The 144,179-nt window shown below is 40.4% G+C and overlaps 1 protein-coding gene across 7 annotated transcripts; it reads left to right on the forward strand.

Annotated features, from left to right (window-relative positions):
* The first annotated feature begins 35,569 nt into the window (after positions 1 to 35,569).
* On the forward strand, positions 35,570 to 111,371 carry SMCO4 (single-pass membrane protein with coiled-coil domains 4). Of its 7 annotated transcripts, none has more exons than XM_081281785.1 (4): positions 35,570 to 35,676; positions 81,599 to 81,674; positions 93,902 to 93,970; positions 110,618 to 111,371. In XM_081281785.1, the coding sequence occupies exon 4, from the start codon at positions 110,704 to 110,706 to the stop codon at positions 110,881 to 110,883; it is 180 nt and encodes a 59-aa protein (XP_081137911.1). In that variant the 5' UTR covers positions 35,570 to 35,676; positions 81,599 to 81,674; positions 93,902 to 93,970; positions 110,618 to 110,703; the 3' UTR covers positions 110,884 to 111,371. The 7 variants fall into 7 exon arrangements, with proteins under 7 accessions (XP_081137911.1, XP_081137908.1, XP_081137910.1 ...); XM_081281784.1 differs by lacking the exon at positions 35,570 to 35,676 and adding an exon at positions 35,829 to 35,975; XM_081281786.1 differs by lacking the exon at positions 35,570 to 35,676 and adding an exon at positions 36,718 to 36,738.
* The last annotated feature ends 32,808 nt before the right edge of the window (positions 111,372 to 144,179 follow it).

Here is a 144,179-nt window from a genome sequence, read left to right on the forward strand (position 1 = left end):
TTTGAGTGTTTTTGCTTTATTTGTTTTAGATGTTTTTAAAAAGTAAATATAATATTTATAGATATAGTTGAAGCTTTCTGGGTACCTCTTTCCAATATCATTCACTTTCCTTCATTTCAGAGGCAATTGCTCTCCTAAATTTGGTGTTTATCATTTATTTGTGTGTTTTTGTAGCATGTATGCCTAAATTCATAATTTATAAACAATTGATAGTATTATTTTTACATGCTTTAAAACTTTATACAATAAAATCATGCATATATTCTACAATTTGTCTTTTTTTGGTTCAACATATTTTTAGATTGTACATATCCATGCATGTAACTCTGATTTTAAGAATATATGCATGCACCTGTGTTCAGCTAGATACAGTCAACTAAGCAGAGAGCATGTTATAGAATGCAGTCACAAGTCACCACCGCAATACAGCATAGATATTTCTGAAGAGACAATACAGCAATACAATAAGAATAACTGCTAGAAAACATCCTTAATAAGGTGTGGAAAATCTACAAATCTGAGATTTGTCCTGAGAAAATGTAAGACTCAGCATTTGGGTTAAAAAATATTCAATAACACAACTAGAATGAGGGAGATATGTCTTAGAAGTGGAACGTGAACAGAAAGCAGGGTGTTCAGTTAGCAAGGCTGTGAAAGGAAGTTCCAGTGGAGGAGCACTGAGTCGAGGACTCCGGAGGGAGGGTGTTGTGCTCATGTGGTCTGCACGCATTACATCTGGGAGAAAGCCTTCAGGGCCTAAGTGGAATTTGTTCAAAGAAAGGTAACAAGAATAAGTGAAGGAAAAAGTATGTTTCACTTTGAGAAAAGAGGTAGAGACCCAATGGCATCTTAACAGTTGATCTCCGCCATCAGAAGGGGATTGTGTATGGCCTTAGAGAGAGCTGGACCAATCCTGCACCTTTCACTGTATTCCACCTCAGAACCATTTTCCACCCTCCTGCAGGTTGGAAACCTGGGAGAAGTCCTCGACTCTCCCTCACAACTTCCCCTCCTTCCTACCTGATGATTTCTAAGTCCTGTCAGATCTGCATTCTGCACATTACCTTGTTTTATCATTCAGCACCCTTTAACACCTAGAAGCAGTCCCTCCAAGGTGAGACACTCTCTTCTGTTGATTTCATATGTGCATATTTCCCCAAATTCCCTCCTACCTTAATACCAGGGTGAAACTAGATTTTATGGAGATTGAAGCATTTTCAATTTGGGGGGGTGATCTTTAAAAGAATACAAAATTGTGAATAAAAGGCCGTGGAGAGAACCTGTGCAAAGGAGACTTATTTTATGGCTAATTCACCTCAGGATTTTTTAAATGCTCATCTTTTGCCAAACCACATGATGGAATTCCTAAAGTCACATCAAAGCCCTTTACTGTTTGAATGCCATATACTCCCCTGGCTTTGAGGATTTCAAGTCCATCATAATTGTCCATTTCTAACTGATGACTCCCAAGTTTGTATCTCCAGCTCTGATCTCTGTGGATCCCATGTGCAGACGTGCAATTTGGGGTATATCAAAGGCACTGCAAATTTCCTATAACCAACTGAATCACTGACTTTCCTCTTGCCATCTGGTTCTCTTCAAGGGCTCCATCTAATCAAATGGCACCAGCATCTACCCAGTTCCAAAAGTTAGACACCAAAAGTTAGCACCATCCTTTGTACCTCTTTTTCCCCTACTTTAATGTCCAATTTATCTTCAATCCTGTCACATTTACCTTAAATAATCCCTTTTCTTTTCATTATCTTCATTGCCACTTGTGTTAGCTTCTCATCACTAGGATAAAATAACTGAGAAAAACAACTCAGAGGAGGAGATATTTATTATGGCTCACAGTTTCAGAGGTTTCAATCCATGATTGGCTGGCTTCACTGAGTTGTGCCTGAGGCAAGGCAGAACATCATAGGGCAAGGGTGTTGTGTTAGTCAGTTTTGCTTCACTGTGACCAAAACACGGGATAAGAAGAACTTTGAGGAGGAAAAGTGTATTTGGGCTCATGGTTTCAGTGGTTCAGTCCATGGTGGGCTGACTCCGTTACTTTGGACCTTAGGTGAGGCAGAGCATCATGTGGAAGGGCAGAGGAAAGTTGCACCTCATGGTGGCCTGAAAGCAAAGAAAGAAGGGGAAAGGGTGGCAGGAAAGAGGAACCCTTTCAGGGCATGACCACCCTAACCCATCCTCTCCAGCTGTGTCCCACCTGCCTACAGTTATCACCCAGTTAGTCCATTCAAATTAGGATGAACTGATCTGGTTACAGCTCTCATAATCGAATCATTTCAACTCTGACTATTCCCATGTTAACACAGGAGATTTCGAGATTTGGGGGACACTTTCCACCCAAACCACAGTAGGCATGGTGGAGGAAGGAAACTTCAACCCATTGCAGCCAGGAAAGGGTGTGGGTGTGGGTATGTGTGGGTGTGTGTGGGAGAGAGAGAGAGAGAGAGAGAGAGAGAGAGAGAGAGAGAGAGAGAGAGAGAGAGAGAGAGAGAGAGAAACACAAACAAGAAGAAAGAGGCCAGTGACAAGATAGTCCCCAAAGGCATGCCCCCAAAGATGGGCTCCCTTCAACTAGGTTCCACCTCCCACAATTTCTACCACCTCCTAACAGTTCATTCACTATGACAAATTAATTCATTGGTGAGGTTGGAGTCCTCATGATCCATTCACTTCCTCCAAACCCTATCTCCAAATACTGCTGCATTGGGGACCAAGCCTTCAATGCATGAGATTTTGGGGGACATTCCAATCTATAACACCATCACTCCAGCCCAAAGTGTTGTCACTTTGTGGCTGGACCACTATAGTAGTCTTTCCCCCCCACCCCTCCCAGGTGTTTTTTAAAAAATATTTTTTGTTTCTTTGTTTGTCTTCCATATTGGATATTAAACCCAGGGGACCTCTACTGCTGATGTTACATCTCCAGTCCTTTTTTGTTGTTGTTATTTTTTTAATTTTGAGACAAGGTCTTTCTAAGTTGCTGAGGGTTTTGCTAAGTTGCTGAGGGTCTTGCTGAGTTGCTGAGGCTGGCTGCAAACTTGTGATCTTCCTGTCTCAGTCTCCCAAGTTGCTGGGATTACAGGCATGTGCCACTGTCTCTAGCTAAAAATATTTAATTTTTAAAGAGCAGTTTTAAGTTAGAAGCAAAATAGAGAATGGTATAGAGATTTTCCTAATAGACCCTCTTCACCCAACATGCACATCCTCCTCGATCATCAATATTCCCCACCAGAGTGTTAGAGTTGTTATAACTAATGGACCTATAGTTGACTCATCATAATAACTCAAAGTTCATACCTAACTAGGGTATGAACTTAGTGTTGTGCATTCTATGGGTTAGACAATGTTTACCTATTATTATAGTATATGGAATACTTTCACTGCCCTAAAAATATTCCATGCTCTGCCTATTTAGTCCTTTGTCCTGCCCCAACCCCTGGTAATCACTGATCTTTTTACTATCTCTATAGTTTTCCTAGAATTTCATAGTTAAAATCACCCAGTATATAAAATTTCCAGATTGTTTTTTTTCACCTATTAATATACATTTAAGTTGCTTCCATATCTTTCGGGGCTTGATAGCTCATTTCTTGAGTGCTAATTATTACCCCATTATGTGACTGTACAACAACTTATTTATCCACTTCTCTACTGAATGACATGGTTTCTTCCAAGTCTTGACAACTGTGAATAGAATTTATAAAAACAGTGGGGTTTGTTTGTTTGTTTGTTTGTTTTTGTATGGACATAGGTTTTCAACTTCTTTGGATAAATACCTAAAGTATAATTGTTGAATTGCATGGTAAGAATATGTTTCATTTTGTAAGAAACTGCCAGACTGTCTTCCAAAGTGACTGTGCCATTTTGCATACTCTCTGCAATGAATGAGACTTCCTGTTGTTCCACATCCTCACCATCATATGGTGTGATCCATCACAATAGTCTCTTAATTGGTCTTCCTACAGATTATCTGATAGCCTCCCTCTCCCCTTCTGTTCTCTAGGCTGATGTTAGAACTTCTTTCCAAAGGCATTTCTGATCATATCCTCTCCTGCTTAGGATGCTCCAAAGGTACCTATCATTCTAGGATATGGTTCAAATCTTTAGCTAGGCCCTCATGCTCTGCCTGGCATATCTCTGCCCATTCTCAGATCTCTCTTTCCATGCCATTTTCTCTAGGACCCTTCCACAGTCCAGTTTTTGACTGGAAATCTTCCTCACCCTACTCATTCCTGAGTCTTCAATAGAGGACAGGTTCCTTTATTATTCACTCTGAAAGAACCTTATTTCCCTCCTGAGTCTATTTATCCCTATTCAGTATTACATGTTCACTTGTGTGATCAGTCAGTGCCTATCTCTCCTCCACCCTGAGTTTCATGTATATTTGGATCTGCATGTTTGTGGTTACTGTTCATTGTACCTGGAGCTTACTCAGAGCAAGCCTTCAATTGAATTAAGCAAAAAATAGATCTTTAGGATGATGAAAATCTGATTTCTAAGTCTTGGGTCAGAGACTCATTCACTTTGAATGAACAAGACTCAAAGATACTATAAATTGCAGAGAAATGTACTCTTTGAGGCCAGGAAACATATCACTCCCCAAAGGTTAGGACTTAGCAATTCATATTACCCTGTGTTAGAAGCCAGCTGGCTGTCCACATTTTGGAAAAATGTAGTGATACATTAACCCTCAAAGACAAAGTCCAAGGGCACATCTTTGCTGCAAGAGTTGCCAGCCTGACTGACTGCAGCTTTAATAGCCTGTTCTCCAAATGTGTGCTGACGTCAGTGAGAGTTCCCTGTGTCAGCATGTCTGACTCAGCCTTCACCGGGTAATTTGGAGAGAAGGATTTGGACTGAAGATTTCACCTGCTACCTGTTTGGGGACTTAAAATTAAATTCAACATTTCTGCTTTTTTGACCTTTATGTAATTTATTTCAGATGCTATCACATTTGTATTTTCTCCTATTCTAGTATTTATAAACTGCTAGATAAAACTCTAAATACAGAGCTGACACTAAGGAAGGGAAATAGAATCAAGGTCTTTTTAGTCTTTTGCCAAAGTTCCAACTGGAACAGTTAAAGACATAAGAAGAAATATTTTATCACTTTAGGATACAATGGAAGCTGAACGATTTAAAGTGTTTTCTTTTTGTTATTAAAAATATTTTTCACCTTAAAAATAAAATGTGTTAGTCTAAAAATCCCAGAAAATCCTCATTAAGTGAATTAATCAAAGCATCATATTATAATATAAGAAATATGCTGCTAATGGAAAAGATTTTCCACCAAGAGCTCATAAATATAGTCATAGACAACCCTCAGTTTCATATAGGATTCTTTAAGAATGAATGCAAGATATTAAAATGTCATTAGAAATGTTTGAAAAGGCCTCAGAATTAATTTCTTCCTTCCATCTTCGTGCTCTCAAAGTGCCATACACACACTTTAGTATGCTGCTTATCAGGGCTTCATGATAAATTGTTTGACTCTCTCTGCAGAGATTATGAGCCCCTGGAGACTAGAGCACATTTTTCAGTTATCTATGATAGCCTGGCTTTGTAGGCACATAGGAGATACAAAGAGAACACAGGAGTTGGAATCGAGGAGCTCTGTGCCAATCCTGCTCTCATAGATCCAGAAGATAGGACCATGCAAATGTATTCTGTAAAATGGGGAATCACACCTCACAACATGATGACTAAGGAAATGAAATGAAATATTTGTCCTATATGCAATCCATGTTATTATCAAGAATCCAAGTGCTACTAGGTCCCTAGAGTCACATCCAGGCTCTGCCTTCTGCTAGCTGTGTGACCTTGGGCAAGTCACGTAACCACTCTTAGCCTTGGGAATAATAACATCTACACTTCAGAGTTGTAGTGAGAAACAGATCTTAGACTTTTGGACCTAATAGGCACCAAACCAACAAAGTTCTAATGACTAATATAGAGTGGCCAATTTTTTATTTTTCCATGTAAGAACAATCCAAATAAAAGAGATTAACATTGACCATCACTGTAAAAGAAAGTATTTAAACCAAAAAGAAGGAAAGATAAATTATTTTAAATAGAAATGTCTTTAAAAGGAAAAAGCTTCCCACTGTGTTTATTGTAGACTGATGAAAATTTTAACCTTGAATCAGCACTAGTCAAAGGCCAGTCTTTGGAATCCATTAATTATGAAGAGTAAATGAGGCAACATGTATAAATAGTCAAGTGTATACAGCATGACATACAGAGTACTAAATAAATATTACTGTCTACTACTTAATATTTTTTGAGATAGGATCCCCTGTGTTATCTGGTTGGTCTCAAACTCCTAGGCTCAAGTGTTCCTCCTATATCAGTCTCCCTCATAGCTGGGACTATAGGGTGTGCCCCCATACCTGCTTTAATATTATTTGTCATTACTTTGATAGTTTATGTTATGAGTCAACTTTACTGGGCTACAGGGTGCCCATTTAGCTTGCAATACAGGATTTCTGAGTAAGCCTATTTCTGAAAGATATTATTATTTAAATTAGTAGATTTAGTATAAAAGAAGATTACCTTCACCCTTGCAAGTGGGCATCATTTAATCTATGACTGGCCTGTGCATTAGCCAGCTTTCCATTGCTGTGACAAATACCTGAGATAGACAACTTAAAAGGAGGAAAGATTTATTTTTAGCTTTTGGTTTCAGAGGTTTCTGTTCATGATCATTTGAACTTGTTGCTTTGGACATGTGGTGAGACTGTACATCATGGCAAGAATGCATGGTATTAGAAAGCTGCCTACTTTGTGGAAGCTGGGAAGCAAAGAGGGAGAAGAAGGGATGGGGTTCCTGAGATCTTCTTCAAGGGCATGTCTCCATGACCTGTCAACCTTCCACTAGACCCCAGTCCCTAAAGATTCCATCACCATGCAGCAGCACCACAGGCTGGTGACCAAGACTTTAACACATGCATCTTTGGAGGACGGGTAAGATCTAAACCATAACAGCCTGAATAGAATGAAAAGGTGGAGGAAGAGGAATTTTGCTGTCTCTGCTTAAACTAAGACATCTGTCGACTCCTGCCTAGGACATTGGCACTTCTGGTTTGTGGGCCTTTAGACTGGAATTGATACCATCAGCTCTTGACTCTCAGGCCCTTGGACTTGGACTGAACTACAGCACTGGCTTTCCTGGTTCTCAAGCTGGCAGATAGCAGGTCATGGGACTTCTCAGCTTCTCTGTTTCCAATTCTGATGATAAATCTTCTCTCATCTGTATCTGTACCTACATATATCTCCTATTAGTTCTGTTTCTCTGGAGAACTCCTACTAACACATTATCATAAATTAAACACTTAACTTGATAAATTAATGAACTAAATATAAATGACCTGTTATATTTGTAATTAGTAGACCAGAAGACAAAAAAAAAATGTTAATGATACGAGTAACTAACTTATCAGAAGCTTTGGGAATAAGAACATTACTGGCAAATATTTACTGAGGGCTTCCTGCACTTAAGGTGATTTAGTAAAGAAGATTACCTTTAAATGTTTTACATGTGTGATTTTTTTTGGCACATTTATCCCATTTTTACAGATGAGGCAACTGATACACAGAGCAGTGATGATTTGCTCCTGGTGGCCCACTAGTAAGTGTTGAGGCTGGCATTCCATTCCAACCCAGGCCATCAGACTCCTTCATCTGAACTTTAAGCACCTGATAGTCTGCTTCCCTGTTATAAAGATTAAATGTTGGTGGGGGAGGGGGGTGTGGAATATGGGAGGAATGGAGGAACTTTGGATAGGGCAAAGGGAGGGAGGGAAAAGGAGGGAGCATGGGGGTAGGAAAGATGGTGGAATGAGATGGACATCATTACTTTAGGTAGATGTATAAAGACATGAATGGTGTGACTCTATTTTGCCGTACAACCAGAGACATGAAAAACTGTGCTCTTCTTGTGTACTATGAATTGAAATGCATTCTGCTGTCATGTATAACATATTAGAACAAATAAATTAATTTTTTTAAAAAAAAGATCAACTATAAGATAAATTATAATTTAAATTAATATATGAATATGGAAACAAGTTATAGGAAATTGAGAGGAAGAGCAATGGATCATATCACTGAACTAGATTCGGGGTAGCATTAGAAATGAGCAGTTAGACCCATAATCATATCCAGTGGTCTGTAAAAATGTTGTGTTCTAGAAATGTGTCAGATAATGTTTGAGTTGAAGACTGAAGTGTCAAGAGCTGAGCAGCCTTGGCTTGTTTTCTGCCGGGCTTCTGTTGTTGGGTTTTCTGAACTGAGACGTACCTTGATCATTTGGGAAGAGTGAGGGATAGGAATGAGACAGAAGAAATATGGTTTATCTCTGCATCTTTTTAGCATTTTAAATCCATGGAACGAACCACCAAGATCTAGAGAAAGAGCTAGGAGGGCACCAATTCCTGCTGGAATAGGGATGAGAGTCAGGAGAGCAGGAGTAACCTGCTTGCCACCAAGTCACCCAGGTAGATCACAGGTTAATGAACCAGTCTTCCCACAATGCAGCCATTGCTTCATTGCTCTGAACCAGTTCCATGGCAGAGACCAAGAACCAGCTCTGGAGATGGATATACAATAAGAGGTCACATTTTCCCAGAGCCTGCTTGCCAGCATGTGGCTAGTGCCCAGCTGAAATTGGCAGTAGAGGCCACCCAAACCTTCCTCCAGCTGAAAACAGAGTGACTGGCTTCTTGGAGATGGCTCAGACACAGCCATGCCTTGGATCACTCCCAAGCTGACACTCCAACAGGGACCTGTGCAGGACCCAGCCAAGGTCCCAGCTCTGCAGCAGGGGCTGCCAATGTGAGTGGCTCTTGTGAAGACCAGAGACCTCTCTTCTGAGTTGAGGCTAAGCTCCCAAGGTTTACAGGTTGCCAAATCACACAGGAATCATCTCATTCTTAATCTTGTTTCTTATTAACCCAGACAAACACTTTGGCCTTGACACCAGTGCTACTTTGATGTCCTCTTTGGGGTTCAAATAGTAGCATTTTCTTTGTTCCAAGCACTGCTCTTAGCACTTAAGTGCATTATCTACTTCTCATAACTGCTCTTGGCAGGAAAGGAAAGGGAGCATAGAGAGGTAAAGTAACTCTTCAAAGTACACACAGAAGGAGTCCTTAGAGCTCAGGCTAAATCCATAGTCTAAGAGCTTTGATCACCATTGTACCTCTCTCTTATGAGGTTTGTGAAAAGAATTATTACTAAGTGTCGTGTCTCTACTTTCCTTCCAAATGGATGGCAAGCTCCTTGAAGATAAGGAATAATTTCTTACTGTAGTATTTCTATATTATTCATTCATGCATTTGGGAAATGTTTATTGAGCATCTGTTATGTACCAGGAATTATACCAAGCATTCGCTAATACAAACACAAAAATTATTATGCCCGCTGTATTGGAGTGCAAAATTCTGTGAGGCCAGGGAAGCCAATGATTTATTAGAAACTAACAAGATCTACCTGCATGAGGTAAAGTATTCTAGCAGATTTTAGCGGTTATTAATAGACTACTAACATATTATTTGTTTATTCATAGATTTGATTCTAAATGCAATTAGCTATAGCATGTTCTTCTAAAAGCTACTTAAATTAGTCCAATAAAAGCTGTATAATAATAAAAACATATATATTTTGTCTTCATCCCTGGTTCCTGACAGAACTCCTAAACCCTTGGGATTTGCTGAGTGACTGGGGTGATAGGAGTATTTTTTTTTTTTTTTTTTTGTTTAAATAAGGCAACTGTTGGTGGGCCTCTCTATGGCTTCAGATTAGGGGCGGATCCCAAGAAAGACCAAACATTGATCAGAAACCTGAAATTTTAAGCCCCAATTCCCTACCTCTGGGGAAGGAATAGGGGCTGGAGATTAATAATCAGTTTTGCCTGTGTGGTCACACCTCTATAAAAACTCCTAAATGATAGGGTTTGGAGAGCTTCCAGGTGGGTGAACACATGGAGGTGCTGGAAGGGTGTTACACCTAGAGAGGGCATGAACCTCTCTGCCTGCCTTCCTAGACATTCACATCTCTTTCATTTGGTTATTCCTGAGCTACAGTTGCTATAATAAATTGATAGTAGTAAGTTAGATACCTTCTTGGTTCTATGTGTTGTTTTAGAAAATTCTCAGTATGAGGAAGGGGTTGTGGGAATTCCTGATTTATAGCCAGTCGGTAAGAAGGAAGGGTGCCTGGGGACTTGTAAGTCGTGTCTGAGGTGAGGGCACAGTTATGGGACTATGGCTCTAATTTCTGGGATATGCGGCAATCTCCATATGGTGTCAGAATTTAATGGAATTGTAGAACAGCTTGTTGTTGCCTGGAAATTTGGAGACTTGGTCATTGGTATTGGAGAACAACTCCATGAGTTTCTCAAGGGAGCAACATAAATTTATCTATGACTTAAACACAGTATCAGAAGATATTCAAACACTTTCTGTCAAAGTGTGTAACAGACTCAAAAACACATGAAACTTCCTTGTGTTTATTTGTATGTATGGTACAGGGGACTGAACCCAGGGACGTGCTAACAGCCCTTTTTATTTTTTATTTTGAGACAGAGTCTCGCCAAGTTGCTGAGACTGATTTCGAATTTTCAATTTTTTAATTTTTGTTGTTAAATTCTAAATTTCTTATTATGGGATGCCATGTCATGTATGATCTATTTCCTATCTTGCTGAAATGATATGATAATAAAGATGATGATGATGGTTGATAGACAGCATTTGTTTGAGCTCCCACCAAGCCCTTTAGATGTTGTCTCTCACTTAATCTTTATGATAGCCCTATCTTACCTCCTCTCTAATTTCCACAGCAGCCACACCATGCTCCTTTCTATTTCAAATACTCACAAAACCCTTTTCCCGCTCTGGGCCTTTGCTCTTGCTCTGGTTCTTCTCTTGACTGGCTCATGTGCATTCATCAGCTATCAGCTCTAACATCACCTCTTTGGAAATTCTGTCCTTGCCCACCTAATCGAAGCAACTCCCTCCAATTATGATATTCCTTTTTGCTGATGGGTTCTTTCTCAGGAGAATGTATTGGAGCCTTTCATGGTCATGGTTATTAGTTTTTTCTAATGTTTCTTTATCCCTGCCCTGTCGCCCCTACAATGTTTTATAAGCTCTGTGGTGACAGCTTCCTCACCGCTGTCTTGCCCTCCGTTTCATCACAGTGCCTGGTGTGTGTAAGAAACAGGTGTTCGGCAGAGATTTGGTGAAATATATGTTAAGAATATATATATTAAGAATATATAGTAACAAATGCTAAAAAAAATCCATATATTTCTTATTAATAGTGACCTGTGTTAATATTTATAACTTAACAGGCCTAGTTTTCACATGGTCACTAGATGTATGTACATATGTTGGCTCAGTGATTATTAAAAAAGCAGGCCAGGTGAACCTCAGGGAAACATCTCTGTGTTTTAGAGAGAGCTGGATGATAAGGTGAGCACTAGCTCACAGCTGAGAGCTGTGGGAGGAAGGTGTGCGGAGGCTGTCAGAAAGGCTGATGATTCAGGCAACCAGTGATTTCTCTTAGATGCAGAATGGCTTGATGCTGGCTGGTGCTTGGAATAGAGAGGATGAGGATGGAGGGGGAGGAGTGGAGAGACATGAGGTTGAAGGTTAGGCTGAAAAATGGTTTAAAAAAAGGTGAATGCCACACCAACAAGGACAGCGTTTGTTCTGGAAGCAATGATGGTAGAAGTGGGGCAGGACTTAGGAAATCAGAATGACTAGATTAATGCCATTCTGAAAATGGGACATGGACTGCAGGCATAAAGCCCCTCCTCCACTGAGTGGAATGAAGAGGCTGCTGTGCACTGATTTAATGCTCACCATGTTTGTTTAGTAATATCAGCCATTTAAAATATGCACTTTGAAGTATAACACACATTTCATGATCCGGTGGAAGCACAATTGTTTTAGGTGGCAGCAGCGGTACGTGCTTCCTCAGACCTCAGTGTCATTGTTTGCAGACAGATGAGCATTTCTTGTCCTAAAATGAAGGGTCATAGGTACAAGTTTTAGGGAAGTGACAGCACTAAGACATATAAAAGGAGATTTAGAGCAGGCCTGTGCCCTTACTCCTCATTTTCACCAGCATGACCCTGCTCTTGTCACTGGGGGCTTCACTGAGGTCCCTGACTCTGCCACAGCTCCAGATATTTGCTCTTGCTGGTCCTTCGGTTCCCTGTGAAATCCTACTTATTTTTCTTGGCAAAGATACATAGTCACATCTGATGCCTCCCTGAATTTTCTTCAGATGAAATTAATTGCTCTGTTCTATGTTCCTGTGCTCTTCAAGAGGTCTATTATGTAAATACATTTTGAAGCTCAATCTGGTGGTGATTAGTAGTGTGGACTGTATAAATCCAGGCTGACTTGTTTTTTTTTTTGTCATTAGCTACATGACTTTGTTAAGTCACTGAAATGAGGAGAATGTATTGGAGCCTTTCATGATCACAATTATTTTTTTCCTAATGTTTCTTTATTTCCCTGCCTACAGTTTTGTAAGCTCTGTAGTGACTGCTTGGAAAATGAAGATGATAATAATAGTATCTATGATGATATTGTCTTAGTCTGATCAAGCTTCTATAACAAAATAACACAGGCTTTCTGAGTGTTGTCCATATTGCAGCGTAGGATGGTTAATTGTATGTGTCAACTTGACAGGGTCACAGCATACCAGCATTTAATACATACTGAAGCTCAACCATAAAGGTACCTTATAAACAATAGAAATTCCTTGCTCACAGTTCTAGAGACTGGGAAGTTCAAGATCAAAGAGCTGGCAGATTCAGTATCTGAAGAGGATATGCTTCTTCATAGATGGCCATTTTTCTCACTGTAAACCCAAATAACAGCTAGGGTAAGGATTTTTCAAGTGCCTTTTATAAAGATTCTAGTCCCATATACACATATGACCTAATCACTTCCCAAAGGCTCTACCTCCTTATACCATCACCTTGTGGATTAGGATTTCATCAAATTAACTTTGGGGAGACACAAACAATCCAGACCATAGTGATGATTGATACTACAAACCACTGTTGCAAGGAACTAATGAGCTAAAACAGTAAAGTTTAGGAACAGTCCCTGGTACATGTTGCTATCTTCTTGATAGGTTTCTGAGGGTAGGGGTTGCAGGTTTTATCATCTTTATAACTCCAGAGCCTGGCATAGTGTCTGGTCCACTGTGGTCCTCAAAGAGTGCTGTTGAGGGTGAGAAATCCCAAGTTCTGCAGCTATCGAGCTGGAGACCCACGAAAGCCAATGGCATAGTTCCAGTTCTAAACCAAAAGTCAGAGAACCAGGAGAGCTGAGAGCTGATGGTATAATTTCTAGTCTGAATCTAAGTGCAAAGGCAGGAGAAGACTAGTAGTGTCTCAGCTAGAAGACATTCAGACTAGTTCCCCTTGTTGGCCTTTTTGTTCAATTCAGACCTTCAGTGATGAGGCTTACCATACTGGGAAGACCATCTGCTAATCTCATCCAGAAACACCCTCACAGACACATCTTCATATTTCAATTAATGTTGGTACTCTGTGATCCTGCGAAGTTGACACATAAAATTAACCATCCTATGCTGCAATATGGACAACTCTCAGAAACATTATGCCAGACACAAAGATTCTCACGTGTTATATCAGAAGACCACGTATTATATGAGTTCCTATAAATATGAAAAATCCAGAGTAGGCATATGCACAAAAATAGTAAGGAGGTTAGTGGTTTCCAGGGGCTGGTGGGGAGGGAGGAATTAAGAGTGACTGTTTAATAGCTATGGAGTTTGCATTTGGGGTAATGAGAATGTTCTGGAACTACATAGTGGTGATGGTTGCACAGCACTGTGAATGTACTTACTACCACTAAATTGTATACTTTAAATCAGATAATATGATAAGTTTTATGATACATATATTTACCACCATAAAAAAATAAACAAACAATTTTCCCAGCACCATTTATTGAAGAGGCTATCCTTTCTCCAATATATGTTTTTGGCATACTTGTCTAGTATGAGATAACTGTATTTATGTGGGTTAGTCTCTGTGTCCTCTATTCTGTACTATTGGTCCACAAGTCTATTTTGGTGCCAATACCATGTCATTTTGGCTACTGTTGCTCTGTAATATAGTTTAAGGTCTGGTATAGATGTTACCTGCTTCACTCTTCTTGCTAAGGATTGCTTTGGCTATTCTGGGTCTCTTATTTTTCCAGATGAATTTCATGACTGATTTTTCTATTTCTATGAGGAATATCATTGGGATTTTGATTGGAATTGCATTAAATCTGTATAACACTTTTATTAGTATGGTCATTTTGACAATATTAATTCTGCCTATCCAAGAGCAAGGTAGATCTTTCCATCTTCTAAGGTCTTCTTTAAGTTCTTTCTTTAGTGTTCTGTAGTTTGCACTGTAGAGGTCTTTCACCTCTTTTGTTAGGTTGATTCCCAACTATTTTATTTTTATTTTTTGAGGGTCTAAAAAAAAGGTAAAAGGGGTAGTATTCCTCATTTCTCTTTCAGAGGTTTTGTCACTGATGTACAGAAATGCCTTTGATTTATGGATGCTGGTTTTATATCCTGCTATTTTGCTGAGTTCATTTATTAGTTCTAGGAGGTGCTAGGAAAACTGGAAATCCATATGCACCAAAATGAAATTAAGCTCCTCTCTCTCACCATGCACAAAACTCAATTCAAAGTGGATCAAGAACCTAGGAATTAAACCAGAGACCCTGTGCTTTTTTTTTTTTTTTTTTTTTTTTTTTTTTTTTAGAGAGAGAGAGAGAGAGAGAGAGAGAGAGAGAATTTTTTTAATATTTATTTTTTAGTTTTCGGCGGACACAACATCTTTGTTTGTATGTGGTGCTGAGGATCGAACCCGGGACGCACGCATGCCAGGCGAGCGCGCTACTGCTTGAGCCACCTCCCCAGCCCTGACCCTGTGCTTAATAGAAGAAAAAGTAGGCCAAATCTCCATCATGTCAGATTAGGCTCCAACTTCCTTAATAAGACTCCTATAGCACAAGAATTAAAATCAAGAATCAATATATGGGATGGATTCAAACTAAAAAGCTTCTTCTCAGCAAAAGAAACAATTAGTGAGGTGAATAGAGAACCTACATTATGGGAGCAAATTTTTACCACATGCACATCAGATAGAGCACTAATCTCTAGGATATAAAAAGAACTCAAAAATATTAACATCCAAAAAAAAAAAAACCAACCCAATTAATAAATGGGCCAAGGAACTGAACAGACACTTCTGAGAAGATGATACACGATCAATCAGCAAATATATAAAAAAAATGTTCAACATCTCTAGCAATTAGAGAAATGCAAATCAAAACTACTCTAAGATTTCAGCTCACTCCTGTCCAAATGGCAGCTATTAACAATACAAACAACAGTAAGTGTTGGCAAGAGTGTGAGGAAAAAGGCACACTCATACATTGTTGGGTGGGACTGCAAATAGGTGCAGCCAATATGGAAAGCAGTATGGAGATTCCTTGGAAATCTGGGAATGGAACCACCATTTGACCTAGCTATCCCACTCCTCGGTTTATAAGCCAAAGGACTTAAAAACAGCACACTACAGGGACACAGCCACATCAATGTTTATAGCAGCACAGTTCACAATAGCTAAATTGTGGAACTAACCTAGATGCCCTTAGTAGATGAATGGATAGGGAAAATGTGGTATATATACACAATGGAATATTACTCATCAATAAAAGAGAATAAAATCATGGCATTTTCAGGTAAATGGATGCAGCTGGAGAATATCAAGCTAAGTGCAGTAAGCCAAATGCCAAATGCCAAATGTTTTCTCTGATATAAGGATGTTGATTCATAATGAGGATGATGGGTAGCATGTGAGGATTAGATAAACTCTAGATAAGGCAAAGGGGTGGGAGGATAAGGGAGGGGGCACAGGGATAGAAAAAATGGTGGAATGAGATGAACATCATTACCCTAAGTACATGTTTGAAGACACAAATGGTGTGACTGTACTTTGTGTACAAATAGACATGAAAAATTGTTCTCTGTATGTGTAACATGAATTGAAATGCATACTACTGTCATGTATAACATTAGAACAAATTTTAAAAATAAACAAACAAATAAAGACCTGGTGCATCTATCTTAGAAGACTTTAACTTTTCCTTAGAGCAGGATGTATTTCTGCCTTTTTTCTTTATTCTCAGTCCCTACCTTATACCTGGATGTCTCTCTCTCTCTCTCTCTCTCTCTCTCTCTCTCTCTCTCTCTCTCTCTCTCTCTCTCTATTTTCACCTATATAAATAGTTTATTATTTAATTTTTTAAAATATATGAAGCAGAATGCATTATAATTCATATCGCCAAAATAGACTGGTAGACCAATGGTACAGAATAGAGGACCCAAAGACTAACCCACACAATTATAGTTATCTCAGACTAGAAAAAGGTGCCAAAAACACACATTGGAGAGAAGATAGCCCTTCAACAAATGGTGCTAGGCAAATTGGAAATCCATATACAACATAATGAAGTGAAACCCCTATCTCTCACCATGCACAAAACTCAATTCAAAGTGGATCGGGGACCTAAGAATTAAACCAGAGACACTGCATCTAATAGAAGAAAAAGCAGGCCCTAATCTCCATCATGTCAGATTAGGCCCCAACTTCCTTAATAAGATTCCTATAGCACAAGAATTAAAATCAAGAATCAATAAATGGGATGGATTCAAACTAAAAAGTTTCTTTTCAGCAAAAGAAACAATCAGTGAGGTGAATAGAGAGCCTACATCTTAAGAGCAAATTTTTACCCCTCACACATCAGATAAAGCACTAATCTCTAGGGTATATAAAGAACTCAAAAAGCTAAGCACCAAAATAATAATAATAATAATAATAACCCAATCAATAAATGGGCCAAAGACCTGAACAGATACTTCTCAGAGGAGGATATACGATCAATCAACAAATAGATGAAAAAAAATGTTCATCATCTCTAGCAATTAGAGAAATACTTGGATGTCCCTATGGAAAAACTGCTCAGTCCCACAATCCCCCCACTTGCTTTCTCAAACCAACTCCTTCACTTACCTTCTCAGAAAGGCTGAACTGGAGCTTTGTGCTACAGTGGGAACCAGTGACTGATGTCACTCATTTTTGCTTCATGCCTGCTTGCACCTCTTGTCTTCTGCTCCTTCATCTTGCCTGTGGTTCCACTGGATGCCAGTCATTTGTCTAAACTCTCATCTTTAGACTGACATTGTGGGGGCTGGATGTTCATTCACTCATGTTGGACCCAGCTTAGGCTTGCCCCATCTTAGGGAGCTGGTTAGATTGACCTGTATTAAATAGAGGTCTTCTTTCTACTCACCTTCAGTCCTTCCCCTGTAGACATTTCCTAACTTTCCTAGCCTACTCCTGCCTTACTGCTCTTCTGACTGCCTATACCTGTTTAGATGTTTCCAAAGTGACAATTAGCCATCTGCAGAAATTGAAAAAAAGCAACTCATGATGGTCTTCCATGGCCTTCCACACTGGGGTCCATCTTCCCAGAAAACACACGGGCATTACCCACCTTACCCTAATTTACTTTCCCAACATGTGATCAGATTGTCTTCATTCTCCTTTTTGAAAAAAAAAAAAAAAAGAATGGCAGCTGAAATGACATTTCCAATGCTTTCTGGAAGCTTAGCATCTCCTGAAAGCCTTTCTACTTTTAGGGAAATTTGCATACTGGGAGTCCTACCTTCCCAGGGCAAATGCCATAAATCCACTTTCCCAGTCTCTTTTGCAGCTGGAGCACAGGCACATGACTTATGCTCTGTCAAAAGCCTCCTCTGGGGGAGTCATAGATTCAGAAGCAAGCCATGGTGAATGAAGCCCATTTTTCTGGAGATAGAGGTGGAGTGTATAGTGCCTGATAGTGACAACTGTTGCCTTCACGAAATTGGTAGATGGGATGGTTTAGCTGCTCATTCTCTAAGTTTTGTTCTCTGCCTTTTTGGAGTTCCTGTAAATTACCCAACATCCCAAAATTTTTACCCAAACTATCCAATACTTTTAAGCTTTATTGAAGTAAAAATAAAATACTAAGAAAAACTAGGCATAGTAGGAAAATACCTTAAAATTGTAAAAGCTAGCTATGCTAAACCCAATGCCAACATCAAGGCCACTAAATGGATAAAAATGGGAAGCATTCCCTCTAGAAACTGGAACAAGACAAGGATGCCCTCTTTCACCACTTCTATTCAACATTGTCCTTGAAGCTCTAGCCAGAGCAATTAGATAGAATAAAGAGATTAAATGGATACAAATAGGAAAAGAAGAACTCAAACTATCCCTATTTGCTGATGACAAGACTCTACGTTTGGAAGTCCCAAAAACTCTACTGGAAAACTTCTTGAACTCATAAATGAGTTCAGCAAAGTAGCAGGCTATAAAATGAAAACACTTAAATCAATTGCATTCCTATAATCAGTGATGAATCAACTGAAAAAGAAATTAGGAAAACTATTCCATTCACAATAACCTCAAACAAAATAAAATATTTGGAAATCAAACAAACAAAAGAGGTTAAAAAATCCTCTATAATAAAAACTACAGAATACTAAAGAAAGAAATTGAAGAACACCTTAGAAGATGAAAAGATCTCCCATGTTCTTAGATAGGCAGAATTAATACTGTCAAAATGGTCATACTACCAAAAGTGTTATACAGACTTAATTCAATTCTTATTAAGGTTCCAATGATGTTCTTTATAGAAATAGAGAGGGCACTCATGAAATTCATTTGGAAAAATAAGAGGCTCAAAATAGCCAAAGCAAGTTTTAGCAAGAAAAATGAAGGAGGCATCACAATATCAGACCTTAAATTATACTACAGATCTATAGTAACAAAAACAGCATGCTATTGGCACTAAATCAGACATGTAGACCAATGGTACAGAATAGAAGACTTAGAGGCAAATCCACATACATTAATCTCATACTAGATAAAGGTGCCATAAATCTACATTGGAGAAATGATAGCCTCTTCAATAAATGGTGCAGGGAAAACTGGAAATCCATATAAAGTGAAATGAATTTGAACCTCTATCTCTCACCCTGCACAAGACTCAACTCAAAATGGATCAAGGACCTAAGCATTAGACCAGAGAACCTATGCTTACTAGAAGAAAAAGTAAGCCCAACCCTCCATCATGTTGGTTTAGGAACCAACTGGATTCTTTCTCAAAAAGAATCCTAAAGTGCAAGAAGTAACATCAAGAATCAATAAATGGGATGGAGTCAAACTAAAAAGTTTCTTCACAGCAAAGGAAATAAGAACATGAAGAGAGAGCCTACAGAATGGGAGAAAATCCTTACCACCCTCAGTTAGAGCATTAATCTCCAGGATATACAAAAATTCAAAAATCTTAACACCAGATAACCCAATCAATAAATGGGCAAAGGAACTAAAAAGACACTTCTCAGAAGAAGATATACTGTTGATCAACAAATATATGAAAAAATGTTCAACATCTCTAGCAATTAGAGAAATGCAAATTAAAACTACACTGAGATTCCATCTTATTCCATACAGAATGGCAATTATCAAGAATACAAGTAACAAGAAATGTTGGCAAGAATGTGGGGGAAAAGGTTCACTCAGACATTGCTGGTAAGACTGCAAATTTGTGCAACCACCCTCCACCCTCTAAAGCTATATGGAGATTTCTTAGAAAACTTGGAATGTAACCACCATTTGACCCAGTTATCCCACTCCTCCGCATATACTCAAAGGATTTAAAGTAAATATGCTTTTAGTGACATGCCCATATCAATATACATTACAGCTCAATTCACAAAAGCTAAGCTACACAATCAACCTAGATGCACTTGCAACAGATGAATGGATAAAGAGAATGTGGTACATATACAAAATTAAATATTACTCAGCCTTAAAGAAGAATGAAATTTTGGCATTTGCTAGTAAATAGGTGAAACTGGATACTGTCTAAGTGAAATGAGCCAAATCCAAAAAAACCAAAGGCCAAATGTTCTCTTTGACTCACAGGGTTGGGGTGTGAGGTGGGGGTGGGTGGTGAAGGTTCACCCAATGGACAGGGGGTAAGGGGAGAAAAGAAGGGGCTATGGGAATGGGAAAGACAGTAGAATGAACCAGACATAACTTTCCTATGTTCATACATGAATACACAACCAATGTAACTCCACATCATGTACAACCACAGGAGTGGGAAGTGATACTCTATGCATTTGTATGTCAAAATACATTTTACTGTCATGTATAACTAAAAAGAATAAATTAAAAAATAAAATACTGAATAAAGTCAAATAAAAGTAGCATGTATTCAAGGTATAAAACATGATGTTTTGATAAATATATGCATTGTACTATGATTACCACAATCAAACTTATTAGCATATTAATCACATTATATAGTTACTTTTTGTACGTGTGTGTGGTGAGGATACTGAAGATCTACTTTCTTAGTAAATTTTAAGTTTGAGTACATTATTATTAACTGTAGTCAACATGTTGCACATTAGACCTTCAGAACTCATTTTTCTTATAACTACAAACCTGCAATATTTTTTAATCAATTATTTTCTACTTAAACTACTTGGAATGGTTGTCTGTAACCAAGAAACCTCAAACCATACAGCTCCTTCTTATTTTCTGATTAAGACCAAATTTACTACCCATTGGGCAGGTAGCTGGGAAAGGGCTACTTGAGTCATTCTTGTACTATCTCTGCTGCTCTCGAGCCCAGGGATTGGATTACACATTCAGGGTCTTTCACATTCTTTAGGTATCTGACATAGGAGATGCCTCCCATCTTTCTAGGTAATCAACTCTCAGAGTTTCCCACTGTCTACAGAGCCCTTATGGAGCTAGAGGCTATTTGCAGCTTTTATTTCTTGTTTGAGGTGCACAAATCTTTAACAAGTCCATCACAGCTAGTTAGATTCAGAGATTGACAATAGGTAGAATTAAGCCTAGGGATGTGTTTATTTGACTAACATAAAACAAAATTAATGCACATAGGACTTAGGGCTTACAACCTCAGGCAGACACAGTCTCTACTACCCCCTTTTGTTTCTCCAGCAGTATTCAGTCTGTCGCATCTGGGGAGGATCCTCCATTCTCCTCAATGCCTTGCTCCACACACTCAGGCTATCCAGAGAATCCTTTTTCCCCTTAATCTCCTATGTTAGGTTAAAGATCCTCCAATGTTAGGACTTTAGGTCTAAAAGGATATTAGATTTTAGAAAACAATGGCTAGAGATTTTACTGACTAATCCATGTTTTCTTCCATGCCACATACTTTTCTTGAAGAAAAATTGTGGGAGAAGAAAGAAACCATGAATTGTTGTAGCAAATTAGCCAAGCACATCATCCAGAACAGAGAAGAACCAAAACATAAGAAATTTCGAACACAAAAGGAAAGAAAAAGAAACCATTACAAGCTCAAAGGGTTGGGGATCCTTCAGGTCTTACAGCAGCAACCCTGCCTCACATGATGCAGGCTGCTTTGCCTTTTATCTGTGTGCCCCATCCCAAGGACTCTGACCTTTCCTGGATGTGCCTAATTCCAAAAAACCCCTTCTCTCTGCCAACACCATCCACATACTCCCCCCACCCCGCCCCAGCAGCTATTAGACATCTGGAGACAGGGCGCGACCTGCTCATTTTCTGAATAAGTAGCAATACTTTAACCTGCCATGCCTGTCTGGAAAGGATGATGTCATTAGACATGTAAAGGAAAAAAAGAGCTTTTTCATCTTCTAGCTACAAAACAGAAGGAGGATGCATCTAGGAGAGGGTACAATGGGGAAGGAGCCTTGAGTGAGATAGGCCCACTTACTTAGGGCAGCTGGACAGAATGTCTGGGAGTCCCATGAGACACCACTGGGGAAAAAGAGATGGGAGGAAGCTGGGGAAAAGATTGATGCTTTGGCCTGAAAAAAAAAAAAAAATCAGTCTCTTGCTCATGAGAAAATCAAGCAGTTTCCCGCTCTCAATCCTACTGAGCACTGCAGTAAATACAAAGAAGGATAAAGCGCAGCTCCTGCTCCCAGGGAGTTTATTGTTCGATGGAGGAGGCCAGACACATGGTTCAAGCCAGGGGATACCTGGTGTAGTACTGGAGTAGTAAATGGTCACTGAGGGAAGGGAGAGGGAACTGGGATCTGAGAAGGCTTTTTGGAGAAGGGGTAATTTGAGCCAAAGCTTAAGGAATGGGGAGGATCTGGAATGAGCAGAGGAGAGGCATTTTAGTCTGAGGCACCCTGTGGACAAGGTGTGACACAATCAAGGGAAGTGAGCAGGGGCCTGCCTAGCTGAGTAGTGCAGAAGTGGTAAAGAAAAGGTTGGGAAAGAGTAGTGGGTGTGACCTTATATGACGGAGCACCTGGTTTCTTTATCCCCATGGGCCATAAAAACCTCTTAATGCTGTTCATCACAAAGTTAAATGGGATACATGATACACAAACTTGGCATTGCCTAGTCTCCCCACCCCCACCCCAAAATGCTGGTTCTTCCTTCCTGGGCTCAGTTGGTTGGAGACAATCTAGAAGGCTATATGGATTCACCAGAGTTTGTGAGCAGAAAACGGAACTTCAAACCCCGGCAAAGAAGAAAGGACAGAGAAAGATGTGAGAGGAGCTTGAGGAAGGTAACCCAAGTCTGCTGTGACCAGTCTGGTAAGGACTGGGTGTGCTAATGGGGTAAGCAGAGGTCCCTGGTACAGGGCAAGTTCCCAGGATGGGAAGCCTTTTAGTAATCTCTCGGACTCAGCTCAAGGCAGTGAGGTCATGTCTAGAATCTTTTCCTGAAAAGCTCTCCAAAGCCAGCAGGCAGTTGGGTTGCCATCCCCTTGGTCCCCCAAGCAGAGGTAGAATGTGTGGGATGGGGATGACTCTTCCTTCCTCCTTACCAATCATCACTGCCAGCCATTCTTTCAGTCCAGGTGAAATTTAGTAGGCATATTAAAAATGCATCCAGGCACCATAAAATCTAGTTTGAGGTTTAAAATATAGCTTGTCAGATGAGTATTTAGTGGTGTGTTTTAATATGCATAAGTGCAAACCAGAATTTAATGTGTAGGCTAAAGTACACATTAGCAATTTCATAAGTGATCTAAAATTGCAGTGTACAAGAGCAACTTGAGGGGAGGGTGGGTTGAGGGGGAAAGAGGGAAACAAAATACCATTAAACTTTGGAATTTTTTTTTCTTTACTCCCCTAAATGGGTCCTTAAATAATTCTCAGGAAAATTTGTTATGGATTTTAAAATTATTTATTTATTATTTTAGTTTATGTTTTATTGAGATAGAATTCTCACAACATTAAAATTAACCATTTTACAGTGTACAATCCAGTGGCATTTAGTACATTCAGGGCTCTGCCATCATCAACTCTAATTCCAAAGCATTTTCACCATTCCAAAAGGAAACCTGCACCCATTAAGAGGTTAATCCCCCGTTAAGTATTTACTCCCCATTTTCCTTTCCCTCAAAATATTTTGATCACTAATCTACTGTCTATCTCTGTGGATTTACCTATTCTGTATCTCCCTCTCTCTCATGATTGTCCATGATGTGGAGTTACCCTGGCCGTGTATTCATAACAAGGATAGGAGATGTCCAATTCATTCTACTGTCTTCCCTATTCCCCTCCCCGATCCCTTCCCTTCATTTCCCTTTGTCTGATCCAATGGATTTTCTATTCTTCCTCTTCCTACCCTCCCTTGTTGTGGGTTAGCATCCACATATCAGAGAGAACATTCAGCCTTTGGTTTTTGAGACTGGCTTATTTCACTTAGCATGATATTCTCCAGTTTCATCCATTTACTGGCAAATGCCATAATTTCATTCTTCTTTAAGGCTGAGTAATATTCCATTATATATATATGTACCACATTTTCTTTATCCATTCATCTGTTGAAGGATATTTAGGTTGGCTCCATAGCTTGGCTATTGTGAATTGAGCTGCTATAACCATTGATGTGGCTGTATCAATAAAGTATGCTGATTTTAAGTTTTTTTTTTTTTGTATAAACCATGGAGTGGGATAACTGGGTCGAATGGTGGTTCCATTCCAAGTTTTCTGAGAAATCTACCTACTGTTTTCCATGGTGGTTGCACCAACTTGCAGTCCCACCATCAATGTATGAGTGAAACTTTTCCCCCACATTCTTACCAACATTTCTTGTTACTTGTATTCTTGATAATTGCCATTCTGACTGGAGTAAGATGGAATCTCAGTGTAGTTTTAATTTGCATTTCTCTAATTGCTAGAGATGTTGAACATTTTTTCATATATTTGCTGACCATTCATGTTTCTTCTTCTGTGAAGTGTCTATCAGTTCCTTTGCCCATTTATTGACAGGGTTATTTGGTTTTCTGGTGTTAAAGTTTTTGAGTTCTTTGTATATCCTGGAGATTAATGCTCTATCTGAGGAGTAGGTGGTAAGGATTTTCTCCCTTTCTGTAGGCTCTCTCTTCATGTTCTTGATTGTTTCCTTTGCTGTGAAGAAGCTTTTTAGTTTGATTCCATCCAACTTATGATTCTTGATTTTACTTCTTGCACTTTAGGATTCTTGTTGAGGAAGAATCTAGTTGGTTCCTAAGCCAACATGATGGAGGGTTGGGCCTACTTTTTCTTCTAGTAAGCATAGGGTCTCTGGTCTAATGCTTAGGTCCTTGATCCATTTTGAGTTGAGTCTTGTGCAGGGTGAGAGTTAGGGGTTCAAATTCATTCTACTTTATATGGATTTCCAGTTTTCCCAGCACCATTTATTGAAGAGGCTATCATTTCTTCAATGTATGGGTGTCTAGTATGAGATAACTGTATTTATGTGGGTATGTCTCCGTGTCTTCTGTTCCTTTGGTTTTCATGTCTGTTTTTGTGTCAATAGCATACCATTTTTGTTACTATAGCTCTGTAGTATAATTTAAGGTCTGGTATTGTGATGCCTTCTGCTTTGCCTTTCTTGCTAAGGATTGCTTTGGCTATTCTCTTATTTTTCCAAATGAATTTCATGACTGATGTTTCTAATTCTATGAAGAGTATCATTGGAATTTTAATAGAAATTGCATTTAAATTTGTATAGTGCTTTTGGTAGTATGGCTTATTTTCCCTGTCATATGGTGTATATGTTTATTAGGTAATGCCTGCTGCTTGGAAAGAATCCAGAGGTTCCAATGTTAGGAGTAAAAATGATAGGTAGTTGAAGGAGAGAAACCACCATTTAGACCCTAACTTTGTAAAATCAATATAGGAAGGGTTAAGGAATGTAGTCCTACCAAGATTTTCTTGAAGGGGCCTTTAACCTTTGCATGTTGTGGGTCCTCTGGCAGTCTGATGGAGCTCTCAGACCTCCTCTCTGTGTAATGTTTTGAACAGAATGAAGCATACATATTACAAAGGAAACCAATTATCTTGAGATGTGGTTTTAAAATAGTAAAGTATCTGGTGATCATTAATAGATATGCTTCTTTATTAACATGTCGAATAATAAGATCTAGCTGTGGTTCTAATAATAATGTAATTTTAAAGTAGTAAGAGGTGAAAATTATACTTTGAGATATCTGCAGCACCATAATGTGATATGAAAATATATAATTTCTCTTAGTGGCAGATTCACAGGAATTGCTAATAATACCATGATTCATTGCCTACATTCATAATTAACGGAACATGAATGGAAGCTAGTGAAAACAGCAATAATGTTTTTCCCCATCCAGGCTCATCCACAGACCACGGTTAAGAATTTTGACTCTGAAGTCATATTTCAGCCATGGACCTCTTTGAGAATCTGAGATCATCTCATCAGAAAAATTCACTTATCTACACCTATAAAACTGTATCATGTCTGGCAACCCTCTGGGACCATTTTCTAGTCCATGGACTCAGGCTAAGAGTTCCAGTTCTAGGTGTACCAACAGCCAATGGCACCATCCTTCTTAGGATTCAATGTTTGAATGTCTGAGTGACCTAGCTTGGGTCAGGTGTCTGTTATTTCATGAAAGGAAAGCTGGGCACCCTGATGACACACCCAGTAGATTTCATTTAATAAGAAAGATTGATTTCCCAAAAAGAATTTGAGGAGCTATTATTGAAAAATATGTGTAGGCACATGGAGTAGAAGAAAAAAACAATTTCTTTTAAGTCTCATGGAAAATGGCAATGAGTAATAACTTTTTCTTAATATTTGACACATTTTAATGTTTCTGAAATTAGGATATGGCTCTCAATACAGATGTTCTTTATTTACAATATTCAACTTACATAATTTTTTTGACTTTACAATTGTGTGAAATTGATACGCATTCAGTAGAAACTGTAATTTGGATATTGAATTGGAATCGTTTCCCAGGATAGCCATTGCATACAATACTCACTTTTTTTTTTTTTTTTGTACCAGAGATTTAACTCAGGGAAACTCAGCCACTGAACCACATCCCCAGCCCTATTTTGTATTTTTATTTAGAGACAGGGTCTCACTGAGTTGATAATTGCCTCACCATTGCTGAGGCTGGCTTTGAACTCATGATACTCCTGTCTCAGCCTCTCAAGCACTGGAATTATAGGCATGGGCCACCGTGCCCAGCTATAATACTCAGTTTTGATGCTGGGCAACTGCAGTGAGCTACAATTCCCAGTCAGCCATGTGATCAGATCGATGATACTCTGCAATGTACTATGTTTCTAAACTGTGATGTGCAATAGGTAAGTTGTATTAAATGCATTTTTTTTTACTTATTACATAAATTATTTTATTCTTTTTAGTTATATGTGACAGTAGAATGTATTTTGACATACATACGTGGAGTATAACTTTCCATTCTTGTGGTTGTACACGATATGAAATTACAATGGTCGTGTATTCATATATGAACACAAAAAAGTTATGCCAGATTCATTCTACTGTCTTTCCCATTCCTATTCCCCTCCCCTTCCCCCACTCCCCATTGCCTCTTGTCTAATCTGGTGAAATCTCCCCTACCCTCTTCTGTTGTGAATCAGCATCCACATATCAGAGAGAATATTTGGCCTTTGGTTTTTTGGAATTAGCTTATTTCATCTAACATGACAGTTTCTTGTTCCATATGTTTACCAGAAAATGCCATAATTTCATTCTTCTTTATGGCTGACTAATATTACTATATATATATATATATATATATATATATATATATATATATATATATATCACATTTTCTTTATCCACTCATCTACTGAAGGACATTTGTTTTGGTTCCATAGCTTAGCTATTATGAATGGAGATGCTATAAACATTGATGTGACTGCATCACTAAAGTATGCTGATTTTAAGTCCTTTGGGTATATGCTGAGGAGTGGGATAAAACTGGGTCGAATGGTGGTTCCATTCCAAGTTTTCTGAGGAATCTCCATATTGCTTTCCATACTGACTGACCAATTTGCAGTCCCACCAGCAATGTCTGAGTGAAACTTTCCTCTCACGTCCTTGCCAACATTAAATGCATTTTGATTTACAATATTTTTAATGTACAATGGATATATCAGGATATAATTCCATCATATGTCAAGGAGAATTTGTTTATGTTTATAGTTAAAGAGCCCTTCCTCAACATCTCCAAAAGTACATGTTGGTCAGTGTTGCACCTTAGACTTGAGGATACTCAGAACTGAGAACTAGGGCCTTCACTAGTCAAAGTCATACAAGTTGAATTCCTTGAAGCTGCAGGGAGTATACCTACATCAGTGCCCTTCATGCCATTTTCTTTACATTAATGTGACTCTAGTGAAGTGGCACCCCTTTATTCACAGAAAAGTCTTAACTGGGCTTCTCCAGAAATCTTTACGATGGCTGATTTTAGGACTGTCAGCAAAAGAGTCTATGCAAAAGAGTTCAATGTAGATATTTTCTTTTTTTTTTTTAAAGAGAGAGAGAGAGACAGAGAGAGAGAATTTTTTAATAATTATTTTTTAGTTATCGGCGGACACAACATCTTTGTTTGTATGTGGTGCTGAGGATTGAACCCGGGCCGCATGCTTGCCAGGCGCGCGCGCTATCACTTGAGCCACATCCCTAGCCCCAATGTAGATATTTTCATGTTGCCCTGTTTTACTTGGCCACTGGCTGAGAAGATACCAGGACTCCAGGTGCTGGACACCCCCTTATTAGTTTTTCACAAACATTTCCAGTATAGTAGTTTGTAGAAATGTGCAAACAAGGCTTCTGGCCTTGAGCTGGGGCTTCACAGACATGTCCACATTTTTAAGATAAGTTACCAATTGGGCTCCATGGTAACAACTGGCAGGGGGAGGAAAGAAAGGGGAGAAGAAGCTCTCCCCTTCTCAGGTGTTGTCCTTGAAGGGTTAACTTGCCCAAACAGTGAAAGAAAAAGCTGCTTTTATATGAACTTCTGCAGACTGTGAACTTCTGAGCCCCTCCCCTTACATGATGGGTATAAAACTCTGAAACTACCTGAACTCTGGGTTCAGGGGATTGATTGATTATAGCAAAAGCTGTGCCCTCTGAGCCTGGCTGCAGCTAAATAAAACTGTTTACCATGGTCTTTGGTGCCTTGCCTCGTTTGTCCCTACAACACTAGAGCAAACTTCCTTGTCTAATTTGGCTTTTACTTCATATCCAGTGTTGGATGCACTATTTCGTGTTGAGATAAAATTTCATTAAACATGTGCTTATTGAACAGTGGCTATGAGTTAGGCTGTCTTCAAGGCCTCGTGAGCATTATAAAAGGAGAATGAGAGTCACCTGCTTTCCAGGAGCTTACAGGCTAGGTGTGGATACTGCACATCACAGGAACCAGTAAAACACCAGGAATACTAACACAATTGATACTCACTTGGAGTGCTGATTTAAGTGCTGCAGCTGAAGGGAGTAAAGGGTCACAGGGAGCACAGTGTGGGTTGGTAGAGACGGAAGCCCTGGGGAGCTCCTGTTTCTGTACCTGTGGGAAGGCAAGCCCTAGACCTCCACTCTGATGCACCTAGAAGCTGCATTTCTTGTCCTGAACAAGATTCTCCAAGAGATACAGAAGGCTGGGGAGGAGGACCATGTGCCCAGCAGCCTCTTCACTGGGTCAATACCTGTTTGTTTCTTTGTCCTTGCTTGGTGATCACTTCTAGAAAGGTCTTTCATGACCTCTTGATTTAAAACTAGTTTCCTTTATTAAACTTTCCTGTAAAACCTTGTTCTTTTTCTTCAGCACAATTAACATAATTTGGAATTATATGTTTATTTTTCCCTTCACTGGTCTGTGAGCATCTCTAGGGAGGGCAAGGATTGTCTTTTATGCTCCCTTCTGTATCCATAAACCTCAATTTCCTGCATGTATTAAGTGCTCAGTGAATATGTGTGCAGTGATTGACAAGCTAAGCACAGACTGGAAATCTTATCATTGCTTTCTGATGATGATGAAGCTCAGTTGAGGATAAGGCCATGATTGTTAGGAAACATCTTTTGATGTGCAAAGTGTGACAGACTAACAGGGACAGCAAATAGCTGAGTCACTAATGAAGATTTTGTGTGTTATGCATTTGAAAGTTAAGATAATTAAGAAGTATTAATTTTTTTTAGTTTGGAAATATTTTAGTTGGAAATTTAAAAACAGTAACAGACTATTTACAACCTCTGGAAGAAAGATGGAACTCCCCTGTTCTATTCTAAGCATGCTCACAGTTCTACTTCTAATAGGGCTCTGGGGAGTTGTCACGTTGGCATGGTTCTACTTTCCCAAGTAAAAACCTCTGAAATCCTGAAAGGAGTTAGACAGGCATGAAGACAGGCAAGTTAGTCGCACTCTTCCTCCTCCTGAAATAGAAACTTAACATTTACTAGCAGGGAGAACATTGTGAAGAAATTAAGTTTAAAGAGTCCACTGGTGTTCTTAGCTTGAGAACAGGCGTGGCTGTTGGCAGCATGAATTGGGTAGGAATTGCTTCCTCTTTTAGCTGAAGACTTAAATTTCAGGAAGCCAGAGTCAGTGAGCATGAAGATCTTGGTTGAACTTTTCATTAATGCCTTTGTACAAACAAAACCAGAGATCTTAAAACTTCCTTATATGGAATTTCACAGCTTTGTGAAAATCGGTGAGCTCACCTTTACTGTAAAATGAAAAAGGTCTAATTTTATTCAAAGTCTTTGTCAAAAATGTGTATAATATTACTACGGGTGAGAAAAAGACATTTTTATTATACTAGTTGATTTTTATGCAGTGGTTTTCTTCATGAAACTCAGATTCTAGCTAAGCATATGAAGTGCATAGGCCAGCTTCTGGGGGAATGGTTAAGTGTGTAGGGCTTAAAACCACACTACTATTCAAATATAAGAAGCTGGAGAGTTTCCTCTCTCAGCCTAGAGCAGACTCACTTCTAGACCAGACTTTCATAATGTTGGCGTCCGGGAATTCGCTGCCATCAAGGATCACCTGTAACATTACTAAAGAGGTCAATTTAGTATTTAAACTTTGCATTCAGCCAGGCTTTGATGTGAATTACTGAAGTGTTCTAGGTCACAGTTTCCCTCTTTGTAAAACAGGGTTAAAACAAAACATCCTCTTAGAGTTAGGTAACTCCCCTATAGTTGGTGACCTAAGGACTCTCACTGCTCTAAGTGTACTCACAGGCACGTATGTGTACACGCACACACTTTGGTCACTGACCAGACCTCAAGTCCAGGTCTTACGGAAAGAGCCAAGGGCCTGACTGTTCCTGACCCACAGACCAGGATGTGGGTTGTGAGAAAGAAATTCTGGTGGTTCATTTTCAAAATCTATTTTAGCCTTAACTGGATCCAATTGTAGCCCTTCCCTTTTGCTTCTCCTAATTCGAAAATTAGCCAATCATGTACATTGCAAACCTCCCCTGCCCCCTGCCCCAACTTCTCCAATCACAGTGAAGGGCAACTCTGCTTTAGGTTCCAGATATAAGCAGGTGGACTGCCCACCTAGTTGGCTTGCTAACTGGTTCCTAGCTTGCCCTTCTGCCAGAAGTAAAGGTTTGCTTTGCCCACCCACTTTGGAGCACGTGTTTGATTTCTTGAGGCACTTAGTTATTTCTAACAGACCGAGGCCTCTTAGCCTAATGTGAAGGCCAAGTAGGTGTGAGGCAGAAAAGGAAAGAGGCTGGGGCTATGTAATTGCCATCACAATGACAAAAGCAACAACAATGGCTGATATACTGATGTTTACTGCTTCAAAAGTTGATTTTCTAATGGGCTTGACGCCCTTGCAGGGAGTGCCTGGGTCTCTGAGATTGTAATTTCTGAAGCTTTTAGGTTTTGTGGACCAGAAACATTAAAAACAAACAACCACAAAAAAACATTTTTCCCCCCAGGGTACACTGGGATTGTCAAATTTTTATTTTGTGAAAAAATGACTAAAACAAAAAACCCAATACACAAGCTATCATGACTACAATACTTATTGATTTCCAAAGTGAACATATTTAGCTTTACTGCTTATTACTCTCATCTGGCCCAAATGGTGAAGACATCTTCAAGGACCTGCAGCCATCAGCAGATGAACCTGGGGACTCTGCTATCGAGAATGGACCACTAGGCCTAAATGGAGGCCGAGGGAGCAGGTTTATGAACTTACACTGCTGATCTCAGCTCGTGGCAGTTGCAACCAGGCCATGAACCCCATTTCAGTTTTGAGAGTTTCTCCTTCTGCAAACATTCTAGGCACTAAGACTTCACCACTGTAGGTCTCCTCTGCTCTTACTTAACTGCTTATACAACTTAGACCTCAAGAATAGCACAGCACAGCATGATGTGGCTCATTTCTGATGCACAGGTGATCTTTCCTTATTTTCCTGGGTATGGGTCCTTGTCCTTTCCACAATACCATACAGGGCAGAGCAAATGACAACCTATACTTATCATATTTTCTTTGTCTTTTTCTCATTCATTCTTACAAAGTTAATGTCACATGGACCGGGTCAGAAGTATCATAAGTTCTGTATTATTTATTCATTTGCATACTTGTTGGTCTGTTTATTTATTCTATAAATATTCATTGAGAGTCTGTTATGCACCAGGCTCTGTGCTAGGTAGTGAGGATGTAGTGTATAGCAGACTAACAGTCCCTTCTCTAAGGGAAGGAGAATATGAGACAAATCAACTAACACACAAGTATGTAACTAGAAAATGTGTTGAGAAACGGTGAAACAATGAGTGTGACAGATGGAGCAGTTCAGAAAAGATTCCCTGAGAAGGTGACATTTAAGATAAGGCCCAAGAGGTTATGATTGTGGACATTTCCTGATTTTGTCATCCTCGGTCAACTTTCCTTTGGCCTGGTAGCAACACCCTAACAATCATCTTGGGGGCTTTCATTCAAGTTATCCCATTCTCCTTTGGCTGAGGGAGGGCTTGTGACTGAGCTAGGTCAAGCTGATTTCCTTCCAGGGCTTGAAATCTGCAGTAGAGTGATGCAAGATCAAAAAACTGGAACAGGTTGTTTCCGTGACAGAGGCTTGACAAGATGTTTATCTGTTCTTAGATTCTGGAGCCATCCTGATTCTTGACCTTCCTAAAACTTGGCTGAAGACATTGTGAATTACCTGTTTTCCAATATTTTTTTTTCCTGTTTATACTATCCCCTGAATTACTTTCTATTGCTTGTAACCACAGAACTACAGTGGGTTCTCACATATAGGATTTAGCAAAGTGAAGAGTTTGGGAAGTTTTTGCACATATCAATATGTGCAAAAGGCTTGAAGTGGAGAAGAGCTTGTTAGTTTGAGGAACAGAAAGAAAAGGCAGCAGGGCAGAGCAATAGAGTGGAACGAACACCTCTGTGGGAGCAAACTTCACCAGAACTCACCAGGTTATGAGGACATATTGAGTTTGGATTTTATCCTAAATGCAAAGGAAATTTGGGTATGGGAAGAATATTTTAATAGGCACAAATGTCAAAAAGGTAAACAGAATAGTTCAACAGTATAAAGACCCTGTTCTGCTCTGAGCTAGATCCAGAACCCTGGGAATTTGTAAGGCTCTTATCTCTCTTTACCCCAGCTTTCTCATCTATAAAATGAGGTGGTAGGTTGGATGATTTCATACTTCCCTTCCTTTTCTGATGTTTTGTGATCTATGATGAAACCTTGTCAATAATCTTAATTGTCATCATGGAATTGACAATAAGGTGGGATAAACACATCCAACCTCCACATTACTTATTGTTTTCGTTCTAAGCAGGTATGTTTAAAGCTTCTGGTAGCTTATAAGCTGATTTTGCCAACCCACTGTCATGTTGGCCGCAAAAGGATTTTGAACAGTTCTAGGCTCAATAGCCCATTTGATAAAGAACTCTGAGAGAGCGCATTTACATAACATGTGATGCTCTGCTAAGCTTAGATGTAGTGACTTCTAACTGAATGCTTCATGACAGAAAAACACTATCAAGAGTACCAATTCTTAGATGAATTTCCCCAAGACTGTAAGTATAGAAATGTCTATGAGTGATTGGTTATCTGTTGTTGTATAACAAACCACCCCAAAACTTAGTGACTCAAAACAACATTTTTTTTTCTTGAAATTCTGGGGTTGGCTGGGTTATTTTTGGCTGGCCTTGCCTGGGCTCAGTCATGTGGCTGAATTTAGCTGGCAGGTTGCACAGCTGTGATAGTGAGTCTTTCTTTCCTTGGGATCTTCCATTTTTAAGGTGGTTGGACCAGGTTTCTTCACTGCATCCTTAGGGCAGCATTCCAAGAGAGCAAGGAACAAGACACAAGTGCTTCATTTATCAAATATCATATCTGCTTATGTCTCAGTGGCCAAAGCAAATCACAAGGTCAACATAGGCAGAGACCACACAAGGGCACCTTGATAGGTGTGCTTCATCAGAAGCCATTATTCTTCATTAGAAGAAGACTTGCATTGTAAGATATGCAAATTTAAGTTGTAAATTATGGCACTTTCACAAAGATAATGTGTAAATTATTAGGAGTATGAAGGAACATTTGGAGTCACCTTACTAAGGTATCGAATCCTCCATTAATGGCTCTGCTTGCCTCATAAAATCATTAATTTTTACCAGTGGCCTTGGGAAGTTTTGTACATAACACTTAGAGAAAAATAGCATTAAAATGACAATGGATTAAGGCAATCCACACTGTGATGCTTACTAATTTCACATTAGCCACATCCCATGTTCTTGCATTCCTTCTATTCTAGTATGGAGTAAATTTATATGCATGCCTGTCTCATCTACTAGAGCTCAAACTTCTTTGAGGGCAAAGGCTTAACCTCACTCATGACTGTTTCCCTCAACTTTCTTCCACCTACAACACTAAATAGATACTCCTTAAATACTTGCTGAATAAACTAATCCATAACTGGATTAAACCTCTATCTGTTCTGGGGATTTCCCTCAGAGGTCTCATTTTTCCTGGGATCATTCCTTCTTTCAGTGTTACAGCTGATGGGATTGAGGTGTAGAAAGCCTGAATGAATGCCCTGGGATTGCAGCCAGGGTCCCTCTGAGGAATGTCACTGCACTTCTGTGTGGACCAGGAAGACAACTTCTTGTAAAACTGTGTTTGAGAGAATGTTTGAAAGAAGGACAGGAAGAAATCAGGAAGGGGAAGTACACAGCAAGGGCCCTCAATCTGTTTACTGGCTCTGACATCCATAAATTAAGCACTTGTTGATGAAGAGATTGACCACAGAAGCCCAAGTGGAAAATCTGTAGAAGAGAGGGTTCTACAGCTCTTATAAACACCAAGACCTGTTCCTGGGTGTGTAGGGGAGGAGGGACAAAGGCTTGCTTCTAGGGCTGACCTTGCTGGGAAGGTGATTGTCCACAGGTGAAAAGGCAGCTATTATTATAATACATGTTGCATTTTTTTAAAAAAAAATCATTGTTAGATCATTAATAATACAAGTAACCCCCATTTGCATACTATCATACACATCAAGAGTGTGTACATCCCTTTACAATGAATGATCTCAATTAATTCTCACAATAACCCTACGAAGTAGGGTTTTTTTTTTTTTCTTAATTTATAGGTGAGATAATTGTGGTCCAGAGATATTAGCTTTCCCGAAACTGCCCAGCTTCTAAGTGGTTGATTTAAAACCTAAGTGTGTTTCACTGAAGTTCTGAATAACATTTAGCTCTGGGCCTTGCGCAGCTTTGGTGCTGGTCTGAGGCGAGGAACTGTGAAAGTCCCATTTATTTATGCTAAATTGAGCACACAGGTGCACATGTAATTTACAAAAAAACAACTCTAGGCCAGCATTTCTGACCGCTGGTGGCATAAAACCGAGTTGGGAAGAGAGCAGTAAAAATCTCTACTCCTTTGCTCCCTCCACAAGTATTTATTGCGCACTTCGGAATTCCAGGCAGGACTCTGACCTAGCCTTAGGAGAGAGCGCGGTGAGCGCGCTACACGTGGTGTTGCTCCCTTACCCACCCCCCTAGGCGATTTTGTTATCTCGTGGGGGAGGCATCCAAAGAAGCAGAAAATACGTCTGCAGGGTGGGGGGTGGGGTGGGTTGACTTCTGCACCAGCTGCGCGGCGCGGGAGGAAGGGCGCGGAGCCGGCTGGGGTTGTCAGGGCAGACTCCCCGGAGGCAGCGGCGCGCCGGACGGTTCGTGGGTCAGTTTTCCGGGCCCCGAGGACCCGGCTCAGCATTCAGCGTTGGGGGCGCGGTGGGGCTGGCGGTGCCCGTTGGGCCGGAGGGCTAGCGGGGCCGAGGCCCGGGCGGCTTGGGCGAGCGTTAGGGTTAGGGCGGGAGGATTCGGCTTCCCGGCGGCAGAGGGCGCCTGGCGCTGCGGTCCGGCGCGCCGGAGCCGCCCGCGCGGGCGCCGAGAGGAGAGGCGAGGCGGGGAGCGCGAGCGGCGGCCACTGCCACGTATTCCCGGCAGTGGCGGCGGAGGTGGCGGCGCCCGCGGCAGGTGGGCAAGGGGTGGCCCGTGAGGGCGCGGGCACGGCGTGAGGCAGACAGGCGGCGCGGGGCACCCGGCACCCGGCGGGGTGCGGCGCCGGGACAGCGCGGTTCCCGCCACGCGGGCTCCGCCTCCGCGGCGGGCTGCCGACCGAGGCCCGGGAGCCGAGCGGGTCCCGAGCGCAACTCGTGCCGGCGGGGCGGGCGGCGGCGGGGGAAGCGTGCTGGGGTGCCCTGCGCACCTCCGGACGCGGCATCCCAGCTGCTTCGGGGCCAAGGCCGGAAAAGTTGGGGCGGACCGGGTGCCCGTATTGGCCGGGCGGGAAGTGCGGGTGCGGAGCGGTCGGGAGGGCCCCGTTTGGGGAGGCGGGAGACATGGGGCCCGCGCCCGCAGGGATTGCGGCAGGTGTCCGGCTGGGGGCCCAGCCGGTCGCGGGGACTGTGCGAGGCCCCAGAGCGTGGTGAGCCCCGGAGCTGAGGGACCTGCGACGAACTGGTAGCGCGGAGGGGGCTTTATCCCCTCCCTGCCTTGGCCCGGGGCTGACTCGAGGGAGGTGTCAGGCCCAGAGTTAGGGACGACTGTGGAGTGTGAAGACCCGAGAGTTCCAGTAAGGGTGGGCAGGGAGGGAGCTGAGCTTGGCTCCCTCTGCTGCCGGGATCAAGTGCCGCCCTTCCCATCTGCCAGATTCACCTCTGAGACTGCACAGTGTTTTTGTCCTGGGGAAGTTGAGGAGGAACAGCCTAGTGGATGATATACTTAGGGGTGTTCCAAGGTGAGTAGGATTAGGATTAAGTAGCATGAAATCATAACTATCTGAAAAAAGCTCCTATCTCTTCGCATACCCTCCCTCTCCATTCCCTGTCCATTTTCTGCCTACACCCAGGCGCCAGGGTTGGGGTAGAAGCTGCCAAACTGCAGGACACATCTGCTTATGGGCTTGTGGGTAGAAGACATGGCGTTTATTCTCTAGCTGAGGCTGGTTATTTCAGAAACAGGTGGTTCTGAAGAGGCTGAATGCCTTATTAGAACAACCTGTGTGGTGCCCCTTGACAAGGGAGATGACTCATGTTGGTTGTTTTTTCCTCTCAAATAAACTTTGTATTCAAGACACCAGTATACCAGGTCATTTGCAGCAGTGATGCAGCTGGAGACTCAGACTGTGGGCCTCTTGAGCTCTTGTTCTAGCCTAGATGTGTTTCTAAGCAGTATGACCTTGGATGAGCCACTTGCCCTGTCTGAGCCTCAATTTTATCAGTGAAATGGGGTATAAAAAGATACTCTGATGGAGTCTTTTTGCTTGTGAGACCAGAGTAGTCACACAAAATAAACCTAAGCCTGTTCTTACAAGAAAATTAGGAAACATTTAAAAGAAAACAGACGAGAAGCAATATTCAAAAAGCAAAACAAAAAGCTGATAATAATTGCATACTAGTTTTACATTGTGATACTGTTCTTATGCAGGTAGTTGGTGCAGTTGGCTGTTTGTCTTTATTATAAAGTTGCTTTGTTTAGAAAATATTACCTGTGGACCTGAATTTTTTTTTTCTTTTTTTAAACCTTCAAGACTGGAGTGGATGCTTAGTTGGATTGGTCTCCGTAGGCCAAGAACACCTCTAGGACCTCTCATTCCCATAATATAAATTTTCTGTTTGATTGATGCTGGGATCCTTATGTCACCACAATTCTGCATCTTTTCCATTCTGACCTGGGAAATGAGCTAATTCCCACTGCATGTGGTATTTCTGAATTAACCTGGTTTCTTTTCAAGTGAGTATAGTAAATAGGCAAGCCCCAGTGGTAGATGCAGCACGTTAAAAATAACTTGAACCAACAATATGTATCTTTTCCACTCCACCCCTATTCCCCATAGTCCCTGAGCAACCTCTCCTAAGAAATGTTTTGGATGTTAAGGACCATCACAGAATTAAAATAACTGCAGTTAAATAGCACATTAATGGTCAAGTAATGATGCTAGAAGATGGGGAGGATTTTTTTTGTATTCTATCAACTGAATGCTCTTCTACTGTTAGTAACTTTCAAACTCCATATTGGGTTTGACCACACTTTTTTTTTTTTTTTTTTTTTTTTTTTTTTTTTTTTTTTTTTTAATGGTGGTGGCGGGTACTGGGCTTTGAAGCCAGGGATGTTTTACTGCTGAGCTACATCCCCAGCCCTTTTTATTTTATATTTTGAGAAAGGGCCTTGCTCAGTTGCTTAAGGCCTTGCTAAGTTGCTGAGGCTGGCCTGGAACTTAATGATTGTGATCCTCCTGCCTCAGCCTCCTGAGTTGCTGGGATTATAGTCACCTACCACTGTACCAGGCAACCACATCATTTTCATTTTTTTTTCTTCCCTTGGAAGCTGTGTTAGTGGTTATCCCTGAATTTGAGGTAGTGATAAAATGAAATGATGTCTTCTCCAAGTAAAGACTAATTATGTTGGGTCTTTAAAATATAGTGTGAATGTATATAATTTACTTTAACTGATAAAAATCATGTTGCTAATAATAGTCGCCATTTGAGCCCCTGCCATATATTAGGCACTGTGAAGTAAGAAGGAACATCAGTTTATAGGTGAAAAAAGCCAAGTGAGGACACAACTCTGTATTGTAGCAGGTTTGTACAAGTTACTGATGATCTTTGAGTCCAAGCAAAATTTTGTAATGGTGGAAAAGGAATTCTTTGTTTTCCTACAGGGATGTGATAATTAAATGAAATCATGTATGTGAAAAGAAACATGTAAACTGTAAAGTACTCTAATGTAGGACATTGTAACATAAGCACAGGAAGTAGAGTGAGAAGTGGTCTAGGGAGTCTGGTGGACCTGAATGTAAATCCTGATCCCATTGCCTTGACCTCTCTGAGTCTGGTTTCTTCATATGAAAAGTCAGGGCAATGCCATCTGCCTTATGTGAGATGTATGTGTGAATTACAGTGGGTGTTCAGTAAAGGTTGGCTACTCCTTTGTCTCAGTGGCTTTCACACACTCCAGATAATGGGATTGATCAAGTCTTCCAGTAGGAATTGTCCTCAGGGAAAAAAGGCTTTTAAAGTACATTTTTGTTCTTATAAATAATTCTTCTAGCTTTTGCCCTCACCCCAGTGTATTAAGTAAATATTCTAGGACCCGTGATCATCTAGTCCAAAAAGAAATTGAATGAAACCAGAAGCCAGAATGAATAAGTCTTTGGCAGGAAGTTGATGCATTTAGCTAGTTTCTTTTTGTTCATGGACTTCTCTTTTTCTTTGTGGACTTCTCTCCTTTTTTATTCATTGGACAGGGAAAAAAGCACTGAATTTGGGGGGCTTGGGCTGAAGGAGGGCACTGGAAGGGCTATAGTGGGTTGGAGAGAGGCAGGAAGGAGATGGAAGAGTTTAATGTGGCTGATGGTAGAAGCTGAAAAGTTTGACATGGAGAAAACTTCTGTTGTATGTACTATTTGACCAAATATAAGGTTAGTTTCCACCTAGTCCTAAGTAAGATTCTCTTTTGGGACTTTGAAGATTTTGTGCTCTAGGCAGATTTTGACTGGTTGTGGTGGCATCATAAATGAGTTTCCATAGTAAGTTGTATGCTGAAGAAGAAATTAAATTCCAAGAGGGTGTTTGTTGTGACTGATGCCAGAATTTCTCTGAGAATTAATAAGATTCAGTCAGCCTATAAAAGTACTCTTAATTCTCTGAAGATATTAAGAAATAGTTTTTAAAAAATAGAAGTCTCCTTTGTGAGCCTTTGAAATGTCATCTTCCTAAATCTGTGGAACAAGTGAAGTCCAAAACATCATAAAGATATATATTTTAAAATCATTTTCTCCCAAAAGTAATGTTTTCTTATTTTCCTCCTCTTACATGGTTTTGATAATGAATTAATTTTGGTCTCATTCACATTTTGATAGCCTCTTTTAGATTGTGCATGTGCCTTCTTCTGTGTTAATTCTTGTTCATTCATTATAAAGAGGTGGTATAGCATGGTGGTGGGGAAGGAGCGGACACGCTGAGCAGCTGGGGACTGACTGATAGGATTGATCACTCTTGGAGAGCTAGGCTCTTCACAACTTGGACTTAACCTTATAGCAGTTATGAGAAGGTGCTATTCCCTATGTACAGATGTAGAAATGGGACAGAAACACATGTCCAGGAAGTGGTTAATGTTAGAGTTGGCTGTGATCTGTGGGATGCCATAGCCTATGCTTCCATCGAGGCTGGAAAGGCTGGCAAGGCTTTCCTCTGCCCACGATAGGCCTTCTGTCCTGTAGGTTGGGAGTTTCATTAAGAGAGAAGGTCAGATCTATATTCTGGAAAAATTGCTCAGTGGGCTTGGGGACTATGAAGTGAAGCAGGTGGAAAGTAGAAGAGGGAGGAGTGTATTATTCAGCTTGAGACACCATGAGGTCCTGAATGTAAGACATGAAGACCCTGCCAGTGGTGATGGAACACAGGAGACATGTTGGAATGAGAATAGCTCAGTCCCTTTGGATATTGGGTCTGAGAGAGGGAGGAATCATATCCGAGCTTTTCCTTGTCTGACCTTTCTCATTGCAAAACAATGTCTGCAGCAACTAGAATCTCCTCCTTTGGTCTCTGCTAACAGCTAGAAACAGATGTCTGAGTCAATCCTGAAAGGGCCTTGCCCTCTCTGTGCCTACCCCATGGCCTTATCATTCTTGCCATTCCAAAAGCATCACAGAGGTTGAAATTCAGGCTCCTGGTACCCCATTTAGGGATATGCTGTTTTGCTCATTCAAATTTCATGTAAAAAATGTCAAAGGTAAGAAGCTACCAAAGAATGAAGGCTCCCTGGAATGTGGTCTGCACCCCATTTTTGCTTTTTGATCCAGGGACTCACCACAGTGTTTAGTCCTCAGTTCTGACTATTCCTAAGAGCTGATCTGGCCTAGGTGGGGTTGACTGGGAAAGAAGTGATGGTAGGTGAGTTCATAGGGGTGAGTGGTAGTCTCAGAAGAGGAGTTGAGATCACCCTCTTCCAAAGACTGCAGTGTAGCCGGGTGGACTCAGGTGGACCAGCACCAGAGCACAGGGAGATGGATGACTGGTATTCTCATTATAGGTGCACTGTCACCATGTCATGGATATATTGTTTTTGTGCCCTTTCCTCCTGTCAGTGCCAGATCCAATAGTAAACTTGCTTTTGGGATTCCTTTTCCAGATTGCATAATACCCCTGCCCTTCATATAGTTTGTTCTGAATCTGGTCTGGTTGGAGATCAGTTGATCAGGTTCTGACTTTATCAGGGCTGCATCCTTTGGAAGGAGACAGCTGAGTTACCTGTGTTGGACCTGACTGCTTTTCACTATCATCAGTCACAGCCTGTCTCTGCAGGTGAGTCCCTACACAGACTGTACACCCACTTTCTGCTTGATGCTTACTTATTCTTTTCCCTGGAAAGGTGACTCTCTTCCTTCTTTTAAGGTCACCTAGACTTCTCGCTGTGGACTATTGGGGCATCCATCCAGTTTGTCTGGTAGGAGCGCTTGCCAGACAGGACACATGTTTTAATGGAATAAGAATGTTCTTGCCTCTGGATATTAGCTGTCAGGCTTGTCTCTTGAATTTTATGTTTTAGGCAAAGCCTCTTTGCTGTTTTTCTTTTGTGCCTAATAGTGTGTATGTGTGTGTTGGGGGTATGTGTTTGTTGTAATTATTACTGGAAAGCAAAAAAGATACTTATCAAATGTTCTAATCTACAGCAGTGCTACTGCTCTGGCAAGCAGAAAGAATAAATATATATTTAGACAGGATACCATTGATTTATCTTTCTTTTTTTCCATGTTGTTGCTGTTTTGTTGGCAGAACCATCTGATTTGTATACTGGTGCAGTTTGGATTTCAGTAGTCAGTGTGAAAAGATTCCCGGGCTGCTTGCCGAAGTGGAATGACTCGGATGAGTGGGCTTGGGGGCTGCCAGTCTAGGCTTTCCCTGCCATCCCAGGAGCCTGGCACACAGTGCCTTTGTTGGGCAGGTGGAGTTTGACCAGGCCTTCTCTTTGGCTCTGCCTTGGAGCAGCTCTGTTGGTGGCAATGGGAGGCCTTTCTCTGTTGTGGGGAAAGAGAATTCTCTTTAATGCTGGTTTTGGCTCTTATATAATCCTGTGGGGGTGAGAGGGAGGAAGGCCCCAGACTGGTGAGTTTAGGGGATGACAGGTTCAGGGTAGCACAGGCCTGCAGCTCCTCTAGAACTTTTGCCAAAGTTTTCTTTGCATCCCCTGTTTCCCTCCTTCCCTGTTGATCCCCATCTAGTCTGCTATCAGTGGCATAGAAACTGGATTTTGATAGCCTTGAGTCAGTGCTATAGTATGGCATGGCAGCCTGTTCATGTTGATGGTGCTGCAGTTTCATGTCAGTAAAACTGTTTTGGTGGTGGTGTTTATAATTAGCTCAGTTGCTGTTTTCATAAATGATATAGACAATACCTGATATATTCTGCTCCATACCCCACCCTCTCAGCCATGTAGTGTAGAGTTACATAGAGACATGTCAAGCCCCCTTCACCCCGCATGCTTCCCTGCCAGGTCCTTGGGGATAAACAGCTTCAGTAGTTTCATGCATATCCTACAACTGTTTGTCAGCCTGGGTAGACACACACACACACGCACACACACGCACACACACACGTGGTATTTTTTTATAAGCCTAAATCCAATCACATATTTTCCCACTATTTGATTTTTTTTCACATAATGTATATATTATATATTAATGTATAATGTATATGTTGGAGATTTTTTATGCATGTAACTCTCCTGTGTTCTCTATTTTGTCTTTTATTTGTCTATAATCATATGTATATCATAGTTAATGAATTGACTTCCTAGGAATGGACATTAAACTAATTCATGTTGCTATTATAGCTTTATACACACATATCTGAGTGCATGTGTTTCTCTAGGAGTAGAATTCATTTAAAATGTTGCAGCAGTATCCATGCTGTGCTCTGCAGGGCTGTACTGGTTTAAACTACCAAGAGTGTATGAGGTTACCCATTGGTTGCCATTATACTCAGTGAAAGAAATAATCCCGTTCAGTAGCCATGTTAGTGATCACTGGTGAAGTTGTAGCACTCATTGTTAAGCCTCTGGAGCTTGGTGATGAGATTTCAGACCTGAGTGGGCAGGTCCATAGTAACTGTGGAACTGAGCTCACCAGGACCTTGGCTATGCTCAGCATGGTGTAAGCATCATGCTGCCAGGAGCAGTGTGGCACCTAGAAACAAATGCTGCTGGTTGCATGGTCTCTCCACTTTCCCTAGAGGTTAGGTACAGTAATAGGACTGTTAAATTTTGGTATAATATGCCACAGTGCTCTGAACCTGTCCTGTGGGGACTTCAGGTTTAAGTATCAACTAAGACCAATCTGTCCTATACTGCTGAAGTAGGAATTTAGATGGGGATCTGAACTGGGAGAGGTTGTGCTAGAAAACCAGATGCTTTGGCTTCTGAGAAAGACTCTGGGAATGTGGTGAGGCAAGATTCCCTGTGGAGCAGGTCTTTCCTTCCAGCTGTGCAGTCCTCATTTCCTGGCTTGCTGTGGGAACATCCTGACAGTTTGCCCCTTATCTGGATGCTTTGGGAAGAAGTAGTGGTTTCTCAGAAGGCATTTGGGGACCTAACAGTGTCTGTGGAGGAAGCCTGCACAGATAGGCCTATTCTAGAGCCCTCGATGCAGGCCAAGTTGCCCAGTGTGTTTGGTGAAGCTTTGGCTTACAGGACAACAATATCATTCACCTGTCACCAAATGGGGATAAGAGGAGTGTGGTGGAGGCCACCTGGATTGGAGAGGAGGCTCCAGAGTTTAGCTGTGTTGGAACCCAGCTCCTACCCACCCCATATCGCTATGAGACTTGAGCAAAGTTATTTTATTTCTGTGGGCCTCAGTCTCCTCACCTGGAATCTAGGAATACTACTAGTGCCTATCTCACAGGGTGATTGTGAGATTAGAGTAATGCTTATAAAGCTCTTGGCATATTATCTAATTAGTACTCAGTAATTTTAAGTAACTACTTAAAATTAATTATGTTTATGTTCCTTTTTCCTTTTAAAAAATGTGTGTGTGTGTGTGTATGTGTGTGTGTGTATTTTGTTGTTGTTGTTTTTGATGATACTGGGAATTGAACTCTGGGGTGTTTTAGCAGTGACTTACATCCCCAGACTTTAAAAAAAAAATTCTATTTGAGTCAGGGCCTCACTAAGTTGCCCAAGCTGACTTCAAACTTACAATCTCCCTGTGTCAGCCTCTCAGGTAGCTGGAATTATAGGCATGTGCCACCCAGCTAATAAATGTTTTAAATGGATGACTACAGGTTATATTTGCTAAGTATAAAAATAGGCATAGTCAGGGTAACATTGAAGAGGGGAGGTCAGGAGATTAGTAGCCACCTGGAGACAGATGAGGGTTGGAGTTATTAAAGGGGTGAAGGTGGGAGGTTAGGGAGCCTTTGGTGGGACAGGAGAGTAAGTTTGGATATCCCCTCACATACCACTCCTGGTGTGAACCTCCTTCTCAGTGCATACCAAGGCCCCAATGCAAAGGACTTGTCACTGTTTTTAGGTGGATTAAGTGCTGGGAGATGCTAGTAGGGTGTCTTCCCTTTGTTTGAAGCAACCGAGTAAGACCCTAAATGGGCAAGTGGCTGCCTCAAACCATAAGCTGTGAGACAGAGTGGAAGTGAATCCAGGTCTGGGACTCTAGGGAGTTGAGACTTCTTTTTCTTCCCAATGCTGCCTCCCATTACCCATTTTCAGATGTGACAAAGGAGAGCCATAGGTATTAGGTGTGCTATTTACTCTCCTGGGGCTTTTTGAAATGAGGTCACTTAAGCGCAGGGAGGGAAGTAGGTGATTGTCCAGCATGAGACAGCTTTGGGATTCCGACTCGGGCCTGCCTGTCTCCAACCACACTCATGTTCTTTTGCTTCAACAGGGCAGGCCTCAAGTCAATGTCCACAATTGGTTTCGTTCTCCTGCTCACCTGTATTCGCGCTGTTCTGAATGTGCATGCATGTATATGATGGCAAATTTATTTGAAGTTCTAATTTGTTTGCTTATGGTTTACCCAAACCAGCTTTTTGAGGTTTGCAAGTTGAATGTGGAGAAGGCTGTACCTAAGGGTGGCAGAGGAACCCAGCGTTTTGGGGACCAGATAGAGAAAAGACCTTGCTCTCAGGAGCTGAGTTTTGTAGCTGAACTTGTGGTCTGCGGGCCTAGGGTAAGTAGAGCACCCAGTAAGGCCGCAACAGAACCTGAACAGAATGTGTGACCTGTGGATAGGTCTGCGACATGAATCTGGATAATATATGTGAAGATTGACTATGCAAATGGGATAATAGTGGCCTGTGGTGTGAAAGGTATTTCAATATAGTATGTGATAGGTGCTGAAGGTGCTGCCTTGAATGGCAATCAGCAGAATGGAGACTTCACCTTGGCTCTGGAGGTCTGAAAGGGTTCTCAGAAGAAGTGTAAATAAAAATGAACCTTAGGAGGTAGATTTGATTTAGCCTTTAATCCATGCTGCACTTTAGCAGGTAAGGATACCAAGACCCCAGAGGTGAGGTACTGTTCTCTAGTTACTTGCTCGTCGAGAGCCAAGCCTGGATTCTGCCCCTGCCCCACCACACAATTCCTATGTGTTTAGTTCTGGTATGGCACTCAACACCTGGTTGGAGTTCAGTATTAAGTATCAAGTGAAAGAACCAGGTCTCAATTCAGTTCTTGACCTGGCTCTTCTGTGAGTGCAGTTAGAACATTAGCCTCTCCATTTTGCCCTATGTAGGTTGAGTGTTGCTTCCCTGCCTTCCTTCTAAGCTTATCTTTATTTGCCCAGAATTCATTCAGCCATTATTTCCTGAGCATCTACCAGGTGACAGTTACCATTCATGTGCTGGGAATTCTGTACTGAATGAAAGAAGCCAAAATCCTATTTTTGTGGACCCTGTATTCTAGTGAGGCTGATGGACACTGAGTAATCACAATACATGATATGTATATAAGTTTCCTCCAGCTGCTATAAAAAGTACCAGAAACAATGGCTCCAACAACAGAAATTTATTCTACCACAGTTCTAGAGGTTGAGGGAGATCTCTTCCATGCTTCTGTCTTGGCTTCTGTGGTTACTGGCACCCATGCTGTACCAGTCAGTGGCAACAGCTCTTGTTTCTGCCTCTGCCCTCATATAACATTACATGGGGTTCCTCCACATCTGTGTATTACGGTTTTCCAGAGATACAGAACTAGTAGGAGATTACTGCAACAATATGACCTTGTTGTACTGGGGTTCTCCAGAGAAGCAGAACCAATTGAGGTATGCAAATATATAGAGAGATTAAGTATGTTGGCCCACATGATTGTGGTGGCTGAGAAGTAACAAGAGCTGCAGTTAGCCAGTTGCCGACATAGCAGTGCTAATGGTATAAGTTCCAATCCATGTCCAAAGGCCTGAAATTGGGAGAGGAAATGGTGTAAGTTCTAGTCTGAAATCTGGCAGGCTTAAGATCCTAGAAAAGCCAATTTTTCAGTTCAAATCCAAAGGCAGGAAATGACCAATGTACCAGCTCAAGCAGTCAGTTAATAGGGTTCCTTCTTACCTAGCCTGTTGGTTCTGTTCAGATCTTTATTTGATTGATGAGGCAGTTGGGAAGGCAATCTACTTTACTCAAGTCTACGAATTCAGATAGCCACGTCATCCAGAAACATCCTCACAAACACAGAATAATGTTTGGCCAAATGTCTGGGCACTCATAGGCTAGTCAAGTTGACATAAAATTCATCACACTCAACAAACTATGTTTGCACAGACCCTGTTTCCAAATAGGGCCCCATTCTAAAGTTCCAGGTAGGTGTGAGTGTTTTGGACACTCAACCCCAGTTGGTGTATGAGAGGGTGTGATTGCTGGAGAGCAGTGCGAGTGCCTGAGCAGAGGGGAGGTGGGTTGCTGAAGGGTGGCCAGGGAAGCCCCTGGGAGAAGGCTGTGTTTGGTTTCAGTCTGGAGGTGGGAGCTGGTGTATGGAGGAAGAGGAACAGCAAATGCAGAGGCCTGGGACCTCCAGATGGCTTAGGGACAGTGCAGTGGAAGTGTAGTGTGGGTGTGCTATGGGGAGGCCATGAGGATATAAGGTCCAAGAGGTTGGGGTTATAGGAGGGGACTGAAGATCAAGAAGGTCCTTGCCTGTGTTTGTTTGCTCTAGAGGGGTGGGAGCCACTCTTGTGGCTGTGAGCACAAATAAAGGCAGGATAGAGTTTGGATCAGCTCATAGTAACTGTTTCTAGGTTTATAAAAATGGTTGGTACTCTGTTGACCCTTGATCCACACTTACTGCCCTTGTTCTTTCTGGATGCCTTTTTACTCCTCTCCTCACACATAAACCAGATGCATGAAAAGTGTGAACAGAGGTTAGACAGGCTGCAAGGTGGAGGGCTGCCTGGGGTGTCTTGTGGACACCCTGCCATGAGCTGCAGAGCCTCACTACCGGTGGTGGTGGTGGTGGCGGTGGCGGCGGCGGCGCTCTTTCTCCTCCAGCCCCAGGCTTGCCTGTTGAACACAGTGCTTATGGTTCATGTGCTCATCACTCTGGGCAGATTTAGAAAATGCTGAGGTCAGTGTGTAAGCTCAGTGTGTTCTGCTTCCAGTATACTTCTGTGTGTAAAGTCACTGAGCTGTGGAAAGAGTTGAGTCAGCTTCCTTGGTCAGTGGGCCACATTTGGCCTTGAAAATACAGGGCAGGGAGTAGAGGCCACAAGGACATGAGGGGAAAGGTAGTGAAGTGTGGTACATGGGCCTGGGACCCTCTCCACCACCCACTTTGTAACTGGCCTCCAGAGTCTTCGCACTTTGTTCTTGGTTGTTCTGGAAACACTTCAGCCTGCTAATAGACATTATCAAGAAGGAACTCCAGATGGAGGCTTGCCCTCAGTGTACCTAGTTTAGGGACTGAAGTTGCTGGGTCAGTTTGATTGCTGAGGGAATCATAACTTCAGATTCCTTGGCCTAGAGCTGAAAGGAAATTGCCTTATCTGTTTGACATGGAATTTCCTTTTTGAGCCTCCAAAGGAAAGGGCCTGGAGCTGTGTGATGAAGGCTCCAACGAATTGGGCCAAAGGTGGGCCTGCTTTTCCACCTCCTGAGTACTGAGTGCCAGGAGCAGCCCACGTTGGGAGGTTATTGGGTGGCATTGTCACTGTGGCCCCTCTGGAGAGCATCGCTTTAGAAGAGAATCATGTGTAAGCAGAGATGGAAATAGAATTGCCCTGTGCCAGGAGCAGCTGCTCTTCTGTAGTATTTTGGGAGTTGCCTTTGGGTCGACATGCAGTCTTTTTCCTTCTCTCTCCCAAGCAAAACACCCATACAAAGCCAAAGTTGTGAAGGCTATTCCTAGCTAGAGGGGAACATTACAGATTCATTCTGTGAGAGAGTGATTCCTTCTGCAGAGTTATTTTTGGGGTGCTTCCCCTAACACATCAAAAGAGCTTCCGTGGAGGAACTGCATTTAAATTGCACAGCCTTTCGCTGCCAGAGCTGCTCGGGAAGTTCTGACACGGGTGACATCCATCAAGATCTATGGGGTCTTGCTTTGTTTTTTTGTTACAATTAGAACAGAGAGGCCTTGCCCAAGAGTAGGGGCCAGATGAAGCTGCAGGTATTCCCACAAAACAGCTTCTTCATCCTCTGCCCAGGGATGGCTTTTGTCTCTGTAGGTGTGTCCCAAGCACTTAGTATATGAATACTTGTTGACAGGCAAGATCATATTGGATGTGGGCCCTGACATTTTTGTTGGGCTCTGAGCTTGCTGCATGGTGTGATTTAGCTTCTAGTCTTCAGATTGGGGATGGAATGTTAAATTATGGCCTCATCATTGCTGCCTTGGGGGGAAGTCACTTGGCTCTCTGGGCCTCAAGTTATCTCATCATTAACCTGGAGGTGGAAGAATGGATGGAATGAGTAACTCCTTTCTTTGTCTTTCCCACCCACTCTGGGCAGCCCCTTTGCTCTGGCTCTCTGGTCAGTGGGAACTCCTTGAAGACAGGGCTGTTCAAGGCAGAGGGAAGCATAAACTCTTTTGTTTTGGGCAGCTTGACACAAGCTCATGGCCTTCAGCTACAGTGCTTCTTGATGGGCTTCTTCCTGTTTGGCCAGACATCCAGAGTTCTTTATGGGTAAAAGATGATGGGGAAAAGAGGAGCAGGTGCAGAGGATTAGGCTAAATCTCCACTCCAACCCTGGAGGCTGGTGTCTCCAGTTGCTCAACGTGATCTCCTTGTTCTTAGGTTTCACATAACTTTCTATCCTTTCTTTGAACAAAGGCCCTTTATTTCTAAATGTTTTTATGAGCATTGTTTTTGCAATTACAAGTGAGTCAGAAAAGAATGGATCCTGATTATAAGATTGTATGTACATTAGGGTCTAAATTTGTTAAAAATATCTACATAGGAAAAACACTACAAAAATCATATTTGGTTATCCCTGGATTTGGTATTTTAGGAAATTGTATCTATATTTTTTGGCATTTTTCTAGATAGAACATGTATTTTCTTTATAGTAAAAATGATTAAAATTACTGTTAATAACAAATAGCTACTTATTGGAATTTAGTATGTGCCTGACACCATAAGAATGTATCATTACAGTCTTATTTAATCTTGTTATTAATGGGTGAGATAATTTTTAAAAATACAAATGTTAACTAATTTTTGTTATCATGGAGAATATACACAACATAAAACTTAACCTTCTAACCATTTTCAAGTGTACAGCTCTATGGCATTAAGTATATAGGCTGTAAGATACTATTTAAAAATTCCTTATTTTATAAACAGATTTAGAAAAACAAGTTCCTTGCTGCATTGGCATCTGGTCATTGTGACAAAATACCTGTGTTAAATCAACTTAAGAGGAGGAAAGATTTTTTTAGCTCATGGTTTTGGAGGTTTCAGTTCATGGTCCTTTGGGCCTGTGGTGAGGCAGTCCATCATGGTGGGAGGATGTGGTGGAGCAACTGGAAAGTAAAAAGATAAGCAGGGTCTTTGGTCTCAGTACCTCCTTCAAGGGCATGCCCCAATGCCCTAATTTCCTTCACTTGGCCACCTCCCAACAGTGCCAAGGACTGGGACCCAAACCTGCAACACACAAGCCTTTGGGACACATTCAGGATTCAAACTATAACACGAGCCTGAGTTCACAGAGCTAGTAAGTTCCAGAGACTGGATTTGGATGCAAGACAGATACTCAGAAGAAGGACCTCTAGGCTGTCTGGTTTGTGGCTGTTGGAATCCATGATTTTTTTCCTTCCCCTGCTTGCCACTGAGCATAGAAAGACACTCATTGATATCTGTCTCCCTTGAAACTTCTAGGGGTTGAGTTTTGTGTATCTGTCAGGGATGTGTGGCTGACAGGTGCCACCTGTTGATGGATACCAAGGTTAATGCTTTGTGTGCTTCTGTCTTTGTGAAGAAGGTTGAAGTGCGTGGGCTGCTGTGCTGGGAAGGGTATGTGCTAGAAGGTGTCCTCAGTGGGTAGAGAGCAGTGGCTTAGAGCTCAGATACATGACTTGGTCGGGTCTGGGTGCGCTGTGCTGGGTAATTCTGGAGAATGAGCCTTTAACTTGGAGTTAGGAGGTCTGTGCTTCAGTCTTGATTTTACCAGGTGATAGATGTGCTTTGGACTCAATTTCCTCATGTCTAAGAGGGTGATGAAAGTGCCTCTTCTGCTTGCCTCCTGTGATGGTGGTGATGATTAAATGCCCTTATGTTGGGGAAGACTGCTAAGTAAATGACAGGGCATTCAAGGAAGTTTTTGAGATGGGAGTTTTTAGTGTGTAATGGAGATGGGGTTGTCTGGGGCTGACCCCAGAGATCTAAGAAGGGTGGATTTCGATGTGAAGAGTGGCAGTTTGTTTTGCTGTCAGCTTGCTTCTTTTGCTGTTGTGTGGCTGGTGACGTAGTGTCCACTGTCTACCTAGTGTTGTTCTACTTAGTACCGAATGCTCTGAACTTTACTGAAATTTGTCTGAGCCAAATTCCTTGGATTCACTCTGCCTATGACTCATATTTCCCTTACCGAAACAAACTTTGATTTAGATCATTTTGTAGCTCCACATTGGTTGAACGCATACAGTGACTTTCCCTGGCCTTGTCTGTCTGCTTTGTCTTTACAGCGAATACCTGTCTGCTCTTTTCTCAAATCTCAAGTATCTAAGCATGTGAGTGGGTCAGAAGAAGCTCAGCTTTTTATTGGATCCATTTTGTGCAAGACACTGTAGAACATTAAGATAATGAACTGTCAAAGACAACTACGCTTCCCGTTTCATAGGGAAGATGTGCAGTTTTGAGGATTAGGGATAGGTAACTATAGTCCTTGGTCCACATGGATAGAGGTACATGTTGGGAATAGTCAGAGTTGAGCTCTTAGCAAGACCTCTGTGACTTTTTGCTTTTTAACAAAGGTTTGAATCAGCTATCCTCAAGTGGAGTTTCTGTCTAGCTAACCTGAGACAGTTTTCAAGTCATTGCTGTTGCAGGGCATGGTTCAACTAACAGGAAGGCTGGGGTTCGTGCAGGGCTCTGCTGAAGTAAACATCTCTCTCACTCTCCCCTAGTTTTTGGCTTTGAGAATGGTACTAATTAGGTCACAGATATCTATTTTGAACTGATTGAGGCTAGGCTGCATGGACATTTAATTTCCGGATCAAATTCTGATGGCCTGGTTTGCCCAGGGGTTTGGCCGCAAGCACCCTCTGGTTGGCAGTGAGTGTATTTATAAAGTGTGAAGAGTCAGGTGAACAGACACTCCAGTTCTGTAGGCATCCAGGGCAGCAGTAGCCGAGAGGCATTAACCCTGCAGGAAGTGGGAGTGTAGTTTTTCCACTCTGCTTTCTTGAGTTTTCTTAAAGTTGTTGATCCTCATTAATTGCATGAAACCATTTCCTTTTAAGGAATCAAGTTTAGTGTTTATCTAACATTAGTTTGTCTCTGCTATAAGTCAGAGTTGTTGATTTACTGTGTGCTGAGCCTTTTGTGCCATTTTTTCTACCTTACAGACGAAGAAACCGAGGATCAAAGTGGTGAGTGTCAGTAGCAGGACCTGAGATTGGAACCTGTGCTTCTGAACAGTTTGGCCTTTGCACCATAGCCTGGGGAATAGAAGACATCTTGTCTGGAAATGGGGAGCTCAGCTGAGTTCCTTGGCCTTCCTCTCTGGAGAGGTCTGCTGTGGGTGTTGGGGACACAAGACCCCCAGGGGCTGGGGCAGATGAACCTCTGTGTGGAACTAAAGTCATGTTTCAGTCTGTCACTCTGGAGTGACTGGATTACAAAATTCTCAGTTTTCACTCTTTGTTGGATTTTCTCCTGTTTCACTGTTTTTCTCTCTGTTATGCCCAAGACCCTGGGTGGGTGCAGGGAGGTGGTGAGGCCCCATGAGACCACATAGGTGGTGACAGCATCAAATAGCCACCTCCTGTGTGCATAGCTGTTGACCTGAGCATTCCCCCCTTCCACTTTCCCTACACTTTTGAGGAGTAAATACGAGTCTATGGAATCAGCATGTGCTTAGTCCTCCACAGCTTTCCCCCACGCTGACAGGAATGCTGCTGCTTAAGGTCATTATATTTGTTGATGTGCCCGAGTCTTGGGTAGTTTGCAAGTATCCTCTCATCTAGTACTCCCCGAGAGCCACCACCATCCCCATTTTACAGACAGGGATTTTTTTTTTTTTTTTTTTATAATATTTTATTGTTGGTTGTTCAAAACATTACATAGTTCTTAATATACCATATTTCACAGTTTGATTCAAGTGGGTTATGAACTCCCATTTTTACCCCGTATACAGATTGCTGTGTCACATCAGTTACATTTCCATTGATTTATAAATTGCCTTTCTAGTGACTGATGTATTCTGCTGTCTATCCCATTCTCCACTATCCCCCCTCCCCTCCCCTCCCCTCCCCTCCCCTTCTCTCTCTCCACCCCCTCTACTAAAAATCGTTTCTTCCACTTATATAATTTTTATCCTACTCCTCCTTTCCTCTTATATGTAATTGTGTATAACCCTGAGGCTCACCTTCCAATTCCATGCAATTTCCCTTAACTCTCCCTTTCCCTCCCGCCTATCATCCCTGTTTAATGTTAATCTTCTACTCCAGCTCTTCCTCTCTACCCTGTCCTTGGTTACTCCCCTTATATCAAAGAAGACATTTGGCATTTGTTTTTTAAGGATTGGCTAGCTTCACTTAGCGTAATCTGCTCTAATGCCATCCATTTCCCTCCAAATTCTATGATTTTGTCATTTCTTAATGCAGAGTAATACTCCATTGTGTATAGATGCCACATTTTTTTAATCCATTCATCTATTGAAGGGCTTCTAGGTTGGTTCCACAATCTTGCTATCGTGAATTGTGCTGCTATGAACATCGATGTAGCAGTATCCCTGTAGCATGCTCTTATTAGGTCTTTAGGGAATAGACCGAGAAGGGGAATAGCTGGGTCAAATGGTGGTTCCATTCCCAGCTTTCCAAGAAATCTCCACACTGCTTTCCAAATTGGCTGCACCATTTTGCAGTCCCACCAACAATGAACAAGTGTACCCATTTCCCCGCATCCTCGCCAGCACTTGTTGTTGTTGGACTTCTTAATGGCTGCCAATCTTACTGGAGTGAGATGGTATCTTAGGGTGGTTTTGATTTGCATTTCTCTGACTGCTAGCGCTGGTGAGCATTTTTTCATGTACTTGTTGATTGATTGTATGTCCTCCTCTGAGAAGTGTCTGTTCAGGTCCTTGGCCCATTTGTTAATGGAAGCCACGGACGTGACACTCTTCAGTAGCATAATTTTGTTCATGTTATAGTTTCCCCTGGAAGTTTCCTGAAAAACATCTGAGAAGGTGTTTGTTTAAGTCGGCTTGTGGAGAGGGTGAAAGAACGCCTCTTCAGAGTTGTCTGCCGCCTGAGGGGTTCTCTGTCAGGAGTGTCTGGACCCATCCTGGGTCCTCTCTGAGCATTTCCTAACTGTGAGCCAGGCATGGCTACTTAACCTTGCTGAGTCTGTATTCCATAAAGTGCAGATAGTAATAATATCTAAAAGAGGCTGTGGTAAGATATAAATGAGAGAGCGTATGTAAGATCACCCAGGGCTTAATTAATGGGTTACTATTTGTCATTTAGTTTTTTAGTCATCATGACTTGGAAAAAGCACAGATCTCAATACTAAAGTTGAGGCCTGAGAAACTCCCCATTCCTAGGATCAAAGGCAACTGACCTTCCCTGCAAACCTTCGCCCAAAACAAGAAGGAGGATAAAGCATAAAGAACCCTTAGTTCAGGTAGAATCTTTCTGAGCCTTCCCATTCATTTTGGTCTTGGGAGTTGTTGCTCTAAACAAATCCATGTTAACCACCTGGCTTCTCAGAAATGCCTGGGCCAGTGGTTTAAAAATGAATTTCCAAAACAGGATTTTGGAAATATTCTAATTGTGCATATTGGATATATCTCGCCTTCAGTGCATGCAGCTTCACTGATTATATAGCTGTCTTGAGGTAACTTTTTCTGCTTGAGGTGACTTTTAAAGGCCCCCTGGCCTCACCTCTCAAAGACCCCCACTCAAGCATCTAATAGATTCAGACTTTCAACCACCCAATGCAAATTCTTTCTCCCCCTGATTTCCCTCCTTAGTTAAAGTTTGAGTTAGAGAAGTATGGGGGAAATTCCAGAAGAGCCAGGAGAGGGACCTGTAAGTTTGATCATTAGGGATTCCAATTTTGTGTATATTTGCTGTGTGATCTTGAGCAATTCTCTTTACTTCAGGCATTGAGGAACTTGCAGTCTGTGGGGGATGTTGGCTTGCAGATGTGCTTGTGCAAATATTGCTGTGGGTACAGACGATTATTCTTTTCTTCAGAGGTTGAGTCTTGGCATGGTGGTGGTGGTAATGGTGGCTTTTAAGTCGTAATGCATTATGAACTAGAAATTTGCAAACCAAGTTTTCTACTGCTAATGGGATTGCAAATAGGATTAAGGACTGGGCTCCCCAGTGTGAGATGTTTCTCCTTGGTCTCCCAGATTCACACCACCTGGGGTAGTTTATTTCAGTTATGTGCATATCATTCTCCTGCCTAGCTTGATAGCAAGCTCTGCAGTGGCAGGGACTTGGCCTGTCCCTATTGTATCTTAGGCATCTTGTATCAGACTTCTATGTAGAATACAACTGACATCTACTTGAATGATTTGGGATCACTTCAGATGGCAGAAAGAAGGCAGATTAGATTGTCTTGGCAGCTGCAGCTATTTATTTTGCAGAATTGCCTTTCAGCCTTTGAGCGGGCGGAGGTGGTGGTGGTGGGTGTACTGGAAGTCCCTTGGGGCCAGGGATGCTAACTGTGCTCCTCTTGCCTACTGCTGCCACATAGCCAGACTTGTCTCCCTTCCCTGCACCAAGTCCACAGCCTTTCCATTGAGAAACATGGAACCCATCTGTCTTTCTTTACCATTCCCTTTGTCCTTAGCCCAGTACTAAGTACTCAGCTGCTTGGTTGGTCTGTTGAGAACTCATTATTGTTTCCTGTACAGACTTAGAAGAACAGACAGAACCATGTTAAGGACCGTTTGCAGAATACGCTTCTCACAAGGAAATGCGAGTGTGGTCTTGTCCTTGCGTTATGGATGAGGAAAGCAAATTTACAAAATACCACCCCCAAATTGTGTCAATTTGGACTTTAAACTGAGGATACTGGGGAAATAGCAAAGGCAGGGAGGGGCTTTCTCTGAACCTGCCTTATCTGCCTGAAGACAGATCAACCAAAAGGAACTCAAATGTTATGAATCCCCTCCCCTTGGGTCTCAGCAACCAGGGAAGATTAAACTTGTATCACAGGAGAGGAGACCCACAGAAAGGGAACTGGAGAGTGACACCATGCCTAGGCATTGAGTTTTTCTAGAAATTATTGGCTCTAAGTTGCCTGCATCTTCCTATGAAGAGGGAATATAAGCTTCTATATCTTCCTGGGTTTTTAAGTATGTCCTATTCTTTCTTTTTTAAAAAAAATATCTATTTTTTAATTGTAGTTGGACACAAAACTTCTATTTTATTATTTTTATGTGGTGCTGAGGATCGAACCTAGGCAAATGCTCTACCGCCGAGCTACAACCCCAGCTCCTGCACTATTCTTTAATATGATGTCCTGTGCAGTAAATAAATGTATAATTTTTCTTCTATTAATCTAACTATGGACAGGTTATTTCATAGACTCAAAGCCTTAAAGATTAGAGGGAGAGTTTTTATTTCCCTACAATACAAAGCATTTGATAGTGAAGAACTGGAATTATGAAGTCCAAGAGTCCTGGGTTTGAATTCCGTGTGTGCAGTGTCCCAGTGGTGTAACTTTGGGTAACTTCCTCCATCTTTCAGCTAGATATACAAATGGCACCTACCTTAGAGGTATTGTGATCATCAGGTGAGAAAAATTCTTCAGTGTGGTGATGGACATCTGATAAGCAGCAAGTAAGTGTTATGTGCTGCTCTTGGTGTTATGATTAATATTTAGGATTATGTGACTCACGTTGGGTCCCAGCTGGAGCCAGAACCCCTGCAGGAGTTCTAGAGCTCTAGCTCTGTGATGCTTGTGGATCTTGAACTGAACTTGTAGCTGGAAACTGTGGCTTGGTTGTGGCAGTAAAAGGAAGTGGATGATGCAGCTGTGCATGCAAGGAGATGTCCTGAGTTTGTAATTTAGAGAAAACAAAGACTTCCATCAATAGGGAAGTGGAGCTAAGCACAGTGGAATGGAGAATGTGAGGCTTTTCTTGGGAAAGCCAGATGCTCTTTATTTCATCAAAATCAACAGTTTCTGAAACCTGAAGGTAGCAATGTATGTGCTTAGCTTAAACTGGTGGTTTTACATATAGCCCAGTGATATTTTAGTGGATGCTCCAAGATATGGAAAATGCTGACTTCTGCAGTCATCTACTGGGCCTACCAGCACCACTGTGCACTCAGAATTAATCACTTAAAAATATGTGACTTGTTAAAGGTGTATGACTCTGGACAAAATCCCAAAGGGACTGGATTTTAGAATTGGCCCCTGATTTTCAAGTCTGGGTGGTCTTATTTCTGTTGTTCAGCCTGGAGAATAATCTTTCTTTTCCCCCAAAGTTAATGATTTTATTCTTTATATCCTTAAGGCTGATTGTTTTTTGTTGTTTGGGGAGAATATGATTTTAGATACTGAAAATTACTTAATGGTAGAAAGTTTCTGGCTTATACTTTAGTTGGAAATATGACCTTCTCCCTTGTTTGGAAGCAGCATAGTTTAGGGACAGTCAAGTGTAATGGTTAAGAGCATATATTTTTAGCCAAATTTAGGTTCCTATCCTGTCTGTGCTTCCAACAAGCTGTGTGACTTTGGGCAAGCTCCTTAACCTCTCTATGTTCTATCTGTAAAATTAGCTAAAAATATTATTACCTTATAGGTTGTTGAGAGGAGTAAACTGGGTAACATATGTAAAACTCTCCATATAGCATCTTCATTAATTCTTCAGTAAATAGAAGCTATTACTGTCATTATTGTCAGTATCAATGGAAGGCCTTCCAGGAGATCATGAGTCTGGACCTGGCTTTGCCATTGTTAACAGTTGTCCTGGGTGTGTTGCAGAATCTCTCTGGATCTCAGTATTATTTGAAACAAGGGAGTTGCCCAGACACTACAGATGTGGTCTATTTCAACTTTCTGCCCTCCATGTTGGTTGCCTTGTTCCTTGTCAGCCCTCTAGAGGGGATGCTCCCCACTAGGATTGAGGAACTCTTTTTTTAATAGCTACTCTGCTAGATGTTGGCCCTGATAACCCTTTTTTTCCCCCCTTGGTTTTATATTCTTAATGTCTTTCCCTCTTCCTGGCTCTGTCACATGACTCTCATGTTTTATCTTTTTTTCCAGTGTATTTCAGATTGAGGGTCTGTCCTCCTGTTGGATTAGAATCAAGGCTCAGCCTGGCTGGGCCACCACATGGGATGTTGCAAATAAGGGTGATCCCATCACTTTGTTCTTGGCTTTTAGATGGTTTCTGTTCTATGCTCCCTGGCCTTAGCCCCAGCTCCACCTGCCTCTGAGGCTGAACAGGAACACCCTGTCAGGAGGAAGGAGTGGCTTTTGTGATCCGTAATAAACTGCCTTCTTGCTAGGTTTACTTCCTGGCCTTTGGTTTAGCTTGAACTTTAAAGAGCTTACCAGAGCTAATCTCGGTGTCATTTTATATTTTGTGCAGACTTTTTTGTTAGCTCTGACTTTTGCCAAAAGTGGAGCTGTGATATTAGTCTCTGGCCAGCTGTTGATGTTTCAGGCTTATCTTCAGGTTCTCCCAGACAGAATGCACAATGAATTAATTGAGCTATTTTTCAGTCCACTTCCTTCTAATTGAACACCTGCCCGGTGAGTGCTGCAGCTCACCTCCCATTACCTGATTTGCCAGCCACCCCTGCCCGGTCAGTGTCTTGCTCCTATCAGCAGACTCAGTCTTATCATTTATAGTTGGTTACTGTGTTCTTCAGAGAGCTTTTTCTCCTTGGCTGAATTTAAAGGTGCCAATGCATCCTCTTTAGGTATAGTCCCTCTGCACTGCCATCTTGCCGCTGCCAGTCAGAATTATTGGTGACTCTAAGCTTCATGAAAACTGCTGAAAGACCAGGTGCATAATGAGGGCACATGTTTCTTGGGTTGGTGTTCTCTCACTTTTCTTTCCTTGATCTCATACTGTTTCTAGCCAGTCGATCTTAAAGTGCTGATGATGGTTTAGACCCAATTAGAAATGATCTTTTAAGGTATAGGACACAAAATGGTGTGTTTTTCAAAATCTGCTGACATTTTTTACTTTAGGGACTTACAGTCTCTAAAGAGAAAAATGAGAAGGAGGGCAAGGGAATCCAGTCTGCCCTGATCACAGAATGTGGTCCTTGTTCATGGCCTCTGTTTGTCCTCTGACTGTTTTCTTTGGTTGAAAAGTCTTACCACCAACCATGTAGCTCCTAGCAGAGTCCTGTCTAGGTGTTATTTTGTTGTTAAAAATATCCTGGGGACATAGCAACCCTTTGTTAATTATTCCAAGGAATTGCTTGCTTTAAATTTCTCTTTTTGGTATTCCTGGCCTTTTAAAAAAGTGGTGTACTGTTTGTGTTCCTTCTGCCCAGGTTTGAATATATTAAAAAATGGAATGAGAGTAGAAAAAAAATTTTTTTAACTTCTTTGACTTCACTGTGGTTTTGTATTTTGATTTCAGTTTCCTTTTGACTTTTCCTGGTGGAATTAGAAATTTTCAAGATATTTTAAAGGGTCATGGTTCCTCAAAAAGTTAAACATAGAATTACCATAGGACCCAACAATTCCATCCTAGCTATGTACTCAAAAGAATTGAAAAGAGAGACCCAAATCTTCATAAATGAATGTTCTTTATAATAGCCAAAGGTAGAAGCAACACAAGTTTCCATTGTTGAATGCATAGATATACAAAATGTGATGTATCCATATTTATAGCCATAAAAAGGAATGAAGTACAGACGTGTGCCGCAGTGTGGTAAACCTTGGAAACATGATATAGGGGAGAGAAACCAAACACAAGAGGCTACATACATGTAATTCCATTTTATTATAAGAGATATCCAGAATAGGTACATCATGCCATAGAGACAGAGCAAATGGGTGGCCGCTAGGGGCTGAGGGAAGGGGGGGCACTGACTGCTTAGTGGCTGTTGTTTTTCTTTTGAGGTGATGAACATGATAGAATGACACGTTCAACACAGTTGCACAGCCTTGTGAATATCTAAATGTCCCTGAAGTGTACTTTTCAAGAGGGTTTACATATGTTATATGAGTTTTACCTCAGTTCCAACAACTCGAAGGTGCAGCCATATATGTTCTTGCCATGAAAGGCTTTTAAAGTGATGCCACATGGAAATTATTCTCTGGTGAGGCCCTTGAATATGGGTATGAGAAAGGAGTGCGGAGTCTGTTGGCCAGGGCTGGGATCTTGGCGTGTCACTCAGCCACCAGGTAAGTGAGCCCTGCATGTGGCTTCATCACTCTGTCTGCTTTTGTCTTCTGCAAAGAGGGCTTAGAAGTAGGTCTTCCCTCTGAGGGCTGCTATGAGAATCAGATGAGATAATGGATATAAAATGCTGAGCACACTGGCAATGCTTAATAAATATTAACCTTTATCTCAGGGCTGTGGAAAGAGAAGGAAGTGGATTCAGGGATGGAAGCAAAATTTTAGAACTGGAGAAGAAATGGGGATTGATATCAGCCTCTAGGTTTAGGTTAGATCTTTGAGAAAAGGACAAAATCATCCTGTTCTCTAGACTCCTTTCAGAAGTCACCATAACCAGTTGTGGCCAGTGCAACTCATGAGGGCTGACTTCTCCCACTACAACAGAGCATGCAGACGCACTGAGGACAGTGCCTGGTGAATGGCAAAGGTTCTGGAAGTGAATGAACCAAAGAAGGAAAAGCTGGCGCTTTCTGGCAGTCTCAGTAAGGCGCCTGGGATGGTGGCCCTGCACACTTCTCTCTGAGCTGCCTGCTCTGCACCAGGTGGTCTTCTCATCTGGAGCTGTCCGAGTCAGCATTGGGCACACCCTGAGACGTGCCCACTTCTTCTCTTAGCCTCCTGATACTTGCAGGGTTTTGAGATACTGGCTTCGCCTTTGTGGGCCTGTTGTGTGTTTCTGATTCCTGCTCTTGTCCTTGGAAGAAACGACCTTATCCCCTGGGCCCAGGTGGACGCTGCAGCTAAGTAGAGGACTGAGGCAACCTGGACCTCAAATGCAGCTTCCATCCTTCAGCCGCCGGGGAGGAGGGCAAGTGGCGTGGCGGGAAGGCTAGACTGACTCTAATGTAAAGAAATAGTTTTTATTGCTTCTTATCACACAGTTGTGGAGTAGGGATCTCTAATTTTGGGATACTACTTGATGTAAATGGCTTGTTGATCTCTTTCCTAATTCTGTTTGCACTAAACATCTTTACTGCAAAGTTAGCGCCTTGTCACATATTGGTGGTTCTTCACTGTGGATGTTTTTCAGTTTAATGCCCAAATAACATTGACTGTTGTAGAAAGATCACTGGACTTGAGGTCTGAAGAGCAGAGCTTAGCAGTTACAGGATTTCATTTACTTAATTTGCCCAACCCCCTTCTTCTTTTGGGACTGGCAGACCTCCCCCCTTCTTTAGAGGCACTTCCTGTACTCCTTCTTCAACTCTTGGGGCCTACCTAGCGTGGGTTTTGGTCCCTGTGTTCTAGGTCCACTGCGCTAGCCAGGGCTCTTCCTGGAAAAAAAAAAAATTATTAAGTGAAAGAAAGAATGTATTATGAAGACCTGGTGTCTCAAGAGAATCCAAGGCAGTAATTTTGACCATGTAATAAATAGGATGTTAAAATAGGGCCTTTCCCTACTTCTGTTTCTATAGAGACAGCAGGACATGGAGATTCTATACCAAAGTGAATGTGAAGCAGCCTCTGTTTATGTAGAAACTGCAGTGGCAAAGCACAGAGCCAGATTTGGACCCTGCACCAGAACAAAAGTATTAAAATGGAGGCCTGAGGATTGATGCAGAGAACTTCTGTCTGTCCTGTTCCCACCATCCTACCAGCCCAGGGTGGGACTGGGGAGAGGCTCAGAGGCCTGGAAGACAGTATTTCAAGCCTTGTCTCTGGACTGTTGACCTTGAGGCCAAGAGCCTCTCTGGAGTAGAGACCCTGGAATGTTGCCTGTGGGGAAAGCTGGTCTGCCTGGGTTGGAGGAAGCTGCAGGCAGAGGGGACACTTTCACCTGAGAGACCCTGACAGCCTTTGTCATCAAGAGTTCCTCTTTTGCCTCAGCTAAGCAGAAGTGTTTTCTTCCTGTAACTTATAGCCACAGGTCCAAAGTGATAAGCATCCTGACCTTCAGTGACTCCGTGAATTTTCTTACTTGTGGCTTTTCTCATGTGCACAGTGAGGTACCTGTAATTGTCTCACAGGTACATGATCAAATAAGTAATGTACTCGAAAGCATAGGGGGCCTATAACATAGGAGACAGGGAGGCTGTCACAGGTTTTGTGATTATTTCATCAATCACCTGATACCAAAGATTTGATAATCCTGAACACCATTGGTTTTCTTACTGCAAATTAAACATTCCTTCAGAAACAAATGATGCTGTTAGCATCTTTTTTTTTTTTTTTTTAATCGCAGAGTTGCTTGAATTGAGTTATGTATTTTTAGGAAATGAATGAATGGCTTTTGATAAATTATGGCCTTTCCAAGCCTAAAAAAGCCTTTTTCTGAGTTCACTCTTAATTATGTCCTGGGGAGCAGAGAGTGCTGCCTCTGCATCAGATGGGCTGTTCTTCATGTTTCTTTCTTTTTTTTTTTTTTTTTGATTGGGTTATTTGTTATCTTATTGTCTAATTTTTTGAGTTCTTTGTATACTCTGGATATTAGGGCTCTATCTGAAGTGTGAGGAGTAAAAATTTGTTCCCAGGATGTAGGCTCCCTATTTACCTCTCTTATTGTTTCTCTTGCTGAGAAAAAACTTTTTAGTTTAAGTAAGTCCCATTTGTTGATTCTTTTTTTTTTTTAATTTTATTTTTTTTTATTGGTTGTTCACAACATTACAAAGCTGTTGTGTTCTTCATGTTTCTGTGACAGGGATAATGGTGCTAAAATTTTACAATAATTGCGCATTTATCTGGCTTTGGAGTTCAGTAACTTTGGATTTGAAGGCCGAAGTTGCCACCTACTAAACTGTGCTGTCTCTGAGTCTTGTCTTGTCGCCTATAAAGTGGGAATGACTGGGGATTACAGGAGATGATGTACTTGAAGTCCTTAGCTATGTCTGGTAGGGGATAGGTGCTGAACCAATGCACTGTTACTATAAAAAATGGTAGTTTCAGAAATAGTTGCAACTAAAGGGTGTAAGTCTAGAAATTATGAATCCAAGTTTAGCATTTAATGCGAAAGTGAATTAATATAAAAACAAATGAATCAGCTACTGATGAGTGCCTCCTCAGTGCAAGGGGTGAGGGTAGAGCAAATACTGCAGTTGGGCATTGGAGGTAGCCAAGGATTGGGAGCTGGGAGGCTTCCTGGAGATCTGGAGCTGATGGAAAATGTAGCAAGGGAAGCAATGTGAAGAAGGAAACATTGAGTGTGTTCTGTGGAAGGCACCACATTTTATTTATGTGTGTGTATGTATGGCCTAATATTTTTCTTTGGTTTTGTCTTTATTTTCTTGATTCCATACCAGGTCTTCTTAGTGTTTCTGATTATTATGACGAAAATCCATTCCCATTATAGATCCCAGAGTGTATTTTCTTTGTTGACTCATTTTCCTCATGCACCATTGGCTTTTTGTTGACCCACAGCTTCAAGTGATCAGAATTCTCCTGACAGATTCTACTTATTTTTGCCTTATTTTAATTTTTCTGCACTGGTAATGGCCTTCTGGAGAGTTTTGTCTTGTTGATTCTCAGCCATTCATCCAGCAGACGTTTATTGAGCACCTACTACAGGCAATGTAGTGGACATTATGCTGGGGAAGTCTGGGGAATGGAAAGATCAGTGAGACAGTGGTCCCCGCCCTGAAGCTGCTTGGTGAGTAGAGGAACAGATGGGCAGACAGACTCTAATTAAAGTATGATTAGTGCTTTATGTTGGTCAGATAAGGAAAGACATTCGGTGGGAGCCCCAAGTCCCTGAGTTCTCTGTGGGCTACTTGCCACTGTGTTTGGTTCATGAGGTTCTCACCTGATAAAGCAGTCTGGACATAAGCATTTTGTTGTTAGTAACTAGAGTTGTGATGTGAAATCTCTGCATAGAGGCCTGCTTGGGAGAATGCTGAAGGTTCCTTTTGTCACCTACACCAAATCATCCTCCAGGCAGAAAGTCTAGATTGAAAGAGAAAGTCTAATCTTCCTTTCCTCCTACAAACTAAAACCTGTTCCTCCTCCCAGGATCCCCATCTCAGAAATGTCATTGTCATCAACCCAGAGGCCTGAGAGCCTTTTCTGCTTTCTCTCCCTCACCCTCATATCCAGGTGTTCAGGAGTCCTGTCAGCATGGGCATGGGTGATGGCGGTGTCTGCCTTCTGCTGCCTCCTCCTCTGCCATCACCCAGCTGTAGGGAGAGATCCTCATTACTGGATTCTGAAATTAATTTAGAGGCTCTTTTCCAGCATTTTAAAAATAAAGAAAAAGGAACAGATTGAAAAACATGAGAGTATGCATAAGGTTTAGTTTTGTGACTTGTGTATAATAGTTTTTTAAAAAAGGGTTTTTGATATATTGACTTATTTATCTCCCATAACAGTGTATACAGTAAGTTCCATTATTATCACTATTTTACAGATGAGGTAACTGAGACTCAGGGAAGTTGAAAAGCTGGCTCCAGGATGCAGAGAATGCCAGTGTTCCCTGCCAGGCTGCTGCCTGCCTGCCTGCCTGCCATAGACTGTGTGTGCAAGTACTTGTGGCAAGTACTTCTGTGTACATATCCAGCGTTGCAAAGTAAAGCTTCTTACTCACAGGTTGTGGCTAAAAAAAAAAAAAAAAAAGTTTCTATTTGATAGACCTTTGTGTATGCATTTTGTGCCCTCCATGACTCTACACTGTAGCTACAGTAAACTTTTAACATGCAAATCAAATGGTGCCTTCTTCCAATGAGATCTTCAAAGACTCTGTGCTCTTAGAAGTATGAAAGTATGAAATTGGGGTTTCCAAGGCCCTGTGCAGTCTGGTCCCTGCCTGCTTCTCAACAATTCTGTTGACTGCCTTTTTGCACCCTGGCCTTTTAGCTCCTCAAATCTGCCAGACTTTGAAAGACCTCAGGACTTTTGCCTATGCGCCTATCGCCTCTCAGACGTAAGCTTCCAGAGTACCCTGTACTGCATTCTTGGTAGCCACAAGACATGGTTTCCAGTTAATGTCTGAGGACAGAAAGGGCAGGAGAGCACAGTTCAGCTCCCATCTCTACCCTCAAGGACAGCATCTGGAGTATCAGTATTCACTAGGTGTTCCATTAGCTATGGGAAATGAAAAAAGAAAAAAAAAATCTTATTTTTGGCCAAATTGATTATCCTTGTCAAAATATTCCTTACTCTTTTTTCTTCCTGTCTCATCTTTCTCTCAATGGCTACCTTTATTTCTTTGAATGGATCACAATCTTTTGATTTTTTTTTTCTATTGGATTTTTTTTTCTTTTAATCTATTGGATTCCCAATCCTCCACCTGAATGTAGAACTGCTGACCTACATTTGTTGAGCATGCCCTGGATCACTGTGGGGTGGGCAATGTGGTCTAGTCCTGGGGCCTCAGATCAAGAGAGCAATTCAGTCAGACAAGCTTCCTGGTAACTGTGTAGGCCTCTGTCCTGGCTAATGGTGCCAGGGCGGATTACATGTGAGAGGCACCTGGCGTAGCCATGTTGGCAGTTCAGGAAGCTGGTTGTTTTTTTGACCTTCGTTGGGTCTCCTTGTGCTTGACAGTGTGCCCATGTGATACATGCTGCTTGTACCAGAGAGGCCAAGAAGACTGGCCCAGGCCTTGTTGGATCCATGGCAGTTTTTTACCAGCTGAGCATGTATAGTTCCAGGACAAAGCCATTCAAATTCCTTTTCCAATTTAAAGTTCAAGTATTGGTGACTTTTAAAACCTTGATATTTGACTTTGGGGAGCTTTCTGGGCTAGGTTCTTTGCTCTTAGAACTCTGCTTTGACCCTGAAGTGGTAATTTTATAGTGATATTAGTAACAGCCTCTGTTTATTGAGCATCTGCCCCATGCCAGGCCTGTGCTCAGTATCCAGGATGCAGTGGCTCTGCTTCCACCAACCTGTGAAGTAGGTGGGGGACTCCAGCCCCCACCATTTTGCAGACGAGGAAACTCAGGCCCTATGAGTTTGAGAAAATTGCCAAGGGTTTCTGTTTAGAATTCCCTATAGGACACCTTTCTCAATTTAGTAACAACTATCCTATTAATGGCTTTTTTGATTTTAAAAAATAATGACTGTAAGCTCATTGAGAGCCAGTTTTAATAATTGTCTCTTGTCTCCCCTGTGTGATCCATGTTCTTGATTGGTGTAATCAGACTTTTCCTGGTGAGATACTGGCTCAGGAGGTCCACTTCGCTCTGGAGGGGTTTCTTGCTTGGTCTTCCCACCTCCAGTGGTGGGAATACATGTGGCTAGAATCCAGGACATTGCTGATTTTCTCTCCTTGCTACTGTTTATTTCTAAATGCTTCTGTTTGTCTTCTCTGGCTGCATTCATCTTCACTCTTTACTGCTGTTGTTTATTGCTCTTTGCTCGCTCCTATATTTTTATTTTCCAGACTTGCCTGAAATGCATCTTGATTTTGTCATCTTTATATTTTTAAAGCCCTGCACTTTGTTACTGATGGTTTCCCTCATTTTGCAGAATTTTATTTGGTTGCAAGTCATTGTGCAACACCCTGCTTTTCTTCTTTTTCCACCATTAAATTTTAATATTTTGTGCTCCTTTATAGAAATTTGTATTTCATTTCTAAGGTTGTAATAATGGACCTTCAGTGCCCTACGATTTGACTTATCATCGTACTTACTTGTTTTTAGACTTATGTTCACAAAGCAGAAGGCACTTTTATAGAATCCTCACTTTTTTGAAAAGAAAATCCATGCATAGCATTTTGGTAGTCTGCACCGTTTTGGCTTTTATAAGATCATATCGGAGCACCCTATCATGGTGTCAAAGACCACTGGGGTCCCTTTCCCTCCTGCTTCTTACCTCCATTACTCCCTGCCTCCCAGCATACTACACCAGTGGTTCTTGACACTGGGTTTTAAGACTCCTATACTTAAGCTCTTTGGTCTGATTTTTAAGACTTTCATTTATGTGAATTATATATTCACATAATACTACATTAGAAAGTAAATTTGAAAAGATTTTAAATTTTTATTAGTTTAACTATAAGAATAATAAACCCATTATCATGATAATGTGAATAACATTTTTTAATGAAAAGTAACTTATTTTCAAACTACATTTAGTAAGAAGAGTGAGACTGTTCCTTTTTTTTTTTTTTTTTTAAGATCTCTTTACTGTCTGCCTTAATGGAAGACAGCTGGGGTCTCATAAATGACTTTGTTTTCATTCTGCTGCAGTGTGCAGTGTTGGTTGAAGTATGTGCAAAAAAATCCAGCCTTACTCAGATAGGTAGTTGAAAAAGGGAAGATTTTTTTTAAAAAAATAATCTTTTCAGTTAATTGAGGGCAGTCTTTGAAACTACATCAGAACTTGACAGTAGCAGTTTCTCAAAGTTTTGTCACAGTGTGAAATCTGAAACCATACGCATAGATTCTTTCTCTCGTAAATTGAAGTCCACTGGTCCATATTGCACTTTGAAGTATCTTTTATGCCTTATTTTGTCATAGAATATGTTAGTCATTTGGAAAATATTAAAATATCACATTTAATATCAATATAGAAATATATCAGAATATCACATTTGCTTATTTTACTACCATTCTTACCTAAACACTTTTAAGTATTGGGATGCTCTGAAACTCATAATACAAAGTTTTCTACATTTTACTCTCTTTGAAAATTCACATTTTACCTTTAACAACAGATGTCATCAGTTTTCCTAGAAGTAGTAGGCTCGCTTTATTCATTTGTTGAGATTGCCTATAAATACTCAAATCTGAATAACCATCCTTTTTCTGTCAGTCATCTTTCATGTAAGGATGGTGTTCCTTGAGAAGCGGTGGCATCTGCATCCTGTAGCTGAGTCACAGCAGTACTCTTTCTTCCCGGCAACCTGCAGCTGAAAAGCTTGATGAATGCTTGCCATTTGTCATGTGGGATACCGAGAGAATGTGAACTAGAGAGTAGTTATTTAATAAAATTAAGATTTTTTTTTACAAAACTAATAATTTTTGCTGCTCCATAGAAGACATTCTTAATTGAAATTGACATTAAAAACAAATAAAAAATGAACTTCAAGTGTCTAAGAGTGGAAAATACAAGTACTAATATGGTCAGATGCCACTATTTTGATTTATGCTAAGATGCCAGCAATTTTACCCACCATTGTTTTTGCACCTTTAGTTCAAATGTCATCACACTTGAAGATAGTTTGACCTTGCAGGATTCCCAAAAAGGGTTGTGGACCATATTTTGAAAACCACTGGGTAAGACTCAGACATATGTATACACAGTGTTCTTGCTTCTCCTGCCTAGGCTCCATGCCAATTGAACACACATCTTCACTACCACCTCCTGTGTGTACACATATGCATATATACATAAGTATGTGTTTATATACATGTATGAATCTGTGTATTTGTGTATGACCAACTAATATTGGTTATAATCCTGTCTGCAATGGTCTCTTCTAATAGACTGAGCCAAGTTTCATTTTTATCTTGGGGGAGGAGCACTGAGTACTATGACTGGTACGGGTAATCACTTGTTCCATGTTAGTTATCTTTATTATCGTCATTTTCGTCATTATATGGGCTTAATAAAGACTTAAATACTTTTGAAACAGACGAAGAGGTTGGGTTAGTATTCCCATCATTTCTTTAGAACTGGTTTTCTGTGATATCAGCAAGTGAAAGCACAAAAGGATTTGGGGAATGCTCAAATAGGTTCCTAATTGAAGGAGTTTCCAGATTCTTTATTGTATAATGTACATTGTAAATCCTTAAGAGGGGTAGGAGGCAACAAAACAAAGCATTTCTCAAGCTGAATCATTTGTGAACCCTCTTTTCATAGCATCACTCAGAGGATTAGAGTCTTTAGCATTTTCTTGGGAAGTAATCATGCCTCCTGGCTTTTCCATTTTAACAGATGAGGAAGTTAACTATCCACATTCATTCTTGCATTAAATTTATATTTCAGCTATTTGATGAGTACCTCTTAAGGTAGACACTGCTAAGTGTGGAAATACAATGGTAGGTGGAAAAAAATAGGAAAGTGTTAACACTCTTTGTATGAAGTGGGTGCTTAAGTGGGAGATTCCAATATTCGTTAACTAATCACTGAAATTACCAGTGTTCTGAGAATGGTTTGTAGGAAGAACACTTTGCTACATAATTTGGTTTTTGATTGACTTGAGTCTTCCTTTCAACACTAATGTCGGTATCCTTGTGGTTCGCATGACTGAAGATCAGTGAGAGGGTCACCTGTTGCCCAACTCCTCCATCCTTGAGTAGCATTGGAGATATGTTTTAAAATGTGAGACAACCTCCATATAGTGCGTGACACATAGTAGGTGCTGTATATGTTGATTAGCAAAGTGAAGAATACATAAATGTGTTTAGGAAACCTGCGGCCGCAGGACATACCCTGTACTGTAGTCTTATCACCCCTAACTCCCTGTGTTGTACTGGGTGGACTGAAACCACACAGTGTGTTTCATGCTCCTTTGTTATGACCTGGCCCCATCTTAGAAGGAACCAGTGACCTTCATATAAAGAAATACCACACATGTGCTGTTTTCTATTTTGGTCTAGTATTACCCACATTTAGGGGAAAATGTTAACACTATTTATATGAACAGATTTAATCAGAGGACGTGTTGTTAACATAGTGAAATTGGCCTTTGGACTTATGACTACTTGGACAGATGATAGCAGAAGAGTTTTGCAACAGAATAGCCCCGGAGTCAGGAATTTTGTAAGGTTAGGGTCATGTGTAATTTGATGTTTCATTCTATGAAGTCACCTGCAGAGAAATCGAACATTTACATGTTTATTCACTGGTGTTTTTGGTTCTTTGTGTGTAGCTACAGACTGTGGGCTGGATGAACTCTGGGAATACATAAGATTCTCCTCTCTCCGCTACCACATGCAGTCAGGTAGGCAGAAAGACATTTACCATTTCAGGTTATCTTCTTGCTTTAAAGCCTGAAACTCCTTCAGCCTCATTATGCGCTGCCAGAGTCTGAAAACTAACAGGCTTTTGAGAGAAGGGGTGAGTGGAGTCACTTAGAGAAAAACATGCATCTGGGTTGCTGATTAATTCAGGTGTTGCTTGAGATTGAATTAAAACAATTATTAGGGAGTTTTGGATCTCTTGATTTCTAATCTTTGTGATTGAGTTAGAGTTCCAGAAATGTCTTGAATTGCTAATTTTAAAAAAGATAACTTTTTTCTTTGTAAAATAATTCACACTAATTATAGAAATTTGGAAAAATATCAAAACGCATAATGCTGAAAATTACCCATAATTTGACTATTCAAAGATAATCACTACAAACATTTTGTTGTATTTGCATATATTTTTACAGCATAATTAAGATCATTGTGTATAAATTCTGATTTCTACTTTTTCCATTTAACTTATGAATATTTTCTCCTGCATTGAGAGCAGTGTAGCACAGGAGCTTGTATGAATTGCCTGTAGCGGCTGCAACAAATTTTTGTAAATGGAGTGTCTTAAAACAACAGAAATTTATTCCCTCACAATCCTAGAAGTCAGACATCCCAAATCAAGGTGCAGGCACTCTGCTCTCTTCAGAGGCTCTAGGAGAGAATCCATTCTTTTCCCTGCCAGCTTCGGATAGTTGCTGGCATTCCTTGGCATGTCACCCAGCACTCCAGTCTCCTCTTCTGTGTTCATAGCCACTTTTGTGCACATGAGTGAAGGGAGGATGGGGTTAAAAAAATACAAAACTTACCTTTCTTCTGAGGACCCTTACACTTAGAACCCAACTAGAAAATGAAGGATATCTCTCTGTTTCAATGTAACTGACTTAATCATGTCTTCAAAGTACATTTTTCCATATAAAGTAATTTTTACAGGTTTCAGGGTTAGGACCTGATGGCTCTGGGATCATTATTCAGCCTACCACAAAGTGTAAGAGCACACACTCTGGAGTTGACTGTGTGGGCTCAAATTCTAGTGCCAGTTGTGTGTGGTGGCACACACCTGTAATCCCAGCAGTTTGGTAGGCTGAGGCAAGAGGATTGCAAGTTCAAAGCCAGCCTCAGCAACTTAGCAAGGCCCTAAGCAACTTAGTGAGACCCTGTCTCAAAATAAAAACAATAAAGGGCTAGGAATATAGCTCAGTAGTTCCTTGGTACCTACCCTACCTCAAAAAAAAAAAAAAATCCAGTGCCATCTCTTAGGAGTAGGATGACCTTGAACAAGTGTCACAACTCTTGGTGCTTCCAATTTTTCAGATCTGTGAAGTGGGAGTAAAAACACTTCCCTGAATTGATATAAGGATTAATTTAATCATTTTCTCTTTTTGACAAAATCTGTTTTCAGCTTTTTATGTCATATATGAGGCTGCTATGGATATCTTTGAGCATTCCGTTTTGTTCCATTTCAGATTCATTCCCTAGTGTAGAATTCTGGAAATGGAATCACAGTGTCCAAGGGTGTGTACAACTTGAAGCCACTTAATAAAGAATGTGCTAAGTCAGTTCCAGCAGGACTGTGCCTATTTCACTCCTATCAGCAGTTAGTGAAGAGAGGGCTGGTTTCACTGTGGCCATGGCTATTATTGAATATTATCATTTAAACATTCCCAGGTACTTGACATAGTCTGTCCTGTAAGGCTGAAGTGTAACATGGCAAAGGGACTTGAAACACAGTGGCTTCTTTAGCAAGGAGGATTCTGAAAGGCTGGAAAACTTGTAATGAGAAATGAAATCCTTCCTTTGTCAAGTTTCCAAATGCCTTCTCCATTCTGTTCTGAAGCTGGAAACTTCTTGAGTGTTTTTGAGGCTAGGCAGTGGGGTGTTGGGGAAGAGGATGTTTTAGTAGCAGAGCAATGCTAGATACATGAGGATTTCAATACATAGTTTTGTTTCTGTTTTCAGACTTTACGTATTTAAAATTCTAAGTGTTTGATGGGATCAGGGAGGCACACTTGACCCAAAAACAGTTTGATTTAATCACTTTATAACTAAAGGCATATGAGGCATAGAAGTCTGGAGTGGGAGAGGGCAGCCCCTTCATTGCCTGCCAGTTATCTGGGAGACCAGACCTGCCCCCTGGTAGCCTGCTTTCTTTCCCTGGGGAGTCCATTGCAGTCTGTCCTGCCTATCCCTGGACTCTGGGTGGTAGAGAAAGACCAGGGATCCACAGTATGGCTGTACAGCATGTCTGCTCACAGGGACCCACATCAGAGACCCACTGCTGTTCAAGCTATTTGGAAATCAGCATGGTGATTTCATTTTCTCCAGTAGTTAATTGATATGAATGTACAGTATATACAAAGGAAAGCTTTTCACACATGAATTCAGGAATACCTAGATCAGTTCTGGGCTTAAGAGATATATTTGTGTCCTGATTCCTGGAATCTATATATGTTACTATAACTGGAAAAAATGTTTTTGTAGGTGTTATTAAGTAAGGATCTTGAATAAGATCAATCCTAAGTGCCATCACATGCGTTCATAGGAGGCAATGCAGGGGTCACAGAGAGAAGGCAATGTGAAGATGGGGCAAAGATGGGAATTTTGCAGCCACAAGCCATTGACTGTCAGCAGCTCCAGAAGTTGGCAAGGACAGGGCAGGGAAGGGATTCTCCTCAGAGCCTCCAAGAACATGGTATTACCTGTCTCTGGATTTCAGATTTCTGGTCCCCAGAACTGTGAGAGAGTAAATTCTGCTGTTTGAAATCACTTAGTTGGAGTTTGTTTTGATAGCCACAGGAAACTTGCATACCAGTCTGTGCCAAGTTCAAGACAGTTCCATGGATTATGTATGTAACTGGGTAGCCATACCATTGTTGTTAAAGCTTAATTTCTGTCCTTGTCATGAATCAGCAACACAGAGTTGGTGGACGGCACTGGTTTGAGACCACCCTTTGAATTCTACAGTTTATTTTCTCTCCCTTGTTTTATGGCTAAGGAATCTGAGAGGCCCAGAGAGAGGCCATGGTAGGGCTGGGGTCGGAGCAGCAGGTGTCTTTGCTGCTTGGATGGATAGACAGAGCTGAGTCTGGATGAGTAGACAGTAGAACTGCCCTTAGGCTTGTTCTGCTGGCCAGCTGGTATCCCTGTTCTCTACTCTGCTTAGTGAAAACGGAAGCTCCAGTGAACCCCAGACTCCAGTGAACCCCTGGAGCTTACTATTCAGGAGGCCAGAAAGCAGGGAAAGCTTTTGGTGCCTTTGCTGCAGCTAGGGAGCCAGTAGCAGCAGCAAGCAACTGCCATGTCAAGCAGGGAGGTCATTGAGGACTTTACATGCATTTATTTTCCAGCCCATTGCTCTAGTGTTTGTGGTAGGGGTCATATCTTCTCTTTAGAGTCTAATTTTAACTTTCTCTTTTCAGAATGGTAATTATTTCTTAGAGAATAGGGACTAGACTCCAGGCATGTTGACTTGTTATGCTGCTCAATTAAGGTCCCAACTCCTTAACTTGGCATTCATGATGACTCCCTTCTCCTATCTAGCCCTTCCTTCCAGCCCTCTCTTTTGTGTACCTTAATCTCTGCATTTTACCTAAGTAATTGTTCCCCAAAGGGACTAGGAGAGGTGAGGTTCTTGAAGCCTCACAGAGGTGAATTTGTGGTTGATTAATCCAAGAACTAGTGGAAAAATATGGCAAGGCGATAGAGGTTGCCATATATCTTTAACATTTTTGATGGAAACATGTTTACATTCACTAAATATACTCAAAGATAGGACTGGGTTTGTGGCTCACTGGTAGAACACTTGCCTACCATGTGAGGCACTGCGCTGCATGTAAATAAATGAACAAAATAAAGGTCCATCAACAACTAAAACAAAAACAAAAACAAAAACAAAAAAAACCAACACTCAAAAGGTTGAGCTGCCAGAGGACTATGGCCATCTAAGCAAACCAGGCAAGACCAGAAGAACTTCCCAGCTGAACTAGCACTAAATGACCACCAAACCAGGGTTAAGTGAAATATTTATTAAGACAAAAAATTAATTAAAGAGGAAGAAAAGGAAGTGCAGTAAACCAAAAATTACCTTTGAATTGTCACACTTCTTATTTTAGTAATGATGGGCATCATATCATGATTCAGTTGATCCTTGCTTGCTGTAGACATGTTTCAGATTCTGCTGCATTTGTATTTTCAATGAAATTCTCACTTGCTTTGTTACAGATAATGCTGGTATCACAAGCCCTTTCCTACTTGGGATCTGGGCCTCCATCTTAATGTTTAATGCCACTGGGATTTATGAATCACTTTGCTGCATCTACACTCTTGAGTCTCACACATCTCTCTCCTCTTCTCCCAGATATTATGGGATATTAATTCAGGGGCCCATAGTACTTTCTCTCACCTCTTATTTTTTCCAAGGCATTATTCCTTTACCCTTCACTTTTATTTCTATTTATTTATTTATTCTAATTAGTTATACATTGACAGCAGAATGCACTTTGATTCATAGTATACAAATGGAGCACAGTTTTTCATTTCTCTGGTTGTACACGAAGTAGAGGTCACACCATTCGTCTAATCATATGTGTACCTAGGGTAGTGATTTCCATCTCATTCCACCATTTTTTCTACCCCCAAACCCCCTCCTTTCCTTCCCACCCCTTTGCCCTATCCAAAGTTCCTCCATTCCTCCTATGCACACCCCACCCCCAGCCCCACTGCCATTATGGATCAGCATCCACTTATCAGAGAAAGCATTTAGCCTTTGGTTTTGGGTATTGGCTTACTTCAGCAGCCTCCTTCATCCATTTACCTGCAAATGCCATGATTTTATTCTCTTTAATGCTGAGTAGTATTTCATTGTGTATATATATCATAGTTTTTTTATTCGTTTATCTATTGAAGGGCATCTAGCTTGGTTCCACAGGTTAACTATTGTGAATTGTGCTGCTATAAACATTGATGTGGCTGTGTCACTGTAGTCGACTATTTTTAAGTTCTTTGGGTATAAATCGAGGAGTGGGATAGGTGGGTCAAATAAAGGTTTCATTCGGAGTTTTCTAGGGACTCTCCATAATGCTTTCCAGATTGGTTGTACCAATTAGCAGTCCCACTAGCAATGTCAGAGTGTGCCTTTTTCCCCACATCCTCGCCAACACTTATGGTTGCGTGTATTCTTGATAACTGCCATTCTGACTGGAGTCAGATGAAATCGTAGTTTTGATTTGCATTTTTCTAATTACTAGAGATGTTGAATATGTTTTCATATGTTTGTTGATTGATTGTATATCTTCTTCTGAGAAGTGTCTGTTCGGTTAGTTAGTCCATTTATTGAGTTATTTGGTTTTTTGGTGTTAAGTTTTTTGAGTTCTTTGTATATCCTGGAGATTAGTGCTCCCATTTTGTAGGCTCTCTCTTCACCTCATTGATTGTTTCTTTTGCTGAGAAGAAGCTTGTTAGTTTGAATCTATCCCATTTATTGATTCTTGATTTTGTTTCTTGTGCTTTAGGGCCTTGTTAAGGAAGTCAGGACCTAATCCTACATGGATGAAGATTTGGGCCTACTTTTTTCTTCTGTTAGGTGCAGGGTCTCTGGTCTAATTCCTAGGTCCTTGATCCACTTTGATTTAAGTTTTGTGCATGTGACAGATTGGGGCTTAAATTCATTTTGTTGCATATGGATTTACAGGTTTCTCAGCACCATTTGTTGAAGAGGCTCTATTTTCTCCAAAATATGTTTTTGGCACCTTTGTCTAGTATGAGATAACTGTATTTATGTGGGTTAATCTCTGTGTCCTTTATTCTGTACCATTGGTCTACAAGTCTATTTTGGTGCCAATTCCATGTTGTTTTTGTTACTATTGCTCTGTAATATTGTTTAAGATTTGGTATTGTGATGCCACCTGCTTCACTCTTCTTGCTAAGGATTGCTTTGGCTATTCTGGATCTCTTATTTTTCCAGATGAATTTTATAATTGCCTTTTCTGTTTCTATGAGGAATGTCATTGGGATTTTGATTGGAATTGCATTAAATCTGTATAGTGCTTTTGGTAGTATGGTCATTTTGACAATGTTAATTCTGTCTATCCAAGATCAGGGGAGATATTTCCATCTTCTGAGATCTTCTTTAATTTCTTTCTTCAGTGTTCTGTAGTCATTTCACCTCTTTTGTTAGGTTGACTCCCAAATTTGTGGTTTTTTTTTTTTTTTTTTTTTTGAGGCTATTGTGAATGGGGTAGTTTTCCTCATTTCTCTTGAGGATTCGTCACTGATGTACAGAAATGCATTTGATCTATGGGTGTGGATTTTTTAGCCTGCTACTTTGCTGAATCCTTTATTAGTTCTAGAAGTTTTCTGATGGAATTCTTCAGAACTCTAAGTATCAAATCTTATAATTGTCAAATATTGATGGTTTGAGTTCTTCTTTTCATATTTGTATCCCTTTCTTCTAATTGCTCTGGCTAGAGTTTCAAGGACTGTGTTAAATAGAAGTGGTAAAAGAAGCTATCCCTGTCTTGTTCTAGTTTTTAGAGGGAATGCTTTCAATTTTTCTCCATTTAGAATGATGTTGGCCTGGGGCTTAGCATAGGTAGCTTTTATAATGTTGAGATATTTTCCTATCATCCCTAATTTTTTCTAGTATTTTGAACTTGAAGAGGTGCTGTGTTTTGTTGAATGCTTTTTCTGCATCTATTGAGATGATCATGTAATTCTTATCTTTGAATCTATTGATGTAATGGATTAGATTTATTGATTTCTGTATGTTGAACCAACCTTGCATCCGTGGGATGAACCCCACTTGATTGTCATGCACTATTTTAAAAATATATGTTTGTATGTGATTCTCCAGAGTTTTATTGAGAATTTTTGCATTTATGTTCATTAGAGATATTGGTCTGAAATTTTGATTCCTTGATGTGTCTGTGTTTGGTTTTGGTATCAGGGTGATACTAGCTTCATAGAATGAGTTTGGAAGGGTTTCCTCTTTTTCTGTTTCATGGAATAATTTGAGGAGTATTTGTATTCTTCTTTGAAGGTCTTGTAGAACTCAGCTGTGAATTCCTCTGGTCCTCTGACCCTGGGCTTTTCTTGGTTGGTAGGCTTGTGAAGGACCTTGTGCATGCGAGGCAAACATTCTATCAGCTATATCCCTAGCCTGGTTGGTAGGCTTTTGATGGCGCCTTGTATTTCATTGCTTGAAATTGATCTGTTTAACTTGCATATATCATCCTGATTCAGTTTGGGTAGATCATATGACTCTATAAATTTGTTGATGTCTTTGATATTTTTTATTTTATTACTGTATCAATTTTCAAGATAGTTTTTAATTATCTTCTGTATTTCAGTAGTGTCCATCATGATATTTCCTTTCTTATCACAGATTTTAGTAATCCAAGTTTTTTTTCTCTCTCTCTTCATTAGCATGGCTAAAGGTTTATCAATTTTATTTATTTTTTTCAAAAAACCAATTTTTTGTTAATTTTTTCACTTGTTTTGTTTTATTTTCATTGATTTCAGCTCTGATTTTTATTGTTTCCAGTCTTCTTCTACTTTTGATGTTGATTTATTCTTCTTTTTCTAGGACTTTGAGATGTAATGTTAGGTCATTTATTTGTTGACTTTTTCTTCTTTTAAGGAATGGATTCCATGCAGTGAACTTTCCTCTTAGTACTGCCTTCATAGTGTCCCAGAGATTTTGCTATGTGGTATCAGTGTTTTCATTTACCTCTAAGAATTTTTTAATCTCCTCTCTGATGTCTTCTGCTATCCATTGTTCATTCAATAGCATATTATTTAGTCTCCATGTGTTGGAGTAGCTTCTAATTTTTATTTTATTGTTGATTTCTAATTTTATTCCATTATGATCTGATAGAATGTAGGGTAGTAACTCTTTTTTTTTTTATATTTGCTAAGAGTTGTTTTGTGGCATAATATATGGTCTGTTTTAGAGAAGGATCCATGTGCTGCTGAGTAGAAAATGTGTTCACTCATTGATGGATAAAATATTTTATATGTGTCTGGATTGTTATGTCTTGTTGATGTATGGTTTCCTTAAGCAGTATGAAATGTCCTTCTTTATCCCTTTTGACTAACTTTGGCTTGAAGTCTACTATCCTTTATGAGGATAGAAACCCCTGCTTGTTTACACAGTCCATGTGAGTGGTATGTTTTTTTCCCAATCTTTTACTTTCAGTCTGTGGATGTCTTTTCCTTTGAGACAAGTCTCTTGAAAGCAGCATATTGTTGTTGTTGTTTTAATCCAACCTGCCAGTCTATGTCTTTTGATTGAGCTTAAGCCATTAACATTCAGGGTTATTATTGAGACATGGTTTATATTCCCAGTCATTTTGGTTTATTTTTGTTATTTAACTTGACTTGGTTTCTCCTTTGATTGGCTTTTCCTTTAGTATAGTGCTTCCCTTTGCTGATTATCATTCTCTCTTCATCGAATATTTTGCCAAAGATGTTCTGTGGTGCAGCTTCCTTTTAACTTTTTTTATCATGTAAGGTTTTTATTTCATCATCGAATCTGAAGCTTAATTTTGCTGTATATAAGATTCTTGGTCGGCAACTGTTTTCTGTCAGAGTTTGGTATATATTGTTCTAGGACTTCCTAGCTTTGAGGGTCTGTGTTGAGAAATCTGCAGAGATCCTAATTGGTTCCCCCCAATATGTAATCTGATTTATTTCTCTTGTGGCTTTTAAAATTCTCTCCATATTGTGTATGCTAGGCATTTTTATTAAAATATGGCTTGGTGTGGATCTGTTGTGATCTTGTATATTTGTTGTCCTGCAAGTCTCTTGTATTTGATTTTCCAATTCATTCTTCAGGTTTGGAAAATTTTTCTGATATTATTTTATTGAATTTATTGTTCATTCCTTTGGTTTATATCTCTCTGTCTTTTTCTATCTTTATAAATCTTAAATTTGGTCTTTTCATATTATCCTATAATTCTTAGATGTTCTACTTACTCATGGTTTCTTACCATCTTCACTGTGTAGTCAACTTTTTTTTTATGATTTTTTTTCTTTTTTTTTTTATTGGTTGTTCAAAACATTACAAAGCTCATGATATATCATCTTTCATACATTTGACTCAATTGGGTTATGAACTCCCATTTTTACCCCAAATACAAATTGCAGTATCACATTGGTTACACACTTACGTTTTTACATAATGGCATATTAGTGACTGTTGTATTCTGCTACCTTTCCTATCCCCTACTATCCCCCCCTCCCCTCCCCTCCCATCTTCCCTCTCTATCTCATCTGCTGTTGTTTATTTTTAAGATTTATATAGTTTGTCTTCATTGTCTGAGGTTCTGTCTTCCAAGTCATCTAATCTGTTGGCGATGCTATCTATTGAGTTTTTAATTTGGTTTATTGTTTCCTTCATTTCATGGATTTCTGTTTTTTTTTTTTTTAAGATTTTCTGTCTCCTTATTGAAGTAAGCTTTTGCTTCCTGTTTTGCTTATGTAGCTCTTTATCGAAATGATCTTTTATTGCCTGTGTTTGCTCTCTTATATCATCCTTTAATTTGCAGAATATTTTAATTACATACCTCCTGAACTCCTCTGACATTTCTTCTGTGCTGGCCATGGATTTTAATAATGTAGTATCTTGGTTTGTTTAGAGACTTTCTTCCCTTGTTTTTTCATGTTGTTCATGTGTCTTCCCCTCTAGTGGTATGGATCTGAGATATTGCACTTTTTACCTTGTACACTTATAGTGTCCCTGAAGGATTCTAATACCTCTTCTTTAAGGGGAAGATCAATATTAACAGATCCCAATGCAAACAAAGCCTTAAACCAAATAGCTCCTATTATGATGTTACAGTTTTGTTGCAATAGACAGAAATGGTGATTTCAGTAATTATATACAATATAAACAGTAGGTTTGCAAAAGGGTCTACAGTTTCTAATGATGGATAAAGAGTGAATTTGGGGGTATAGGATGAGATGTTAAGGATTTAGGAGGTGAGGATTAGAGGTGTTAGATCTTAGGAAGTGTGAAAGGGAATCAAAGGAAGTTGGCTGGTAGCAGGAGAAAAGAGAAAGAGACTACGGGGACAAGTAAGTGGGAAGAAAATAGAGTACAAAAAAATAAATAAAATCAAGAAAAAGAAAATAAAAGATTGAAGACTATACAACATAACTGCAATATACTATTCACACATCCCAGTCTTCAGTAGCCTAATGCATGAAAAGTACCTGCTTTCACAAATGTTTGGGATGTGAGGGCAGGAAAAGAGAGAGAAATGAAGAAAGAAAGAAAGAAAGAAAGAAAGAAAGAAAGAGAGAAAGAGAGAGAGAGAGAGAGAGAGAGAGAGAGAAAGAAAGAAAGAAAGAAAAACAAATCTCTAAGGAAAATTAAGGGATTGTTTCTGTTGAAGTTCAGTATCTTCTTTGCTTTCCTTCTCACCTGGTAGGTGGGGCTGTCTGTTGTTTGCTGGTATCTCCACCCTCAGGATGGTGAAGGTTATTAGGGTGGGAGGGTTGGTCTTGAGGGTGGAGCTCCTGGAGGTGGGATACAGCTTCTCCTGTTCCTAATTGGAAGACTGCATCCAAGGATCTCCTTTGGAGCCCACTTGTGTGATGTGGATACCTGGTTTTATCCCTTTATATCCCCTGTAGACCCCACGATTCCTGGTCTCTAATTTAGTCTTCAAACTGTATCACACTCACCTCCTCCCTTAGTACTTCCCAATCAGGAACCTCTTTCTCTGAGGTCCTGTGGGACTGCGGTCTGGGGCCTGTGTACCTATTGCAGAGAGCTGCTTTGTATTGGGCAGATTAATACCAGGCTTTGCAAGCTACCGGCTGGCCACGTAGCTGCAAGGACTGTGCAGGGTAGTGGCTATGTGCGGGCGGGGGGTGGGGGGGCGCAGGGTGGTTGGAGGACTGTTGGTACCTTAATATTGCTTTTAGGTCCCAGCCAGTGTCTCAAGATGGGAGTTGCCCCAACTAAATATGGAGATGGTGGTAGTGAGCATAACCCAAGATGCTGATGAAGGTGTCCCAAGATGGAGGTGTCCGCTTTTAGAGATGGCTGGGCAGTGGCAGTGGGCTGCATGTTTGGAGATGCAGCTCTATGGTGTGTAGTGCTACAGTGGGCGGCTGTCTCGTCTCTGCTGCCTGCCTGGGCTTTTACATCCTGTCCAGTGTCCCCAGGTGCAGGCTACCATGTGGAGGGGACTGTGGCAATGGTTGCAGTGTCCCAAGATGGAGGCGACTGGGAGAGTGCCATGGTGGTAGATGGGGGTCTGCATGGGTGTGCTGGCTGGGCGTCCTGATGGGTGCAGCTGTCCAGGATTCTCTAATAACTCACAGAGCAAAAGTATTCCCACTGCTTGAATCCTAGGTCATGGAGCCAAGGAATGCAACTTTCCTCTAGCTCGCCATCTTGAATCTCCTTCACTTTCGTTTCTTTTTTGAGACCTGACTCTGGATCTCTCATTTTAAAATTGGTGTTTGTTGGTCATAGGAAAGAGAAGTGCTCTCTTGCCAGCCTAAGTTAGGGGATGGTTTGCTCAGGAATGCTTGACCATTCCTGCTGGGAACTGGAGCAGGAAGACCCCTCTAATTTAGGGGCTGCATGATTCTCATTCTGTCTGATGGGGACAGGGTGGCTGACATGGTGGTAGATGTTCATCCCCTGCCAGTTTCTTGAGGAGGGGAGCCGTGTATTGATAGGGGTTCCAAAGAAGGGGTCTATGGAGGGGTATTCCCTACCCATGTACCTGTTATACCTCTTCTTTTAATTTCTCAACAGGAATATTCAAGATACCTTTACTGGAAATCATTTTGCTGAAATTATTGAAACAGTGATTCTTGAATTTGAAGACAAGGTAAAAATTCTCTTATAGGGGAAATTCATCTTTGGGGAGATATAACTGTCTTTGTCATTCCTGAAACGTGCCCTTTTGTGTATGTAATATTTTACTTCTTCTCTCTGGCCATTTTCCTATTTATACTCAAAGACCTTTTCAGGTGCCTCCCCAGCTTATCTCTGTGTCCTTTGGCTGGTGTCAAATGGGGGTTGCATGAGGAGGGGTCTTGTGGTGGGGTTCTGGTCTTGCTGTGGTTATGGCTGCTCTTCTCTGCTGCCTGGCTTGCCTTTTACATCCATATGAACCCCTGTGCTACTTTAGTCAATGAACAGTTGCATTTTTACCCATCTTTCTGCACCAAAACCTTTTTTGAGTTAAATGAACTAGTTAGCAGATTGCATTTCTCAAACTGTTCATGCACCTGTTAAATATCCCAAAGAAGATCCTTTTGCACTTCATTGGTTTTCTTGGTTACCATTTTCTTGGAAGACTTGTCCCAACCCTTCCTGTCCCAAGGTAATTGCATTTGTCTTTTACATTTGTAAAATGGTTTCCCTTTTGTGTTTCTACACATGTCAGATTTTCTTCTTCTACCAAGTATTTGGTCACTTCTCATTTTCAGAGTCGGGAAACAAACTCAGAAGCTCAGTGTCTTGTATAAAGTCACAAGCCAATGTGAACTGAATTCACTTTTTATCTCCCATGTGATATCTTGAATTTTCCCTCTGGAAACTGTGGCAAACTGCTGTTGCCACAAAACCTGGAAGTTCTGTCCTTTACCCACCTTAGTGTTCCTTTCAGAAATAGTCTTGACTTTGTGTTGAGAAATGCAGTATAACCCTGGTGTTTCCCACACTCCAACCAGTTAGCTTTCTTGCATAAGAAGGCATATTCCTCCTGGGGACCTTCCAGTCAGTATTGAAAGTGGTTTTTTGCTTTTTTCTGTGAGGGTTTTCTTGAATGTAGGAAATGTATTTTATTTATTTATTTTTTATTTATTTTATTTTATTTTTTTTATTGGTTGTTCACAACATTACAAAGCTCTTGACATATCATATTTCATACATTAGATTGAAGTGGGTTATGAACTCCCAACTTTACCCCAAATGCAGATTGCAGAATCACGTCGGTTACACATCCACATTTTTACATACTGCCATATTAGTGACTGTTGTATTCTGCTACCTTTCCTATCCCCTACTATCCCCCCTCCGATTCCCTCACATCTTCTCTCTCTACCCCATCTACTGTAATTCATTTCTCTCCTTGTTAATTTTCCCATTCCCCTCACAACCTCTTATATGTAATTTTGTATAACAATGAGGGTCTCCCTTCATTTCCATGCAATTTCCCTTTTCTCTCTCTCTTTCCCTCCCATCTCATGTCTCTGTTTAAAGTTAATCTTTTCTTCCTGCTCTTCCTCCCTACTCTGTTCATAGTTGCTCTCATTATATCAAAGAAGACATTTGGTATTTGTTTTTTAGGGATTGGCTAGCTTCACTAAGCATAATCTGCTCTAGTGCCATCCATTTCCCTGCAAATTCTATGATTTTGTCATTTTTTATTGCTGCGTAGTACTCCATTGTGTATAGATGCCACATTTTTTTTTTTTATCCATTCATCTATTGAAGGGCATCTGGGTTGGTTCCACAGTCTAGCTATTGTGAATTGTGCTGCTATGAACATCGATGTGGCAGTATCCCTGTAGCATGCTCTTTTAAGGTCTTCAGGGAATAGTCCAAGAAGGGCAATAGCAGGGTCAAATGGTGGTTCCATTCCCAGCTTTCCCAGGAATCTCCATACTGCTTTCCAAATTGGCCGCACCAATTTGCAGTCCCACCAACAATGTACAAGTGTATCCTTTTCTCCACATCCTCGCCAGCACTTGTTGTTGTTTGACTTCATAGTGGCTGCCAATCTTACTGGAGTGAGATGGTATCTTAGGGTGGTTTTGATTTGCATTTCTCTGACTGCTAGAGATGGTGAGATTTTTTTCATGTACTTGTTGATTGATTGTATATCCTCCTCTGAGAAGTGTCTGTTCAGGTCCTTGGCCCATTTGTTGATTGGGTTATTTGTTATCTTATTGTCTAATTTTTTGAGTTCTTTGTATACTCTGGATATTAGGGCTCTGTCTGAAGTGTGAGGAGTAAAAATTTGTTCCCAGAATGTAGGGTCCCTATTTACCTCTCTTATTGTTTCTCTTGCTGAGAAAAAACTTTTTAGTTTAAGTAAGTCCCATTTGTTGATTCTTGTTATTAACTCTTGTGCTATGGGTGTCCTATTAAGGAATTTGGAGCCCGACCCCACAATATGTAGATCGGAGCCAACTTTTTCTTCTATCAGACGCAGAGTCTCTGATTTGATATCAAGCTCCTTGATCCATTTTGAGTTACCTTTTGTGCATGGCGAGAGAAAGGGATTCAGTTTCATTTTGTTGCATATAGATTTCCAGTTTTCCCAGCACCATTTGTTGAAGATGCTATCCTTCCTCCATTGCATGCTTTTAGCCCCTTTATCAAATATAAGATAGTTGTAACTTTGTGGATTAGTCTCTGTGTCCTCTATGCTATACCATTGGTCCACCCGCCTGTTTTGGTACCAGTACCATGCTGTTTTTCTCACTATTGCTCTGTAATATAGTTTGAAATCTGGTATCGCGATACCGCCTGATTCACACTTCCTGCTTAGAATTGCTTTTGCTATTCTGGGTCTTTTATTTTTCCATAAGAATTTCCTGATTGCTTTATCTATTTCTACAAGAAATGCCGTTGGGATTTTGATTGGCATTGCATTAAACCTATAGAGAACTTTTGGTAATATTGCCATTTTGATAATGTTAGTTCTGCCTATCCATGAACAGGGTATATTTTTCCATCTTCTAAGATCTTCTTCTACTTCTCTCTTTAGGGTTCTGTAGTTTTTATTGTATAAATCTTTCACCTCTTTTGTTAGGTTGATTCCCAAGTATTTTTTTTTTTTTTTTTGAGGATATTGTGAATGGAGTGTTTTTCCTCATTTCCGTTTCAGAAGTTTTGTCTCTGATATACAGAAATGCCTTTGATTTGTGCGTGTTGATTTTATATCCTGCCACTTTGCTGAATTCATTTATTAGTTCTAGTAGTTTCTTTGTAGATCCTTTTGGGTCTTCTAGGTATAGAATCATGTCGTCCGCAAATAGTGATAATTTAAGTTCTTCTTTTCCTATTTTTATGCCTTTAATTTCTTTTGTCTGTCTAATTGCTCTGGCTAGTATTTCAAGGACTAAATTAAATAGAAGTGGTGAGAGAGGGCATCCCTGTCTTGTTCCAGATTTTAGAGGGAATGCCTTCAACTTTTGTCCATTCAGAATGATGCTAGCCTGAGGCTTAGCATAGATAGCTTTTACAATGTCAAGGTAAGTTCCTATTATCCCTAGTTTTTCTAATGTTTTGAACATAAAGGGATGCTGTACTTTGTCGAATGCTTTCTCTGCATCTATCGAGATGATCATATGGTTCTTATCTTTAAGTCTATTGATGTGGTGAATAACATTTATTGATTTCCGTATATTGAACCATCCTTGCATCCCAGGGATGAATCCTACTTGATCATGGTGCACAATTTTTTTGATGTGTTTTTGTATTCGATTCGCCAGAATTTTATTGAGGATTTTTGCATCTAGGTTCATTAGAGATATTGGTCTGTAGTTTTCTTTCTTTGAGGTGTCTTTATCTGGTTTCGGAATCAGGGTGATGTTGGCCTCAGAATGAATTCGGAAGAGCTCCCTCTTTTTCTATTTCCTAAAATAACTTGAAAAGTATTGGTATTAATTCTTCTTTAAAGGTTTTGTAAAACTCCGCTGTATACCCATCCAGTCCTGGGCTTTTCTTGGTTGGTAGTCTTTTGATGTCTTCTTCAATTTCATCCATTGATATTGGTCTGTTCAAATTATGTGTATCCTCCTGACTCAGTCTGGGCAAATCATATGACTTAAGAAATTTATCGATGTCTTCACTATCTTCTATTTTATTGGAATAGAGGTTTTCAAAATAATTTCTAATTGTCTTCTGTATTTCTGTAGCATCTGTTGTGATATTGCCTTTTTCATCCCGTATGTTAGTAATTTGAGTTCTCTCTCTTCTTCTCTTCGTTAGCATGGCTAAAGGTCTGTTGATCTTATTTATTTTTTCGAAGAACCAACTTTTAGTTTTGTTAATTTTTTCAATAGTTTCTTTTCTTTCAATTTCATTGATTTCCGCTCTGATTTTACTTATTTCTTGCCTTCTGCTACATTTTCTGTTATTTTGCTCTTCCTTTTCTAGGGCTTTGAGATGAAGTGTGAGCTCATTTATTTGTTGGTTTTTTCTTTTTTTGAGGAATGACCACCAGGCGATGAATTTCCCTCTTAAAACTGCTTTCATTGTGTCCCATAGATTCCGATATGTTGTGTCTGTATTTTCATTTATCTCTAAGAATTTTTTGATTTCCTCCTTTATGTCTTCTGTAACCCATTGATCATTCAGTAACATATTGTTCATTTTCCATGTGATGTAGGATTTTTCCTTCCTTCTTTTATCATTGATTTCCAGTTTCATTCCATTATGATCAGATAAAATGCATGGTATTATCTCCACCCCTTTATATTTACTGAGGGTTGCCCTATGGCATAATATATGGTCTATTTTTGAGAAGGATCCATGTGCTGCTGAGAAAAAAGTATATCCATTTGATGATGGTTGATATATTCTATATATGTCAGTTAATTCTAGGTTATTGATTGTGGTATTGAGTTCTATAGTTTCTTTATTCAACTTTTGTTTGGAGGATCTGTCCAATGGTGAGAGAGGTGTGTTGAAGTCACCCATAACTATTGCGTTGTGGTCTATTTGATTCTTGAGCTTGAGGAGAATTTGTTTTATGAATGTCGCAGCACCATTATTTGGTGCATAAATATTGATAATTGTTATGCCTTGTTGGTGAATGGTTCCTTTTAACAGTATATAATGTCCTTCCTTATCCCTTTTGATTAACTTAATCTTGAAGTTGATTTTATTCGATATGAGGATGGCCACCCCTGCTTGCTTACGAGGACCGTGTGCGTGGTATATTTTTTCACATCCTTTCACCTTCAGCCTGTGTATGTCTTTTCCAATCAGATGTGTCTCCTGGAGGCAGCATATTGTTGGATTTGTTTTTTTAATCCACGATACCAGCCTATGTCGCTTTATTGGAGAGTTTAAGGCATTAACATTCAGAGTTACTATTGATATATGGTTTGTACTTCCAGCCATGTTTGATTATTTATCCTTTTTAAAAAAAAAATTAGTTTGTTTCTCCATGATTATTTTTCCCTTTGCCCTCTCTCTTTACCGAGGCACTTCCCACTGATGGTTTTGGTTATTGTTTTTTATTTCTTCCTCGTGTAGTGTTTTGCTCAAAATGCTTTGCAATGCTGGTTTTCTGGCTGCAAATTCTTTTAACTTTTGTTTATCATGAAAGATTTTTATTTCGTTGTCATACCTGAAGCTTAGTTTTGCTGGATACAGAATTCTTGGTTGGCATCCATTGTCTTTCAGTGTTTGAAATACGTTGTTCCAGGATCGTCTCGCTTTCAGCATCTGTTATAAAAAATCCATTGTTAACCTTATTGGTTTACCCCTGAATGTAATCTGCCTCCTTTCTCTTATAGCTTTTAATATTTTCTCTTTGTTCTGTATATTGGATATCTTCATAACAATGTGTCTTGGCGTTGGTCTACTGTGATTTTGTGTGGTTGGTGTCCTGTATGCATCTTCAATTTGTATATCTGTTTCCTTTTTTGTTTCTGGAAAGTTTTCTGTAATTATTTCATTCAGCAGGTTACTCATTCCCTTGGTTTTAATCTCTGTACCTTCTTCTATCCCGATGACTCGTAAGTTTGGTTTTTTTATGTTATCCCATAACTCTTGGATGTTTTTCTCGTGATTTTTTACCAGCCTTTCTGAGTTGGCTAGACTCTTTTTCAAGATGATATATTTTGTCTTCATTATCTGACGTTCTGGCTTCTACTTGCTCCACTCTGTTAGTGATACTCTCAATTGAGTTTTTAATTTGGTTTATCGTTTCCTTCATTTCTAGAATTATTGTTTGATTATTTTTTATAATCTCTATCTCCTGATAAAGATGCTTAACTTCTTCTTTTATCTGTTTATGTAATTCATTCTCAGTGTGTTCTTTCGCTGCTTGAATTTGCTGTCTCATATCCTCTTTAAGGTTCCATTCCATCTGTCTAAGGTGTTCCTTGAGTTCTTTATATGACCATTTTTCTGATGACTCTAGGTCCTCCTGAATATTTAAGCTGTCTTGCATTGTTTGTACTCCTTTTCTTCCTTGCTTTTTCAAGTTTCTCATGTTACTTCTTGTTCTGTTTGACTGCTGAGTTACTGTTTACTCCTATAAATTTATTTGATGCTTGGGAGGAAAGGTATTAGAAGGGAAGGGAAGAAGTCACTAAAGAGAATGAGAGTAAGCAGGTAGAATTCAAGGATGGGGGAATAAGAAAATTGAAAAGAAATGAAAAGACAAAAGAAGAAAAAAAATAGGAAATAAAAAAGAAAAAAAATTTAAAAAAATCATAATAAAAAATTAACATTAAAATTAGAAGAAAAAAAATTAAAAAAAAATTGAAAAAAAAATATAAAACAACAAGGAAGAAAAATGAAAATGAAAGAAAAAGCCCAAATTAAAAAAAAAGAGAAAAAATAAAAACTAATAAATGCAGTCTTAGAGTTTGATTAACTTCTCTTCCAGTAGGTGGCGCTGTGCCCACAAGGTCAAGTTTCTCCTGTCAATATGCGGGAACCAATCACTGTGCAGCAGCTCCTTTTCCCAGACTGGGCAAGTCTCCAATCCTGAGTGCCTAGGGCCTCCTCTTGTGTCTAGACACTTCCCCACTTTTCCTCTAGCCAGGCCCCTCTCATGGGTGCCGCTCACCACAATACTGGCTACACGCCAGGTCTGCTGCTCCCGGGAGCCCTGTTTTCATGGACGACTGGGCACACTCTTCCAATTTGCCATTCCCTCAGACCCTAAGTTTGTAGAGCTTGGGGCTGAGAATCCTCAGCAAATTTTACTTGCCCTCCGGTAGCCACGCCCCCGGTAGCTGGTGCAAGAGATCTCAGTTGTCAGCACTGGTGAGAGCGGTAGCCGGGAGTTCGGCGCCACGGGTCCCGCGCCACGTCTGATTCCCTTGGTCTGGCTATCGCGCTCACGGGAGAGCTGGGAGGGGCCCTTAAGGTTTTCCCATGTGTGGAGAGGGAAGGCTAGGGAATTACACACCTGTAGCCACAGGTTTCAATGAAGTTATCTCCTCCGCCGCAGTCTGGTGACGTCAGTTCTCTGCCATGGTGGTATCTCTTGCAAATGGCGACAGTTCGTTTCCCTTTGCCGGGTGACCAGTGCAACGGGTGGGTCCTTACTGTCTCTCCCAAGCCCCGTTTCAAACCTGTGGCCACTACCTATGAAGGCTCAGTTGGCATTTACCTCCATAGGAACAGAAGGGCCGACCAGTTGTTTCAGCCGGATGGATTAGTGCTGAGTCACAGCTGTTTGTCTGCGGGAAGCAGGGGATGCGGGAAGCAGGGGAACGGGAGCTTGAATTCAGCCGATCTGGGCTCAGTGTGTGTTCTAAGAGGCCCAGACTGATCGCCCCAGATCCACGTCAGTTCAGCATTGCCTAGTGATCCTGAGCAAACAGAATTTAGATTGTTTAGGACTCCCTATGCCCGCACAGCTGAAGAGGTCAGAGACTTGATCTCTCTGCGCCCGCCGCCATGTTCAAATGTATTTTATGTAAATGCTGCATTATCTTACTCTATGAGTAAACTGGATGATACTAAACAAGAATTCAATCAGCTTACTCTAGCTGTATCTAATGATAATGATATTTAAATAAGGCAAGTTGTTCTATCTATCAGTCAAGGTGGCAGAGCCCAGTGGGATTGCCATGTGTAATTGTTTAGTTAAATGTGATTTTTTTAAAAAAATAGCTCAACTTTTAATTAGAAAGCAGATTGTGAACTGACATTTTGATTTGTCTTTAATGGGGAAATTAGAAAATAGACCCATCATAATAAAAACCCAGATTCTAGTCTAGAAACAGGTGTAATGCCTGAAGAGTAGGACATGATTTGGGTAAACCATTGCATGTAAAATAGGCCATCCTCTGTGACCATTTTTGTTGAGAGGTTTTCTTGTACTACCACCTTGGATTAACATTTCCTATGGGAGACTCTATCCTGGAATCCCCTGGATAGTATGGTACTCCCAAGTGTATAAGTGTCAGGGACCAAGACCAAATACTGATATTCCCTTTTACTGGGAATCCTTAAACATCAGCATCAGGAAACTGGGAAATCTTAGCCAGGAAAGGTTATGCAGGCCTCTAGTCCCAGTGACTCAGGAGGCTGAGGTGGAAGGATCTAAATTTGAGTCCAGCCAGAATCACCCTGGGCTCAGTCCCCAGTATTGAAAGAAAAGAAAGAAAAAATTAGCAAACCTAAAACTTAAGTCTTAAAGAGTGTGTCTGGCCACACACTTCCAGATGAAAATACCATTTAACTGTGTTCTTAATCCCAAGGCTGGTATTTTGTTACTAAGGATCATAGTAAAAGCGACTGTGTATGTCCTGACTGAATTTGGTGCCATAAGCTCCTTCTGTGGCCATACCCCAACTTGAGTTGGCACAGTGGTAGGACATTCAAGCACCATGAGAGTCCCCAGTGAGGACCAGTGCCCATCATTCCACCTGACTCCTCTGTGTTGTGCAGTACTTTTTATTCCTTTTATAGCAGTAAGCAAACATGGCTTTCACTTGGGCACCTCAAGCTTACTGTGTCTAAGTTTTGACTCTTGCTCATCTTCTACCATTATCCCCTTTCTGGACCTACTTCCTCCCCTCCATCTCATTAAGGTATACAGTTGTTAATTCACTTTTCAGGCTCTAACCTGGGAGTTAAATGTTAATATTTACCTTTCTCTTCCTTCAAATGATAAAGTTCTAACATTGCTTCTTCCAAAGTGAATCTTGAGTCCATCCACTGCCCTCCCACCTCCAAGCCAGCATCGCCAGCATCATCATTTACCTAGGTTATCACCAAGGCCTTTGAATTGGTGGTAGCCTAGTTAATCATTAAAAAATACTTGTCATATGATTTCACTCTACATGGTCTACTCAAAACCTGTCAGTGACCTCCTACTGCACTTGGGTGAAGCCCATATGCCCTGCATGGCCTGTGAAGAGGACTGCATGGTCTGGCCCCAGCCTAGCTGTGTACTCCACAGCTCTGTTGGCTTCATATTGTTATAGCTTCTGAGACTATTTCCCTTCACTCTTGACTTCCTTGGAAGATTGCAATGACTTTGATTCATGAGGTTCTCAAAGATGTACTTAGAATGGATATTATGTTTTGGGAAGTAGAATAGGGAGTGAATTATTCCTTTAAATCCCAGAATATCAACTCCTAGAACTCAGGTGGGATGCAATTTCATTTGGAACTTTAATAAATTAATAACAAATGTGTAATCAAATAAAATTATAATGCCTTCTGCTACTCCCCAAGTAGTCCCTCACCTAAATATTTTCATATAAAAATGTCCAACATCTTAGCTCAGGAAATCATGAAAGAAATTTGATTTTAGGCTGCTAGTAGAAAAGACTGTTATTCTACAGAGGAAAGGAAAAAAGAAAGCTTAAAAATTAGTGTACAGCTTTTGTTTTAAACACATTCCTTGTATTCTAAAGCCTGCGTGTCATCTTTGCTTTGAGCTTTCCTCTTGTGTGTGTTTGAGGAGGTGTGCATACATAAGCACACATCTCATGCATGTACTGGTTAATGACCCTCCCTCCCTCTCCAGGCCTTCTATTCAAGGTAATTAATGGGAAAACTGAATTCCAGCTGGATTTTTGTTGTACCATGACCTCAAATTAAGATAACTTTTCTACGATCTTGAATTTGAAATGTTTTAGGTTCTAAATTTGTGCTTCCTAATGAGTTACAGTAAAGTTTGTAATGAAAATATCAGACAAGGTGATCTTATACTCTTAATTGTGTGGTAAACAGGGTGGTCCAGATTCTGCCAGATGCATGGAAGCACAGATGTGGACCCCTCATTCATCTTGGGGAGTAGAAAGTCATGTGACCCTTGAAATGGTTCTTAACAAAGTGTTTGTCAAGTGGGAGGGGTTGGGAAAGAAGTGCATGTGGGCATTTCAGACAGCTGTGTAGTTAGGTGGCCAGGGAGGTTAACCAGAGCATGGCATGCCCAGAAAACTGTGAGGAGGGTGGTAGGGCATGTGGCGAGAGCCATGGGGGGAGGGTAGTAAGCACTAAACTATGGGCTAGAGCCAGATTGTGCAGGACCTTCTTTGGGGACCAGGTTGAACAGGGGTTTTGGTTTTTATTCCACAGGCCAGAGGAACACCACTGTAGAATTTTATGCTAGTGAGTTGCTAGATCAGATTTGTCTTTTAGAATCAGGATTCTGTAGACATGAACGGTACTCCTTAAGACCTCCTGAAGGGTGGTGATCCTATTCTGATTTTTCTGTCAGTCTTTTTATCAGTTCTTGTGGATATAAGACTCAAAATTCTGGGCTTTCAATTACAAGACATAACTGCAGCTAGCTACCAGTAATCATAAAGATGTGAAGTTACCGAAATGTGATTGGTGTTGTTAGTGCCCTGCTGGAGTTTCTGGATGACTCTGTGTTCCTCTGGGAGGCCAGGACCTTGCTGTGCTTAGCACTGTTGTGTCTCTGGTCCCTCTTAGCATGAACACTCTGCTTGGAGTTTCTGCAGATCTTGGAAACAGCATGCTATCAGGGCAGTGTCAGTGAGGCCATGAATTTGTGACAGTTTGTAATGGCTGGGAATCTAGATGCTTAATTATCAATTGCTGTCAACTTGGCTTTCTCATTATTAGCTTAACATGATTTGGTTGGTTGTTAACCCTGCAGTATAGAGTAATGTGTATGTATGCCAGGGATATTTTTTTGGCTAAAATGTTTCCAGTAACTAGACTTTTAATGTATGAAGTTTAGGTTAGTCATCCATACCCGTTTGCTAAAGAAGAGGTATACAGCTCTCACCTCTGCATCTACAGTGATTTTCCATTTCTTACCAAACTGCTTTTTGCTGGTAATAAGGGAAAATGTGTGGGATAGGCAAGTTGTGGCATCCTTTACTCTGCCTCCATGGACAGTGGTTTTAGGATTTAGAAATGTTTGTGTCACTTGGGGCTTGAGAAAGTTGGTAAGCTTAGGGGGGAAACACAGGTTAGCAGGCTCTTGCAGAAATCCTCATGAGCAAAGATGAGAGCTAAACATGGGCCTGTGGGGATGAGAGAATGGGGGCATGTTTGAGGGAGTGGTGGGATGAGGAGAATATAGGGAAGGGAAGATTAGGTTCTGAAAACCCCAGACTTCTTTCTTAGGCAGTGTTAGTGAGAGGAACAGGCTCAAATCAGTGAGCAAGTGCCAAGATGGGAAGACTTGGAAGTAAGTGAACATTTGGCTTGTTCTCCTACTGTGCACCAACAGAAGTGTGACCATGTGGGATGTGTTTGGGAATCACTGTTAGGCTCATCATGTGCAGGGTCTTAAAGGCCAGGCCACATCCTCACGGTGTTGTGTTGGCAAGGGGGAGCCATGGAGACTTGGAGGCTTTTTAGTTAGAACACCAACATCAGATTTTGGTTTCATTGAAATTCTTTCTGGCGATTAAGAGTTCGGGAGGCTGAAGGCATTAGGATGAGGGCTGATGGGGACTCAGTGGTGGCAGAGGACACACAGGCAAGTGATTATAGTGTCTCTGCATGCTTTGTTTATTTGGGTGTGATGGGATACAGATTTCTAGAGCTGTACAGGGGGGAATGATTGGCCCCTGGTAGCTATGACAGGAGTGGGGGAGTGGCGAGGGGAAGATGGAGTCCGAGTCAATGTGGCAACAAGGCTCACCTGGGTTAATGGTGGCACCATGGTGGTGTGTGTGGACTGAGGTCATCACTGACCTGGATATCTTTGGGTACCTTGATGAACAAATGGTGAGATCAGTAAACCTGTCTTCAGTGCTCAAAGGCTATCTGGTGCTCTGCCCAAATCGTCCTCACTGACTAGGCAGTTTATAAGTTGGCTTTAAGTCCAACAAATAAGAAGGAGTTTAAATTAAAGATCATATCACTTTGTTACTGACAGACTGACTTCAACAACTCTTCTTTGTCCAACAGGGTTATTCTCCTTTCCCTACCCCAAAGCCCACTCTTAGGAGACTTCAGAGAACACCGAGACACTGCTGGGTAAATATCTGATAGAAGCTTAGCTGTGTTTTGCAGAATTTTTCAATTTTGTTGGGAATCAAAGGCCTATAGTGATGTGTGAATGATAAACTGTGAGATGTCAGCAGTGGGTTTGCAAAATGGCTTCTGGATTAATCATCTCAGCCGCTCACTTCTCCCTTTTGCTAAGCACAGATCTGCTCTAGTTGCTCTGGCCCTCCTTGCTATTCCTTGAAGCCTCTCTGGGCCTTTTCCTCCTTGGCACTCTCTTCCCCTCAATCTCCCAACTTGTGCCCTTGTTCCTATTGGGCCTCTGCTCTCTGTATCACAGCACATCCCTACTGTACCACCTTACTCTGCTGTGTCTTCCTTCATAGCATTTGCCCCTTGACATTTTGCACATTTATTTGTTGTCTGTGTCCCTCAACTAAAGTGAGATTCATGAGATCAGGAACGTTGTATGGTCATTTTTCCATCTCTGCCACCAGGACATATCTCTAGCATATTGATGAGATTCCTTTGTATTTGGTGTATAGTGAATGATCCAGTAGACCAGTCGATTAATCAAACTGTATATTCACAACAGCTAATCAGTGTCTGGCATGTGGTGAGTGATTAGTCCCTAGCACTTGGTGCTCAGCAAGCATTAGTTGAAGAAATGAATGGATGGGCACCCTTCCTTTCCAGTTTCCCAAGACTGATCCCTAGTCAGGGTCAACCCTGGTGTCTTTATTGGAGGAAGACCCAGACATATGTAGTCTTTCGAGCATCTGATTGCTTTTCCTATTGGTAAATTCAGTCATCCCCTCGTTCTTCCTCTCAGTGTGTCTGTCATCAGCCAGGCTCTGTAATTAACGTACTATAATTTAGCTTAGGGATGGATTTTTCATTTTAAAGATGCTACAAACAACTGGTGCTTGTGATATCTTGATTGTTAATGAAGTTCGTGCCTAAAAGTATATGAGGGCTGTTTCAATGTTTGGGAGGAAGGGGCTGCTAGCCCATGCCTGGCCAGGCTGATGAGTTCTGGCAAAGTTGCATTTGTCTAGCTCCGGGGTGCACTATAAGGCACTGGCGTGGGGGCAGAGCCACAAGGTGAGTGTGGTATGTCTTCCTCAAAGGTCACATTTTATCCAAAGATTTGGAAGAAATGACATTTAAAGAGTATTAAAACAAATGTGGATATATATTGGAAGAGAATTCAGCATAGTTTAGTAGTCATGAGCAGGCTGTAGAACTAGACTGCCTGGGTTTGACTCTGCCCCACCCCCTACTGGCTTTGTGGTTCTGGGCCAGTTACATGATGGCACCTCTGGGATGGGAGTCTTTTGACAGTGGAACTAGCAACACAAGGATGCCGGGAATCAGTTGAGAGCCATGGATGGCTTCATCACAGTATATGCACATTATAAATAAACGAAGCTTATGTTCTATATGATTACTTGACATTTTAAGATAACAGAGAAGACTGATGAATTTTTATTCTTATGTTGGTTGTCCCTCAGAACTGGCCTCTGGAGATGGGTAGTCACTCACCTCTACATATTTCAGGTGGAAGTTAGAGAAGCTTTGCCTTCAGTAAACACAGCAAACACAGCTTGCGTGCTTCATGAATTCTTCTCTCAACCTTGCCTTAGTCTTGATCTGCCAGAGTTAAGCTGTCATTAGTGAAAGGATAAATTAGTGATGCTTACTTAGAGTGCCTGCTGTCCTAAAGTACCTGATTGAATAGCAGATGAAGGTGAGGGTATCTGTGGGTTTGGATAAAGAATTGCCATCTAAGGAATGACAGGGTTTAGAAGAGCTTGTTACTTTTCTGAGCATGTTCACACATTATTACCATTACATTCTCATAACAGTTTATTCATTAAGGTAGAAAAGACTGTCAGAGTAGTAAGAGACATCAGCTCTGAGGTCCATCGCTCTTTTATCTGATTTTTGAATTTCATCTATAGCATCCCCTTCACCTTCACAACTCTGCCTGGTTTCTTCAGAAATTGAGAGTTCCCCGCCTCAAAGGCAGTCCAGTCTGGCTCCCTATAACTTCTAGCTCTTGGTTCGAGATCTGTCTTTTAAAGCCTCAACTAAATCGAGCACTTCTTTAACATGTAGCTCATACCCCTTTTGATACAGACCTCTGGACTTAATGTTTCCACACCTTCACCCAGGCCCCATGCTTTAACTATCAAGTGTATTAAATCAGTGAGATATAGTCCTCACTATAGCAGGTCGTCTTAGCCCTTTGGTTAAACTCTGGGTCACACCTCATTGGCTAATGGTAAAATTACTCTGACCAGCACAGTGTGTGTGTGTGTGTGTTGTGTGTGTGTGTGTTAATCTGCCATCTCTATTGGTTTTTAAAAATTTTAATGTTTTTATTAGTGTATTATAGTAATAACATAATATTGAGATTCATTTTGATATGCATGCATTTAATATAATTTGCTCCACTTTGGTTTCTAGTCTTTCCTCTTTTCCTACTCTTCTCCATTTCTCTATTCTCCTTCCTCTACTGGGCATGCTTCTATTCATTCATAGTTTCTTTTTTCAAATTGGTGTTTTATAGAAATAGATATACATAAAGGTGAAATTCACTGTGGTATATTCATATATGTACATAGCATAATTTGGTCAATTTCATTCCACTTTCCTCCCTTTTCCTACTGCCCCCCCACCATTCCCTATCCCTTTCTCTACTCTGCTGATCTCCCTTCTATTTTCATGGCTTCCTTTCTTTTCCCCCCTTACTTTGGTCTAGCTTATGAGAGAAAACATATGAAAGAAAACATTGAACTCTTGATTTTCTAAGTCCAGCTTATGTTACTTAGCATGATATTCTCCAGTTCCATCCATTTCACAGCAAATACCATAATTTATTCATTCCTTTTTCTAGCTGATTAAAACTCAATTGTGTATATTCCTCACATTCTTTATCCATTTATCTGTTAACCTGCACCTGAACTGGGTTATTTTTTTTTAACAGAATAAAACAAAATAACAGAGTATATAGTGGAACATATTTGTAAATTTGTATTTCAATTTATGTTGTGTTTGTTGTTATATAACTGTTCAAAAGCCATTTTGGGGCTGGGAAAGTAACTCAGTGGTAGAGTGCTTACCTAACACACGTGATGCCCTGTGTTCAATCCCCAGCACTATGAAGAAGAAGAAGAAGAGCCTCTTACAGAATTTCAAGCCATTTTCTTCTTATTTAGTCATCATCTTTGTGCTTTCCATGGTTTAATTGCTTCAAGTCAACTAGTTAAAAACAAAGTTGTGTTATTCTCCAGGTAGCTCAGAACCTAGACATATTCTTACCAAGCAATAAAGCATCTGATTATAAGTTGGCCTGAGAAATGTGATAGTAAAATTTGAACAGAAAAGGGAGGGGTGGGATTTAGAGGAAGACACAGGATTGAGAATTCAGTCATTTTCTGATGCTGATTTCTGTGTGTTGGGGAACAGAAAGCTGTGGAGAGGGGAGATTGCCCTAGAGGGGTCACATGAGTTCTTTGACTAGCAATAGGGTATCTCTTTCTTCCTTCAAAGCACTGCCTTCACTTAGCTTCCAAGATTCTATGTCAGGTCCTTTGCCATCGCCATCATCTTTCTCTCTCTTCCCTGCTGGTCTGAGTCAGTCTAAGCCTCACCTCCTCCCTACCTGCACCTGTGCAGTTGGCCACCTTGCTTTAAGATGTGTGACCCTACCCTCAGGTGGGCCTATGCTGTGAGCCAGACACACAGCTCTCTAGGGCATTCATGTCCCCACCTGGACAGCTATTTCATGACTCATCTCTCTTCAGTCTTCCAACATCTCCTGGCCTCCTAAGCTGATGATCTTCTTCCTGTACTTATTTTTTTTCACATGCAATTATTTTGCCATTACTCCTGGTAATGGTGATGATAGCTAATGCTTACATTGTACATAACACATACCAGATTCTGTTCTCATATATCAGAGAACAGGTACAATTACTAACCCTGTTTTTCGGGTGAGAAATCTTGAGTCACATAAAGATTAAGTGACCTGCTTGTGGTCACAGGGCTGATAAATGGAAGAATGTGGATTTGGGCCCAGGTACTCTGCCTCTGATTCCTCAGTGTGCTCTCATTTGCTGAGTCTTGAGAAGGGTCAAATGCTCTGGGTCTCCAGTCTCTCTGCTCCACTGCCCCATCCACCGGCACTGTTTCTCAAAGTTGCTAAGTCCTACTGTGACCAAACTGAATGGTCAGTTCCTTTTGTTAAAGCATCTCCTTCACTTAGCGTCTAAGACACTGTGCTTTTCCTAATTTCTTCCTCACATACCTCTTACTGGTTACTCTTGACTCCCCCAAAGCTGAATACTGGATGGCACCAGGGCTCAGTCCTCAGAGACCTGTCTGCACTCAGTCACCAGCCTCTTAGCTTTATGTGCCCACATCTCCTGAAGTCCTAAATCCAGCCAGTACTCCCAGAATTGCGGGCACAAGCATCTCGTTGCCTGCTCATTGTCTCCACGGGCTGTTAATAGACCCTCACACCTGGCAGATCTAAACTCCTGCTTTCCCCACACTCCAGCCACTTCCTCCTGCCAACCCCAGGTCTATTATTCCATTTCCCCAGGACAAAGTCTTTAGTTTGTTTTCTCGTTTTACACTCTATTCCATTCTGGGTAGCTTCCTCCTTCAATGTGCACTCAGTACCGGCCCACTTTTCATGGTATCTGCTGCACCAAGCTTTCTCATCTCACCTGAGGGGGTCATTGGCATCTCCACTGAGTTCTTGCCTCAGTCTTTGACCCCCCCCCCATCACAGTCAGTTGTCTACACACAGTTCTTATAAAATGTAAGTGTCTGTGGCCCCTGTTTTGTCCTCTACCTGCTTCCACTCTGACTTCTCACTCCCTTCCACCCTCTTCAGCATGGCTTTGTAGCTGTGCCAGGGATGCACCACCAAAGGGCCTGGCACATGCCTGGCTGGTCTGCCTGCCTGGAAGGTCTTCCCAGGAATCTGCACAGCTCATTTCCTCACTCCCTTCTTTCTGTGGTGCAGGGTCCCTTTCTCATGAAGCCCTACTTCATCAGTTAACTCCTACATGTGCAGCCTCTCATAGCATCTCATAGCACCATCTGACATATAGTCTGTTTATTTATTGTCTGTCTCCCTACATTCCCTGTGAATAAAGAAAGCTCCCTTACATAAAGGCAACACTTTTACCATTTGGTTCATAGCTGCATCCTCAACATTATCCCCTGATGTATTGACATGCTCAAAAAAATATTTGAATGGTAGGTATTTTTATCCCTGTTATACAATGGCATAATTGAAGGTCCAAGAGGCTAATTTAGTTAGCCAGGGTCATGAACCTTAGAATACCAGGATGGACCCTGACATGCATTTAATTGCTCCATGTGCTCCTTTTTCTTGTTAAGTAAGGACAATAAGCAACACACAGAGTTCCTGTGAGGATGAAATGAATGATGCACAGAAAAGCACTTTGCAAACCCCAGCATGCCAAAGAAATGTTACTTATCTAGTTTATTGAGAACCCTGGCTTTTCATGTCTATTATTCAGCAACTCACCCAAAAGTCCTTTTGTGTTCTCAGATTTTTATTTAGAAGTAGTTGATACTGCCATTGCCAAAGTATGTATTTTCTTCTTCCTTCTGTCCTTGGTGTGAGGCGTGTGTGTCTGCTTCTGTCTGTAGCTCTGATCCCCGTACACCCAACACACACACTGACTGCAGGTCTAGGAAAGCTTCCCAGACCTCTGTGGCCTGTCTGTAGTAGGGGGCAGTGGAGCTAGCATCTGTCAGCCTGTGGTCATTTGTTCCTATATGTGTTCCTGGGGAGGGCACTTGTGCTATCAGTAGGTGCTTAGAGGGTGTCAGGAATCACGTCTTGCACAGCACACCTGGCAGTCTGCCCACCCCCTGTCCCCACTTTGTAGCAGAGTGGAGTGAAGTGATCACAGGCCCATTATGGCTAAATACCAAGGACATAAAATGAAGCAAGCACACTTGATGGACTGCAGAGCTGCTGCTCCCAAGAATGGATTTATGTCTCCCTGAACTCAGGGCAGCTTCCCTGGGCTGGTCACATAAAGCATGGAGCAGTTTGGTCTTTCTCATGTTTCACGTTACTGTAATGACACAGCTACAAGAAGAGATGGCAGTGATCTCCCTATATTACACCTTCTTGTGTGTTGATTTATTTGTGTTCCTGATTTTGAAGTGAAGAAAAATGCAGTGATTTTCTGCATCTTAAACTGTCTTTTCCGATCACAGGAGAGCTTTGGCACTTAGGGGGATAACATTGAGAAGAGGCCAACAGTCTGTTCCATGGGCCTGGTTACTATACTCACATTGATTGTGTGCTGGGATGTAATTGATGATCCACAGTGACTTAACATGGACTCTAGGCCAGGTCAAGCTGTTCTTGGCAGGCACTTCTCCAGTAGCCTGTGACGTCCTTGGCGGCCTCAATGCTGTTGGCCCATACAGTGTAGGGGTGGGCAGAGAGAGTTGCAACTTCTGCTGGGTGTCTTCAGAGTAGCCAAGCCCATACTGAAAATTCAGACTTAATGCAAACACATCCTTTAACTCTGGATGACTGCCTGGCCTGGGGTGTTCATGCAGCAATACCTTCCAGAAATCAGGACAGGCCTGATTTAAGGGACTGGCTTTACCTGCTGCCAAGTGACACAAGCCCTCTCACACTTTTTGTGGAGCTGATGGGCATGAATGGGTCCCTTGGTTCACAAACTTTGTAGGGGTATCTCAGACCACTTAGAAGCAACTGTGTGGAATGGAAGCAGCACAACTTCTGAGCCAGACAGAATGGGGTCAGGATCACAATTGCATTTACTGATCAGCTGGGCCTACAGCTCTAAGGCCTGTTTTTTCACTTGCACAATGGGGATCAGGGTGCTGTGGGGCTTGTGTGTTTATAGAGGGCATAGTCAGAACTGACAGGTAGTGAGCACTCAGGAAGCAGTAGCTGCTGTTCTTAGTGGTGGGGTGATTGGGAGGCATGGTGGAGTCACACATAGAGAATGGGTAACCTTTGAATTCAGGTCTGAGTTCAAATCCTCATTCAGTTGTTCATTTGTTAAATACTTAATGCATTCTTATTATGGGTTTTCATTGGAGTTGAGATGGTGCTGGTCCCCAAACAGTCTTTGATCTTGGGAAAATCAGTGTATTTCTCTGAATCTCAGTTTATGTAAAATAGGTGCAATCATATCAATCTTGTATGACTGTGGTGAGAATGAAATATGTATTTATTTATAAGTGGTACCTAGTTTATTATTACAGATTTTATTTTCTAACTCTGTGGTCTGTTGCTTAAAAAGAACTGCTTGTCTTAAACTAGTCCAGCTTTGATGCGCAATGCAGCAGATGTTTGTTGAGTACCTGTAATGTGAAGGGCATCCTGCCAGCCCCAGGGGAATATTGTTACCAGCAGGACACATTTGCAGTCCCTGAGAAGGGGGTGAGGGTTAGAGGCTCAGCTAGTTAGGCAGTGGCCTCCAGCCAGTGCTGCAGTAAAGGCATGAGTTGAGTGCTGAAATATCATTGAAGGGGGAATCATATCTTCTGCTTAGAGAGACTTGTGAAGGCCTTGCACAGGGTTGGTCCTGGATAAGAGAGACTAACAGCTAGATAATGGTGTACAGGGAGGAGGTGTTTCAACAGAGATGTTGCATCAGCAGAGGTACAGGTGCATGTGCAGGGATCACAGGTGTGTTGGCAATGGTGGGGCACTTGGGGTGTGATGAGCTGGTTGAGCCTGAAATGTGCAAAGCTTACAAGAGGGCCAAATGTGGTTCTCCTTATTGCATGGGACAAGCATAGTGCTGTCCAGAAAAAGTGTAATTCAGGCCACTCATAGAATTTGAAAATTTTCCAGCAGCCACAGTGAAAACAGGTGAAATTAATTTTAATTATTTTATTAAACTCCATATTTCAAATATTGTTCCCACATGTAATCTGTATAAAATCCTTATAAAACATTTTACATTCTTTATTTTGGTGCTGATCCTTCAAAAGCTGGTTTGTATTTTATACAATAGCACAGCTCATTTTGGCTTATAGCCACTTTGCAAATGCTCAGCAGCTACATATGGTGATGACCACCATATTGAACAATGCAGAATAAGCAGGTCTGGGATGGTGGGAGTTGGGAAATATCTACATAATCCTGAGCTTTCAATCACTAGTCTGAACCAAACTTTTTCCATCAAACCTTTGAACACATCTGCCCAACAGCTGATTGGTAACTCACCAAAAAGAAAAGATTGGGAGATTGTGTTACTCACGGGTTATGGAGCTCTCAAAAAAACCCCAAAACAAAACAAAACAAAAAAAAAACAGTCTCCCCTCCACTGGACTACTCTCTGTGGATTACAAGTTTCTGTGTGCCATTTATTGTGTATCTGGTATGGCCTGTTGATGTCATATGTTATTTTTGATTTTTCAATAACTTTACAATGCAGGGATTTCCCGTCCCCCCTCCCCCTTTACAAAGAAAGAAAGTCAGGACATTTAGTACTTTGCTAAAAGTCTTATAGCTAGATGTGGCAGAGCTGAGGCTCAAACCTGTTTTCAATCCATGTTCTTACCTTTTCTCCTGTCTCCCTAATAGGATCTAATACTGTATACATTTTGATCTGCAAGTTAGAAAGAAGTTCATATAAAGACTCAATGAGCATGTGTGTATCAGTATGCACATAGAAAAAGACTGTAAAGCAGTAATCAGAGAAAAATCATCAACTTAAAAATTTCTGTGTTAAAGGATGTGTGTGTACCCTCCTAGTCTCCTGCCCACATGCAATTGGAATGTTTCAGTGCTGACCAGTCGCTATGGGCTCACATTGATGGGGGTGGGGCATAGTGGGTGAAGTTTCATTAGAACCAGCTGGAACTCCAGTGTTTATGAAGTTTCCGTTTCCCTGGTTAGGGTGGCTAGAGGTAGTGGGGTGACCAGACTGTGCTCACAGCCATAACACTAGGACTCAGCGGTGGCTTCAGCGTCCATCCTGTTCCATCTGCTTACTGAGAAGAAGCCAGATGGAACTGTGTGAGCTTCACTTTTTGTTTCCTGTGTGCAAGGGGCTGGTCAGCAATGGAGTGTCCCCATGATGGACAAAGGGCAGGAAGATGTGTGGGGTATATTTAGGAAGTTGATGACTATAAGCTTCAGGGCCAGACAAATGTGGGTTTGACCTTTGGTTCTGCTCCTCCCTTATTTTGTGACAGTGGAGGTTTGGATTCCTCATAATGAAGCTGGAGTGGTCCTTTCAGTAGGGCTGTGTGATCAATGTAAGGTACACAGGTCCACTGGAGCCAGCTCACATTGAAAGAGAAATTTGCCACAATAGTCTAAGGACAAGAGCCTTATAGGGACTAAACTAAACCGTTAAGAGTGGAGTTGAAAGGTAAGCTTGGAAATCAGTTCTCTGCCTCTCATCTCCTCTCACCTGGCTTACCTGTTGTCTCCTACATATGGCACTGAATGGTTTCCCCAATGCCTGCATCTTCATCTCCAAATTGGAAAAAAGTACCTGGAGGAACTTAGGCATATCTCTGTAACTTCAGTTTTTTTAGTGGTATTTAGATTCTTGAAGTTGAGGCCAATTGGCCCAGCTTCTTAAAGCATGCCACCCATTTCCAAGGTCTTGGCAGAGTCTGCATGAGCCAGCCCTGGCCTAGGAGAGGCTGTGTGGTCCAGTCAAGAAGGCCAGAGCCTATGGAGAAATGGTCTTCAGTCCACTCAGGGGTGGAGTGTGGGCAGTAAGGATAGAAGAATGTCAGCCATGAGGACCAATTTTTCTGAGTTTGCTTTCTCTCTCTCCAAGATGATTATTTTGTAATCCCCTTTTTCTTAAGGCTGCTTCCCAACCCCTCAGACTGAGCTGAAGCCCTCAACCATTTCATTAAAAAAAATTGAAGCCTCTGTCTCTCTTCCATGTGGCAGCCCTTGCTGTCTCTCTCCCCGACCTGCCTTGTACTCAGGTGTGCTTTTCCTCTTTCCCAGGTATAAGTGTCCATTGTGTTCTTACCCCCTTTCCTAAGACACCCACCCTGCATTCTCAGCAGCAGGGTTTTCTTCTGATCTACTAGACCCCTCACACATCCTCTGATTTCTCTCATTACTTAAAGTCAGGAAACTGCTTTTGGCCACATATGTTCTTCCAGCAGAACCTCAAGCCAGCTGTCTGCCCTGTGCTGCTTGAGGTGCTGGCCTGCTAACTAGCTATCACAAATTGCCACAGTTGTAAGGTGCCAGTGCTGCAATGGGAGTCAGTGGCCAAGCACAGTCAGCTGATGTGTTTTCCATAGCAAAACTTTCTCAATGAGAAGCAGCATGTTTATTTACATTCTGGCTCAAGCTCCTCTTCCCAGATAAGCAGTGAAATGCAGGCTGCACTCAGTGATGCATCTGAACTCTCCCTTTAACTCACTTGAAGCCCTCATGGTAGGCTCTACTTCGCTGAGTCCAGTAGGTCCTGCTTTTCCTTCATTTTGGTTGTCTTTTTGGCAGTGACCTCTTGATTGTGTTAGTCCCCTTGATACCATGTTTTCTTCTTTACTTGCCTGTTCTCCAAGTCTCCTTTGCTTGGTGTCTTCCCACCTGTTAGTTTTTGGATCTGGAATGTCCCCCAGAGTCTCATATCCTGAAAGTCTGGTCAGTCCCCAGTGCAGCAAGGTTCAGAGATGGGGTTTTTAGGCATTGATTAGAGCATGGGGACTCTGACCTCACCATAGGGTTAATCCACTTGATGGATTCATCCATTGAGCCAAATGGACTACTGGGAAGCAGGACCTAGTTGAAGGAAGTAGGTCTCTGGAAGTGTGCCTGAAATGGTTTATCTTCTCCCTGAGACCCTTCCTCTCTGTTTCCTGGCTATCAGGAACTGTGCAGCTTTTGTCCATCATGTCCACCCCAAAGAAATTGAGCCAGCTGACCATGAACTTAAACCTCTGAAACTGTGAGCTAAAATAAGAATTTTTCTCCTAAGTTGTTCTTGTCCGGTATTTTGGTCACAGTGACAAAAAACAATGCACCACCTGACCTTTAGCTAGTAGGATGCAGGCAGGCAGGAGGCTTTGGCCTGGGCCCCTTTCTCTAACTATCTTAGTGTAGTCATCTTACCTAATCCAACAGCTAATGACTTCCAAATATGGATCTTTAGCCCAGTCCCAGGTCTTGACTCACTGGATATTTCCATGGTGGTCTCCAGTACATATCCTCACATGGACAGGTGTGAACAGAGCACTTAATGTTCTTTCTCAAATCCACTCTCCTCCTCCCATGTCCCATTCTCTCATTTCATGAGTTGAGATCACTACCCATCCAGTGGCTCAAGCCCCAGAAATTAAGACTCATCTTGATGACACCTTTCCTCACTGACCCTGTCCCATCTATCACTAAGGCCTACAGTTGTACCTCCAGCATATAACTTCATCCTCTGTCAGCACTGACCCTCCCCCTAGACTGCTCCAGAGTCTCCCCTTTTATTCACCTAGGGTATACTCACCACTGACCAGCCAGAGGGAGCTTTTTAAAACCTGCATCTTCTTGTATCAAGCCCCTAAATCCCTTGTACTGCTCTTAGAATGAAGCCACATTCTTCATCATGGCCTGCAAATTTCTAGGGGAACTTGGCTCCATGTCACCTCTGTCCCTCTTTTCCTCATTCCTCACTCCTGCAGTAAGCCAGCCCCTTCCTGGCACTCTTGCAGCTTCTGTCCTGGCTGGTCCCTTCATCACAGGCTCTCCCTTTTCAGGTATTTTTTCAGAGATGCTTTCTGTTGTTGCTCCCCACTCCTCAGGTGAGCTCAGGGAGGCTGTCCACCACAGCCTGATGAAGGATGCAGAATTTAGACTGTTTGTCCTTTAAGTCCTGACCATCCCAGCAACTCAAGACTTTTTCCAAGTCTCTGGGAACTTGTGAATGCATCTTATAAATGTCATGAGCTGGTCACTGTGGAGGCTGGTGCCTTTGAATGCCAACTGCACATGCGTGGGAGGATGCAGACAGCAGCTAAGGGAGCAGGATGAAAGTCAGGCCGGCACTATTAGCTGGAGTGGCCAGGTGCTTGTTAACACTGGGCCATGGTGCTGCCTGTCAGTCTGCAAGGCTCTATGGGAGATAGCTGCAGGGTCTGACAGGCCATTAGCTCCACAGGGAAATGGCCATGAGTCAGAGTACTGGTAATGGCTTTGTTGCTTTTTAAACAATTTTATGAGGCTTTGTCAGGAAGAGAAGGGACTGTGGGATGCTGTCCCTTGCTCAATTAGAAGCCATGAGTTCTATTTACAGACTGGGTGACCATGGGGAAGACATTTTTCCTCTTTGGCCCTTGTTTTCTCTCTATAATGAGGATCCTAAAGCTTGTCCATCTAACTCACAGGACATTTGGGGCAAGTTCAGTGATGCCTTCTCTGTGCCACACTCCACAGTCCTGTTAGGATGGACACTACCATATGACCCCTCCCAGGTGGTGGCCAAGACTTATAGAAGCTCTGAAAGCTCTGCTAGGGCCACAGCAGGGTAGTTGGTGGCGATGTCTCTGGCAGGCAGAGCTCAATGTATGTATGCATTTTCTTTTCAGATCTTCAGTCATCCTTTAAGATAGAAGTTGTTCTCAAGTTTAGATGGTGACATTGAGGCTGAGTAAAGTCAAGTGACTTGCTCAGAGCCATTTAGCCAATAAGTGGTACATCTGCCTTGAATTCAAGTAGGTCTGAAAGTTCTTTGGAAGACATGAAAAGGAGAATTGGTTAAGCCAGGGGTTCTTATTTTATACCTATACTGCAGGCCTTAAGGAAGAGAAGAGGTTTATTTGGGCTCACAGGTTTAGACCATGATTGGGTGAACGCACTTTTTCTAGGCCTAGGTGGGGTTGGTGTAGCATACCATGGCTGCAACAGTGCATGGCATAGCAAAACAGGCTAATTTCTGATGGGGAAGCAAAAGATAGAGAACAGGACTAGGGCCTCACTATCCCAGTCATAGACATGCCCCCAGTGACATAAAGGCCTCCCTTTTAGTTCTACCTCTTAAAGGTTTCAGCATCTCCCATGAGCACTACAGGCTGGCCAAGCATTTAATACATGGACCTTTGAAAGACATTCCACATCCAATCTACAGTATTCTGTTCCTGCCCTCAGAGGCTTAAGTCCACTTCACAATGCAAAATACTTTCAGTCCCTCTCTAAGAGTCCCCTAAGACTTATTATAGCATAGCCCAGGAGACCACCTCCACATTCTCTTCTGAAAGGGCAGACTCTTAGCTATGAGCCCCAGTAAAAAAGCAAAAAGAAGGTTAGACACTAGGTAAATATGCCCATTCAAGAAGGGAGGAACAAAAAAATGGCAAGAAGTGATTGGTCCAAAGCAAGACTGAAACCCACCAAGAGCAAACATTAAATTCTGTCTCGGTCCATCCTCTAGGGCACACTGTGGTGGAATATGGACTCCCTGGGTCTGGGGAACTCTACCCCTTCAGCTTTGCTTGTTGCTGTCCACATGGCCACTCTCTTGGGCTGGTTTGCACACTGTCTGCATCCTTCCTCAGTAAGTGTTCCTTGTTCTTACCATCTTTAATTTCACAGGTCTATCTCAGCTTTGGCTTCACTCTCACAATTTCACTCATTGACCTGCGTTTTAGTCAGTTTAGCATTGCTGTGACCAAAAGACCTAATAAGAACTACTTAAAGGAAGGAAAGTTTCTTGACTCATGGTTTCAGAAGTTTAGTCCATGGTTGGCCAACTTCGTAACTCTGGGCCTGAGGTGAGGCAGAATATCATGACAGAAGGGAATGCAGGATAAAGCAGCTCAGGACATGACAACCAGGATGAGAGAATTTCATTCACCATGACATAATAAGTACCCCAAAGGCATGCCCCATACCTCTGTGACTTACCTCCTTCAGCCACACCCTGCCTGCCTACAGGTACTACTAAGTTAATCCTATCAGTCAGTATTCACATCACAGATCAATATTATATTAGTCTCATAACTAATCATTTCACCTCTGAACAGTCTGCATTGTCTCACACTGAGCTTTTGGGGACACTTTATATCTACATCCTAACACCCTCTCAGGGACTACTGGTGGAACACTGAGAGGATGTTAGGATGTAGATATAAAGAGACCCCTGTCCTTTCCTCATCCTCTCTTGTGAGACTCCTGTCCTTTCTTCATCCTCTGAGCTCTGCCTGCCGGGGACATCTCCACCATCTCCACCATGCTGCCTGAGCTACTAGGCTTTGAAATCTCTGTAGCAGCCTCCATAATCCCATCACACTAGCATTCTGCATGCCTGCAAAACCAGCATTGTGTTGACTGTGCTAGGGTTTCCTGCTAGCAGGATCTGCACCTTGGACTGCTTGAACCAGGCTGTGGCAGTTTCTGAGTGCCTTGATGGCTGAATACTGGATGATTTCCAAGGTGTTCCTGGACAAGCAGGGCTCCCCAGGGCTCTCTTCTCAGAAAATGGCCCAAGAAAGTCTTTGAAACAAATCTCAATTTCTGCAGGTTTGAGCTTGTTTTGGCTGCTGCCTTGCTGATTCTGAGATGCCCCCCAGGCATCTTTCTTATTGTACTGGTGCAAAGCATTTGGCTTCTTTTTAATGGTGCTAATCTCTCTAGCAGCCAGGTCCTCCTTGGCTGTACCTTTAAATGGGTGCCTTTTTTGGCCAAACTATGAATATTTTAGATCTTTCAGCTCTGCTTCTCTCTGTTCCCAATTACCACTATATGTTTGGTGAAAAGCAGAGTAATAACCATGCTGGTGCCTGGCTGCTGTGTTGCCTTGAAATTTCCTCTGCCAGATTAGTTACCTTTGAGGTCTGCCTCCCACAGAGTCTCAGGTCATGGACAAAACAGTCATATTCTTTGCTGTTGTGTAGTAGGGATTGCCTCTAGTCTATATAGAATAATCATTTCCAGCAGAACTCTCATCAACATCTCCACATTCTTATCAGCATTCTGATCTCCTGCACCTTCACTAGAATGGCTCATTGGGTTCTACTTACAGCATTCTAGGCTTTCCCTACCTGCTTGTTCAAACTTCAAAATTTCTCCTGCAAACCAGTTCCAAAGGCTCCTCTACATCATCTCAAGTATAGTGACCACCACCACACTTCTCAGTACCAATTTTCTATCTTTGTCACTATAACAGATGTCTTAGATAATCACCTTATAAACAGAAGAGATTTATTTTGGAAGTTGCTATCCATGATTGGGTGTACTCCTTGCTTTTATGCCTGATGTGGGAGGTGGGCAGCATAACTGGTTACTTTGTGGCAGGGAAGCAAGAGAGGATGAGGAAAGGACAGGGGTCTCACAATTACCTTCAAGAGCACCTGAAGACTGCCATTAGGCCCTGCCTCTTAAAGGTTCCTGCACCTCCTTATAGTTCCATGGGATGGGGATCAGGCATTTCAGATCCAAACTATAGCATGTGTGTGCTTGTGAGCACTTTAACATATTATTATTAATTTCTTTCTGATAGAAATTGTACATTTGCCCAAATGGTGCTTCCCTAATAATATTTGCTTTTGGCTGCATTGCATCATTCTAGCACAATAATCATCCCACTGTAAGATATTCTGCCTGATTGTGGATGACACACAAAAATACTAGAGGATCCATATGTGACCAAAGGAGTGGTAAGAAATTGGGATCCCATACAACAAAACAAGAAGTCAGGAAAGTATCCAGAAGAGCTTTCCTGACTCAGAATTGACATTCTGCCACCTAACATGGCCACTCAGGTGTAAATGTCATCTTTCTCATTTAGATGATAAGCTACCCACTCCCCTGGCCCCTGAGCACCTCCACAAACCACAGAATTTTACCATAAGAGAATCATAGATGAATAGATGGTGAGGCGCAGCCAGTCCCCCTTCGTTGTTGGTGAGACCCATCTTCCACTGCCTGCAGTGCAGCCTGCAGTGTGAGCTCTGAGAGGACAAAACCCAGTCCCTAAGCTTCATCCTGAGTTCCTAGATGGTGCTCAGCACATAGAAGGTGCTTGGGGTGGAGGGGTTGGATGATGGGGTTAAGGAACAAATGAAGAGACAAAGTGGTTGTTTTTGTTCTCAGAGACCCCCATGGTTTCTGTGTTTTAGTCAGCTTTTTCGCTGCTGTGACCAAAAGACCTGACAAGAACAATTTTAGAGGAGGAAAAGTTTATATGGGGAGCTCACGGTTTCAGAGTTCTCAGTCCATAGGCAGCTGGCTCCATTCCTTGGGGCTGGGGGTGGGGCTAAACATCTGGGCAGAAGAATATAGTAGAGGAAAGCAGTTCAAGATGAGAGAGGAGGGAGAGGGAGAGACAGAGAGAGACAGTACTCATGCGAGGGACAAAATTTACACCCCAAAGGCATGCCCCCAGTGACACATCTCCTCCAGCTATACCCTACCTGTTTACAGTTGCACTCAGTTAATTCCTATCAGGGGATTAATTCACTGATGGGGTTAAGGTCTCATAACCCACTCATTTCACCTCTAAACCTTCTTGTATTTTCTCACATATGAGCTTTTAGGGGACACCTCACATCCAAACCATAACAATTGGCAAGTGCTTTTCTTACCACATTTGCCTTTAACATTGTGATTTCTTTTTCTTTCATTCAATTTGTTCTTGATCATAGTTGTTCTCCCTACAGGAATCTCTCTCCCCGTCTTGACTACAGGAGTGTAGACCTTTCTTCACGGCCTCTCTGGACACACTGTCTTGCATCCTCTAGGAAAGATGCGGCAGCTCAAAGGGAAGCCCAAGAAGGAGACATCCAAGGACAAGAAGGAGCGGAAGCAGGCCATGCAGGAGGCCCGACAACAGATCACCACAGTGGTGCTGCCCACACTGGCTGTGGTGGTGCTTCTGATAGTGGTGTTTGTGTATGTGGCCACACGCCCCACCATCACCGAGTGAGCACCTGGCTGCCAAGGACTCCTTGGGCAGGGAGGGGGAAGCAAATGAAAAATGGCTTTCATGTGCAGAGATGTTCCTGCTGCTGAGCTCTAAGCAGGAACACCCTGCTTCTCTGGTCTTTGACTTGATTAAAGTTTCTCCACTTTTCTTGGGAGGGAATAGGGAACGTTTTATCAGTAAACGTGCCATACACCTTATGGTCCACTTCATGTGCCTTTCAGACTTCAAAGCAGTGTGTGTGTGCGCGTGTGCGTGTGTGTGTGTTTCTCTCATAAATCGATATGTAGCTCCACCTGGTGAGAGGACGACTTTGGGTCATGAAGCAGCTGGAATCAGTGCTCACCTCATCCCCATTGTTTGGAACATGCCACTTCCTACACGTGTTCACAATTTCCAAAGGGACTGTATGTCTTCTCTGTGCTTAATGTGATTTGAAATATGTTGACTCAAAGTGAAATATTTATTTTTTGAATAAAGGAGATAATAGCCTTAAACAGGATGTTTCTCTTGTTTTGCCAGAAGGCACGTCTGTGGGTTCCTTTCCTGGGCCTTGCCCCTTTCTCCACTTTCCTCTCCCCTGGGGCTGGCTGTACCTCCCTTTACTCCCTATTCTTCAGCACTTCCAGGAAAATGATGCTCTTCTGCTAGATCATTTTAAGATTGTGGAGGGAGTCTTGAGAGGGGCAGAAAGTGAGTGTTAATTGACTTGTTTTAGCCATGTGAGAGTTCTAATTGGAATATGACCTCAACTGGTTTTATACCAGTTAGCCTTTCCCACTTAAATACTGTATTTGCAAACAGCAACACAAAGCAGTGCTGTAGGTAAAGGTCAGGCTTGGTTTTGTTCTTAGTTGAAAGGATGCAAATTGTTGGCATTCCAACTGAGTTTCTAATGCAAATTGGCCATGCTGGATGTGTTGCCTCATTTTATTCTAGCAGCATGGTTCTTGAGGTCCTGGTCCCTGATGGAGCAGCCTCTTTGGAGGTCAGATTCAGGTAACTGTTCTGAGGGTGTCTCATTGCTCTGTCATTGCTGATTATAGAGAGATTTGTGCATGAGAGAAGTGCTTTTGTAATCTCAGTGGCTGCATGACTTGCTCACTGATGACACAGGCTGCTATTGGAGATTTGGGGCCTCTTGGAGTTAGTCTCTCAGGAAGAGGAAAGGAAGGACTCCAGCAGATGTTCAGAGATCCTGAGACTGGGTGAGGCTGACAGAGCTCTGAAAATATTTATCAAATGCAGAGGCTGTTAGTATAAAGTTCCTCTTAGGTTTCTATTTTCCTTCCCCCTATATCGTTCTATTTTGAGTCTTAGTACTTGTTGGTCTGGGAAAAACTAAAAGCCACTTCCCCAAAGACCTGCTCATTCAGGGGCTGGAGGGATGCACCTATTGACATTCTCTAGGGTACTGGCTGTCCCCTCCTCCCAAAATGGATGCTGTGAGGACAAAGCCAGGATAGCCTGTCAACTAGTAGAAAGACTCTGGTCTGCATGTTTTCTGACCTGCATTTATTTCTCTGCCTACCGCTCAGAATTTTGCTTATTTAACCCCACTGAGCCTCAATTTCCCTGTCTGAATGGCTGCTAAAGTCACTTTTAGGGAGGTGAGTCATGTAGTAAAAAATGAGGTTCTAGAGTAAACCTGGGTTTTTATGTAGATTTTGCTGCTGAAATTTCTGAGTCCATTTCCTTGTGTGAAAATGAAATTATCTTGGCTCATATGATTGCTGGGAGGATTTAATTCAAATAGTGTATTGGTCAAGCCAAGTCCCATGTCCGGATGTTGTTACTTCATAAATAATAGTAATATCTTAGCACTTGTTTTAATCCGTTTATTTTTCACACAACCCTATGAGGGTAGGTACTATTAGTACTCAGTTTTACAAATGAGTACTAATGATGCAGGACAGAAAACTTGGCCATGTCACAGTTACAAGTTTTTTGTTAAGCTTTTGTTATTGACAATTTCTAACATGCACAAAAATAGAATATACAGTATACCTCATGTCCTCACTGACAGCTTCTGCAAATACCAACACATGGCTACCCTGCCATCCGTCTGATGCTTCCCACCCAAGACACCCACCCCATGGGCACAAACATGGGATTCTCTTAAGGCCAAACGAGACGGGACTTAAACCCAGCCAGTCTAGCTCTGGAGACTATTCTCTATCATTAAATCTATTGCTTTTCAATAAATGACTATTTCCTTCTCTCCACTCTTCTTGTGGAGAAAAGAAACCTTTACTTGCCAGGTGTGTTTGACCTTCCTTACCTGGTAACAGTCACAGTGAACAGCCTCAGATGCATCTTTAGACAAATTGAGCCTTCCCTCCGGGGTATCTTAACACGGGGCGCAATCTGCTTTGTTGCTTGGAGAAGAGGAACCTTGTCCTCCTAGCTACTGAGGAGAAAGATCTGTTCTGTGGGCTCCTTAAAACATTACAGTGTTCTTGGCTTAGAGATTTTGAATAGGACTTGAGAAGAGCATGAGCTTTTTGAAGCAAAGATGTTTATAAATCAGTCACTTTGTAGCTAAACGACCTCAGTCAGGCCCTATAAACTGTGCTGTAGTTGCCCTACATCTATCAAGTAAGGTTAATTTTATCATCTAGAGGATGATGGGATGATAAATTGAAATGTGGAAAGGGCATAGCATTGTGCCTAGTACATTGTAGGTGCTCAGCAAATGGCCATTTCCTTCCTTCCTTGCCAGTGTGTGTAAAACCTCATACAACATAAACGTAGGCCTGCTGCCTAAGGCTTTACCTGGCAGAGTAACATAATACTACACTGTATAATAGATCCGTTAGGTGCTTTTGAGTCTTATTTTCATCACTATTTTCCTCTTTTTTTTTTTTTTTTGTCCTTTGGGAGGCCTAGTAGATTTGAACTGGATTTTCCGAAGGCAATTACTAGGCAGGCTTGGTGAAGGCAGCCTGAAAATGGACTTTTAAAGTTAACACAACTTTGATGTGAGCCACCTCCTGGCAGGAATGAGATGCCAATTTACTGTGGACTTGCTGGGTAGAATTTTAACAATTCTCAAGGTAAATAGTACTCTCATGTGGGTGCACTAGGTAATGATTTGAGACACTAGCTTCCAAATTATTCCCAGTTATTCAGTGGTTTCAAGGCAAAACTGAATGATTTATTAGGAGTTTCACAGAAAGTCATGCTGAGGTTTCTGCAGTAGGATTTGGGACTCTTGGCTTTCAGTCCTCATTACTGAGGCTAACATTTCTTGAGCATATTCCAAAAGAGAATTTGGGTTGGAAACAGAAATAGAAACCATTGTCATTGCGTTAGAAAGTGTCGTTTGATGTATTTTTTTTTTTAAAAATTATAATTCTAAGATGTGTGTGTATTTGCCTATTCTCTGGCCAACCCAAATCTTTGTGATTCACCATTGCAGTCACTTGGGGTGTGAGACCATGTGAATAATCCAGACCCAGTCTGCCTCTCAGTGTGACATTGGTCAGTTTTCTATAGGTATGTTGGGCTAGATTCTCATAAGAGCTCTTGTATCCCAGAGAGTCTGCGAATGTAGAGTCAATAAAGTCCCTACCTTGAATGGATGATCAGTGTAGAGCTCAAGAGAACCTGCAGCTCCTGGGAGCAGGAGATCTGTGGTTCTGGGTCTGAATCTGAAACGGCAAAGTTTAGTTTGACAGGCTCTGAGACCACCAGCTGTAATTCCTTCCCTGTCGGCTCAAGGGCCAAGTAGCACGCACCCACTCATCCTTCATGCATCCTTTATGGGGTCATAGGAAGAAAATATGCACCCAGACTCATCTATAAATCGGAGATGGCAGCTGTTGCTGGGAAAATCAAACAGATGATTGTCCCTCTCCGCCCAAAGGATTCATCATCATTTACTTATTAGAGATAGAAAAATAAGTAAATCTCTTAAAATTGTGGCTCTTAGACTTCTTTGGAGAAGTCTACCGTCATATTTATGTGCATTTTCTACAACTCTGCCTTGACACATGTTGTGTGTCTCCTGATCATATGCCTAAGAATAAATGAGGTTTTTTTTTTTTTTTTTCAGGAGCCATGTCTAATTCTGTGTTCTCAGCAGTCTTTGCCACAGACTATTGCTTAAACATTAGAAACAAGATACAGAATCTTTGGATCAAGGAAATATATGAGTAGCTTCTTCTAAATCCTTCTAGAATATAAGCACTAGAATTGAAGAAGGGTTTACGCGTCCTTTGGGTTCTTATCCCTTTACACTTTGCTTTAAATATCAGGCAGAGCAGTTGTGTACGTGAGGCTTGCCTCATTCTGTTGGGCCCTAGTTTTTTTTTTTTTTTTTCCTTTATGGATCTTTGTGTAGTTCAATAGGCAGTACTATTCTGAGTATTTCCTCATTACTGTTCACGGCAAGCGTCTCTGATTTTAGTGTACTTTAGTGGGGTCATCTGTGTTATCTTCCTACCTGCCTGTTCTTTGGAAAAGAACCGGTTCTCTTCAAAAAGCTTTTAATCCCTTTTGTTGTTGAGTAATGGTTTGAGGAACATAGAGCCAAGTAATGTCATGGTTAAGGCTTTCCCCTGACCTTGGCATTTATTCCCCCTAGTTTCATGAAGGTTGTCTGTGTTTGAACTCTCCCTGGTAGAAAACTTTTTTCTCCAATTTTTGAATATGCGTTTTCAAATTGAAACAGAACACAACTGGTCACATGCTCATCACCTGAGCTCTTTTGGAAAGCATATTAAGTCTTTTGGGATCAGACCTAACTCCCAAGGCACCAACTGGTTTAGAATGGAATAAATTAAGAAAGACCACTCTGAAATCCTTTTGCAAAACCCTCCACCTTGAAGTACTTCTGCCTCCAACTGTATTACTGGCTCCTTTGAAGTCCTGCCCAAGTCTGTTTCATTCATCTGGATTCTAAAGACATTGAAATTTCTGCCTCACACAGTCTTCCCAGATTGGATTTTAAAAGACACAGCAATTGTTTACAAAGACATATTTAAATCAAAGGTGTACAAAGATTGAAAATAAAAGATGGAAAAAATTATGGCAGGCAAATATGAACAAAAGCCATGGCATCAGTTTTAACATTATAAAACAAGGTACAAAGGATGACATATACTAGTAATACAATTTTAAAAATCTATGGCTGTGGATAGGTAGGTTGATAATATGGTAGGTTGTTTATATATATAATATATATATACTATATATATATAAAATAAAGTATATTATATATATATATATATATATATATATATATATATATATATAAAATATGTAAAGTGAAAGACTATTGGCAGAACTATGGGGAAAGTACACTAATTTTAGTTGGAGTTTGTATGATATACCTTTCAGAAGTTGATAGATCAAGCCAGCTGAAAGGAATAAAGATGCCAAATATTTGAATAATAAAAATTAGCGAGCTTGAACTGGTAGATAAATATAGATCTGTTCACTCAACTGAGAATGTACATTTTTTAAGAACTCACATGGAACATTAATAAAAGTTGGCTTAATTTTCAAATTTGATGAAAAATATAAATACACAGATCAAGAAATTCAATAAGCTGTAAGAAGGATGAACAAAGAAAACCACATGTAGGTATCTCAGAGTCACATTTTTGAAAACCAAAAATAAACTGGTAGGTATGGAAATCCGACAGGCTTCAAGCAACACCTACCACATACTGAGAAGAAAAGGCCCAGCTCAACAGCTCTCTTGTGTTTTTCTGTGTTACATTGTTTACTTCAGAGATATTTATGGTGCAGTAATATGTGCCAGGTACTGTTCTTGGCACTGGCATACACCAATGAGAAAGCATACAGCATTCCTCTCCTTATGTAGTGTGCATACTAGCAGGGGAAGCAAACACACTAGAAGGTAACACAAGCATTTCTAAATCTGGAAAAATTAGGGACTACATTTTTTTGAGTATTTTATGAAGAAACTAAGAGTATAGAGCCAAATGAGATAAATGGAACAACAGCCAAAGAATGTGCGTAGGGTTTAGAATGAACCCTTTTATGGTCATATTTCTGAAGTTATGGTTTCAGAAACACTGTCACAAGTTGGAGGTGACAAAAGATGGTAGAAGTTGGCATAAATATGCTGATTTCTTACCTTTTTATTATCATCATGTAAAATTTCTAATTTTGGTTTCAACAATTGTATTGAACATGTTCAACATCAGTAATCATCAGAGGCATGCAAATTAAACCACAATGCATCATCATACCTGTTACAATAGATATTGTCAAATACTGATAACCATAAAGGATAAGACACAATAAAGGAAGCACAAGTTCTGCACAGTCATACACACAAGTCATGTGTGTGTGCTATATGTGTGTGTTTTATATATATATATATATATATATATATATATATATATATATATTATACACACACATATATACATATATATATCTCACAAGCTATATATAGTCATATGTTGCTTAACAAGGGAATATGTTCTGAGAAATGTGTCATTAGGCCATTTTGTCCTTGTACAAGTCTTATAAAGTGAACTTACACAATCTAAAAGGACTATGATGTCATGAAGGCAATGTAATCTTATGAGACCACTGTTATACATGGCCCTTTCTTGACCAGACAAATGACAGAAACATCATTATGCAACCCATGAACCCTGTAATTTATTTTAAACTATTGATGGAAATAGTATAATGTAACATGATGGAAGAAACAAGACCAAACATAGCTGTCATACTTGTAAGGGTAAATACCCTGTATATACTTATTTAAAGAAAAAGTCAACTTGGATTATAAAAGAAAACCCAGTATATGCATTATTAGAAAGATATACCTTAATGTGAATTGAAAATGAAAGAATGGGCAAAAGTATATCTGTGATGATCTAAGAGGAAAATACCATTAAAGGAGAGCTCAGAAGAAAGTTTACAGCTTTAAATACTTAAATCTGTAAACATGAAAAAAAATGAAGTTGTCAGGAAAACAAAAAAGCACATGTCAGGACCTATCAGATAAAGTTGAATGGGAGCAAAAAGCATAGAAGAGATAAAGTTATAATGAAGATCTAAACATTTTGAATGTGCACCAGTGAAAAATTTGTTTCTAATAGAGATTACAGGAAATTCAAGGAGTGACAGAAACATATTAGTAATGGAGACTTTATATCACCATTTTCAGTCCATGACAGGGCAAGTGAATAAAACATAAGTGTTTAGAAGACGCAAACAATGTAATAAAATACATATGACTGATGTATCAAATTCTGTCCCTTAAAGCAAAGTCTGTGAATTTTTTCAAGTTCCAGAAACATCTACAAAAATTATGATATTTGTATACTTTTTAAAATTATTTAATTTTTTATTCTAATTTGTTATATATGACAGCAGAATGCATTACAATTCATATTCCACGTGTAGAACACAATTTTTCATATCTCTGATTATACACAAAGTATACTCACACCATTTGTGTCTTTATACATGTACCTAGGGCAATGATGTCTATCTCATTCCACCATCATTTCTACCCCCATGCTCCCTCCCTTCTCCCCCAACCCCATTATGAGTTAGCCTCGTTATAACAGAAAACATTTGGCATTTGTTTTTTTTGGAATTGGCTAACAAAGCACTATATTGTCTAACTCCATCCATTTACCTGCAAATGCCATGATTTTATTCTCTTTAATGCTGAATAATATTCCATTGTGTATATATAACACATTTTCTGCATCCATTCATCTACTAAAAGGCATCCAGATTGGTTCCACAGTTTAGCTTGTATACTTTTTTGATATTAGTCTACTTCCTCTAAATTGTGAGCTTCATGAGATGGGAAGGTCTGTCTTGTGAACTATATTTGTCCAGGAACTGAAAGAAATGTTCAATAAATATTTTTGAATAAGCAAATGAATGGATAAATTAACAAAGGAAAAATATGAATGACCAGTAAGCTCTTGAAAAAAAGCACAACTATATAAACAAAGTTATTCTTGTTCAAATAATAATAGACTACCATTTTACCCATTAACTTGGCAAAAGTCTTAAGTAACAACATGCTTCAATACCTTTTATACAATTCTTGTATAAAAGAATACCTAGATTGTCAACTCTGAAAGGTGTAGAGAGGAACAGGAAATGCTTCTTCCCCCTTCTCATTTCCCTTCTGCAAACATGCAAGGTAAGTTACAGCCTATAAGGAATGACACTACTTCATGTTATGTCAAGTTCTTAACTTCTGTATTTTCCTGGGTGGCATCTCCCCAGGCAGACTGGCATACTCTCTTAATAGACCCACACAGAGGTCAACTGACTCCTGAACTGGGTTCATGGGGCATCTGCTTAACTGCTCTTGTCCATGACTGTCAGTCTGCCTGCCCCACACTGCTGCTATCCCCCAAGAGACTGTCTCCCCAAGGCTGGTATTTAACTTATTGCTGACAAGTAAATTTGGGGCAAGGAATCCAGAGCATATTTTCATTTAAAAATGAAGGTGTATATTTTGTGGTTAGATTTTCAGACTATTCTACAAAAACCTATTCAAATTTTGAAAAGATCCCTAGAGAGAAACTGGTTTAGTCTCCTATCTCTTCCTTTAGCATTTGGATAGATTCAGATTATGTATCTAACATCAGGAGAGTCTACAACTGAAGGAGGTAGGCTCCATGTGCTGTGTTAAAAGAACAAAACAGAACAAAATAAATGAACCAAAAAAGAATAAAAAGGATTTGAAGATTCTATATCTAAATATGGATATCTTATTCACTGTTTTTTCACCTTCAAGTTATGCTTGAGATTCAAACACTGTCTGATGTTCTTTCACCTGAAGTATTGAAATGCACTAATTTCAGCTTCAATCAAAATGGTGATTTGCATCCATGTGCAAGAAGTATCCATGAGAGAGGAACCCATAGTCCAGCTCTTAACTGGCTAAGAAGAATGACAAACCCGCATGTCATGTTGAACCTTTATTGCCCCATTAATTCCTGATGCCTTAGTTCAGATTATCATTATTTAATATAAAGACTAAATAAATGTGCTTAATGATGATGACTTGAATACATGCTCCCTCCTAATGATAACAACAGCAAGAGGGGAAAGAGACATAAATTCTCACACTAAAGAGAAAGGAAGCTGAAGTAAGAGCTAAATCATTTGGGAAGATGGAAAGCAAATGGGTGAGTGATAGTTGGCTGAGCAGACCTGAGAACACTGAATTATGAGCTGCAGTGGGAGCACCCACGAATCAACCCACCTTTCACTGCAGATCCTCACAAGGCTCAGGAATTGACAGAAGCAGATTCTTTTGGAAGTGATTGTGAAGATGGAGCTAGAAGAAAGAAGATTGATGGAAAGTCCATCTAAAACCTCATTAGAATCCCAGATTCTTTCTCCAACCTTGGCAGAAGGCAAGTGATTCATTTGCAGAAGGTAACACAGGGTCTTCTGACAGGGCACAAGGTATAGTTGAAGGAGGCAGACTTGTACTAAAAATGTGAGGCTTAAATGATGTACATATGAAATACTGATTCCTAACTTTTTTTTTCTTACACCTGGCTATCAGAATGTGGCTAGGAGTCTTATACCCTTAGATGGAAAAGTAGAGGCATCTCCTCTGGGGAATTTAACATGTCCAAGAAAAAGGACATAAAGACACTGAAGCTAACCAAAGAAATGATCTGTTTGGGTTAACCTATAGTAATGCCTCTGGTCAGTAAGTTCCATCAGGCTCACCTGTGAATATAGAGCCTTTCAGTGCCCTAAAAATCAAGCAGACAGGTGAGGATAACAATACATTTTTTAAACAACATAAGCAAAATTCGCAAACTAAACAGCAGGAAAAAGGAAATAGAGACTATAATGAAAGACTGAATCGTGATTGCTGTGTTGGATCAAAGTAGATTTCCTAATGTGAATGTAACTATATTTTAATATGGTTTTAAAATTATGTTTCTGCTACACAGTGGACAAAACAGGTTGTGAATGGAAGGGCTGAGAAAGTTAAAATTCAATATATACAATTCAAATAGAATTCCTGTTCAAAGGACAATCATAATCACCTAGCCCATTACAGACTGAATAAAACAAGCACCAGCTTCCATGATGTAGTGGGACCCCGGATGCTGGAAAGCAGGGTAGGAGAGGCAAGCAACTGGAGATGAGCTTGCAATGCTGATGCTAAAACAATGGCGTGATCCAGAGGACTGAAGATTCCAATCCCAAAGGAGGTTACACAGCCACTGCTTTTATCCCCTCCAAGTTAGGCTTGGGAGTGGACACCAGCCCTCCAGAGCACCACAGCAATTCTAAGAATGAGTGACTGTAAAGGCATTTTAAGATCTCCGATTATGGTTAGACTTCTGCATTTTTTTAAGTATCTAAAACACCCCATTGAATGAACACATAATGTTTCTTGTTTGCACTAAACGCTGTAATTTAAACTACTACTGCCTGTGGGCCAAATCCAGCCTGCCACCTGTTTTTGAACAGATGGGGAGCTAAGAATAGTTATTTCTTTAAAATTAAACTTTTTATTTTGAAATAACTGTAGATTTACATGAAGTAGTAGGGAATAACACAGAGATGCTATGTACCTCTCCCCTAGTTCCCCCTTCCCCAAGATTAGCCTCTTTGAACCTATAGTGCAATATCCTAGAATCCCCAGAACACTGGCACTGATGCAGTTAAGATGCACAGCTAATCATGCAGGGTCTCTCCTGGTCCCCCAGAGCTCCTGATACCCACTAATCTGGTCTTTATTTCTACAATGGTGTCATTTGAAGTACATTATTCCAATGGAATAGTATAGAATGTAACCTTTGGGACTATTTTTTGTTCACCATAATTCTTTGGACAGTCCTCCAGGTCTTGCTCATTAGAAGTTTGGGATTTTTCTATTGCTGAATAGTACTCTATTGTATAGCCATAACACTTTGTTTTTTAATTAATCTCCCATTGAAGGATATCTATATTGTTTTTAGTTTTTGACTGTATTCAATAAAGCTGCTGTGAACATTCACATAAATCTTTTTTTGTGAATGTAAGTCTTCACCTCTCTGGAATAAATGATGCGGGGTACAAATGTTGAGTCATATGGCAGTTGCATATTTAGTTTTAAGAACTTGGCAAGCCACTTTTCAGAGTAGTGGTAGCACTGTACATTCTATCAGCAGTGGGATCTCGTTTCTCTGTATTCTTGCCAGCATTTGGTGTTATCATTATTTTTTAAAATTTTAGTTATCCTGGTAATGTGTAGTGATATCTTGGATTATGGCTTAATTTGCATTTCCCTAATAGCTAATAATATTGGACATCTTTCCTTGTGCTTATTTGCCACCTGTATATTTATTCTCTTCAGTGAAATGGGTCTTTAATTCCCTAACCATGTTCTAATTGGATTTATTTATTTATTCCAGGTTTATTCATTATTATTTATTTATTACTGAGTTTTGAGAGATCTTTGTACATTCTAGATGCTAGTCCTTTGTCAGATATGTGGTTTTGCAAACATTTTCTCCCAGTAGTTTTTTTATCATTCTGTTATCAGGGACATTAGCAGAAAAAACATTTTTTTTTTAAATTTTGATAGCTTCTGGTTTATCACTTTGCCTTTTTATGGGTTGTGATTTTTTCCCTTGACATCTCAGAACTCTTTGCCTAGCTCTGGACCTCACAGCTTTTATCCTATGTTGTTGTCCTAAAATTTTCATAGTGTTTTATATTTACTGTGTAATATATAGTGATAAAATGATTCATTTTATATAACTAGCTAATCTTGTGACTTGTAAGTTATATGAATGTTAATTTTTATATGAAGTATGAGACTTAAGTCAAGATTCACATTTTTGCCTATAGATGTTCAACTGCTCCAGCACAATTGATTGAAAGGTTATTATTCTTTCATTGAATTGTTTGTACTTTTGTAAAAAATCAGTTGGGTATATTTATGTGCTTCTGTTTCTTAGTCCTTCATCAGTACCACACAGTCTTGATTGCCCTCCTTAAACAGATGGTCCCTGTCTTATCATGATTCAAGTGATGATATTTCAACATTATGATGGCATGAAAACATACCGTACGTACCACTATTGTTTTTTTATTTTCGGTAGAGTATCTAATAACTTACATATAGGTCGTGTTAGGTGACTTTATTCAACTGTAGGTCATATGTTTTGAGCATATGTTAGGCTATTAAGCTATGAAGTTTGGTAGGTTAGTGTATTACAGGCATTTTCAACTTAGGGTATTTCATCTGATCATGGATTAGAACAGAATCCCATCATAAGTAAAGGAGCATCTGTATATTAAGTCTCAAAATTGGGTAGATTAGATCCTTTCATATTACTTCTTTTTTTCAAAATTGTTGTGACTATTTTAGTTTCTTTAACTTTCTATATAATCTTTAGAATAATCTTGTCTGTGTCAATCAAAAATTTTGCTGGGATTATGATAGGAATTATGTTAAACTGGTATATCAATTTTGGGAGAACTGAGATTGTTACTGTGTTGAGTTTTCCAGTCCCTGGTATGTCTTTAGTTTTTCATCAGTTTTTAACAGTTTTATAATATATGAGTACTGCACGTGTTTGTTAGGCTTACACCTGGGTGTTCCATTTATTTGAGTGGTTACAAATGGATTATATTTTTAATTTCAATATTCACATATCTGTTACTGATATATAGAAATATAATTGATTTTGTATGATTTTCTTGTATCACATGGGCTTGTAAGTTTATTTACTAGTTTTAGAAATTTATAAAAATAGATTATTTGTGACTTTCTATGAGACAATCACATCATCTACAAATAGGAAAAGTTTTGTTTCTTCCTTTCTGGGCTATGTATCTTTTATTGTTTTTATTCTTCACTTATCACACTGGCTAAAACTTTTAACACTGTGTTGAATAAGGGGTGAGAATGTACACCCTTGCTTTGTTTTTTATTTTAGGGGGTTTCACCATTAAGCAAAATGTTAAACATAAGTTCTTTGTAAATATTCTTTATGAAATTGAGGGAGTTCCCTTCTGTTCCTATATTTTATGAGAGTTTTTATCATGAACAAGTTTAGTTTTATAAAATGCTTTTTCTGAATTAAATGATATAACCATATGATTTTTCTTTTATAGTCTTTTCACATCTTTTGGTGGATTACATTGATTTTTTTTGTAGTATTGAACCAGCCTTGCAGCTCTGGAATAAATCCTACCTAATCCTGGGATATAATCCTTTTTATATATTACTGAACTGTGTTTGTTAATATTTGTGTTAAGGATTTTTTCATCATATTACACTTTATCTTAGCCGAAAGACCAGGAAGCAAGCAATGGTTTTTGAATACACATGAGGAATTTTGTTTTTTCTCTCTCTCTCTCTTCCCTTATTGTCTTTGTCTGGTTTTGGTATCATGATAACATTTTTTTTTTTCATGAATGAATTGGGAAGTTATTCTCTACTATTTTCTGGAAGAAGGTATGTAGAATGTATGTTAATTCTTTTTAAGTTTTTGTTAGTGTTTTCTGGTGAAACTATTTGGACCTAGGGATTTCTTTTTTGGTAATTTAAGTTTATGAATTTAGTTTCCTCAATATTTTTGGGACTTTTCAAATTTTCTGTTTCATATTGATTGAGTTGTAGTTATTTGTGTTTTTCAAGGAGTTAGTCCATCTAAACTAAGTTTCCAAATAGGTATTTGTGTTTGGAGCATTCCCTCATTATCCTTTGCCCTCTGCAGGGTCTGCAGTGAGAGTACCTGTTTCACTCCTGACACTGGTAATTTGTGCTGCCTCTTTTTTTTCTTTGTCAGTCTTGCTAGAAATTTGTCAATATTATTGATTTTTTAAAGAGACACCTCTTTGTTTCATTGATTTTCTCTAGTTTTTCTGCTTTCAATTTCATTGATTTCTACTCTTCATTATTTCCTTTCTTCTGCTTCCTTTAAGTTTATTTTGGTCTTTTTCACCCCTAGATTCTTGAGATGTGAGCTTAAATGATTGGCTTGAGACTTTTCCCATTTTTTTCATATATGCAATTAGGGCATAAATTTCCCTCTTAATACTAGAGATAGGGTGGGAGGGTCCTCGCCACTAAGCCAAAAGTGGACACCTTAACCCTTCACTAGGCTTCCTCTGGCCCCAACTGGTGGAGAGGTGTAAGGTTCCCTGTTACTCTCCCATGGTCTCCCGCAGGCTGCTGAGGTGGATGCCTCTTCACTGCCATGCTGGCCCCTCTCTGATGCCTCTGGTGGGTTGGGGAGAGAGTGGAAGTCCAGGTTCCACCTTAGCCTTTGAGGGTTTGTGCATGGCCACAGCTTTTCTGGTGGAGTTTGTCTGTGTTGCAGTGATTCTTATCTAATAGTTTCCTGTCTTTCTTGGTTTTGCCTAGAAAGAAGAATTTTCCTGAGGCTTTTTTGTTTGCTCCTGTTGCCAACTTTATCAGCTCCAATTCTGGGATGTTTGGGTGTGTTAGTTGCTAGGGCTGCTATAGTAGAGCACCAAAAACTGGGTGGCTTAAGCAACATAAATTTATTGTTCTACCTTAGCCTTTGATAGTTTTGGAGGTTAGAAGTCTAAAATCAAGGTGTTGGCAGGGTTGGTTCTTTTTGAGTGCTGTGAGGAAGAGTCTACTTCAGATCTCTCTTCTTGCTGCTGGTAGTTTGCTGGCAATACTTGGTCTTGCTTGTCTTGTAGTAGTGTCACCTTGATTGCTAAGAGCCATAGCCAAGTAGTATGATGCATGGCATTTTTGGTTGAAAGGTGATGCCAGCAAGCCATTGAGATGCTATGATTATGTTAAGATCTGCATTCATATGGATATTAGATCCTTGCTGTCCACCTCAGCCTGGTAAGGGACTCCTGGAGAGTTCCCATTAGTTGGGGAAGTGCAGTAGGAGGGAATTTCAGAGGAGGGACTTCCTGTTGGCGTGTGGGTCCGGGAGAACACCGCGTGTGTGGGTCTGTCGGCATTTTCCCAGGAGCGTATGGGGCATTGGCGGCAGTTTCAAAAATAAAGTTTGTTCCTGCTTGAGTGGCTTGTGATTTTGTGCCCAGCCAGACTACAGCAATTGGTGGCCCATGCGGGGGACGCCTGAAGCTTGGAGGTAAGCAAAATTGCTCGCCCCTGAGGGAAGGCGACAGAATGGGTGACCATTTCAAAAAACAATGTGTTCTTGTTTTGATTCATTTTGTTTTTGTTTCAAGCTGCCTATTCTCAGGCACACTGGGAAAAATGGTTGGCTCAAGGTTTGAAGTTGTTCGGCCCTGAGAAAGAGAAAATTGATACAAGAATTTTTTGTTCCGTTTTTGTTTCATTCTGTTTCGGTTTTGTTTTATGTTATCTTATTGGGTTGTGTTACCTTTATACTAGATTAGAAATTAGTAAAAAACAAACCGAAAGACTGTTAAGTAAATTGTTAGAGGTCTAGACTATGGTAAAAAACATGTTAGGTCAAGCAAAAGATAAGGTCTCTCGAGCTAGTCAGAGGAAAATTTAAAGGAAGAAAGCTTAAAGGAAAAACAACCATCAGGAGGGGAGCTACAACAGGAGGCTGCTACTAACTCCGTTCTATCACCAGAGGGCGTAATTCAACCAACAGCTCCATTTATAGAGACAGCTGAGTGGCCCTCAACCCCCGTAGTTGATAGACGGAATCCTGAGGGAGGACCTCAAAGATTAGCATGCCCTGTACTTGAGCAGGCAGGAGGGCAACAAATTCACCATGCTTTAGATTTCAAAACAGTGAAGCAATTAAAGGAGGCTGTAACAACCTATGGTCCACAAGCACCCTTCATCTTAAGCATGGTCGAATCCATTACCAACTTGGACATGAAGCCAGCAGATTGGGCTAACATGTGTCGATCTGTGCTAAATGAAGGACAATATTTGTTATGGAAGGTTGCCAATGAGGAATTTTGCATGGAGACAGCTAGGCGAAATGCAGCAGCCAATTACCCTCAAAGAAATCTAGATATGTTGTTAGGAAAAGGACCTTATGAGGGTCAACGGCAATAAATTGAATATGATCCTGGCGTATACATACAAATTGCTGTAGATGCGGTTAGGGCATGGAAAACTTTACAGGGTCATGGAGATTTACAAGGACAATTATCTAAGGTAATACAAGGAACTAATGAACCTTATGCTGAATTTGTAGATAGGCTTATTCAAACAGCTTCCAGAATTTTTGGGGATACAAAACAAGCAATGCCACTAATAAAACAACTGGCTTATGACCAAGCAAATCGTTGCTGCAGAGAGGTCATTAGACCATGGAGACATGAAGATTTAAACACATATATTAAATTATGTAGAGACATTAATGAACAAGGGCAAGTCTTGGCAGCTGCAGTACAACAGGCTTTAGATGCCAGGCCAAAAACATGCTACAATTGTGAACAAACAGGACATTTTAAAAGGAGTTGCCCCATAGGAGGAGGGTTTAACAAAGCTAGGTATCAAAGGAATAGAATACCGGGTATTTGCCCACGATGCCATAGAGGGAGACATTGGGCTAATGAATGCCGTTCTCAAACCACCATAGAGGGTATTCCATTATCGAAAAACGGAAAAGGACCAAGTGTTTACCCATAATATCGTGGAGAAAGGCATCAGGCTCCATTGCCAAAAAATGGACTGGGGGGCCCAATGCTCTGGGGCCCACAACCACAAATATACGGGGCAATGGAGGAACCCAGCAACACCATCAGGGTAGTGCTCAGGACACATTATCCATTAAATCCCTCATCAGACAAACTAGAGGGAGCGCAGGGTTGGACATCTGCACCTCCACTAGAGCGGTACTAACTCCAGAGATGGGAATTCAAATAATTCCCACAGGAGTAAAAGGACCTCTTCCCCAAGGAACAGTAGGCTTATTATTGGGATGCAGTTCTTCTACACTAAAAGGACTTATGATAAGTCCTGGGGTAATTGATCCCAATTATGAAGGTGAAATAAAAATTATAGCTAGTTCTCCAAGAGGTATATCAGTAATTTCACCAGGAGATAGAATAGCACAGTTATTAATAATACCCAGCCTGCATGATAAATTTTCCAGTCTTACTGTAGAAAGAGGTTCCAGGGGATTAGGCTCCACAGGTGTGTATTGGGCTATGCTGTCTTTAAATTTAGATTCTCGCCCCATGCTAAAACTAAATATTCGAGGACATGAGTTTAATGGGCTACTGAACCCAGGAGCTGACCTTATCATCATATCTCATCAAGAATGGCCAAAACATTGGCCATTACAACAAGCCACTCAAACGCTTCGAGGCCTAGGAGTGGCAACTAATCCCCATAGAAGTGCAATGGTATTAGATTGGAAGGATCCTGAAGGATGTGAAGGAACTATACAACCATATGTATTGGATCATCTTCCTATAAATTTATGGGGACGAGATGTCCTAGATCAATTAGGTTTGACATTAACAAATAACATCAATCCTAACACGCCCACTACTAGGGCTAGACAAGGCTTTAGGAAAGAAAAAAGATTAAAAGAACAAGAACAAGGTATAACAGCACCTATTCAAATAGATCGAGGAACAAATAGACATGGATTGGGTTTTCAGAAAGGGCCACTGAGACAATCAAAATTACTTGGAAATCAGAAAGACCAGTATGGGTTCCTCAGTGGCCCCTGACTAAAGAAAAGATACAAGTAGCCCATAACCTGGTCAAACAACAATTACCGGTGGGACATATACAACTTTCCGTATCTCCCCATAATACTCCCATTTTTTGTCATCAAAAAGAAATCTGGTAAATGGAGATTATTGCAAGATTTAAGAGCCATTAATAATGAGATGGTTATTATGGGACCTGCTCAATCAGGGATTCCCCAATTGTCTGCTTCGCCAAAAACCTGGTATGTTTTAGCTATAGATATTAAATATTGTTTTATTTTCAATTCCAATTCATCCTGAGGATAGTCCACGTTTTGCATTTACTATCCCTGCACTGAATCATGAAGGTCCTGATCAGAGATATGAATGGAAAGTACTCCCTCAAGGGATGGCTAACAGTCCAACTATGTTTCAAATTTATGTTAACAAAGCAATCCAGCCACTTAGAAATCAAAATCCTGAACTACAAATATTTCACTATATGGATGATGTATTATTGGCACATAAAGATAAAAAAAAATTGCTAGAATGTTATGCCACACTTACATATTTATTAAAAAATTATAATCTAGAGATAGCAATAGATAAAGTACAATTAAATCTTCCAATTAATTATTTAGGAGATCTATTATCCTCAACCATGGTCCGTCCACCAAAAATTCAAATACGAGTAGATCAATTCAAATCACTTAACGACTTTCAAAGGTTATTGGGAGACATAAGTTGGATAAGGCCTTATCTAGGCATACCAACAGGAGAGTTGGGACCTTTATTTGATATCCTAAAAAGTCCATCAGATCCAAATTCACCCCGCATGTTAATGCCTGAAGCAAGAAAGCCATTAAAAAATCATTGAAACATATATGGAAAATATGCATTTGGATAGAATTGATATAAGTTTGCCTTTATTATTTATTGTACTACCAACAAAAAATATTCCTACAGGAGTATTTTGGCAAGAAGGTCCATTATTGTGGATACATTTATCTTATTCTCCTAACACTATTCTTACTAAGTATCCTGAGGCTGTAGGACAATTAATACTCAAAGGAATAAAAGCAGCAAAGGGAGTGTTTGGGATTTCTCCCAATAAAATTATTACTCCATATGCTATGGATCAAATTGATGAGTTAGCTAATGAGTTAAATACTTGGGCAATAATCATGTGTAAATCTAATGTTTCATTTGATAATCACTTACCATCTAATCCTTTGTTGTCTTTTTGGTCTTCACATCCTGTAGTTTTTCCAAAAAATGACAAAAAAAAAAAAACACCCTATCATGAATGCTCCAAATATATTCACTGATGGATCAAATAATGGTACAGCAGCAGTAGTTCCCCCTGATCAAACTTTTATATTTTTAGTACCCAAACAATCAGCTCAAAAGGTAGAGCTTAATGCAGTATTACAAGCTTTTGTGATGTTTAAAGATTCTGTATTTAATTTATTTTCTGATAGTCAGTGTGTAGTTAATGCTATAGTATCTCTTGAAGATGCTGGTAGGATTTCCTCTTCCTCTACTGTTTTCTCTTTGTTTTCCACTATACAAAGTCTAATCTGGGACAGAAAAGATCCATTCTTTATAGGACATATCAGGGCACATACAGGATTGCCTGGAGCCCTTAGTTTGGGCAATGAATTAACAGATAAATCTACACATGACATACATATTTTTCTCCACAATAGAAGAAGCTATAAATTTTCATAAAAGGTTCCATGTCAATACTAATACTTTACAAAAGTGTTTTAAAATAACTAAGGAACAAACCAGATATATAATAAAACAATGTCAAAACTGTGTGACATTTTTACCACAAGTTAATTTTGGAGTCAATCCTAGAGGATTGATACCTAACCATATTTGGCAGATGGACGTCACACACTTGCCAGAATTTGGAAAATTAAAATATTTGCATGTTACAGTTGATACTTCTTCCAGATTTTTGATGGGCTCCCTTCATGCTGGAGAAAAAACTAAAGATATTATAGCTCATTGCTTACAAAATTTTGACACTCTGGGTGTTCCAAAACAGTTAAAAACAGATAATGTTTCTGGCTATACCTCTAACTCTTTTAAACAATTTTGCTCATCATTTGGCATTACTCACATAACAGAAATTTCATACAATCCACAAGGACAAGGCATAGTTAAAAGAGCTCATCAAACTATTAAAATGTACTTATTAAAGCAAGAAGAGGGAATTGGAAAGGGGTATATATCCCCCAAAGATAAACTTAAAATAACCCTTTTTACTCTAAACTTTTAAAATTTGGATTAATCAGGGCTTAGTGCTGCGGAAAGACATATGTATCCAAAAAATGTACATAAGCCTAAGGTACTTTGGAAGGATATTCTAACAGGACAACCGAAAGGTCCTGACCCAGTGATTGTCTGGAGTCGGGGTTCTGTTTGTGTGTTTCCACAGGGAGAACAACAGCCGATTTGGATTCCAGAGAGACTAACCAAAGCAATTTCTACAGACCAAAAAGAAGATGATTTGACTCAAATCCATAACAGCTGATATCCAGAGCTCCAGCTTGGCTATTCTTACATCTGTGACAGCGATTAACCAGAATGCTTTTTTCAATATCTATTTTATTATAGCCTTTTCCCACATCATAAAGTTCTATTTTATTTTTGAGCTCATACAGACCTAGGTTAATGTTTTGCTGATCAGTTCTATTTTTTGACTGTGAAGTTTTTAAACATTGCAATGGAGATTTCACCTATGTAAGCTACAAGGCCTTTACTATTGTCTTATGTGTTGTATGTTTGTGTGTACACTTCTGTTTTGTGTTGTATGTCTGTATGTGCGTATGTCCATATATCATATATGAGGAGCGCTCATGTATAAATGGATCCTAATTTTTTTTATTCACGTGATTTTAATGGTTTAATTTAAATTGGATAAACAGTTGTTGAGGATTGTTTTAATATGTGAACAAATAAGGAGGTTAACAGATCTGTTTGTTTACTTTCACCTTTCCTTTTCATTATATTTAATAATTCTGTTCAGGATAATGTAAATTTTTCAGAAAATTGTTTTCTTTGTACCTGTTGGAATGTTACATAATTTTTTTTTAGCATCATTCTCAGAATTCCTATTTTCATCCCAGTGCCAGTGAAGACAAAGATGAAACCAAACTACCGCTTCTTCAATAGTTATCACAACAAACTGTATAAACTGATGCATCAATGAATAATAACTCAACAAGTAATGCTCAATCAAGGAGTCGATTTATTTTGGGAGGAAATGGACATATTGATAGATTCGTCAGCTTTTAACTGCTTGCAGAACTTGCCTGGACTATGTAGCACTTGTATGCATTGTGAACTATCTGTTAATGCAGCGAATTATGGTAGTGCTGGCGTATCTTTGCTGATGTGTCACCAGTGATGCAATTTTTCCAAAGGAGCCGTCAATTGGCTTGGTGTCGTGGCCCTTCTGTATCCTCCTCCCTTCTACTAGTGATGGTCTAAATTTGGGGGCCAACAGAGGTGAGGCATAAAAACCTCACCCCCCCACTGGTGCATAGGCCTATCCACAAGTATGGCTATATGCTGGACCGGTAGTCAGTGACGGGTATGATCCAATTGCAGTGGTATCAACCGAAGACAGGAGGCTGACGCCTAGAGGTCAGTTCATCCGTTGACGGGTAAGAACCATATGTTGAATTGGACAACCTAACAGGCACGGTCCCTAAGCCACATTGCTTGTTGCTTAATTAAACAGAAGGGGGGAGATGCTAAGAGCCATAGCCAAGTAGTATGATGCATGGCATTTTTGGTTGAAAGGTGATGCCAGCAAGCCATTGAGATGATATGATTATGTTAAGATCTGCATTCATATGGATATTAGACCCCTGCTGTCCACCTCGGCCTGCTAAGGGACTCCTGGAGAGTTCCCATTGGTTGGGGAAGTGCGGTAGGAGGGAATTCCGGAGGAGGGACTTCCTGTTAGCGTGTGGGTCCGGGAGAACACCGCGTGTGTGGGTCTGTCGGCATTTTCCCGGGAGCATACAGGGCATTGGCGGCAGTTTCAAAATTAAAGTTTGTTCCTGCTTGAGTGGCTCATGATTTTGTGCCCAGCCAGACTGCAGCACTTGATCTCTGTCTTCATCCTCTCATGATACTCTCCTGATGTGCATTTGTGTCCAAATGTTCCCTGGTTAGTAAGGACATAATCATTTTGGTTCAGAGGACCATTGTATTTCAATATGATCTCATCTTAACTAATTACATCTATAATGACCCTGTTTCCATGTAAGGTCACATTCCAAGGGACTTGGAGTTAACACTTCAACATATAATTCAATTTATGAATTTTAATCTATAATTATGAAGCAAAAAGAAAATCCAGGAAACTCACTCTCTTCCTGTTTTCTATGTCTTGAGGACTCCAGCCAGTCTGCCTTCTTTTTTGTCTACCCTTTGGTCATCTTGAGGGTATTTTTTATATAAATCCAGGGGTTTTTCATTGTACTTAGCAGGTAGAATACATGTGAGGGAAAAGCACAACTTGAGAATGTGTGGCCTAAGATGGAACACAGAAACACAAGACAAAGGCACTCCTATTAAGAGTCCCATGACCTATAACACATTCATCTGGAAGGTTGCCTGCTTCCCAATCTCACCCTATCCTCAAGAGCAGGTACATCACCTTCAGGGGTCAGTATAAGATGAAAATGCAGTGTACTTTCTTCAAAAATTTTTAGGAAGCCTAAGAAAGCAATAGTAGAACATTATACCAAGCATGTGCCTCTCTGAGCACCAGCTCTATGTGACTCCATGGTCACATACTTGTAAAGCCATCCCTGCCTGTCCTTCTGGTTGCTGCTAACTTTTACTCATCCTGGAAAACTCAGCTGAGATATTGCTTCCTTTCAGAGGCTTTTGTGGATAACTCCCATTTTCCACTGTTTCCCAACATGCATACCTTCCAAGTAGCATTATGTATCTTCCTTTAGGTTTCCATAATACTGTGCACATGCCTCTAATATTGCATGTGTTTTTAAATGATCTGCTTAGGTGTCTGCTGTGCATTTGAGAGCTCCTTTAGTGCAGGAAGATTTCTTCCTTACTCAACTTCTTATCTCCCAAACCTAGTTTTAAGATGGATCATTTTATCAGTCAATCTGTAAGTGCTGAACTGAATGAAAGGAATAGCAAACTAGTGAGCTAGCTCAGTTCTCCTCTCTCCCATCTCCTCCACATCCACCTGGGTGGAAGTGTTCCTTCAATCTATGCGAAAGCCTGATTACTCAGGACAGTCTTTAAAATTTATTTAAAAGTATTTGTCTTTCCAAGTGAAAGGAAGTCTAGTAGAGTAGAGGGGAGGCAAGGGGAGAGGGGAGGGAGGAAAAGAGGGAAAAGGGGGGATCATGAACCAAAGTTGATTTCCATACGTATCTGAGGATGAACCCAATTACTATTTATAAACATAATGCTCCAAAATTAAAAAAAAAAAATCTTTGTAAAAATAGAGAACAACCATGTTCACTGGTGTGTCAACCAATGAACATAAAATTGAAAAATGCTATCCATGTATATTATTCAGGATTGTGGGCTATTGTCTATTATCTGAGCCATTGTCTGACCCTGGCAGGGTCTCAGTAAGTGTCTGAAATGAAACACAAATCAGGTAAAAACACATGCAAGCATCTGCATACTTCTCTCCTCCTGATACACCTCTTTCCCAAGTCATGATGGGGACTGGTGAAGGTGGAACTCTAGGTTCTACCTTAGTCTTTGAGAGTGTGAGTTGTTGTGGGTGTGGCCACACCTTTTTAGTGGTGTATGGTCTAGTTGAAATACTGGCTTCTGGGTTAATCTTATCTCATTCAAAACATTCTAATCCCATTGGTTTTTATGGCACTTTTATCAGTTCTACCTGGTAGTATTCTAATTTATTTTTATCTTTTGGTTGTTCTCCTAGACTTCACTCTCCAATATATTTTATAAATCTTCATGTAGATAAAATTTTATTTCTACAACATTTGGGGTGCATTATAACATTCAATTTGTCTTCAATAAAATATATGAATTTTCTCCAAAATAAAGATAAACTTGGGACAGTAAGTCTTTTCTTTAGTACTTGTACTTTCAGCATTAAAGACAGTGACTGAACTACATATGTTTTCCAAGATCTGATACTGTACTTGATTTTTTCTTTCTTTCTTTCTTTTTTTTTTTTTTTTTTGGAAGTGGGTACCAGGGATTGAACTCAGAGGCCCTTGATCCCTGAACCACATCCCCAGCCCTATTATGTATTTTTATTTTAGAGACAAGGTCTCACTGTGTTGCTTAGCACCTTGCAGTTTCTGAGGCTGGCTTTGAACTCAAGACCCTCCTGCCTCAGCTTCCCAAGCTGATGGGATTACAGGCATGTGCCACTGCACCTGGCTCCTTTCTTATTATAATTATTTTCAGAGTTTTGTGTGTATATGTATACAGGATTACATATATGTATACATAATGTAATGAATATACATGTATACTCACACATATAGAGTTATGTATTTGCTCTTCCTAAGTTATTGGGTACAATGCTTGTTAGTATAAAAATCTGTTTGTAAAGTAAGCTTTGTATATAGCAAATATATTTGAAGCCAAATAACTGTTTTGGTTTGATTACTCATAATTTTACACATCAAAATTACTTGGGAGTGATTCATCAGATAATTTATTTCAGCCAAGAGATATGTTTGGGATTAGAAGAGGTTTTAGATCAATCAATACTGACTTTTGGAAGATTTTCCTCAAGCATGAAAAGGAGGAATTTCAAAGCTGTAATATTCTTGTTTTCAAAAACAAAACAAAAAAAATCAAACCAAATGGGAAGAGTAATAGCTCAATACTTTTCTGTGTTGTCATTTTAATTGTATAAAAATTTGGAACTAAGAGAGATTTGTTGTGCATATTTCAAGTACAATATAAGGTATACTTAATATGGGTCCCTTGATTATATCTTATATAATAATTTTAGAGAGGTGCTATCATCAGAATATTTGTGTCCCCCTTTAAGTTCACCCACTGAATTCCAGTCTCCAATGTAATAGTATTAAGAGTTGGAGTGGTTAAGATATTAGGTGACATAATTAGAAGGGATTAGTGCCTTTACAGAAGAGCCCCAAGGGCCTCTACCATGTGAAAACACATAGTTGGTGCCATCTTAGAGGAATAGGTCCTCATTAGACACCTAACCTGCTGGTTCCTTGATTGTGGATTTCTCAGCTTCTGAGGCTGAGACAGTACATTTGAGTCATTTATAAGTTATTTGATCTAAGGTATTTTGTTTTTATTTGTTCTTTTCAGGTATATATGATAGTAGAGTATATTTTGACACATTATACATACATGGACTATAACTTATTCTAATTAGGACCCCATTATTGAGATTGTACATGATGTGGAGTATTATGGTTTGGATGTGAGGTGTTCCCCAAAAGTTCATGTGTGAGACAATGCAAGTGGTTTAAGGGAGAAACAATTAGGTTCTGAGAGAGTCTTAACCCAATTAATGAATTAATCCCCTGATAGAATTAACCGAATGGTAACTGAGGGCAGGTTGGGTGGGACTGGAGTAGGTAGGTCTCTGGAGGCATGCTTTCGCAATAGGTATTTGGTATCTGGTGAGTGGAGTCGCTCTCTCTGCTTTCTGATCATCATGAGAGCTGCTTCCCTACACTGCTGTCTTCTGCCCTTATGTTGAACTGCTACAACATTTGATTAAATCAATCAGGGTCACTCCAGGTGAATTTGGGTTGGCACAAAAATAATTACATACAGACAGAAAATACCTTTTTCTTTGGGTTCTGTGATGGCTCTTTACCTTAGGGTTTTTTTGGAAAGAGAGAGCACCACCTGAATTCTTTATTCTTATATGGGGGGACACACAAAGGGAGGTTCCACAGGATGTTCTTTCCAAAAAGGGACAGGGGTAGTATTACAAAGGAAAAAGAAAGCAGCCCACTCCATTAGGTAACACCCACTCCCAAAGCTTTGCTCCTCTGGTAAGTGGAGTTGGGGGTCCACCTGCTTCCTGGTCAGGGAAGCAGTTTCCATATTTCCATTGCTCAAAAGGAGAGGATGCTCAGCTCCTATGTGTCAGCTCCCAACATACTCCCCCTTTCTTAATATATACAGGCAATTGCAGAATTATATCTTCCAGTCACTGAATTCTTGGTCTGAGGTCATCATGACCTACTATTGAGATACAAAAGGAATTAGTAGAAAAGATGTCATTCTAATAACATACCATATAGAATGTTTTAACATATTTTTAATATTAAAGTCATTTAATTAACTTCAAAAGATCCAGCTTATTATTATTACTCTGCCAAACACCCATTAGAAGATTTTTAATCTTTTCCCAATATTATTGGGAAGCATTGTGTTTGGTCATAGTAACAGAGACATATTTAATTGGCACAGCATTAAGCCTTTCCTCAAACCATAGAGCAGAGGGCTCATTTATGTTATTCATTACAGTGGCTTCTAGAGTGTTCAACTTAGTTCCAATCCTCCCGTCAGCACTTATCTCACTATGGAGGATCTTGAAAGTAATTTAAGTCAAATTATTAAGAAAATTCACATGTTGTAAGTTTTGAGACATAGTCACAAAGGCTGTAATAGTAGAAACAATAAATAATATTTTAAGTAGTCACTTCAAAGATCATGAGATCAAGAGCTTGCCTAGGTCAGGTTAATTAGCATGTACCTGTTTCAAAGCCTGGATGTTAATTTTAGCATGCCATAGTTCCAAAATGCTAGCTGACAATAGGACAGTGGAATGTTGATGAAGGATCAATGTCCTTTTCTTCTATTATAATTAGTGATACAATTAGGCATCTTGCATTTTTATAGGCTACAGGATATTTGTTATCCTTTCTCTCAATTCTCACATTTAAGGAGTGTCTTAGGTCTGTCAGAAATGCAAAAATTCTGGAGGCAGAAGTTAAGCATCAGACATTCTTTTGGATGCCATCTCACTGAGTGTTAAGGCTTGTGTAATTGTCCTTGTCAGTTCTAGGAGATCAGTCTGCAAATAACTGGCCTATAAAGAAAAATTATATTTTAACAATCTTTCTGTTTTGATAATTACCCAGATATATAAATATAGTCTTAATTTCTAAGGACCAGCATAATTGCCTGGTTTAGATTTCTCATATGCTGTCTTTTTTTTTTTTTTTCAAAAGATACTCCCAGACAGCCTGTTTACATAGGATCAACATATAGGTATAACTGACCATTATAGTCAATTAATCTAGTCACATGGATGGATTTCCAGTCCACACTGTAATGTACATTAAAAGTGGACTTGAAAAATGGGTCCACAGAAGTCTCTTCATAATTTTTACTTACATGACAAGCTCATGAAGTTTACATGGCTATAAACTCTGCAGCTGAGAGATCTATCTTCCTGTGTCAAGGTTTTCAGCCTTTTCACGAAGACTGGTTTAAACTCTAGCTTTTGAAATTTAATTTAACTTACTAAATCATGTTCAGCAGTAGTAAGATATTTAATATCACAATTGAAGAAAAATTTTTGAAATATTTGAAGACCTAGTGTGTGCGTATGGGGTCCTGTTTTCCCCCTTTCTTTATTAAATTTAGTTTAAGTTATAGAAAATAGTACAAGTATTTAAATGATAATAAAAGATTTATCATCTCTAGTTGGTCATGATATTTGACAAAAGTCATTTGTTAGTTATGTTAACATTAATGATTGGAAAGGGACCATGTTAAATAGAAACTTAGCTTTTACTAAATGTATGACTTGATTTTTACTTTAACAGAATTATCAATAATGAAAAATATAATGTTGTATATAAAAATTTTTACTTTAAAATTAGCCCTAGATGAATTTTAAATAATTATCTTAATTTGGAAAGAAGAGAGAGACAGAGTTCTTAATTGGTGCATGCCAATTAACCAGACCTAGAAACCTATTCATTGTTTCTACAGAGCTATGACCTTTACTAAGGACAGAGAAATATGTGTCTAGAGACATCTTTCTAGAATAGAAAATACATGTTTAATAAGAATAGGAAAGATATTTTGGGTTTTTTTTACAATTAACAAAAAAATGAACTAGAAATATGAATAGCCTTTATTTACCAATCTTTGAAAAGCTCTTATTATTGTTATCAAGCTTAATGTTGACCTAAGTATGGGGAATTAGTATCTCAAATATTAATGGGTAAAAATAAGTCAACATTATTGTTTAAGATAGTGATCTAATTTAGAATTTTATATAACATTGAGTTAGTAATGACATTTTGAGGAATTCATGTCAAAATAATTTTTATGTATATAGAAGCATTTGTATGAACATCTTTAATAACTTAATGTAGCAAGATTAGTTTTAATAATTATGTATAATTTATGACTTTACTAATTTTTAAAATACCAACATTTGATGTAGGGCATTCCCTTGTTCTTAGTTAAGGTAGAGAATGGGCTTATTACATTTTAAGCTTTTTTTTTTTTAGATAAACTGTTGGCTGTTGAGCCTATTTATTTATGGCTGTCTAGTATTTTAAGGGTAACTATTTTAAGAGTTATTTTCCTCAGTGATAAACTGTTGACAGGGGCTTGAAGTAATGCACTGTTTCAATGTTTAGAGGCTTCCAAAATCTGTTTATATCTTAGAAGAGGAGTAAAATTTTTACACAGGAAGCTTATTTTTCTTGGGGCTAGGATTAGCATTTTAATCTCTTTCTGTTTGTATGGTTTTTAATTTTTTTTTCTATTTGATCTCTGTACAAATTGTGGGGTAACAGTTAAATTTGGTTAGGATCATACCAATTTCTGTAATTCTTTAAAATTGGGTGGCCCTCTATAAATTTAGGGTGCTGTGTAATATCTTTTTCAGTCTCTCTATGAAAATAGTAGGATTTTTATAAAGTCTTACTAAAATTATTTTTTAGGCATTTTTGTTTATCTGTTGGATATTAATCTGTTTTGGGGAGTTGTCTGTGCTCCAGAGAGACTATTAGTTTTGTCCCTATTATGTGTTATTGGGACATGATTAAGATAAATCTTTTAAAAATTGTTTTTAGGATGGCCTCTCATTTTAAAGTTTAGCTAAGTAATAGCATAATATCCTTCCAGGTGAGGTGAGACATCTGGCATAAATTTTGAAATATTATAATACACGAATTTGGATCTCTTGAAAATCTCCCTGAATTTGTTCTGGTCTATATCAAGTCTGAGAGGTTCCCTTCGATCTTTCTTTTTAGTAGGCAATTTTTAAGGTCTTCTCTGATAGTAATTGAGGCTAGATATAAAATTGAGACACCTTTTATTAATCATTGTGATTTCCCAGTATATAGACTAGCTGATCAATTTTGATATTATGTATAAAACCAACAAATTAAAGGAACTTGTAATCCCCTCCCAAGAGAAGGTCTCAAAATATCCTTATATTTCAGAATATTATTTTTTAAATGGGTTAGTGTCTCTTATCTTTAAAAATGTGATTAAGGCTATCTCCTAGTGTAGTGAGTATCATACAAGTCTTATCATATATCTGATAGAATAAATCTAATCAGAGAACCCTATATAAGTGAATTTCCAATAAAGTTTACAACTTTATTATGAAACACTAACATATGCAAGAATTAGCAGTAATTATTGGAATCAATTAAATCTTAGTCTTAAGAAGTTTCAAAATTGGAACTCAAGGTAATATTGAAAAACATTTATTGTTTAATCAAGAATGTGAGAATTTTATTCACTAAAAATTTTATCCTTGTTCAAACAGCAAAAATCATTAGGTAAAATCTTAATGTTTAATAAGCTCTGTCATGTCAGAATATGGACAATAATCTTAGCTTACATGAGGATATTAGTATCAGGGGAATAACCTGAAATATCCTAGAATTGATCAGCTTATATAGTTAATCCAGTCATATATAAATGGGTTTCCTAATTATCTCAGTTTTCTATATCACTGTCTAGACAATAATATAAGGATTTTCTCATTTAGGAAAATGCTTTCATTATTAAAATTTAGAATATATAGACCTTTTCTTTTTACCCAGGGATGATGTCTTTCTTCCACTTAGGACTCTTCCAAATTTTTTTTTCTCCACAGAAGTATTTCCTTCTGTCTCCTTTTTTAAAATATTTATTTTTAAGTGTAGATGGACACAACACAATGCCTTTATTTTTATGCGGTGCTAAGGATTGAACCCGGGTTCTGCCCATGCTAGGCAAGTGCTATACCACTGAGCCACAATCCCAGCCTCTTCTATCTCCTTATAGAATTTTTCCTTGGTTATATTTTTAAATAATTCCTGTAAATCTCAGAATCTAAACAATTGTTATATTTTATTAAGAAGAGATAATTTAAAAGAAATTAAAATTTTGTCTTCTCTGTTTACAAAATTATGTCTGTCATTTATAGAAGCATAAACAATGATTTAGGAATTAGAGATCATTTGATGGCTATATTTCAACTTTATAATCTAGTGAGTTTCTCTTATCATAAATATGTCTAATTATAAAAGGCAGAGCATCAGATAAATGTATGTATAGAAAATATAAATTATGTGTTTTGTGTTGAAGGAAAATGATTAGAAGAAAATAGACACATTAATTAAACAAATAGACATATGTTAATTATCCTATGAATTAAAGAATATAGATTACTTAAGCAACTGGCAAAATATGAATTAAGAATAAAGGTATAGCTTATAATTATGTAAATTTTATGAAACCACATGGTTCTTAAAATATTTGGATCCATTTCAATTTGTTTTCAACTATGAGAGCACTCTTACATGTGACTTCATGTATGTAACTAAAATATGATTCTTGTGTATATATTTATTTATTTTCTGTATTTATATAGTCAGAAATTAGAAGAATAAGGATTTCTTGGTCATCATTGGAACATTGTTAGAAAATCGTCTCAGGTTCCTGGCTTTTGTTCCTGTGACTAGCAAAATGCATCCTCATAATCTCCAAAAATAAAAGGGAAACACAAAGAGGCATACGTATGACACCTCTCATCAATGAAACATTATTTAGTAACACAACCATAGAGAGGAAAAGGAAGGATCTCAAAGGAACCTGTTGAGGGATAAAAAAAAAAATCAGGTTATTTAGCTTTGAGAACACATCAGGATTAGAGCGGCAGCGTAGAAGCCTATTAAACGCGATTCTGCCTGAAAAGGAAATATCTTTCTTAGTGGAAATGTGTTAAAATCATGAAGAAATTTTCTAACAGCTGTGCACAGGTCCTGTAATTGCGGTTGTCAGCCTGTGTGAGAAAGAAGGATACGTTTGTTAGCCGCTGGGAGGCAGAGGCCTGCTTGAGTGACAGTTGGAAGGACCAACGGGGAGCCTATGAAGAATGCAGGAGGTGGGACTCATAGCCTTGTTGCTCCCTCCACGTGGCTAGAGAACTCCTTTGTGTAGAAGTATAGAACTAGAACGTAACCCAAGGTTTTGTTTGGAATTTTAGAATTTTACCCCATGTCTATTCTGGTTGAGGTTCTACCATGCCCAGCAACACATGTCTGTGGTTTGGCGCTGTCCAATTTGTGTACACCCCCTCCAACTGAGCAGTTACCATGGTTACAAGAAATAGTTGTCACTGTACGTGGCCCAGGTTTGCTTAGCATTTGGTTGCTGTTTTGGCCAGGAGCAACAAAGGACCCTTTGGTTGGCTTCAGCCTGCCTGTCCCATGGAAGACAGTTCCGTGTGGAGTCTAGCTCCCAGGCCAGATGTCTGTTCCTACTTCCACTTCAAATCTCCTTGTGACTGCATTGAGTGGGCATTTCACCAGTCCTTTGGGGTTTCAGAGGTAGAGGGGGTGGCTCTGTGTTCCCCTGACCTATGGGCCAGCCTACAGGAGGTGGAAGCAGGAAGCCAATCTGGGTGTGGCAAGTTGTAGTGCCCTCTGCCTTGCTGGGGCTGCCCAGGGCCAGCACTTCTGGGATGTCCCCTCAGAACTCCAAATCCAAAGGTGGGCCAACGATCCTGCTTGCATCCCTGCAGGCGGCCATCCAGCGCCTTGCTGCTTCCCACTCCGTGAGTTCCAAGCCTGGAGGCTCAGGCAGCTCTAGCTGCACTTCTGACTCAGTGGGTAGGGGCAAGACAACCAACTTGGCCTGAGTATCTGCCAGTTGTGGCCAGCACTTTTGGAGCCGTGGAGTGGAGCAGTCGCACTCCTGTCCCCCTCACTGTGCGTGTGTTCCTGTCTCCTGCAGCTCTCTTCTGAAGCATGTGGGCATTTAAAATTTTTTTTCAAACCCAGAAATGGCTTCAGTGGCAGACGCTGGTGCCTTTATTAGATCTTAAGGCGGTTTGTGTCTGGCATTTAGACTGGGTTTTCCAAGGAGTAAAAATATTGCTTGTGGTGGACAGTGTCATAGGGAATAGTGGTCAAAGCCTTTCCCTGTCCCAGAATAGCTGGGTCACAGTCATTTTGATCCCAGTAAGACAAAAATGCAGTGAAAAGGTTTAGTATAAATTGTCTGAGTATTTTCAAAACACAATAGAAAAATAAAATTCACCACTGTATAGGTAAAGAATCCCTGGTATCAAGTCTCACCACAAAAAAAATCTTTCCTTCTTTTCTCTCATTCTCCAAGCATAGAGTCCTAGCATATAAACCCTAAAAATCTTTACCTAATATTTCAAAATACAAAAACAAAAACAAAACATAATCCATAAAAACATCCAAAAAAATCCACAAAAGTGCTTTTCCCATGGGAGAGGACTGAACTTATTTTATCAATCACCTTAATAATCTCTGTGGTACATTCAATTCTCTGATTTCTTAATTTCAAAAGATAATTTTTTTCTCTTTCTAAAGACTAAAAATTCCCAGATGTTATCACTTTAGCGTTATAAATATTTCTTCTAATTCAGTTACTTTCCACAAATAAACCCATAATACTCTGAAATCTTAAGTATGCTTAACTTCTGGAGATAAATTCCAAACCCATTAAATTTCTAAAAATCATGCTAGGGTCCCTGTTCAGGCGCCACCTGCTACAACACATAACTAAATCAGTCAGGGTCACTCCAGGTGAATTTGGGTTGACACGAAATAATTACACATAGATAGAAAATACATTTTTCTTTGGGTTCTGTGATGGCTCTTGACCTTGGGGGTTCATTGGAAAGAGCACCACCTGCATTCTTTATTCATATATGGGGGAACACACAAAGGGAGGTTCAATGGAATGTTCTTTCCAAAAAAGGTCAGGGATAGTATTACAAAGGAACAAGAAAGTAGCCCACTCCATTGGGTAACACCCACTCCCAAAGCTTTGTTCCTCTGCTGAGCAGAGATGGGGATCCACCTGCTTCCTGGTCAGGGAAGCCAGTTTCCACATTTTCATTGCTCAGAGTTTGGGGGTTCTCAGCTCCAATGTGGCAGTTCCTGACATTGAACCTCATGTAGAGCCCAGAGGAAGGGAGCCTTCTGTCAATGGACTGAGACTTCTGAAACTGTGAGCCTCCAAATAAACTTTCCCTCCACTATAATTGTTCTGGTCGGGAACAACAGCAAAAAAGCTGACAAAAACAAGGAGTTTTACTGTATATTCATATATGAACATAGGAAAGTTATGTCTGATTCATTCTACTCTCTTTACTATTCCCATTCCCCTTCCCTAACCATCACTCCCCTTTGTGAACATCTATTCTTTCCTCTTGTGCCCCTTATTTTGTGTTA

Source organism: Spermophilus citellus (genome assembly GCF_964194105.1).
Source record: "Spermophilus citellus genome assembly, chromosome: 2".
NCBI lineage: Eukaryota > Metazoa > Chordata > Mammalia > Rodentia > Sciuridae > Spermophilus > Spermophilus citellus.

Bases quoted from the DNA above. Each gene is read 5' to 3' on its own strand.
- SMCO4 (XM_081281785.1), top strand. From the start codon at position 110,704: ATGCGGCAGCTCAAAGGGAAGCCCAAGAAGGAGACATCCAAGGACAAG.